This window comes from Nansenia antarctica (assembly GCF_963989245.1).
Source record: "Nansenia antarctica genome assembly, chromosome: 13".
NCBI lineage: Eukaryota > Metazoa > Chordata > Actinopteri > Argentiniformes > Microstomatidae > Nansenia > Nansenia antarctica.
The window spans coordinates 17403739-17525320 of NC_137683.1; the positions used below are offsets into that span (position 1 = coordinate 17403739).

At 42.7% G+C, this 121582-nt stretch overlaps 5 protein-coding genes across 11 annotated transcripts; 2 read left to right on the forward strand and 3 right to left on the reverse strand.

The window, feature by feature from the left end:
- Positions 1–2608: 2608 nt before the first annotated feature.
- On the reverse strand, positions 2609–33323 carry LOC308169611 (polyamine-transporting ATPase 13A3-like). 6 transcript variants are annotated; one of them, XM_080544311.1, is made up of 45 exons: positions 33251–33323; positions 32770–32857; positions 31755–31946; positions 31345–31509; positions 31201–31266; positions 30989–31112; positions 30705–30835; positions 30460–30586; positions 30165–30295; positions 27940–28069; positions 27700–27827; positions 27370–27490; positions 27059–27279; positions 22017–22093; positions 21279–21452; positions 20851–21024; positions 18586–18656; positions 18312–18395; positions 18017–18086; positions 17750–17884; positions 17496–17568; positions 16922–17053; positions 15908–16075; positions 15417–15574; positions 15058–15246; positions 14832–14893; positions 14413–14563; positions 13874–13999; positions 13719–13736; positions 13310–13460; positions 12394–12514; positions 11702–11826; positions 11092–11258; positions 10534–10668; positions 10063–10142; positions 9906–9948; positions 9655–9764; positions 9142–9238; positions 8942–9014; positions 8210–8387; positions 7805–7986; positions 6472–6560; positions 6259–6339; positions 4907–5002; positions 2609–4516 (listed from the first exon to the last, which is right to left on the reverse strand). In XM_080544311.1, exons 1-45 carry the CDS (start codon positions 33266–33268, stop codon positions 4325–4327), a joined length of 5424 nt encoding a protein of 1807 aa, XP_080400437.1. In that variant the 5' UTR covers positions 33269–33323; the 3' UTR covers positions 2609–4324. The 6 variants fall into 6 exon arrangements, with proteins under 6 accessions (XP_080400437.1, XP_080400435.1, XP_080400436.1 ...); XM_080544309.1 differs by having other exon boundaries at positions 9906–9972; XM_080544310.1 differs by having other exon boundaries at positions 13310–13463.
- An 8267-nt stretch (positions 33324–41590) lies between these two features.
- Positions 41591–47316, reverse strand: LOC308169344 (uncharacterized protein; the record flags this gene model as incomplete). The annotated part of the gene is made up of 14 exons (XM_080544029.1): positions 41591–41784; positions 41989–42068; positions 42299–42565; positions 43131–43279; positions 43400–43609; positions 44001–44058; positions 44170–44226; positions 45294–45420; positions 45667–45797; positions 45951–46074; positions 46164–46229; positions 46308–46472; positions 46603–46690; positions 47299–47316. 14 exons carry the CDS (start codon positions 47314–47316, stop codon positions 41591–41593), a joined length of 1734 nt encoding a protein of 577 aa, XP_080400155.1.
- A 910-nt stretch (positions 47317–48226) lies between these two features.
- dis3l2 (DIS3 like 3'-5' exoribonuclease 2) lies at positions 48227–62425 on the forward strand. Of its 2 annotated transcripts, XM_080544315.1 has the most exons (22): positions 48227–48336; positions 49169–49642; positions 49733–49930; positions 50035–50189; positions 50432–50485; positions 50600–50701; positions 51098–51284; positions 51497–51558; positions 52003–52232; positions 52484–52657; positions 54019–54098; positions 54518–54630; positions 55257–55364; positions 55698–55931; positions 57937–58016; positions 58429–58612; positions 59016–59102; positions 59321–59468; positions 60406–60536; positions 60641–60745; positions 61364–61468; positions 61640–62425. In XM_080544315.1, exons 2-22 carry the CDS (start codon positions 49189–49191, stop codon positions 61751–61753), a joined length of 3105 nt encoding a protein of 1034 aa, XP_080400441.1. In that variant the 5' UTR covers positions 48227–48336; positions 49169–49188; the 3' UTR covers positions 61754–62425. The 2 variants fall into 2 exon arrangements, with proteins under 2 accessions (XP_080400441.1, XP_080400440.1); XM_080544314.1 differs by having other exon boundaries at positions 49169–49930.
- An 11564-nt stretch (positions 62426–73989) lies between these two features.
- On the forward strand, positions 73990–98194 carry myo7bb (myosin VIIBb; the record flags this gene model as incomplete). Its single annotated transcript, XM_080544031.1, has 46 exons — positions 73990–74085; positions 74269–74421; positions 75230–75414; positions 75666–75787; positions 75904–76046; positions 76336–76449; positions 76686–76839; positions 77011–77087; positions 78080–78199; positions 79658–79800; positions 80065–80275; positions 80799–80934; positions 81074–81243; positions 82422–82562; positions 83474–83632; positions 83752–83844; positions 84036–84130; positions 84327–84411; positions 84622–84840; positions 86001–86222; positions 86455–86709; positions 87153–87314; positions 87452–87526; positions 87610–87737; positions 88040–88166; positions 88287–88406; positions 88651–88824; positions 89842–90069; positions 90494–90661; positions 90983–91100; positions 91559–91685; positions 91850–92022; positions 92524–92705; positions 92955–93067; positions 93223–93379; positions 93781–93932; positions 94167–94322; positions 94429–94534; positions 94633–94746; positions 94863–94956; positions 95916–96046; positions 96322–96507; positions 97173–97289; positions 97440–97523; positions 97712–97831; positions 98102–98194. The coding sequence occupies exons 2-46, from the start codon at positions 74311–74313 to the stop codon at positions 98192–98194; spliced, it is 6360 nt and encodes a 2119-aa protein (XP_080400157.1). The 5' UTR covers positions 73990–74085; positions 74269–74310.
- A 6032-nt stretch (positions 98195–104226) lies between these two features.
- On the reverse strand, positions 104227–111576 carry LOC308169615 (angiomotin-like 2a; the record flags this gene model as incomplete). The annotated part of the gene is made up of 10 exons (XM_080544318.1): positions 104227–104324; positions 104768–104914; positions 105193–105389; positions 105613–105714; positions 105889–106064; positions 106901–107196; positions 107968–108057; positions 108674–108818; positions 110321–110486; positions 110795–111576. 10 exons carry the CDS (start codon positions 111574–111576, stop codon positions 104239–104241), a joined length of 2187 nt encoding a protein of 728 aa, XP_080400444.1. The 3' UTR covers positions 104227–104238.
- Between the last annotated feature and the right edge of the window lie 10006 nt (positions 111577–121582).

The following is a 121582-nucleotide window of genomic DNA, read 5'->3' on the forward strand; positions in this document are numbered from 1 at the left end:
TAATGTCACTCAGTGCCCATCCTAAGTCTCCATGGCCAACTGAACTGCCTCCTGGCCCTCCTCCAAATCCATATCCTTGAGAGTGTTTGCACTGGGATTTATGATTGTGAAGATGGGCCATTCTTACTAGTCAAGATAACTCACAAGACCCTCCATTTTGGCCACTTACCCTGTGAAAGCAGCTTCAGGGGGCTGCCTTTTCAGCGTTCGAGGACCTCGAGCTGAGTCCCCTTCACATGGGAGATCAGCCTCACTTTGGGAAAAAAGTCTCCTGCTCTTTTTTGGGGGGAAGCCTGTCCCTAAAGGATGCTGTTGTTGTCCTTGTCCCAGGGCCTCCCTCCCTCCTTCACCTGCCGGCTTAGCGCTCATCTCTTATGCACATAATCCCTAGTTAGTGCATGTGATCCACTAGGGTTTGGGCTCTGGCCTGGCCTCCCAAGGCCTCCCGTTCTCACATGCTTGCTGGGTGGCTCCTGAGTGGCCATGGCAACCCTCGTCTTCTCATGACAGTCAGGCCTCAGTCATGACTCTCTAAGTCCCTCTCGGTCCCCGAACGTCTTTCTCTGACTGTCAGCTTTCTTTCCCCTAAAACCCTCCTTCTGTTTGTGTTTCTATCTCTGCCTCTCCCTCTTCCTTTTCTTCCAAGCGGCCTCAGCTGCTCTATTCCCATGTTTAGGTGGAAGCCAGGGTTAACTGCTCGCTTTTAAGCAAAACCGGGGTATCATTAGGCATACAGTACACATCTAAACACTATGTAAATGGTTTGTTTGGTGAACGGCCTATACCCATTCTTAACACTTGCTACATCCAACCATCAAAGGTATGTCCCTTTAGGAACAGTAATGAGAACATATAGACTTACTACATTGCTGGATGATCAAAGATTACAATACAGTGTAACATCCCCCACTGGCTTAGTGTAATTACACTACCATTCTTTATTGTGGCTACTTCAGGCCCCCTAAGTGCAGATCGGCTTACGACCACAACCCGGGCCTAGCTTTAACCATTAGTAGTAGGGGAAAAAAGCAGAATCTCACATCAGAGTCCTTAGGGGGCAAGCCGACATCACTGTGTGGCCCCACACGAACAAGTGTCAGTGATACAAGCCTGTCCTCCCCCCAATGTGAACGCCATGTGAGAGGCGGCCCCATCCCTGCCCCTGCCGCGTCCACACAAGGCCTTCCATTGACTTCTAACCTGTCGGGGGACCAACAGAGACAAAGGACCCCGGGGCGGGGCTTGGCCCTCCGACAAGACTGCGAACAAATGCTAACACGGCTGCAACTGTCCACCCCCTGAATCACTGAATTTATTGACCAACCACAGAGCCCATTCAGCCATATCCCCCCCCTGATAACAGAAGAGATGACAGGGAAGCCATAAAGGATGAAGGATGGAGCCATGCTAAATTATGAGGGAGGGAAGGAGCCATGCTAAAGGATGAGGGATGGAGCCATGCTAAAGGATGAGGGAGGGAAGGAGACATGCTAAAGGATGAGGGAGGGAAGGAGACATGCTAAAGGATGAGGGAGGGAAGGAGACATGCTAAAGGAGGAGGGAGGGAAGGAGACATGCTAAAGGATGAGGGAGGGAGCCATGCTAAAGGAGGATTGAAGGGAGTAGGAAGGCTTTGTGTCCGTGTCTGCTGGGGTACAGGTCGTTGCAAGCTCTTTACCAGACGATGGGTATCTTTGTGTCATCAGTACAATAGGGCTAACCGCAAGTGAGCAGCGGGATAGCCTTATGGCTTGACTATTAATCACTGTGATGGCATAATGAGTGGCTCATAATTCTTACTGAGGTGCTGTTGGGTCACTTGTGCCATGCAATCTCTAGCAATAGGCTGTGGAATTTAATTAAAGAAAATACTCTTGTATGTATCATCCAAGGACATTCCACAGGTTTTTGAAAGGGTTAGCTTAAGAGAACGGCATACACACATCCTGAAATAAAGGAGTCTTAGTAATGAAACATACTCTATAGAGGTAGAGAGCGAGAAAGAGAGCGGATTAACTTGATAAAGATATTTTCTAGGGAGCAGCAAACTTTGTGAGATTGGGAGCCAGTGTGTGAGTTCATTCACACTTTCTATCTCCATCTGTTTCTTTACGGACACCATCGAATACAGAAAAGACTCTAGCAAACCTCTAACCAGAAACTAACCAGAAACTAACCATCAACACTAACCAGAAACTACACTGTAATCAACGAGGGATATATATGTCTTACATTGCTGTTTGCCTACAAGATGATCTAAGTAAGACACGCATCAATTCATGACTCCCCCTAGTCTGCATCATGAATATTCCCAAACGGTGCCTGACGTCTGGGAGACTCCATTCACTGACACAGTGCAGGACACCCCCCCCCTCTCCCTCTGATTAAGAATCCCCCCAAATCCACCCATTCACAGCCATTGGCCCTGATCTCCACATGAAATGATACCCCTTCTTTCTCCTCCACTCTGGCTGCTTAAAGCGCCCATATGCCAGGCAACCAGGAGGCTGGGAAAGCTCATAATTGATCAGTAAGACGAGGCTGAAACAAGTGTGACTAGGGTCAGCCCCCCACGACGTCCAAGGGAAAGAGTGGTTTAATATCCACATTTATTAGGAAATGTAATAGGAGTTACGGTCCTGTGAATCGGAGAATGCATTCCTCTCGTTCTCCAGAACGAACACAGGCTTTTGTTGACATTTTCAGCAAATATCTAACGTCTGAGTCTATTACAATGGATAGGAATTGAAAGCAAACAACCATTACCGTTTTTTTTTTTTTTTTTTTTTTTTAAATGAATGTACCCTTGGAAATAAGTTGTATTATGTTTTTGTGGTTCCAACTAACAGTATCGCCTTTAAACCTTTTGGTAAGACATTTCCATGGATACAAACATAATTTGCTGGACAAAATAGGGGATGGATCAGTTGTAAACAATGTACTGTACAGATTGAATAAAAATCAGATGTTAAAATCAGCTGTTATTCTCATAGAATACAAATAACAATTAAAAACATTTACAATTATTCCCTTTGATAAAAGCATCATTAAGGTAATGGCTTACATATATTAAGAATGTTACCAAAATCAAGTAATCATTACAAATCATTTAGTCCATTGATCAACTCAGTTTAGGCACAGATCAACAAGTAGGATAAAAAGATAACTTTTGTCACAACATGGACACACATCAGTGGAGACCATGCATGAATCAAAAGCAAATGTAATGTTTATTTAAACTACATAAAGCTATAGACAGAATTGTGTGGGGTGTGGAAGTATATAGGGTCAGTGGTGTATGCAGTGTGTGGGTGAGGGAAAAGTATACTGTGGTGGAGGCAGCATGGAGGAGGGAAGAGAGGCAGTGGCCAACCTAAAATAGCCTGCAGGGCCCAGGTGCACCACATCAGCTGACGGCCCTCCCACCTCGGCCCACTGGCCTCCTGTGAAGCAGCACAGAAACAGGACAGCCCAGCAGACAGTGGAGGCGTCAGACTTAACAACAATTTTATAATGCCTCCATTCATAAATGCATCCATTCGTTACTATTTCTCATGGGCTTCACAAGGGTCATGGGTACTCTAATACTTTGGTCTTCCACAGGAAGAATAAGTCATTCTAATTCATTAGAGAACAAAAAGAAAAAAACTGCAATAATACATTATTGATGCATTGGAATGTTATTGAATATTGTAAAATACATTAGTACCACTCATGGCATTCATAATTAGCATAGAAGAAATGCATTTGGGTGTGTTAATAAGAGATTAGTTTCTCTATTTCTCAATAAGGTCCTGTTACAGTAACACACCCTTTCTCTCTTGACATTGGCACACGTTACAGCAGCAATCAAGACAGGCGAGAAACTGTTAGTGGAAGATTTCATTGTTCTTAGTCTTTGTCAAGATGAATATAAAGGGATCAACCAGTCATGAGTGGAAGCCCTCTATATGGTCCACTAGGTAATGGCACTATCTTCTCTGACTCTGTTCACTATGGCTCAGACAGCAAAACGTAGAGTGAGTGGCCAGCCCACATAGGGACAGGTCTCAGTGGTGCTGGGGGGTTCTATGTGATTCCATTGTTACAGTGCAGTTTTGGTCCAGGAGACAGACTTGTCAAGTATCCATGCTGGTGTTGAATTGCAAGTCATGGTTAATGTTTTAGTCCTGTGCTGTGGTTGGTTTGGCACATTGGGCTTGGGGTGGTTGGGTCCAATAATCCGTACAGTAGTTCACAAGGTTCACAGCAGACTGGGTAGTGGATGTGACGAGGCCATCATGAGCATGTGCTTAGAGAGGCCCTGGGTTGTGGTCTTCTTTTGTCACATGACCGCGGCGTGGTGGTGGTGGGGAGTAAGGCTGGCGTAGGTGATGGTGGTGGGTCTGGGGGGCCAGTCGGGGTCCTCCTGCAGCTCCTGGGCCAGGTGTACATAACGCGCCCGCGGGGTGTTCCTCCTCCACCTCCGACAGAAGAGCCAAGAGAGGAACGCCGAGCCCCAGCGATCGTTGGCCGACTGGGAACAGCACACACACACACACACACGCATACATTGAAGAGAAAACATACACACCGTTAATGGTTGTTTTTTTCAATTGCTTCTGAATGTCATATTTGTTGCAATTGAAATGTGTTTATGATAATTGATGGATTCCTGGCAAAGATCTATTCCAATCATTTAGGCGTAGGTGATCAATGACTTTGAATGCTTTAGCACCGATGGATGAGCTGTAAACCACTGTAAGCATCACTTGCTTTACCCTTTACTTAATTTCAGAATCATCAAAAAACTAAAACAAATGTGAAATAAAAACCAACTGAACTGCAAGCATTGTGGGAGGGGAGGCAGACCAGGAAATGAAAGAAGCTAACCACAAAAGGACAGAAAGGGGTAAATATTCCCAACCTGAGGTGTGTGAGCAGCGGAGGCCATGTCATGGCTGCCCTGCTGCTTGTCTCGGCTGAACACCAACCTCCATAAGATGATGTCAAGGACCAAAGTCTACGGGAGGTTTCATTGTGCAGGAGGAAAACAAGTTGGCTGCTGATCATATAGTAATATGGGTTGATCAGGTTACGAGCAAAGACAATGAACTTCAAGTCGGTTGCACTCAAGAGTGCACAGTAACAACATATTCATCAATGGATGGGTTTTGATTCAATGTGATTGCTTCATTGATTAATTGTCATTGTCAGTTGTGTCAATTGATTTGGTTGGTGTAACCTAATCACATAGTTCTACATGCATCATTATCAGCAAGCTGAATCTAGGAGATCTGTCAGCAAATTGCTTGAAAGGGCAGATTCCAAGGTTACACACCTACAGTGCATTGCAAAAGTAATGGGACAGTGAAGTATTTTTTAATTTATACTCCAAATTTAAAATCAATACTAGATTACTAAAGATTAAAGTAAAGATTATCAGCTTTTATTTGATGGTATTTGTGTACTGTACATATTGGTTTCACCATTTAGAAATGACACTATTTGTGTATATATAGTCCCCCTATTCAGGGCACCAAAAGGAATGGGACTATTGGCTTGACAGGGGTTTCTGGTTAGTCAGGGGTGTTCCATCACATCATTGGTGAAGGAGAAGAGGTATCAATGATGTTAGGCTTTGTATTTGCCTTTGGAGTCTGCTATTAATGTCTGCCAACATAAGGATCAAAGAGTTCTCAATCAAATTCAAAGAAACCGTTAAAAAGAAAGCTTTCAGAAACATAGTCAAAACCAAACATGATTGGGAACTTCAATAAAAACAAAGCACTGCTCAGCAATCTCTTGCTCACAATAATTAAGAACCCCCGCAAAAAACCCAAGAAGGACCAAATACTAAACCACATCAGATCCACCCAGAGCATCGAGGCTTAGCAAATTAGCAAAAACACACCTTTTCTCCCTGGCCTTTGAACTGAGGTGAGCCTGCCTCCCGACACTGCACTTTTTGTACTTTTATTTCTGCACTTGTATTTTGTATTGCACCTTGTTTTTATTAATATGCTATATAAATAAACATTACTTACTTACTTACTAAACATGAGTGCTTAATTTGGACATTACATGAATCTGTCCCATTATTTTTGGTGCCCTGACTATAAAGTGGGACTATAAAAAGTGTTCTAATTTCAGAATAGTGAAAGCAACATGTATGATATTTTAAAATCATAGTAATCGTTTCTAATTCAAAGCCAAAAGAAAATGAGAGAAAATAAAAATTGCTTCACTATTACTTCCTCACAGGGCCGTGTCACATACCTCCAGTAGGACAGACACAGCTGCATTCACCATGACGATGATGACCACTGTGATGCGCCATTCATGGGGAACACACACAATCTGAGGGGAGAAAGTGCAGTGGGATGGAGTTACAGTAGCTAGCTAGATAGACGGCTTCAGAAGAAACTCATCACAGGTAGGGAATTCATCGAATCATGTGGAGCAATGGTGGTTGTTCTGTGTATCACTCACCTCAAGGAAGCGGTCAATCGCAGGCACGGGATACAGCACGATGAGGAAGAGAAAGAGGTATAGGCCCAGACAGGACAGCATAAACGGCCCTAGTGACACATGATAGAGAACAAAATGACATCCAGTCATTCTGCTTCCACGCTTGGTGATTTAACTGAAGTAACTGATGAATCAGTGGTGGTTTGCCCAAATGATACATTTGTGGCATGCTGACAGGGTCCCTCTACTTCATTACTTCTAATGCAACAATATTATGCTAACTTGTGTATAATTACACTTCTGTATTAGGCTACATATCTATCTACGGTACATATCATCGACCACTGTGACTCATAGTTACTACTGTACTCCTACAACACAATGGGCTCTCAAATGTACATGTAGTTGCTGTGTGGGGATTCATACAGTGCCTATAGAAAGTCATCAGACCCCTTCATTTTTTCCACATTTTGTTGTGTTATAGACTCAATTTAAAATTGATTAAATAAAAGAAAAATTGTCATCAATACACACACAATACCCAATAATGACAAAGTGAAAACAAGCTTTTAGAAAAATTTGATTAAAATTGAAACACAGAAATACCTCATGTACGTAAGTATTCATACCCTTTGCAATAACACTCTTAAAATTATCTAAAATGCAAAAATGTCATCAACAAATCACACAATAAGTTGAACTGAGTTCATCTTCATGCAAGGATAATAGTTTATGTAATTTTGGAATCAATATCTTTGTTTTTATAGGGTCTCTCTCTTATAATTTCCTCTTGATCCTGACAAACTCCTCAGTCCATGCCAGTGACAAATATACCCATAACTACCCTGCAGCTACCACTATTCTTCACACGAGAGAAGGTGCAGATGTGCTCTATTTGCACTAAACTTAATTCTTTGTAGTAAAAACAAATAAACACATTTCCAGCCACTTTATTTGCTGTATCACTTGAATTCATTGTTGCAAACACAATTATGGATATGAGATAGATTATTTTTCCATTAAGAGATTATTTTTGGCCACTTGGTTATAGATCAATTTTGTAGAGTGACTGAGATGATGTTGTCCCATCGACTGTGCTTTTTCCTCTCTACCATTCAACTTTGCAGATTTGTGTAAGTCTCCCCAGGCCTCAGGGTCGCATTCCTGAGCAGTGTTGTTCCTCTCCATTTGCTCAATTTGTTATGTTGTGTGTGGATTGATGACATTTTGATGACATTTCTTTTTATATAATACATTTTAAAATGAGTCTACAACACAACAAAATTTGGAAAAAGTGAAGGGGTATGATGACTTTCTATAGGCACTGTATACAATTCACAGTTTTACAACTCACAGTTTTTGTATGTTGGCTGTCTGAAAGGCTTGCCCTTGGAGAAGATAATGGCTACCGACAGGTATTGGAAGGACGACACATAGAAAAGAGTGGTGTTCTCATAGTTCTTTATATTTTTGTGGTCGTTGTGGGATGTCAGATTGAGACCGTGGGAGATACTGCCAGTGGAAATATTACAAGCACTGTTGAAGAGAGGTTTAAGCACTGTTAAAGAGAGGCACGTTTTTGGTTTTCTTACAGGAAAAGTTGAGAGTGAAAAAAGAGGCATGGTAAGGTGCCAATTATTTTGGGTTCCTTTCTCCATTCCCCCATTCCAATTTTTTGCTGACAAAATCAATAAAATTCCTCCCATCCCAAACAACTTCCTCTGTGCATTTGGCCTCTTGCAGTGGCCGCAGTACTCACTCAGAGTGGGCCGTCCACTTCTCGTACCAGCTCTGTTCTCTGACCCAGAGAAAGGCCAGCACCTGGAAGGCCAGGCAGGTGAGGATCTGGGTCAGCACTGAGAACAGCAGAGGTCCTGAGATCAGACTGGACGGGGGCCGCTGAGCCACCAGCTCCTTCCACGCGGGGTTCAGACTCACTGGGGGGGGGGACATGCACAGGCAATAATCAGGGGTGGGATTGGAGAAAATACATGGGAATTGTATAATAGATTTTTGGTATTTTGATTATAACAGTGCAATGTTGTCAGAGTCGATTTTTTATCGAGGCACATTGTGAGAGGCACTTTTTATGACCAATCATGAATGTTTTCTTGACACGCGTACAGTAGCCTACCCGAATCAGGAAAAACACTGTATGATGTGATGTGTAGACTGTGGTAGGATATAAGCATGGTATTTGAGAGATCTATTGATTGCACATACGGTATATGTTCAGTTGATGGTGGTATTATGTGCTAATAAAGAATCTAATAAAGAAGAAGAAGAAAAGAAGAAGAAGAAGAAGAAGAAGAAGCAGAAGAAGAAGAAGAAGAAGAAGCAGAAGAAGAAGAAAAAGAAAAATAAGAAAAAGAAGAAGAAAAAGAAGAAAAAGAAGAAAAAGAAGAAGAAAAATAAGAAAAATAAGAAAAAGAACAACAACAACAACAACAACAACAACAACAACAACAACAACAACAAGACGACGACTCACTTGTAAAGGCGATGATCAGAATGATGGCAACGTCAATGAAGAGGAACTGGAAGTCTCCAAGGTTGCTGAGGATCTAGGACAGAAGGAGACAGGATAACCACAACCCAAGATGTTTTAAAGGTAATCTGATTTCAAATCAGCGGTGATGAGGTCTGCAAGTTTACTACAGAAGTATTGACTGATCTGGGTGCAGTACTTACAGAGTAGAGGAGGGTGACACTGAGGTACTGGATGATACTGTACAAGGCCATGAACTTGAACACAGAGAAGGAGGTGATGAGAGCAGCACGGCCCTCCCTGAGGAGAGACACATATACATCCAGACCGTCAACGTTTCCGTCGCTAGTCAAGCCAAAATATTGCTAACCTAGTTAGTGAAAAGTAGTGGGGATTGACTAGCGAGTGTGTCATTGATTTTCAACAATGTTGAAATGTATTTAAACTTTTCTGAATGAAAGTTTTTAAAATAATAATAATTAAAACATTTTGATTGGTTGGCAACTTGTTCCCGGTTGTCCAAACCTTTTTGTTATACACTTTATTTGCCAAGTCTTGTCTTGTTCTCTATATTAAATGGCATAGCCACACTGTACACACCTCCTTAGCCACATGTCCTGCCAATGAGAGCACTCAAGCTCTCTCTTTAAATAAATTCATTATGTTCATTCTAGATGGCGAGGCCTATGGTGTTAAGTGATATTATGCTACAGTACCTGATGAGGTTGGGTACACAGGAGATGTTGGCGGTGGAGGAGGTGAAGGGGGAGGCTACAGAGGCCTCCAGTTCTGACAAGGAGATCCCACTGTGAGCCCTCTTCAGGGCCTGGAGATGACAGAGAGAGAGAGAGGGGGGGGGGGGGTGCATGTCACTGTTTGTGTTCCCAGTAAACTCTTGGCGAAACAAATCTTCAACAAATCTAACCCTAACCCTGACATACAGTAGATCAGACAACATCATACTTACACCACAGTCATTAGCTCCATCTCCACACATCCCCACAGTGTAGCTGCAGAAACGAAACAAGAAATGCCTACCAACAGAATGTGTTCACTGGCCAATGGAAATGTGCCAGTATATATAATATTGATACTGCAGTTCAGTGCTGGAAGAGAATACTCACTCGACACTCTGCAGGACCTCCACCAGCTGGGTTTTCTGATCAGGAGCCATGCGGGCAAACACGGTGGCACACAGCACCAGCTACAGCGGCACCAAAAGCACACACCCACCACAATGTCATGTGATTGTTCCCGATTGTACCTTTTGTATTATTTATGTGATTCTGTCTTGTATGTTGCAGAAGAGGAACCTGCTGCAAACCAGTTTTAACTGAGTCAGGCCAGTCTAAAGGTAACACATTTGAACATCTGTAATGTTACTTTTAATCTTTTCCTGGATAATAATAAATTAAATTAAATGACATTTCTAAACAGTTACATGTAATGCACCACTTCCACAGTATTACTTCAGTACTGTTTGCTCTTCTATCATTTTCTATAGGGAACAAAACTCAATGAAAACAAAAAATGTGTGTTTCCTATTATCCGAATTTCCTGTTAGTCAAAAGAAGCAAGTATAATTAAGTTCTGACCTTTTGGACCAGGTCGGGGAAGTGCTCTGTGATTACGGCGAAGGACCTGCCACTCATGGCAAAGTGATAGCGCTGGTCCTGCTGCTTGGGATGCTCCTCATCATAGGCCACATCCTCAAGGCTGATCTGCACTGACTTGGGAACAACATAGAAAAGGGAGGACGTGAGCGTCCATTACAGGTCATTCACCTTAATACCAAAAGGAAAGTGAGACTGTGTAACATCACTACACACTCAGTCTGTTTTTCTATCACCATTTACCTAACCAAGAAGTCATTTGAGATTAAATCCCTTTGCGAGGGAGACCTGCTTAACAAGAAATGTGTGTTTATACTCTGTGTCTAGTAAATCTAGTCCATATCCTCCAGACCTGGGTCAATTCAAATACATACAAATCCTTAGTATGTTACTGTAGATACTTTCAAATACTTGAGCAACCTTTGATTTAGTTTGATGTACAATGCAACCAATAGAAAAGTTCCAAAAGTGAAACTCCAAGCTAAATCAAGCACAACTCAAATATGATCCAGATGTCCTAGACTGCTCTTCTCCCCACACCGTGTGGTTGTCCTTGTTCAGCTGAGTGGCATTCTCTGTGTAATGCCAGTTGATCTGGGCAGGCTGGGTTTCTTTAGGAGGCAAGGCATCTGCAATGATGACCCTCTCATGAGGGGTTATCATCCCACAGTTTCTGGCTACTGATATGGCTGTCAGCATATTGTCACCTACAGAGAGAAAGAGAGAGAGAGAGAGAGAGAGAGAGAGAGAGAGAGAGAGAGAGGGAGGGTGAGGGAGAGAGAGAGACACACACACACAGACAGGGAGAGAGAGAGAGGGGGAGAGAGAGGGAGAGGGAGGGAGAGGGAGGGAGAGAGACACACACACAGACAGGGAGAGAGAGAGAGAGAAAGAGAGAGAGAGAGACAGAGAGAGAGACAGAGAGAGAGGAAGAGAGGAGAGACACACAGAGGGAGAGAGAGAGAGAGAGAGAGAGAGATGGAGGAAACAAGATGCTACACTTACATTGATATCAGTATAGATGTAGTAGGGGTGAGTTAGCCGTTGGTAGCTAGATCATTTACAAATCTCCAAGATTAACAACAGCTGCACGTTATCTGTAACCTGTTATCTGATAACATTTGTATTGTTATGAATGAGGTTGCCTTACCTGTAACCATCACAGTGCAAATGTTAGCACGTCGTAAGTCTGCTAAAACCCCAGCAGTCTCTTCTTTGAGCTTGTTTTGCATGATTATGAGTCCTAGGAACTCCATATTGGTCTCAATTACAGCCCTGGAGGTCATAAGAAAGAGAATTGATTTATGTCAGGACCAAAAAACATGCATATTCTCACAAGACAAATCTGAGCCATGGATTTCAGTCTCTCCTGGCTCATAGATATTCTAAATACTGTTTTAATTTGAGTGTATACTATTATATTATAATAAATATTATAATTGCAAAATCAAGAATGCCTCGAAAGGATAAGATTCCTCTTGGACACCTGTTCCCTTATTGACTCAGTAGCGAGCGAGTCGCAGGAGCCAGCATCAGGCGGGCGTGAGAGCGCCTCTCACTCGGGCTATGTGCCGGCTCTATACCGTTAACACGGGCGCCTAAATGAAACTCACACGTGCTGCTGAGGTAAGGCGAGGTTGACGCAGCCAGTGAGTTTTCTCCCTAAGTTGGTAGAGCATGGCGCTAACAACGCTTAGGATGTGGGTTTGATTCCCGCTCAACATTTAGGTTGTGGGTTCGATTCACGCTGGGACCATAATATACTGACAAATGTATGCACTCACTGCAATGTAAGTCGCTTTGGATAAAAGTGTCAGCTAAATAGTAATATATGTACTGTACCTGTTGAGGTTCTGAACTTTGTGCCAGGAGAGCTTGGCCTCTAGCTGGCGATGTGCCAGGGCGATCACTCTGAACCCTTGCCTGGTGTACGCCCCCAGTGTCTCTGGGAAACTCTCTGGTACTACAGGGGAGAGAGAGATGGAGCAGAATAAATCAACACTGTAAGGGCACTTGGGTAGATCTGAGAGGATGGAATAGGTTTAAGCAAAAACATGACCAAAAATTCCATCAGTCTGCATAATGGACCCAACAACTATATTCCTTACACCTGCCCAATCTTATATCCAGACAAGTTATAATATAAATAGTATAATTATAATGAATAATCGTACACAAATACCCTCAAATAAAGTTGAGTCTCAACTTTAACTTCATAATAAATAGAACAAAGATTAAAATTAGGTTGTTGTTGTTTTTTTATGAAAAATGAAATGCTTTACTGTCCCATTGTTTACACAGGGCACTGTAATACTGCCTGCAGAAATATCATTTAGTTTGGTATTTGAGCACCTTTTTACATTCTCTCGCTATTTCTATCAGTCCGAGTAAATTATGTTTCCAGGTTGCGATAAAATTGTATAAACATTTCCAATTCCCTAATCTGCCTCTCCCCTGTCATGCTCTCTGGCATGCCAGCACCTGCAAAGAGTATAAGATCAATTGAAAGTGTGAAGCCTTTTTTAATATAGAGAACTATTGGCATCAATGAAAAACCTTCTATATTTCCAGAAAACGTCAGGTGCAGTAAATACAGTTCTTGATAGTAACTAAGCTGAGTATTCAAGCAGTCTCTCTCTCTCCACTCTTCCTAGTGAGCCGTTTTCTCCTCTGTTGGGCTAGGGTGTCACATCCACAGACTGGGCTTGAAATCTTAGGCCCGTTTCAACCTCTATTCAGGGGTTAGTAGATGCCTGACCTGTCTCCTCTCTGCAGAGGCTGGCCACAACCTCTGGCGCCCCCTTGAGGTAGGAGTCCATGTGTTTCTCCCCGAGCCTCCTGACCACCACACTCATCCTCTGGAGCACCGAGGAGAACGGGAACTGGCGAACTATCCCAATCTCATAGGACTGCTGGAGGAAAGACAGGAAGACAAGATGAGAACCACTAAGTCAACCAACAGGTCCATCTGTCAGTAAGTCTCAATTCTTTCAAATGCATTCTTCCTTCATTTCTTGTGGTAATCACAAATCTAACCAGGTTCTAACCAGGCATGTTGTCTTCAAGATGAATTATAACCATAAGGAAACATGTGTAAAAGGCTGACTCTCCTTCTGTCTCTATACATCTAAAAAAGATACAGGAGGAAAAAGCCCCAGACTACTTACCGACAACTCAAATAGCTCCTGGAAAGGAAATAGAAGGTTTGCATTTAAAACCTCCTTGGTATATGAATATTGTATACTCAGTTCAGACTATGTAATGAGTTAGGCACACATATATTTGGAGGTTTAAGAGGTATAAGAGTATGTCCATAGTATACCATGTTCTGGGCTAGGTGATTGACACTCTGGTGGATCTCAGGGAGAATTTGCTTGGGTGGCCGCACAACAGTGGGCATTATGGGACTGTGGAGAGCTGTTTCCTCCTCTGTGGGCTCCTCCAGGATCTATACATCACAATTATTGGTGTTGAGTAACATGTCAATAACATGTCAGGTCTCAACTCTCCATCGAGAACCAGCAGCCCCTTTTTGACCTGATGGAGTTAGCCTGGGTACCTGTCTGCTTATGTTTTAGGCAACTAGGTGCTGGCTTGGTGCTGTCACAAAGCAACAACAATGTAGAATTCCTGTGCACAAAAAATGTATGGTATACAGACAAATGGAGGGGAATGACATTTATGTGTCAATACCCACACTAGCACTTTACCTTAGTATGCATGGCCAATACATCAGTTCATACTTGGTAGTGTGAAAGTTTGGATGTTGGATGTCATTCTTGTATTAAGGTTTATAGGCATGTGACTAACAGGAAGTATAAGATCCATAAAGAAACAGAAATGGCATTGAGACAGACTAACCCAGCCGGTGGCATTGAACATCTTGAGGTCCAGTGGGTCTCCGGAAAGTTCTCCCTCAATCTTAGTCAGTTCGTGGCAAGTTGCCATGCAAGCTACAAACCTAGACTTGACCAGGCTCTCTTTCTCAGGGTCATTCTCTGAAGGGAAGAAACTGAAGGAAGGGGGAAAAGAAAGGTTGAGTGATACTGAGTGTGACTTAAGGATAGGTCACCTAAATTATAAAATCACATGAATACAGAATCACACTTGAGTCATTTTTCCCTTTTTAACCCAGTGATGCTAATGCTAGTGTAGGCTCTGCTAAAGTAAATAAAACCAAATTGTGGTTTGCTTTTTGCTGTAGTCTCCCAGGCCCAGAAAAAACTCCCCTTGCAGACAAACATTTACAAATGCAAAAACATACTACATGTCCTTCTCACCTGCCATTTTCAACTCTCTGGATACCCCAAAGATCCAAGCCATCTTCAGTGAGAGTACCAGTCTATGTAGGAAAGCAACACCAGTAACTAGACTACTCCTCAATTTCAAATGATACGATGGAACCCAGTATGTGCTAGCAATTGAAACAGCCTGACACTTGGCATAATGTTTTCTGATGTGCTTTGGGCACGGGGGGGGGGGGGGCGGGGGCACTATGGGAGTCACCTTATCAAAACAGACTAGGTTGAGCTGCCCACACACGTTGATCCTCTGGGGGCTGATGCAGAAGATGCCCATCCGTTTCAGCCTGCGCTGGGCATAGACGATGCCCGCTGTCATGGCTGCAGGTAGAGCCGGGGGCACCGTGATGGTGATGATGTCCAGAGACTCAATGATGATGGTTTTCGCTGGAACCTGAGAATGAACGGAAGAAAAGTGCTCAACAAACCCAAGAGTTTAAAGGGGAAGGAACTAGACATTTACTCTAAATGGCAAGCTGCATGACTAAGCACCCAATGAAAAGGCACTACACAAATGCAATCAACCCTTTAAATGGATGTACAGACAAGCACAGAACGGTGTACCTGGTTTATGATACTGAAGACTACAGTATAGATGAAGCCGATCCCTGCCACAGCCACCAGGCACAGCAGGAAGAGGTAAGCATCTCTGTACAGCTTGAAGTCAGTGGGCTTTGGGTAGAGGATGGAGCGCACTAGCTGGCCCTTCTCTGTAGAGAAGCCTGAGGGACAACACATATGGGAAGATAAGAGCTTGAATAGCACTTGAAAATTGTGGTTCTTTTTGTGATGATATGCAGTTAGAGGCCTCCCACATGAACCATTAGAGAGGTATATATATCACAACACGTCCTAGAGGACCATGAGAGAACGTACCACTGGCGAGACTCAAGCTACCGCACAGGAATAACAAAACACACAACTTAAATAGAAATGTCCTATTGAAATAATAAGCACCTGCGTGCCTGAATGTTAATCTCCGCTGCCCCCTAGTGTCCAGATGGACACAAACTGTACAAAGTGAAGAAAAATGTAAACGAACACAACAGTCTTACCAGTCCTAACCACCACAGCCTTGACAAGTTCCCCTGTGTAGAAGCGAGTCTGGATGACGTGGGTACCACAGAATAGTGTGTGTCTCTTGTGTTCTTCCACGCAGTATGTTGTGGCCCCCTCCTCTCCAGAGCTAGGCAGGCTGGTCTTTGTGACAGGGACACACTCTCCTGAGGATGGGGGATCAGCGGGACACTTATTCACATCATGAGGCACACAAGGTTTGTTAAAGCACAATAGCTAGATTAGAATGTTATCATAATATGAATGCCAAAGTGATGAATATTATTTAATTGCTAAAAATCAGGAAAAGAATGGAGATTACCCTAAGATGTTTCGACTGTGTCAACATACCTGTGCCTGCAAATTGGTTATGTTTTGTACAGACCGAGACAACATGTTTGCTATCTGGCAGAAATGCTGTATTTTTAGTACATTAGTTTTTCCCCTACATAGCATAGCATGGTGAGTGAGAGCTTGATTTAAGGTGGTTTGCACTTCTGTCATTCAACAATTGACTGGCTGCATCTAAAAGGCCAAAACAGGAATTGAATAAAATCCAACATTGTTGGGCGCTTCGGTGGCATAGTGGATTAAGCGCTGACCATGTACCGCAGGGTTCCCGGTTTGATTCCATCCGCAGACATATCCTGCATGTCATCCCTTCTCTCTCTCTCACCCATCCTTCCTGTCATAATCTCTACTATATCTGTCATTAAAAAGAAAAATATGAGTGGGACTGCCCCACTCAGAACAAATTAAATAAAAAATCCAACATTGTTGGGAGTCTAACCAGTGTTGTTGTGGTGTTGGCGGTTAGCGTATAATATCACAAAGTCCCTTCTAAACCAACTTCCACCGGAGTGTGAGTGCGGCATGCAACGCAGCTGCTGTGTTGTAATCATGTACATCATATCCGATTGAAAACAATGGACGTCCACTGGACTTCAACTACATCCAGCAGTCTGTCTGTTCAAGTTGTTCTTAGCATATAGAGAAAATAACGTTTGTATCACCTGTCAGCATGCTCTCATTGACGATGCATGTTCCGTGGACCAGCGCTGCATCACAGGGCATGATCATCCCATTGGCTGGGATGACTACGACATCACCAGGGACCAGATCTGTGGACATGGCCTCCTCAACCTCTGGATTCAACCAAGGAAGGGAAAAAAATACTCATATACAGTATATTATTTCCAGTACATGTTTATCCAGTATTCCTTTGTTTCCTATGTTCAACACAACACCAAGACTCCAAGGTTTTGGATCATGGAAAATCAAACTATAGCCCACAAGAAAAGCAAAACGGGGTGACAATGGCTAAATCTAAAGACAGACATTTCCAAAATAAATAGAAATAAACAGTCTACACTAAGAAATAAAGAGGCACTACTAACATAAGAATGAGAGATGATATTAGTACAGATAAACTACATTGTACTTGCATAGTACTTCAGGAGGCAAACATAACAACAGAGAAAGGATAATGTTACCAATTGAATGCAAACGTATTCATTACCAAGCGAGCACACATAGTGCTCTAACATTATCATGTCTGCCCCCCTCCCTTATGATATAATGACATACCTTTATTTCCTCTACACACTGAAACACGTACAATACTGTGGGCCGCCACCATGTCATGGAGCATAACATATTGCTGAGATAAAAAAGAGAGTATTTCCAATCATGATACACAAAATCATACAACATCTCTAGCAGGCAAACACAGGTAATCAATACATGGTTTATGAAAGTAAGTGATCTGAAATGTAGGGATCTGACATTAGGTACCTAAAGACAAGCATGACTGGTTTTACTTATTCAGGGAGGAAATGCACCTTTTTGACTGTGTACAGCGAAGTAGCTATTGATATGATAGACATGAAGACGATGGCAGCTGCATAGTAGTAATACTGTTCAGTGCTCCAGAGGATGACACTGAAGAGCTGGAAGATGTAGAAGGGATTCAGGACCTGAGGAGAATGACAGTGACTGATTATCAAGCAGTATTATATGGCTGTCTATGCAATTTCTAACATTGAAGTAAATGGACAATTAACAGTATGTTTTATGCATCTTGAGAAGTAGGATACACAATAGCCTACCTCTTTTATGAGTAGTTTGAACACAGAAGGAACCCTCACAGCGATTTCATTCACCTCAAAGAACAATCTCCTATTTGAAGCATTGTGAGGTAATTAGCATTTCTTTGCTTCTAAACATGTTCAATGCCAACTACTGTATGTACTGTTTTGAATGACCAGTTAAGGCAAATGTTAGAAACAAATTGTGTACCTGAAGTGACAGATTCTGAGCTTGGGTGTGGTATCTGTATGGTGTCTGTATGGTATCTGTATTATATGGTATCTGAATGGTATCTGAATGGTAGAGTAGTAGTACCTGTAGTCCTGGAGCAGTTTGCTGAGACCTGTACTGTGGTCAGACTGGATGCTGGAACAGCTCAAGCTGATATCTTCCAAACCTCTAGAAGAGCAGCACACACAGTCATCTTCTCCATTGTAATACACACAGACACACCGAAACTCTCTCTCTTCTATTGGACAGATGAATAACCTCTATGGAATTCTGGTATTCATGTGGCTACTAAAGTCTCCCGAAAATTGTTAAATTAGAACATTAAATCAGCACTTTAGGTTTGCAGTGGTACTCTTACTTAAACACTTCAAAATTCTGTAGCAGATCATTCCAGTAGTATTTTGTGCTGTGGTGGGTGAAGTAGTGTATCTAAGAAAGAGAGAGGGGAAGATTTGAGCTCAGGGGATAGCAATGCATCAGTATACAGTGCCCTGCGTAAGTAATGTGACAGTGAACATGTTTTCTTCTTTTGGCTCTATACTCTAAAACCGGGGTCCCCAATAGGCGGTCTGTGGGCCACTTCTGGCCTGTGACGGGTTGATTTAAGGCCCACAAGAATTTTGGGATAAATGCCAGAAGGAAAAAAGAATAATTTCATAGGGAAATTATAATTTTAGTCTTCTTCCGTTTGGTATTTCTTTTTTGGAGGGATGACGACAACAACACTATTCCAAAGACAATTAATAATTTCAGCAATCAATCAAAGAAGAATTGTTCTCTGTTAATTCCACCCCGCATTTCCCCTATAGTCCAGCCCCCTTCCTTGGCACGCCGCAGAACATTAGCGTTAATACGTCAGTTGCAGTGAATCGAAAAGCGAGACAGATAAAACAAAACAGTAAGTTCATTGCTACAAAGAAATGTATAGTTGACACCGAAAACACACTGCTCAAAGAAATTAAGGGAACACTTCAATCACACATTGCGGATCTCAATGAACAAAATATTCAAGTTGAAAATCTTTATTGATCGTGTAAATCGTCGAGAACAAAATCGCGTAAGAACGGTCAATGGAAACCAAAATCATTAACCCATTGAGGGCTGGATTCAAAATCACACCGAAAATCAAAGTAAAGAAATTTGACCACAGGCTGATCCAACTTGCGTGAATTTCATCACGACAACTCATAATGTGGCTCAGTAGAGTGTATGGCCCCCACATGCCTGTATGCACTCCCGACAACGTCTGGCCATGCTCCTGATGAGATGGCGGATGGTGTCCTGGGGGATCTCCTCCCAGACCTGGACCAGGGCAACAGTGAGCTCCTGGACAGTCTGTCTCCTCCCAGACCTGGACCAGGGCATCAGTGAGCTCCTGGACAGTCTGTGGCGCTACTTGGCGGCGGCGGATGCACGATACATAACATCCCAGAGGTGCTCAATTGGATTCAGGTCTGGGGAAAGTGAGGGCCAGTCAATGGCATCAATGCCTTCGTCATCCAGGAACTGTCTACACACTCTGGCCATATGAAGCCGGGAATTGTCCTGCAAGGTCTGAGGATTTCATCCCGGTACCTAACAGCAGTCAGGGTACCATTGGCTAGCACGTGGAGGTTTGTGCCAGCCTCCAAGGATATGCCTCCCCAGACCATCGCTGACCCACCGCCAAACCGGTCATGACAGATGATGTTGCAGGCAGCATAACGTTCGCCACGGCGTCTCCAGACTCCATCTGTCACATGTGCTCAGGGTGAACCTGCTTAAATCTGAGAAGAGAACGGGGTGCCAATGGCGAACCTGCCAATTCTGGTGTTCTCTGGCAAATACCAATTGAGCTGCACAGTGCTGGGCTGTGAGCACAAGTCCCACTAGAGTTCCTGGTTCTGCAAAATTCACTGGACAGATGAATCATCCCCCGAAAAGATTCCACAGGCTACAGAAATCACTGAAGAGCAGCCAACCAAAGCTAGCATTAGCGGCTAACCTGCGGCCTTCCATGACTACACAACGCCCAGATAACGCCCAGATAACAGCCAGAGGGAAAAATAGATGAGATGAGGCAATATGCGCGTCTGGAGGGAGAACACGCAGTCTACCGCCCCCTACTGGCGGCAACTGGTACCAGTGGATGACAGTGTGCAAACTTGGAGGACAAAAGAGCAAACATCAATTTAATATTCCCATAACTCATTGCTCATATTTCTTGTTTACTGGTATTTACGTAACTTCCGTAACAAATTTACGTTTGGTTGTGTGATGGGGCTGGAGGTTGAGTGGCCCGCTATAAAAAGTAATTGGGGACCCCTGCTCTAAAAGTTTGGATGCACTTTATGTGCTAAGGGATTAATGAAATAGACATGATCTGCAGCCATCATCATAGACTCGCTGTGTCAATTGCTGATTGTGTCTCAATAGTAGATAGCTTCCTTCCCAAATCTCTCCTCCCTCTCAGGACCACTGTTCTAACCTAAATAACTACTGGACAATATGGTGGAAACCAAACCAGTGCTTTCTCTTAACAGTGGTTATGAGGGAAAGGGAATAAGGTGAGCCATTTCAGAGATATCAGGAAACAGCATCTGATGTATACAGTCGTAGTAGGTAAGTAATCAAAGGGAACTACCTGTATGGGTTCGAGATGGATATATTTTCCCTTCTGTTCCTCTTGGTTAAAGATGTGTGCTCCATCCCCATTGGACGTATGGAATGTAGTCTGGAATTCCACACTGTCAAATGGCCTCTTCCCTGGGGCCAGCATCACATGCACCCTGGCCCGGAACCACCTCTTGAATTCATCCTGAACAGTATGGAGCTGTGTCAGGTCACTTTTACACATTATGGGATGTAAATACACAGTATGATAGCATTGTACACCAACTTGTCAATACGGTAGATGGTCATTACAGTCAATATAATACTGTCTTGATACAATGGCCACATTACTGTGTGTCATACATGGACATGCTCTACATAGATGATACATTTGCTTCACATTAAATGGAGAAAAACAGTTGGAGGAGGTCAGAGGGGAGAGATCTCCAGTGAGTGTACCGTGGACCGAAGCAGCAGGGTCTGGGCCTCTCTGACGGAGGTCCGTGTGCAGGTCCCTCTCACTCCCCACTCTGGCAGCCAGTATAGCAGCAGGAGCAGGAGACCACCGCTGCACACCGCCCCGACGCCCACCAGCACCATCTTCCACAGGCAAGGCTGATACCCCCACACCTCCTACAGACCAGAGCATATACATACAGAATATGGGCACACATTTGGGTCAGAGAACAACCCCCACTAGAGGGAAGGTGGCACTTTTGAAGGATTGTGGAAGTGATAGGGTCGAGGGGTCATACTGCAAGACAAAATTCTCCACGTCATGCTGTCTTGACGCAATGTACACTGTCCCGATGGTAGTTATCACACTGGGCTCTCTCTCTCTCTCTCTCTCTCTCTCTCTCTCTCTCTCTCTCTCTCTCTCTCTCTCTCTCTCTCACTCTCTCTCACTCTCTCTCACTCTCTCTCACTCACTCACTCTCTCTCTCACTCTCTCTCTCACTCTCTCTCTCACTCTCTCTCACTCCTGTTCAACTTTTAGTTTGTTGCCAGGACAAATTCTGGATGTCTTTGGACAGATTCTGTATGTATATCAATTGTTTTGTGATGACTACACCATGCTTTATGGGAGGCAGAGTGATTTTCTTTGCCATATTGAACCGATCTAGTCATTGGGGTACGACCGGAAATTTGGAGCATTTGATTGGTTATGGTTAGGGATATATAGTGCAATTTGTTCACCATCTCTTCCTCCAGGCCCTGGTTGACCATCTTCGATTCTTTCTTCTCCATCCTGTCAGAAGTGTTCAAAGGACCGACTGAAACAAAGAGGTCACATGTTAGAACAGCACCTTTCTCCATCCCTGATGATCCTGTGCTTGGGTATCATTTAGTCCCATCACTATTTGTGTAATTATGTCAAAGTTAGGTTTCAATACTGTCACAACCCTGTGTAACACATGTGAGCATCTCCTCCATGTGAATGAAATCTCTTAACCCTCTTGGGGCAGTAGCGAGCATGGGCAGTAGCTAGCACGGGCAGTTCGATCCACGCTTAAGGCAAGATCCTCTACCCTGCCGGTCTCTACACTGGTATTAGAAGTGGTGATGGTCACCATGTGTGCCATTGGAGAGGCATGTCCACATAAGGGACTTAAGATATAGTGAGGGCACGCTCTCCTGAATGGATGGGACAGTGTAATGACCCTGTATAAGGCCAAGCTGAAGGCTGTGAGTTTGTAGCTTGCCCATTTGTATCTGAACATTCAAGGTTAATTTTTTATTGCCGCTGTTACCTTGATAAACTTGGGTTTGCTCTAAACAAAACATGACTGATTGATTGGGCTAATTTGTGTTGGGCTGTGTTTTAAATAATAATAATAATAATAATAATAAAAATAATAAAATAGTGTTTTCATAGTGCAATCAACTTGTCAATCAATTGTTGGAATGTGGTATTTTTTTGCTCTAGGCACAGGGTCAGCCATAGTCAGTGCCCCTGTAGCAATTAGAGTTAGGGTTAGGGTTAGGTGCCTTGCAACAGCAGTGGTAGGCCCCTTAGATATAATGTCAGCAACCCTCCAGTCACCAGCAGCTCCCTCCTGAGGCTGGGATCGAACCAGCTAGCAATTGCTAGCCTGCCTCTCTAACCTCTAGGCTACCACTGCCCCCACTTTTTACTTGTTGAGTTCCCCTTTGGAGCACAAGGTATCACATACATTTCTCAACCCTGTCTGGTCTATAAACATGTGGCAACTAGTATGGTATAGCATTTGCACTCTGTCAAGAACTAGGCTAACTAAATCTATAGTCTATATCAATAATATAATTCTCCATTAGTTCCGCATGTATTTCATTTCAAAGCTGTAAATGTGTTTCTAGCAGTAATACATTCTATACTAACTAATACTCAATTCTTTTTTTATCCATGTTTTATCATGTTCATTCATAACTTTCATCAGGCTACTGTAGCCAACTCTTGTCCTCCATGCTTGTTGTTTGTGTCACAAAGTGATGATGTCCTAACTGTCCTATAGGGAGTGATGAAAAATCACTTCAGGGCAAATAAGTTGGATCTTTTTTTTAATGTGGTTTAAAATAGCCTATTCCACGTGGTTTCTGTATGATCAGAAACATATTTTCGAATCAGATATGTTTTTTTTTTTTTTTATCACTTCAAACTGTAGTGTGAACAATGATTTAGTCTGTAGGTACAATGTTGGTGTGTTTGTGGGCAGATGTTATACTTTAGGTAGGTGGAGTTATAGATTGGTTATCAGCTGTTACTTGATGATCAAATTGAGTCCTCCCTCCTCCCGAACATGATAATAACTTACTTAACTTCAAGTATGTGTGCGGGTGTTTTGTACTTAAGCAAGGTAAAGTATGTGCAGTTGGGTGGAATACCTTTGGCCAGAGGGTTTGAGAGCCTAATACATGTCAACATGCAACAACATGGTTATTTATACACTACATGAAGGGGTTTGATAACTCTGCTTAGATAAGAAACGGACTTACAACTTTGCGTCTCCCTTTAACTTTTCTTTTTTTATTAAGGAGTCATAAGCAGTCTGTTGCTGTGGCTTAACAGATGCAGTTAAAGGAATCACAAATGATATATACACCGAGTCAAATAAGAATGCACAACCACTCAAATAACAACAACAAACAACAAATAAAATCACTATAATCCAAATTGTCCAATCTTAACATCTGAGACAATCGTTCTATAAGTAACATTTATGCACAGTAGAAAGTAGTACAAACCTAGTCCTCAAACAATAACTTTATGCATTCATTTATCGAATACACGATTTAATGTGTACGGTTATTGGTTTACTTATTTATGCATGTTACTTTTGAACTTTGTTACAACATGATCACAAGTCGTGGTGGGAAACTGGAACTCTCTGAAACGGGTGCATTCACCTGAATGTTGACAGCTGAGAAATGTTAAATATGTGCATGGAAATGACATAAATAATCACTTACCAGAACCCTCTAGTCTCTTCTAATTAGGAATGATACATATTGCGGGACAAGTCTTATTTAAAATCTCAAATCTCTGTCAAAAAGTCTTCTGCGTCCGCTTAACATGAGCGCACTGGAATGTGTCCACAGACGACGCGCGTGTGCAATATTGACAATGCGCTCGCTGTGGCTGCATGCGGGGTTCCGACCGTGTGAAACTGGCCCATTCACCACCATTGAACAGGAGGAAGTGAAAAACAGGATGTGACGTCATTATAGGACACATATTTTATGAAAATGCTATGAAGTCAAAAATTAACAAAACTGAAATGTAGCCTACAGTACATCGTGGGCCCGTCTCACCAACGGCGTTTCTTTACCAGGCATACAGAACGCTGCACAAAAGGCCAACTGTGAAATAGGAAAATATTCCGTCTCATTTAGCAGCCTTACTACCCTTATCCTAACCAAGAGATGGCAGTATTCTCCTCCATTTGATAATTACGTTTATACGTTTAAAACTACAACTAATTATCTGAGTAAATGCATGGTCAGTATAGTGTGACTGAACTAGATGTCAACATCCCAATGCAAACATTCTAATGTGTCCACAGAAACAGCCTCCTGATCAGTTGACGTTAAGAGACCACCATCCTCTTTCTTATCCTCATCCTGTTTCTTATACAGTGATGCTTGAAAGTATGTTTATACTTATGCGATTATAGATTTTAAAAAATAGTTTTTTACCATGAAATCTTTATTTAATCTGAACCATTATCTGACATAAGAGGTTTATATTGACCAATTCCATATGTTGGTTTAGAGGGAATCAAGTGTGTAGTAGGACAACTACATTCTAAAGAAATTAGTGCAGTGTAGCATGATTCCATCTAAACCAACATATGGAATTGGTAAATATAAACCTGTTATGTCAGATAAAAAAGACTTAATGATTTCATGGTAAAAACGAAAAAATCTATAATTGCACAAGGGGTTTACATACTTTCAAGCATCACTCACTGTATACCTTATCTCTCTGAAACATGATAAAAGATGTAGACAGGAGAAGCAACAATCAATAATTAGAATGAAACTCAAAGTAACCAAAATAATTCATGTATTTTTAATAGCCCAGTCTCCAATAGTCTTTGCATAATCATGAACTTATCATTTAATGTGTAACTAAAAGTTAACAGTAAAAAAGATAACAAATGAAATGTCGCCAAATGTGTCAGACATTTCACCATGAGATTTTCACACACAAAAAGCAGACATTTAAACAACAAAAACTAAGATGCTTCACTGTAAGAACAAATTTGGGCTGGGATGTCCATCACTTTGTATGTGTAAAGTTGTAGCAGTCCAATAAAGAATCAAGATGTAACTTTTTTCTTTCCACCTTGAGACTTCTTTCCAAAACCACCACCTTTACCTGATAAATGGCAATAACAGCAAGTTAGACCATCTGTACCAAAGTGCAGCAGACTTGATTCTACATAAATAAAGAGATCACAAAGCATGTTAACATTCTACTAGGTTTGGACGGTTTTATGGTTAAATCGAAAACTGGGGTTTCATCACAACGTCATAAATTGTTATATTTAATAAACGCCATAAAAGTGTGTGGTTGAAGATGCTATGAAAGTGATTTTTCAATGTAATTTGTCAATAAATTAACTGTCTAAAAATATGTGTCACATGACAGCTTCTCCTCAGAACGGAGAATAAGGGAACAGTGTTGCCAGATTGGACATATTCCCACCCAATTGGGCTACTTATGATCACACTGGGCGGTTTTTAGACTGTGGTTAGGCTGGGAAAAATTGCCATCTGGCAACACTGTTAGGGAAGCGAGATGCTCCCTTATAGCCTTACATACTAAATAGACTAGTCTTGATGCAACTTTCATGCCCACTGTGATGGGGTACATTGCAGAAAGCTACAGTCTGTAGGATACAATACAAATTGTTTTTGGTAGCGCATAGGCTATGGGGTGGCTGTGGCGCAGGAGGTAGAGCCGCCGTCTAATGATCGGAAGGTTGGCAGATCGGCGGTTCGAGCCCCGGCTGGCCACATGTCGAAGTGTCCTTGGGCAAGACACTTAACCCCAAATTGCTCCCAGTGAGCGGGCCGACGCCTTGCATGGTAGCTTGCCGCCATTGGTGTGTGAATGTGTGTGTGAATGGGTGAATGAGAGGCCGTTGTAAAGCGCTTTGGAATAAGGCGCTATATAAGTCAGTCCATTTACCATTTATAGGCCTGAAGAAGGTCTATGAAAGACCGAAAGCTAGCGCAATAATATCGGATGAAGGATCATATGGAAGGAGATTAACTATCGGAGATAAATCACAGAACCTGTCAACATATTACTACTTCGGGACCCGCAGCCAAAGACAATCACAGAAGCCAGGTAGACTTGCCTGTGTGTGCGCATTAAGCTGTATATTAATGGATGGTATACAGTGTGCATATTCACTGCTGTTTGGCAGATTGATTACTGGACTATGGATGCGTCTTAAATGCACAAATAACGTATTGTAAAGAATTTGCATTCCAGCGACCACTTATATAATTGTGAAACTGAAGTACCCGGTAGTCTAATTATGTTGCGACTGTGTTGACAGTGTTTTCGACATTAATGTATTGTAGTAGTATAATAGGGCTCCATTATTTGAAATTGGCGGCTCAACAATGACATCATTGTTATTTTCATTAACAGTTTCTCGGTTTCAAAAATCTGAAACCATCCATCCCTACATTCTACTATTGTTTGCATTGGTCTTGCAATGTCAGCTCAACCTAGACCATCTTACCTCCTCGATGGCCTTGTTGTCCACCCCTGAGACCTGTGCCTCTACCTCCTCGTCCGCCACTTCCAGGTGTACTTCTGAGGCCCCCTCCACCACGGAGACCTTGTTCATCCTTGATTATGGCAAAGGCCAGGGACACCTTGCTCCCATCGATCACACAATCCTCCATGGCCTCCTTGGCATTCTTGCATTCCTCTGGGCTCTCAAACTCTATAAAGCCAAACCTGAGAAGTAACCAAAGTGTTAGTATGGAGAAGTCTTAATGTCACAACTATGTGGTTTAAATTCAAAAGGGGTAATTTTCAGCCACATACCCCCTAGACACACAAGTGTCCTTGTCGGTGCTGACACGAGCAGCAATGGCTCCTTCAAAGGCACTTTTCAAAGTCTCATCACTTGTTTTCTTAGCAAGACCTCTGACGAACAACGTCTTCGCTATAGATATTACACAAAAAGACACATCAACATCCAATTATTTGCTAAAAGATATCCATTATAATAATAATAATAATAATAATAATAATACATTTTATTTATAAAAGCACTTTACATAGGAAATCTCAAAGTGCTACAATTAAAAACAAGAAGATAAAACAATAAACAATAATAAATTATTATTATGCTAGTATAACAGTAATACTCACTTAATTTGTCATGCCTCTGTGACCTGCTGTATTCTATTCTGATTGCTCTTCCTTTAATCTTCTTGTTTTTAGACAATTCCATGGCATGTTTAGCATCATCCACACTTCCAAACTCAATGAAGGCATAGCTTAAAAGAGGAAAGAAAAACGTGATCATTGTTGTTGTTTTTTTAAACAAAAGTCAAACTTTTAACAAAAACATATTTTAGTGCAGGTGAGCCAACATCAGACTTCACTCACCCTCTTGCTCGGCCATTGAGCTTTGGTATTGTGGTACTGACTGCTTTGACAAAGAGTTTCTTCAGGGCATCCTCGTTTGCAACGTAAGCCAAGTTACACACTATTAACATGTTACTAGGTGTGTTATCATCTGTGGAGCAGAACATTTGAGAAAATGTTGACAAGGGTTTTCAAAACTAGTCAGACATACCAGTTTAAGTGTCCAACCAACCAGTGACTGACATAACTGAGCTCGCCATCCCCAGATGCTAAACATAGTTTTAAAGGAAACCTATTATGCTGTTTTTCCACAAGTTAATATAGGTCTCTGAAAACATGTAATTTAAGTTTTTTGTTGAAAATACCACAACCATAGTGGTTGAAATCATTCCCTATGAAACGAGACAAACCTTCAAGACCCTGATACGTCATCAGTAGTGTCATAGAAAAGCATTGACGCTCGCGATTCATTCACAACTTAAGTTTTACGCTATCAATCGATCAAACAAGTCATCAAATAAAAAAGAACAATGCTTCATTATCAGACCATGACAGAATAACAGTGCTCTGTAGGCTATCAAGCTGTGCTCCTACCCTGCCAGTCTGCACTGATATAGGACAACAGCGCAAAAACTTCACAGCTGAACTTTAGTTAAATCTCCGGCATCATATGCCATCAAAAGGGGGAAATACGACATGGAAAAATGCATGAGCGCAGATTTATTTTTATGGCGTTCCGAAATCCGATGTGACTGGAAAGCTGGAGAAACAGCCGCTTAGTCAGGTACATGCTCACATCCAATCTGCCGCTCACTGCTCTCCATCAAAAATGGCACATCCATCAATAATATTACATAATAACTACTGCTCGGATTAGATTGCGGGTTATTTTGGTTTAATAAGTGCCGCTATGCAGCTATAGCGTCATATACCATCAACGGGGGGAAATGCGACATGGAACTAGGTCAAAATGCATGCCCATAATGCACAAATCAGTCTAACCTTAGATAGATAACTTTACATTTACATAGTATGGGAAGGCTGTGCCTGACGCTTCCATTGGACTAGGACGCCGGGGCGCTCATACAATCTTCGCGTTTGTTGCAGAGGAACAGGGTCACCCTGTGACAAACGCGCAGAAATTAGTGCTCTGGTGTCTTGCTTTGGGTAGTCAAATGGAAGTGCCCAGGTAATAGTTTTGCTATTATTGTCCTCTACTGCTGAGCACTAAAACTCTCAGATCTTAAACTTGGCTGAAGCGTGCTGGACTTTGGAACCGCGTATTTCTATGTTTCAATACATTGAAATGACATTAAACTAAGATAATAATACGGTTATCCTAATTTTTCTAATCTTTATTAACAAGTAATTACAGAAAAAGTAATGACATTTGTGGTTGCCTTCCGTATTGCCTAGAGCGAAATCAGACTTCTGTAGATGATTCGAAATGCATTCTGGGAGGTAGGGCTATGGCTCAGAATCGAACGTGGTCCCGAAAAATCTCCAAACGGAGCCGTGGAAATTCCTCCCCCTTCCCCCTAGCCCTCGATGAAAACATGAATTGGGACAACGCTACCCTAAACGTGAATGCGCAAAACCGAGCCGTAGGGGTGAATTGGGATCAGGCCTTAGAGTTATCTCCAAGGACTCGAGTCTGACAAAATATGTCTTGCTTTCAGACAGTTCTTTTCTTCAAACTGATCATTGTTATTTTCATTCTTGAATTGCCATCACACAATACAGTATACTTTTATACTTCTTTAGCTCCTACGTAAACTAAGAAGAACACGGGTTAAAGTATACCATTCGTTCTTGAGATCACTTTAGCCTTGTTAGCCTTTGCTACTCGGTTCACAACGTTCACCAAACAGAGTCGGTTCAAAGATCCAGCTCGTTAATGAACGACCCAACACTCGTCGTTGGTCAGTGCTTCACTGAACAAATACTAACGTGTAGGTCCACCATATTTCATATTTAGTAACATATAAGCAGCGGGTCCACCATACTTTATATTTAGTAACATATAAGCAGTGGGTCCACCATACTTTATATTACTGAGAAAGAAAAAAAAGTTGGCAGAAGGAGGATTCGAACCCATGCCATGCAATAGAGGAGATTGCAACCTGAGAAACAATTCTCCGGTAGTATTTATCTGCTGAAGGGAAAGCCATAGGCGTACATGAAAACAACTTATTCTACATGATTCACATCCATCCATAGCTTGTATGTGAAGGGAAACATTTTACCTGGTACAATTTGAGTACTCTTTTTTCCCATAAAGTCGATAATGATGACTCTGTCTTTGACAGCAGTCCCTTGCTTTTCTTCCAGTTGTTTTTCAGCAATGGCCTCAGTCTTAAACTCGATGTAGGCAAATCTGTTGAAGTGAAACAGAGGTTCTATGAATTACAACTCTGCTACAGATTTTACTTCAGAATCTTAACCTTAGTTGACCCGTACACAACTCACATTTTCAACACACAATCATATGTCAACTAAGGCACGTTTTGGCTCCTATGCAATAGCTTCACAAACTCTCACCCTTTGCTAGAGCAGTCAAAACCAATGGGAAACCTGAAGTCGACAGCCTTGTCAAAGACATTCTTTAGGTCTTCCTTAGTTGTAGAAAATGGCAAGTTCTTTACAAACAAGGTCCTGGCATCTTTAGCTGTGGAAAAAAAGACAATTATTACATCAAGTGTCTCTAGAAGGGACCGCACAGAACACAGAAATCAAATGGAAAAATCTATGCATTCCTATGGAAGGAATAAAGATGTGACAAGTACCATCTTTGTCATTAGCTTCTTTGAGCTTGGCCTTCTCTAGCTTCAATTGGTTGTCAAGGACCGTCTCCCCATTCAGCTCCAAAGCCTTTTTCAAGTCCTCTTCAGTGGAAAAGTCTATGTAGCCAAATCTCCTAAAGGATACAATCACTGTTTTAACCTAAATATTTGATATTCTAAGACAACAGAAATGTGTGTGCAAATACTGAAACTCCTATGGTGAATGACTGGGTAATATCACTTATGGTGAGGAACCCTACAAACATCTATGAGCACGATGTACTCACCTGGAACGGTCCAATCTAATGTCCTTAATGAACAGACTGTGTGTTTTGAAGAGGTTGGTCAAGGAGTCTTTGATTTCATCCACGTTCTTTAACTTGTTCAAGTTCCCAACAAAAAGACAAAAGCCTAAAAAGTAACATGCTAATTAGTTAGAGACAAATCAATAAAGCAGTCATAAAGAGGAAGTGATATCCATTCTTGTCCCAAATCATACCATCATTAATGGACTTCATCTTCTTAGATGGAGAAGTCTCCACTGTAGACTCTGCTTTCCTTTTTACTGCAAAGACATAAAACATAGATAAATACAGACACAACCATTGGTTTTTGTGAAAATTCAAATGAATGACATTCTCACCATTTCCATGTTGTTCATTGACATGGTCAACCTCACTGTTTTCAGTCATGGTCTCCACAACCTCTTCATCCTTGTCCATTGCATTCTCTGATTCACAGGTCACCTTTATTTGTTCCACCTCAATGGCAGGGTCAGGGGTTGTGTCCCTCTGATGTTCCTGGACAACTAAATTGGATTAGATTAGATTAAACTTTATTGTGATTGACAGAGTACAAGTACTAAGACAATGAAACACAGTTTGGCATCTAACCAGATGCAAAATAGTGCAAAATACATGATTATGTAGACAGTAAATAAGCTATTGCTAAATACCAGCACAGCAAGTACCAATTCAATTTGCCTGACTTAGGAAATTAATCATATTTTCAGAATTGCTTGGACAAGTATCCTTGAAGAAGCAGTCTCCTTACTGTGGTCATCTCTAACCACGTCCTTGTCCTCCTCTCCTACAGAACCATTGGCAGCTTCTTTGAGTTCGCCACCATCTTCATTTCCATCTTCCTTGGCACCACTGTTCATCAGCTCCTCCTCAGGCTCAACGTTCTCTGGGGGACCCCCCACCTCGTCTGCCTCTTCTGGCGCTGAAGGGTCAGTCTCAACTTCTGAAAAATATCAAAGATGTTTCAAGGAGTTAGGTGATGGCTATTCTACAGAGATGGGGGACTCAAGTCGCAAATGTAAGGACTTGAGACTTGCTTGACTAACATTGATAAAAGACTTGACTTGACTTTGACTTGGCATTCATGGTTTGAGACTTGACTTAGACTTGAGGCAGATGACTCGAAAGGACTTTACTTTTTAAAAATGTAATATTTGAGTTTGTTGGAGTGGCTCGTAGACATCCGGAGACAGTCCGTAAGGCGGTGTTGAGGGCGGCGTCCAGCTTCTTGACATGGGGGCTACGGCCCCAGACTGAGCATGTCCCATAATGTAATGTCAGTAATGTTTACATTTCTGGCTATATACATTTATTATTATTTTTTATTATTTGTTGGGATATACTTTTTTGTTGTTCATTTAGGAGGCTTGTTATTGATTGTCACAACATGTATTATTTTTTTTTTTAATGAAATGTGGAAACTGCTGTAGATCATCAGAATTTCATATGACTTGACTTGTGACTTGACCTGACCTCTCACCACAGTAACTGGGACTTGCTTGAGACTTGAAGGTTAAGACTTGAGACTTGCTTGTGACTTGCACAAGTGTGACTACTCCCACCTCTGCTATTCTATTATCGCATCGCACGCCGTGTGCATTGCGATGCGATATTGTCACACGACAACATTCGATTCTCCATTCACATTCATTCATTCATTGGTGTGAATTGAGAATCGAATGTTGTCGTGCGACAAAATCGCACGCCGTGTGCATTGGGCTTTACACTTGGCAATCACAACTACATAGCTGAGAGACAGCAATTACCAGAGGTTTTGTCATCTTCTTTATCTTCACCAGCTTCCAATACAGTCATCTTTCCAGCTCTCTTCTTTGATGCTGTCTTCGGGGTTGCCTAGAGATTAAACATGCACATTTGGGATAAGCATGCTCCAATGTTGTGTGATTGGAACAGTAATGCACAGATGTGTTACATCTTTGAAAGCAGCATAGCATAGGTTATATCGTGAGTTTAGAATGATAAGAAAGAATTATCTCAGTTTAGGGCAGTTCAGAGATATTGAGCGTCAAAGTTTTTACATTCCATTATGTTTTGTGAGATGGAACCTTTGTATTTTAAGAATTACTAACTCAAAAATGTAAACATTTTAAAAACAGCGTAGCATTTTAGCATCATAAATCGCCTTCACTACAGTAAATGAGCCTAACAGCTATCGAGACTCTTTTCTGGAATACGTTCTAATGCGATAACAAAAAGAAGAAGAAATCATGCATGTACAGTACTTACTGCGCCTGATTTAACCATGTTTCTGTATTATTCTCTCAGCAGCTGAGCATGCCTGTTCACACGTGGACCTGCACTGTTCACGAACGTCATACGTCATAACGTCATTAGTTACTGTTGAAATGCTGCGTAGCTCGCTCAGAGGATACTCGAGATACACTAGCAGTGATGTCGGTATAGTTTCACCTATATAATGACATAAAACCCAAGCACTACGAGATATTCACGCAATTCACACCGACATTAACAGTTAGTCTGAATCTGAACTAAACAGAGCCCAGATGACAGAAGCCGCACATAAATACAAATGACACCATCTCCCAACATGCACTACAAGGAGATAAACCACCCGGAAATGATCAAGTCATCTTTTGGCTTGTGTTCGAAATGGCATACTAGATATTACATACTCAATATGTACTGCATACGACATACTAAATTCATAATACTATTATAAAACATTGAGAAATGTCCTGACCATGAGCCTAAAGCAGCTATACAGCAGCATCCAAAATGCTATTTTCTTTAGGGCAGGGGTCGGCAATTAGGTTTGGCCTCGGGCCAACATTTTTTTGAGCCACTAGATGGCGGGCCAGAACATAATCAAAGGCTAATTTAAGTAATTGATTGTTAAAAAAATGTGACACGTTCTAATACTTGTACACATTGCTAGTCAACTAACACAGCTTGTTTTGTGAGCCTGCTAACAATGTAAAGTAGTGTTATAGTTAACTAGGTAGTAGTCCAATCCATTACGTTGCAGTATTAGGCTTGACTAGCGAGTTTGTGTTGTGATTCTCAACAACGTTGAAACGTAGTTTCACCCTCTTCCATAGTTTTGAATAATAAATGTGTGGACTGACGATGTATCGCAGCCTAACTTATTCTAATAATTATTTAACATAGTTTTATTCCGATAATTATTCCCCCCTCCTCCCAGACAAGGTCACATTATTATTGGATTGGTTGTTTGCGTGTCGGGTGAAGTTAGCTAAACATTTAACCTGCTAGCAAGAGAAACATAATGTCACTCTCCAAAGGTCTAAAGAGGAAAGTTGACGGTGAAAACAGGGCATTTAAAGAGGAATGGACAGCGAACTATACGTTCATCCTACCTGGTTTCATCAATGCAAAGCCGTTGTGAGACTCACATTTTCCGTGCTCACAATGTTCCCTTTCTATACATGCGAGTCGTCCTTTTCGTCAATGAATGTGATAAAGACGCACGAGAGGAATCGATTGATGCATAAAAAATAAAAATAAACTGCCTGCGGATGGCGGTATACCCTTCAAATAACAAACAATCTCTGCATGTCTCGCGGACATCTCAACATGGATCCACGTCGTTATCATAATGGTCTTATTAATTAGTAATCACTGAGTATGAAAGCATAGTGGGACTGTCAAATTAGTCCAGAAATCTCCTCAGTAAAGTTTTGTGTCAATCCAGGAGGAACTCCAGACAGCTCTGAACCCCTTACAGGAGATCGTTGCATCGTAGAAAGAAGGTTGCGGCGGTGCATAAACTATAGAGTTGCGATAGTTGAGACTCTCTCTAATTAATTTGAAATACAGTGTCCGTTATTACAAACCTGCCTAAATGTCCCTTTGAAAACACTCAAGTTATCACTATTATCAATAATCAAATCAAGAATATTATTAGTTTTCAAAACAACCGCGGATTAAAGTGACGTCAATATCACCAGATATCAAGCAAATACTGACCGATGGGAGATGCCACTTTTCACATTACGTGAGTACCAAGCCTGTCGTTATTGTATTTAATAACCTAATTGTATTTTGTATATTTTGAATGAATGGCTTATGGCTCATTGTACTTATTATCCCTAATAGCGCGTTTGCTCTGTCGTTTCAGGAGCATAGGCCTACCACCACTTTTGCGCCGATTTTGTTGTCAATGTTTTTCAGAAAATTAAACAGAATTTGCTTTGTTACTGTTCATAATTATGTGTGTTGCAGTCACATATGTAAACATTACGTTTGAATGATTTAATGAGCTGATGTTATTTTTTTCAAACCACACACGCTATTTCAGCACCACGCCTTGTCCACCTACTTATGATTCACTATGAGGGGTTCAGCGTCAGTGCGCTTCGCTGCCTGATTGTCTGTCCCTGTGTCATTCACTCTCAACATGAATAAAAGTACAATACGCCTTATTCAGGTGGAGGTCGATTCTCTATTCGGACATTATAGGCGTGGTGTGGGACTGTCGGTCCGATATTGTAAAAAAAAGAAAAAAAAAAAAAGAAGTGGATTCTCAAAATAATCTGCTGGGCCAAATATTATTGGTGACGGGCCAGCAATGGCCCAGGGCCGCCTATTGCCGACCCCTGCTTTAGGGGGTGATCAACTTCATGAGCTGATAACTGTGATAAAGTTACCACTTAGGAATGGTTATCATACCACAATCTAATCTACAGACATGTATCTTTTCAAAATATATTATATATAGTTAAGTTTTGCCACCCTGAGTGAGTGACAAAAAGTGACATTTTGGGCTCTGGCCCGGACTAAAAGGGAGGATTTGACACGCCGGACGCGTCCTAACGATTCCCACCGGAGTTGGGGTAGACCTCGCCCCTCCGCCACGCCCCCAGCGGGCTCGACTCGCCGCCCCGCCCCGCAGGCTGCATCCCTATGGAAACGGCATACATTTTCGCGGACTGCGTGGCTATTTTAAACATTACCGTTTCAATCAAACACGTAATATGTCACTGTAGCGTACTCCTAATGTCCACCATGTACTTGAAACACAAATCAGATATTTATTCTCTCGTTAGCCTATGCTAACGCGTTAGCGTGCTAGCTAAGCATAACTGACCATGTTAAACTCCATTGACTACGTGAGCCTTAGCTAGTCTAGCTAACGTTAGTTCAAGCCAGTGGTGTAGTCTACGTGATACGCAGGACTACGCCGTATACCCACTAGGAAAGGCCAAGGATTTGCGTATACCCACTAGGAACGGCCAAGGATTTGCGTGTCACCCACTAAAAAATGCGCGAGAATACGTAACGGCGTTTTGTGACAGAACTTTCACTTTCATTCATAAAATTCACCCCGTCTGTGTTACGAAGCACTTACTTCGAACTTTCTGACATGTTTGTTATCGCATAACCAGTCGTTCAGAATGTCTCAGTATTTCCCCTACAGAGCCTTGGGGTGGGCGGGCCGCGAATTTGCGAAACCTAGGATGGTAGGGGGAGTCTCGCCAGCCAATGAGGGGGCAATGAGGGAGTGCTTCGCCAACCAATCAGGTAGCGGTATTGCCCTGCCTCCCCTTACCATCCTAGGTTTCGCAAATTCGCGGGCGGGCCAGACCTCCACACACAGCTTCGTGCCGCGGGAGAATGGTTTGTTTTTGTTTTGTGTGCGCGTGCGACGCGAGAGAGTTTTTGCAGGGTGAAAGCTCTGCAGAAGAAAGTAAGCAAGTTGAAACGTTAGCAAATATAATTACTGTGTTCTGACAGAGAAAGTTGGTTCAAATGAGTCGTTATTATTGTGATTAGAAAGTGTCTGATTATAGTTTCATGGTGTGAATTCATTGATTGATTGATTGATTGAAAACTTTATTAGAAGATTTGCAGAAGTAGGTACATGAAAGTACATATTACATACAAGGTCAACTAACAGGATAAAAACCCAAGAAAGCCACTGGCTTATTTCAATTGGGGTCCTTGATTCTCAATTCATCGTTACATGTAAGACAGACAAAAAAGCTAGTACTATCTACAAGATAATACAGACAGATAACTATTACTATCTACAAGATAAACACACATCCATCATGGGAAGAACAATACAATACAATACAATACAATACAATACAATACAATCATAGCTTTCAGTCACGTGGTTTCTTCCCTAGCAACCACCAAACTGACGGGCAACAAGTATCATAGCAACATCGCTCAACATGGCTGCCTACTATTTAGACCACCTCACTCATGAAGAACTATCAAGATACACGACGGTGATAGGAGTGGAGGATTGACACCATTCAAATAGTGTTGGATTCCCTGTCTTCTACTCTATCCGGACACGTTAGAATTATTTTCCTAACCCCCGGAGAATCAAAGTTATTGACCTGCAAAGGGTGCCTCCTTGACCGGCTTTTCCCGTGAATAACACCGGTTATGGAGGTGGTACAAACATAAGACTATTATTGCTAAATTCACCATCAGTATACGGTCATTTTGAGCCCTTAACCACCGCGCTGACACCCCGAGAAGATATACTTTTAATATGAAACTCGATCAACCGGGCGTTCACCGGCTGCTGGACGAAACTCCCAACTCCCGCTGTCAGCGAGGCGAGGGAATATTTCTACCCGGGAATTCGCTCCTTGCTGTGTCCACGGTGATAGGAGTGGAGGATCGACTCCATTCAAATAGTGTTGGATTCCCCGTCTTCTACTCTATCCGGACACGTTGGAATTATTTTCCTAACCCCCGGAGAATCAAAGTTATTGACCTGCAAAGGGTGCCTCCTTGACCGGCTTTTCCCGTGAATAACACCGGTTATGGAGGTGGTACAAACATAAGACTATTATTGCTAAATTCACCATCAGTATACGGTCATTTTGAGTACTTAACCACCGCGCTGACACCCCGAGAAGATATACTTTTAATATGAAACTCGATCAACCGGGCGTTCACCGGCTGCTGGACGAAACTCCCAACTCCCGCTGTCAGCGAGGCGAGGGAATATTTATATCCGGGAATTCGCTCCTTGCTGTGTCCACGGTGATAGGAGTGGAGGATCGACTCCATTCAAATAGTGTTGGATTCCCTGTCTTCTACTCTATCCGGACACGTTGGAATTATTTTCCTAACCCACGGGAAATCAAAGTTATTAACCCGCAAAAAGTGGGTTTTGCCCGTGGGTTTTGCCCGCAAAAAGTGCCTTTTGCCCGTCAGGTGGGCGTTTCCACTATGCTGTGACGTCACATGAAAGCTATGAATAATAGTGTCAAAGAACTAGCAAGCTAGCTAGCGTGCTCAGAGGTGATGAGATGAGCTAGTCTGCTGCACACTTGCCAGCTAAAGAGCTAACTGGAGGCACTTTATTATTTTACTTAAAGTAGATATACAATCTTTCTTATTCTGCTAGAATTGGGCTTTATGGTAATACCATAATGGTATATTTACAGTACATGGACAGTGGATTGAAGCATTGGAACAAACCCTCACTCATTGGAAATGTCTGTTTTTTGTAGTTGGACATACGATTTTCTTACAGGTGAGAGAGTAAGTAAAGACAGTATCTGACTGCATTGCCCACAGCAACCCAATATTCAATTAGAATGATGTTATGATTTGATATGAATTCAATGTATACCTCTTATTAAATTATAAATACTTTGGTTGTTATATTTGCGTTTTGGTTGACAGCAAAAGAGGGAGAGAGGAGGATAGAGAGGGAGAGAAGGAGAGAGAGCAGGATGGTGTCGGCACACCAGAGAGAGAGAGAGAGAGCAAGAACCAGGTGAGAAAGTGGACAGGTAGTCAAGACCACATAATGGAATGGAATGGAATGGACTTTATTTGTCATTGCTACAGTACAGGTACCAAACAACGAAATTTAGGAGGGGTGGCTCCCCTGGTGTTAGGAAAGGGATTTATTTTTTATTTTTTAGAAAAAGCACAAAATCACAAGGTAAGGTAAGGAGCTGGTTTACATAAATAAAGGCTATGTACACAATCCACTGTACTATACTGCACAGATAGTCAACTAGGGTTGTCATATTGCACAAAAGTATTTTTTCACGTTATTTTAATAAGTATTAAAATAAAAATGTACATACAAATATTCTTAAAAACACTAAAAAACACCAGCGTGGAAGCCACTCCGAGCCTCGCGTCTAAGCGCGCCGCCATCTTGGATCTAGATAGGATAAGTAAGTAGCCTTGAGAACCGATGGTTCTCGAGCCTAAAGGCCCTTAGGGGGCAGGAGCCTATCTCCTGTTTCTGTAGCGTGAGGCAGCTTGATGTACAAGTACAGTCCATGCCACCCCCCCCCCCCCCCCCAAGGCAGCAAACACCGGTGTAGATGCATACTGTATGCATAAGTGAGTGTGGCTGTGGTGGTGCTTATGGGGTGTCGCTACGGGACAGGTGTCGCTCTGACTGGGAGGGCAAAATCACAGTATACCCACTAGAAAAAACTAGACTACACCACTGGTTCAAGCGTCTTCTTTAACCTAAAATCGTTCAAAGCCCTCCAACGAGTGCATAGCTAGCTAGCTAACCAACACTTAGAATACATTGCTAAAATAATAGCATCCACAACACAAAGTTTTTGTTGGTTTCGCCAGCAAGGCTCCTCTGTCTGGGGACTGGGGCTGATTAACACTTAAGGGGGGAGTCTTGAAGCTACAGCAATGAATAAGACGCAGGCTACTAGACTAGGCCTACTGACATTTTTAACCTTGCATGAACATTATCAATAATACCAAAAGCAAAATATTATCTTAAGCATTGTAAGCATGTGCCATCTCTAAAGGACCATAGGCAGGAAGCTGCAGTTTCTTTACTAAAAGAGATCAATCAATCAATCTAAGCTTTATTTGTATAGCACATTTCATACCCAGAGGCAACACAATGCGCTTTACAGAGAACAAGGGATGCGGGCTGGGTATCGCCACTGATTTCCCAAAACGATTCGATTCCGATTCACAGCTCCCGATTCGATTCGATTCCGATTCCGATTCGATTTAGTTACAATATCAATTTTCCTTAAATATGAAGAGATTCTCAGAACTAATGCTATAAATGGTTCAAGGAACCCTATAACATGTAGCATTGTTAAACATATCAATGTTTACATTAAGAATTGACTCCAAAGCAGTTACATGAATGTACTTCTTATTGGAACATAAATGAACATCATTGACCAACATTTTGCTAAATCAGACACTACAAAACGTGCTTTTTAACATGCTTTACTGCAGCCAGTGTAAATAAATGGGCTACAAACATAGCCTATCGGTAAACAAGACATCACATATCCCTCAGTCAGGACTGTCTCAAATAGCTTATTTGCATAATATATATATATATACAAAATAAAAATGTGCAAAACTCAAACGAAAATAGTGCAATAGATGAGGGTATTTTGGGGAACAAAAAAACACATTGTAAACCATAATGTCCATGAAACTAAAGCCCTTCATTACTGCTTTCTCACTTTTTGGAGATTGGAAGATTTTATTCAGGAATAAACATAATTGGAAAATCAATGATTATTAAAATACTGTAGTATACAGTAACAATAAGTTAGTGGAAACACCACAAATCTACGGAACCACTTATTGAGGCATCACCCTGACGTGAAACATGGAAAAGAGGATCCGAAACAAGCCTCGCTGATAAAGTGGCAAGTGATTGTCAGGTACGAGTCCATTGCTCTGGATGTCCAGCTGTCACACGTTATGGCAACTCTCTCTGCTGGCTGGAGTGAAGTTGCGATGTCACGTTTCACCTGCGCGGACATGTCTATGAACAGATTGAAGTGAACAGATTGACAATAGCAGGCCTATTAAATACAATGACAGTCAAAACTGTCCTTTTGAGCCGTCTTTGGGTCTTCAATATATACAAAGGGGTAGAGGAGCACCAAAATATTATGTCCTGCCTCGAAGGAACGATGAGAGAGGGGCACTGTAATCCACTGTGTCGCGCCTCTGTAGTGGATGAGGGGCACTGTGTACGGTAGTGTCCTGCCTCTGTAGTGGATATGGGGCACTGTACGGTAGCGTCCTGCCTCTGTAGTGGATGAGGGGCACTGTACGGTAGCGTCCTGCCTCTGTAGTGGATGAGGGGCACTGTACGGTAGCGTCCTGCCTCTGTAGTGGATGAGGGGCACTGTACGGTAGCGTCCTGCCTCTGTAGTGGATGAGGGGCACTGTACGGTAGCGTCCTGCCTCTGTAGTGGATGAGGGGCACTGTACGGTAGCGTCCTGCCTCTGTAGTGGATGAGGGGCACTGTACGGTAGCGTCCTGCCTCTGTAGTGGATGAGGGGCACTGTACGGTAGTGTCCTGCCTCTGTAGTGGATGAGGGGCACTGTACGGTAGCGTCCTGCCTCTGTAGTGGATGAGGGGCACTGTACGGTAGCGTCCTGCCTCTGTAGTGGATGAGGGGCAGTTCCTCAGTGCTTTTTGGCCAGGCTGGTGTTTGAGGCCACTGCAGAAGTCAAGTTGTGCCGCTTGACTGGTCGCCCAGCAGACAAGCGCCTTTTTGAGCCGCAGCTCTGCTTCCTCCGTGCCACAGCTGTGGGCTGGCAGCCAATCATTGGGCCTGGCCGTTTGGCGGCCCGCCTCAAAGTGACTTGCTGGTCAGAGTACTGCTCCTTCCAAAGGTGTGGACAGCTGACAGTAGTGCAGCTGGGTTGTTCTTCAGCAGCTGATGCTGTTTGGCCATCTTCACCAACCCAGCGAAGAAGAGGGGATCCTCTTGGCCTCTTCTTTTCAGATCCTCCATCATGTTTTCCACGATGGAGGCACCACCAGAATCTGTGATATCCAAGAAGAAAATAGGTTTGAATTAATTTACATACAGTGAAGGAACAGTTCTAAAAATGTCCATTATCCGCAATGCTATCCCAATCTCAGCAGAATCGTTGAATACTACAGTGCTGTCTGTATGGCAGTCACACTGAACCACATTCACCACTATTAACAAACACTGTTAACAATGATGATGATACAGGATGATACGGACCAGGCAGAGGAACATGTACTTCAGGGTCATAGGGCATAGAAGGGCCTTGCTGTGCACCATACTCTCCCCTGCACAGCTTTTGGAAGAGTCTGAACAAAAAAATGTTAGCCAATAAAGTTATAATATGCATGCTGTATACCGTTTCAAACTATACATCCCACTCCACTGCTCATATGTGTTCAAATGTGTGACACATACACAACCATCATCAACATAGTATTATACAGTCTCAACCCCAATCATGTGAGGGGTCTTTTGACAATACATACATAATAACTACAATATGATCTTAAAAAAAAGGTGCACCTTATGACAAACTGGAGGTCTGGGCAGATCTCTCTGTTCGCTGAGGCATGGACATATCTCTCCCCATACTGCATTTGCAGGTCGTGCTTCAACACACAAAGTGCTGATGTGGGAGAGTGGCCGATTTCAAAAAGCCTCGTCAGGCTCTCAATTGATTCCTTCCCCACATCTCTGTGCCCAAGGGCCTCGGCCACAAACAGGTTGTGGTTGTGGGTGTTCTTTACCATGACTTCCAATGGGAAGTCAGGCATGTGTCTGTCCTTGCAGCTGTTGACAGAATCATATCAACATTATGTTAAGTTTCAGCCAGTGAATGAGGGAATCAGTGGATTGGTGAGGTAACAAGGAGGATGTGGATGAGTTGAAATACTTGGCGTCAACTATCCAAAGTAATGGAGAGCGTAAAATAGAGGTGAAGAAGATAGTGCAAGCTGGGTGGAGTGGGTGGAGAAGTGTCTTAAGAATGATTTGTGACAGAATGCTACCAGAATTCTACCACCAATAGTGAAAAGGAAAGTTTACACGTGGTGGCATTGTCTGACAAAGAACTAAACAAGAGGCAGAGCTCGGTTTTGGACATGGCAGATAGGAGACGAGCTGGTAGGGGTAAGGATGCTGGAGATAGAGCTGAAGGAAAAGGCGGAGGCCTAAAAGAAGGTATATGGTGTGGTGAGGGTGGACATGCAGATGGTTGGAGTGAGAGAAGCTGATACAGGACAGTTTAAAATGGAAAAAAATACTCTGCTAACGAGGATGTTAAGTTTAAGCCAAGGATGAATATAACAACATGATTATCAGCGTACAGTAGACCTGCATACATCTCTCAACTCACCGGCTAATCTGCCGCCTCCGCTTTAGAGGCTGCTGGCACTGTTTCAGGGTGAGAGACATTGTGGCTGGACAGCATGTGTTTTTAGATGAAGGTCTCGAATTGGCCGTCATAGACCTCACATCAACATGGTGCTGACACTTGTAGTCCACCTAAACAAAACATTATATTCACTATATAAACGTAAAGTGGAAGGAGTTGAGAAGCTATGTGAATGCCATCCGCCTGATACGTGACTGTTTGGAGCAGGCACAAGACATTTTAACTGTTACCTTTAAAAGAACGCGCTTTGCCAGACATGGAACGGTTCTTTGGACCCTCCATGTTACCCCGGAGTGTTTTGCTGCCTTCACCCACTCCCTTGCCTCGTCCTCTGTCCTGACCTGGACTCTAATTTGTGCCTCAAATGAAGCATGATCCCCTGGTGATGGCAGGTCCATGTATTTGCACACATGGTATGTGTGATCAGGGGGTAGCCAACTCTGCAGATGGAAGCCACAGAGGAAGAAAATACAATTAGTATGGACGGATATACATTGGGACTTTTACCTCATAACCTTATCCTACAATGATGACTTATTGCGATTCTCATCAGTTCCCTTCTTCCAGTTGCTAGGTTCATAAATAAACACTTTAGGGCTCAATCTGTCAATAACAAGCTAGTACTCAACAATAAGCAATCCGGTCTTCTCTGGTCATAACTGTCATCATATTTCATATTTACATGCTAACAGCAATGTAATTTGAAGGGCTTGACTTTGTAGCCTACATTATGTGTGAACACATTACTTTTTCCTTGTGATGAGTTCACTTGTCTGAAGGACAAGTAGGCTACAGTACATGAAAAAGCCCTGCTAAACTTTAACGTTATACCTTCAATTGAGGATATTCCTCCACGTTTTCCTTGACATCTGAGCACACACTGACCTGGCTGAAATAAGTACAAATAAGTAATAAGTACAAAGTTGAAAGGCGACAGTTATGAATAATCATTAATGACACATCAATCTCACAATCTTGTGAGATTAAGTCACATTTTTACCTTGGTGTACTGACTCCAGGGCCAGTGCTACTGACAGTGACAGGGTTCACTGATGGTCTGTAAATTACCAAGGAGAAGTGTTAGGTTCAAAATGTAGGAGCCTATAACCTAAGTTACACTTTGAACGACTGATCTATTTTGTAATTTGTGGAAAACGGACCTTAGGTAAACTAACGTTAAACTTCACCAACAGCGAGGCGGCTAGCTAACTCGTTCAGTCATCTATTTTGTAATTTGTGGAAAACGGACCTTAGGTAAACGAACGTTAAACTTCACCAACAGCGAGCTGGCTAGCTAACTCGTTCAGTCATCAAGGCATCTAATCAAATAACCAAAATCATGAATGAAAGACCCAAATATGTACTTTGGACTCCAACTAGGATAAGTTCATTCACAATGCACATGGAGTTCATATTTTAACTTTAGAAACGTTGATAAATGAAACCTACGCGGGCGCAGCATAAGTATGGCAGTCTTGCATTGACATCTTGCAGCGAGGAAAGAGATGGAGCACGGTTTCCATAGGGACGCAGCCTGGGGGCGGCGAGTCGAGCCCGCTGGGCGCGTGGCGGGCGTGGCGGAGGGCGTGGTCTACCCCAACTCGGGTGGGAATCGTTAGGACGTGGACAGCGTCGTACATGCTATGAGCGTTTGTGCTATTAATTTATTTGCCCTGTGGCACGCGTGTGACAGACAGAGGCGCTTGTATGTAACGTTACGTAGCAGGGGTTTTCCATGTTGAAGCCAGGAGAACGCGAGATGAAATGAAGTGAGGGGTGGTCGCTATTAAAATACCAGGTAGTCATGGTGGATGATCATGAATGATGCTTGATAAGTGAATGCTATTTCAATTATGTTGAGTCCAGAATCAAATATTTCATGAGACATTATTTGAATTTGCAATGGGAACGTATGTTAAGCCAGAGAGACTGGACAACAGGGTGACATTCACAGGTGTGCAGACTTGAGAAGGTGAGGTACAACATGCACTGGAGCCCGCGGCCACTCGCGCGACCACACGACTAACCGAAAAAATAATCGACAGATTAGTCGACTACCAAAATAATCGTTAGTTGCAGCCCTAATGTCAACTAAGGCTATTCAATAGCTTCACAAACTCTCACCCTTTGCTAGAGCAGTCAAAACCAATGGGAAACCTGAAGTCGACAGCCTTGTCAAAGACATTCTTTAGGTCTTCCTTAGTTGTAGAAAATGGCAATTTCTTTACAAACAAGGTCCTGGCATCTTTAGCTGTGGAAAAAAAGACAATTATTACATTATGGGCCGGTTTCACAGACAAGGCTTAAGCCTAATCCTAGACTAAAAAACATCTTCAATGGAGATTTTACATTGAAAGTGTGATTTAGTCCAGGACTAGGCTTAAGCCTTGTCTCTGAAACCGGCCCCAAGTGTCTCTAGAAGGCACCGCACAGAACACAGAAATCAAATGGAAAAATCTATGCATTCCTAAGGAAGGAATAAAGATGTGACAAGTACCATCTTTGTCATGAGCTTCTTTGAGCTTGGCCTTCTCTAGCTTCAATTGGTTGTCAAGGACCGTCTCCCCATTCAGCTCCAAAGCCTTTTTCAAGTCCTCTTCAGTGGAAAAGTCTATGTAGCCAAATCTCCTAAAGGATACAATCACTGTTTTAACCAAAATATTTGATATTCTAAGACAACAGAAATGTGTGTGCAAATACTGAAACTCCTATGGTGAATGACTGGGTAATATCACTTATGGTGAGGAAACCTACCAACATCTATGAGCACGATGTACTCACCTGGAACGGTCCAATCTAATATCCTTAATGAACAGACTGTGTGTTTTGAAGAGGTTGGTCAAGGAGTCTTTGATTTCATCCACGTTCTTTAACTTGTTCAAGTTCCCAACAAAAAGACAAAAGCCTAAAAAGTAACATGCTAATTAGTTAGAGACAATCAAAATAAAGCAGTCATAAAGAGGAAGTGATATCCATTCTTGTCCCAAATCATACCATCATTAATGGACTTCATCTTCTTAGATGGAGAAGTCTCCACTTTAGACTCTGCTTTCCTTTTTACTGCAAAGACATAAAACATAGATAAATACAGACACAACCATTGGTTTTTGTGAAAATTCAAATGAACGACATTCTCACCATTTCCATGTTGTTCATTGACATGGTCAACCTCACTGTTTTCAGTCATGGTCTCCACAACCTCTTCATCCTTGTCCATTGCATTCTCTGATTCACAGGTCACCTTTATTTGTTCCACCTCAATGGCAGGGTCAGGGGTTGTGTCCCTCTGATGTTCCTGGACAACTAAATTGGATTAGATTAGATTAAACTTTATTGTGATTAACAGAGTACAAGTACTAAGACAATGAAACACAGTTTGCATTGGGCTTTACACTTGGCAATCACAACTACATAGCTGAGAGACAGCAATTACCAGAGGTTTTGTCATCTTCTTTATCTTCACCAGCTTCCGATACAGTCGTCTTTCCAGCTCTCTTCTTTGATGCTGTCTTCGGGGTTGCCTAGAGATTAAACATGCACATTTGGGATAAGCATGCTCCAATGTTGTGCCATTGGAACAGTAATGCACAGCTGTGTTACATCTTTGAAAGCAGCATAGGTTATATCGTGAGTTTAGAATTTAATTATAAGGTTCTATCTCCGTTTAGGGCAGTTCAGAGATATTGAGCGTCAAAGTTTTTACATTCCATTATGTTTTGTGAGATGGAACCTTTGTATTTTATGAATTACTAACTCAAAAATGTCAACATTTTAAAAATAACACCACACAGGCATTAATAAACACCTAATGGATCAGATTATGTAAAAAAAAAAAACTCGATTTTGACAAAAATGGAGATAGAACCTTATAATTCTAACGTCACGATATGTAAACAGAGAACATGTTAGTCAACTATTTTTGTACACTAGTGGTAACAGTCGGCCCCTTGCCGTTGTCGCACGATGCGATGGCAACACGTATTGCAAGTAAACAGCGTAGCATTTTAGCATCATAAATCGCCTTCACTACAGTTAGTAAATGAGCCTAACAGCTATCGAGACTCTTTTCTGGAATACGTTCTAATGCGATAACAAAAAGAAGAAGAAATCATGCATGTACAGTACTTACTGCGCCAGATTTAACCATGTTTCTGTATTATTCTCTCAGCAGCTGAACATGCCTGTTCACACGTGGACCTGCACTGTTCACGAACGTCATACGATGAGTTCCTGTTGAAATGCTGCGTAGCTCGCTCAGAGGACACTCGAGATACACTAGCAGTGATGTCGGTATAGTTTCACCTATATAATGACATAAAACCCAAGCACTACGAAGATATTCACGCAATTCACACCGACATTAACAGTCAGTCTGAATCTGAACTAAACAGAGCCCGGATATGACAGACGCCGCACATAAGTACAAATGACACCATCTCCCAACATGCACTACAATGAGATAAACCACCCGGAAATGAATGTCATCTTTTGGCTTGTGTTCGAAATGGCATACTAGCATACTGCACATTATTACATACTCAATAAGTACTGCATACGACATACTAAATTCATAATACTATTGAGAAATGTCCTGACCATGAGCCTAAAGCAGCTATACAGCAGCATCCAAAATGCGATTAATTTCTTTAGGGGGTGATCAACTTCATGAGCTGATAACTGTGATAAATAAAGTGACCACTTAGGAATGGTTATCATACCACAATCTAATCTACAGACATGTATCTTTTCAACAAAAAAAAATATATATAGTTAAGTTTTGCCACCCTGAGTGAGTGACATAAAAAAAAGTGACATTTTGGGCTCTGGCCCGGACTAAAAGGGAGGATTTGACAAACCAGACACTGTAGGAGTTAGATACCTCCAGCTGATGGCAGTAATGCAACTTCAAGAACGCAAAGCTGTCGTTAAAACCCCAAAAAGACGAAGAAGAAGAAGCAACTTCCGCTAACGATTGACGTTACTCGATGCTCTATGGAAAAAACGCTAACAGTGCCCTCTCTCTTTCCTACTTACTCTCTTTGTCATAGCCAAAGACAGAAACATAACATAACACCTTCTTTAATCTAACTAAATAACCCAGTCAGTGACCCGGGGTATCGTGTCGACTTTACGAAACGAACAACAGACCGCAAGTCATCGAATTGGGGTAATAATACTAAATAGTGCTGGAAGCCACAGAGTTCAACTCAAGTGTGATAAGCAAAGCTAGCTGCTATTGTCAACTCGAGCTATTGACGTTGACAACCGTTGTGTCTATATGGCCACAACAACAACCTGGGAAGAGAATCCGCAATGAAGCGAATATAATGATCATTGAAGCAATCGACCAACGACACCATTGGCCTGGCAGAGATGACCCATCTGGCCCTGGCTAATGGCATGTCGTGACGTTAGAATTATAAGGTTCTATCTCCATTTTTGTCAAAATTGAGTTTTTTTTACATAATCTGATCCATTAGGTGTTTATTAATGCCTGTGTGGTGTTGTTTTTTTAAATGTTGACATTTTTTTGTTAGTAATTGATCAAATACAAAGGTTTCCATCTCACAGAACATAATGGAATGTAAAAACGTTGACGCTCAATATCTCTGAACTGCCCTAAACGGAGATAGAACCTTATCATTCTAAGCTCACGTAATGCCATGCTACAGTCAGCGACATCCACGGTCTTCTAAATGTGACAGGCTAACAAACTTCAACTTAACGTTGCTTCCGCGTGTTAGCTCGCTAAGTGGGTGTTGCTCACGTATAGCTTGGCTACCCAGCCCCCATCCGTGACTCGTGTTATTCACAGTCAACAACATCCAAATAAACAACAAACATAAGACTAGTCACAGACCGGTGCTACTTGATTAGCCTGATAATTCAGTGTTGCAATAATACTGTACTAAGGAGATCTATGATTGTATAACTGACATCGGGAGTTAATTCTAATTTGGTGTTGACTAATACTATTGATGTCTGCTCTATCCCTTCAGGCTGATCCAAAAGACAGGACATGGACCCTTCTCGTCAAGGCCCCAACAACAGGTCTCGAGAGGCCAAACGTGGACAGGGCCACTCCGGCACACCTCCTCAGAAAGATGCCTACGCCAGACTTCTCAGCCAGCATCACAGCAGCAAGTTCAGATCCTACCTGGACCAGTATTCTCAGCAGCACTGTCAGGATGAAGAGAACGGACCGGGCGCACCGAGTAAAGCCCACAGTGACAGACAAGACATACCGTTGAGAAAAAGGGACCAGGCTTTTATTGAATGTTCAGACTCGAGTGACTACTCGCCTTCACCCATGAAAGGTAAAGGAGAAGACAGCTCTTTGTCTCTCTACATGGAAAAGCTGAACAGTCTCGGGCCAACACTGAACCCCGAGAGGAGGCAGGGGGTCCCTGACAGGCTGCGGCACGGGGAGAGGAGGGACACCACCACCAGTCAAGATGGAGATGTGGAGTCTGGTGAGGAGTTTGGCTTGCTTCAGAACCACCAGAGGGATTCACAACAGCAATATAGGAGAAATAAAGACCATGCTCCAAATGTGCCCACAGGTAACCAAGGGAACAAGGAAATAAAAGATGGCGTGCCCCCGTTCAAAGCTAGTTCAGGTGGGCAGGAGCAAGAGAAGAAGAAGTCCAAGAAGAAGTTTGTGCCAAAGAACAGTGTAGATAATCCGAGAGATGGGCCGTTTCCATCGGAAGTTGACACAGAGATGTTCCCCAATAATGCCAAAAACATGCAGCCCCAAGGTAAATGTAGTGCTAGTCTCAGCTAAGTCAATATTGGAATGACATAAGCCACACAGTTCTGTAGAAAATAGAATGATGTATTGATAAAGGAAATCTGTTTTCAGCCTCGAGTGCCAGTGCCCCTACAGCCTCCAGTACCCCTACTGACAAGGGTAAGAAGAAGAGAGGGTCCAGAGGAGGATCAAAGAGACAAGTGTTTGAAGCCTATATGACCACAGAGGACGTCTCCCACGGCCTGAAGAGAGGAGAGCTCATCCAGGTGAAATGACAAGCATGCACAGTTTTTAATAATAATAATAATAATAATAACTTTAATTTAAATAGCGCCTTTCAAAACCCAAGAACCCATTTTTGACCTCCGGGTTCAGTAGAGAACTGGGTACATTGTTTATTTAGCTGTTTATGTAAATACAGCACATTCTGACCAAATGTTGAGATCGCAGTTCAAGTCACACAACACATTTATACAATATTGGTAAAGGATATCTCTTTTCTTTCCAGGGACCACTGAGGATAAACCCTAAAAAGTACCAGGAGGCGTTCATCCCCTCTCCGGTGAGTTTGCCCATTGAAATGTATTTTTTTGTCTGCAATAGGATAGTTGTCAACAATACAGTACTCCCATGTTTTAAAAAACAAAAAACCAACAACTCCATATTGTATCTGCAGGACGGTACAAGGGACATATATCTGGATGGTATGCCAGCCCGGAACAGGGCTCTGAATGGGGACGTGGTGGTGATACAGATCCTCCCTCGAGAGCAGTGGAAGGTGAGCTTTCTGAAGACCTATAAGGCATTGGTCAGCAGATATCATGGTAAGACATGGGCCTGTTTATGGACTGTGATCAAATATTAGTAGGAATTGCTCCTTCTTGGCAGTGGTCATACATCTTAGTTTGATTACCTGGAAAGTCAAAATACTAATAATAATTCAAATGATTCTGCTAGGTCAGGAGTCATGTCTAAACATTTTTTTTTAACAAATGCACACAGAAGTGATTTGTGTCGCTATTATGTAATAACCAACACAGTAATTGGGGCGGGAATGGGTGAATGAGAGGCTTGTTGTAAAGCGCTTTGGATAAAGGCGCTATATAAGTGCAGTCCATTTACCATTAAGTAATTGTTCCCTAAAGTGGCTATCATCTGTGTCATGGCTGAACAGGTTGTGAAGTCACTGTCAGACACTGAATGCGAGGCTGCGAGTGAGACAGAGGCTCAGCCTGGGAAGACCCCAACACCAGGAAAGGGGAGCAAACCCCCACCCAGCCCTGACGTTATCGTGGAGGCCCAATTCAGTGACCAAGAGGAACTAGCTAAGAGGGTAGAGAACATCAGCCTCAATGCCAATGGTAATGTACTTATCTGACATCTTTAGGCCCACTGTTACTAAAGGGACAGTTTGGTATTAGATCACGCTTGAAACCTCAGACAAAACCTCAGACAAGTTGGGACTCAGTGAACTCACCCTTAAAGCTACGCAATGACACAACCTTCAAAGGTAATTGTGTTTTTAATAAGTTCTTGAGCTACCATCGTAATGGCATTTTCAATTATATTTCAGGTTCAAGAACTCAAAAGGAAGTCTCAAACACTACTGGGGAGATACTCCAAAGGACTGCCAAGGTAAGATGTTTATTTGACAACCTGATCCACACAGTGTGTAATTGATTCCTATGCAAATCCTAAAGACCCTATAAAATGAAGATATTAATTCCAAAGTCACACAAACTATTATCCTTGCATTAAGATGGACTAAATTCAACTTATTGAATGATTGGTTGATGACATTTTAGTTTTTTTTTAGCTAAATTTCAATAAAAACTGGAAAAATGTAGGTGTTCTAAAACGTACACCGATAGTATACATGCTGTTAAAAGTACCACTTAAGTAGTGAGCTCTAACAGGGAAGGTATTGATTCCCAACAGCTAATCTGTCCACAGGAATAACTAACACAGGGACCCATACAAGCTGCTCTGATTCCTCTTCTTCGTGGCCATCTCAATGTTTGCCACCGTACCCTTACCTTTACCCTTACCCTACCCATATCTAAATCCTTTGTCTCCCAGGTGGTCTACATAGTGGAGCAGAAGCACTCGCGGGCTGCCACAGGCTTCCTCAAGTTCCTCCCAGACAAGCCCTTTGCCCTGTTCTCCCCTGTGGACCACCGTGTGCCACGGGTAAACGTTCCCCTGCCGGACTGCCCCCATGACTTTGTTTCCCGCCCAGGAGACTACGCCAACACCCTCTTTATCTGTCGCATCACCAGCTGGACCGCCGACAGCAACTTTGCAGAGGGGTACATCATAAAGCACTTTGTTACTGTAGGGAAGTAGTACCTCTGTGCAGTGGCAATGTACATTGTCGTCCTGTGGTGTTATTGATTACATGAAGGATTCAAATTGTTAGTTTTAAGGAATCTATTGAATGTTTGTGTGTTCATCCTTGATGCAGAGGGAATTCTGGCGTGTTCCAAGAAATGAACACAAAAAGATTGAGGAAAATAATATGCCAAAGATGCTGACCCCTTTCCAACTGTGTCACTCTCAGTCGCCTTGCTAAGACTCTAGGCCAGGCGGGGGAGATCGAGCCGGAGACAGAGGGGATCCTAATGGAATACGATGTGGACTTCACTGAGTTCTCCGACGAGGTCATTGGCTGCCTCCCTCAACAGCTACCCTGGAGCATCCCCCCTGAGGAGCTCCGCAAGAGGAAAGACCTACGGTGAGAGGCTCAGATTAGATTAGACCTACGGTGAGAGACACAGATCAGATCAGATTAGATTAGATTAGATTAGATTAGATTAGATTAAACCTTTTTGGCATTACACAGAGTGCAACGAAATGTTGAGTTTGTTTTGCTCTAGCCATAGTCAGCTCCCCTGGAGCAATTAGGGGTTACGTTTCTTGCTCAAGGACACAACAGCAGTGGTAGGCACCTTAGTTAGATGATGCCAGCAATCCTCCTGTCACCAGCTCACATGCAGCTCCCTCCTGAGGCGGGGATCAGACCAACGACTGTCCGATTGCTAGCCAGCCTCTAGGCCTAACCTCTAGGCTACCTGCCTCTCTAACCTCTAGGCTACCTGCCTCTCTAACCTCTAGTCTACCTGCCTCTCTAACCTCTAGTCTACCTGCCTCTCTAACCTCTAGGCTACCTGCCGCCCCAACCTCTAGGCTACCTGCCTCTCTAACCTCTAGTCTACCTGCCTCTCTAACCTCTAGGCTACCTGCCTCTCTAACCTCTAGGCTACCTGCCGCCCCAACCTCTAGGCTACCTGCCTCTCTAACCTCTAGGCTACCTGCCGCCCCAACCTCTAGGCTACCTGTCTCTCTAACCTCTAGGCTACCTGCCTCTCTAACCTCTAGGCTACCTACCTCTCTAACCTCTAGGCTACCTGCCTCTCTAACCTCTAGTCTACCTGCCTCTCTAACCTCTAGGCTACCTGCCTCTCTAACCTCTAGGCTACCTGCCGCCCCAACCTCTAGGCTACCTGTTTCTCTAACCTCTAGGCTACCTGTTTCTCTAACCTCTAGGCTACCTGTTTCTCTAACCTCTAGGCTACCTGTTTCTCTAACCTCTAGGCTACCTGTTTCTCTAACCTCTAGGCTACCTGTCTCTCTAACCTCTAGGCTACCTGTTTCTCTAACCTCTAGGCTACCTGTTTCTCTAACCTCTAGGCTACCTGTTTCTCTAACCTCTAGGCTACCTGCCTCTCTAACCTCTAGGTTACCTGCCGCCCCATAGATCCTGTCCAGGGACAGCCATGGCCTCAAGGCTCCTTCTCCCCTAAACAGTCACTTCTGTTGAACTGGAAGGATTGGAGGAGGGGTGTCAGCAATTCCATCTAACCTATTAGAGGGCAGTCTTCTACTGTACATATTTAATCCTCTCTTTCATCTAAACAAGTGTGCAGTGAGTCGTCACTATATGTTGTTTCTAAACGCGGGTCATAATACTCCTATATGAAACTGTAGAGCATATGCACAACCAATGAATTTGAGCAGGTGCTGGATACAAGTTCACTGGTTAAATTGCACCTGCCCTCCCTCATATGCTGACTTTTTTTTCTTCTTTCTATATAGAAACGATTGTATATTCACCATTGATCCAGCTACTGCCAGAGATCTGGATGATGCCTTGTCTTGCAAACCTCTCCCAGACGGTAGGCCATCACAAATCTTTTTTTTTTATATATACCTTTTACTAATAGAAATTGCACAATACTGGCAATGTTAGAAACTCTGGTAGGATTGTGTTCAGTGTTTCCCATTAATTACCTAAACTGTGGCAGCCCGCCATAGTCTTAATTTGTCCCTCCATAATGTTATAACGAAGCGGAAATATTTGTACACGGAAGCGGCACGATTTTTTACACGGGGGAGTGACGCAATGTGTGTGATTCGCACTGCATCTACCGTACTAGGCCGATTTAGCTCTACCGATCACCCCCCCAATCCCATTGACGAGAGACTTTACACTGTTCGAGGTCCAAACTCACAATATCATGTGGGGAAACACTGGTGTTATGCCAAATAAAGAAAGTTGATTAGGTGATTTATATTGTCATGTTCTCTCACTCAGGCAATTTTGAGCTGGGGGTCCACATCGCTGACGTGAGTTACTTTGTGGAGGAGGGCAACGCACTGGACTTCATCGCCAGCCGCAGAGCCACCAGTGTCTACATGGTCCAGAAGGTGTCACGTCCCCATATACTTTGACTTTTTCTCTCTTGAAATATAGTAGGCACTTTAATCAAGCACTTTTTTATATAGACAAATGTAGACAAATATAGACAACGGTGTGTGTGTGTGTGTGTGTGTGTGTGTGTGTGTGTGTGTCACCCCCCGGCGAAGACCGCGTGTCTCTACGTCACCTAGAGGCCGAGTTGTCGTTTTCGTGTGTGTGTGTGTGTGTGCGGGTCCTCCCCCTGCACCACCCGGCGAAGACAGCACCTGTTTTTAGTCCTACCAACACACCTTTTGACACTGGCAGTTGGGTTGTCATAGAAACTGTATTTCTGTTTCGCTAGCTCTGAAACAAACGTCTCTTAACGAAAAAACTATACATTTTGAGAGTATATGTACAAGAACAATAAGTGTTGCTTGCTACTGCAAGCACACTTAATAAATACAATACAAACCATATGATCATGACACCCCAGGAGTAAAAGGAGGAAAACGCCAAGGGGGGAGAAAAATATAGGGCACAGTGGCAAGGGAAAAACTCCCTCAGAGGAAGAAACTTTAAGAGGAACCACACTTCAGGGGGACTCATCCTCCTCTGGCTGATAAGGAACTGAACATGTCAACTTCTTCTGCAGGTCATCCCTATGCTCCCCAGGCTGCTGTGTGAGGAGCTCTGCAGTCTGAACCCTCTGACCGACAGACTCACCTTCTCTGTCATCTGGACGATCACTCCAGAGGGGAAGGTACCCACATTAGCCCAAATGGGTTGTCTGTCTTCATAGGCCACTTGACCCAAATGCATTAATTGCTAACCTAGCATGCTAATAGCATACCTGAGGGTTGGACCATGTAATGGGAATATTATACACACATTATTAGAATGACCCTAGCTGCTTAACATGTCTCTTCTATAAACAGAGGCCTAGCAGGCCTAGCCGTACATGATACTGAGGCTTGTAGTAAGATTATGTCCCCAAATCTTCTTTCTGTTTCTACTCTTTTGCCTACATTCAGTATATGAATACAGTACATCCGCATAGAATCATCCGTTTCTGACACTGCATCCCTCCCTTCAGATACTGAGTGAGTGGTTCGGCCGCTCGGTGATCCGCTCCTGCGTGAAGCTGAGCTACGACCATGCCCAGAGCATGATCGAGGCTCCCGAGAAGCTCTTCTCTGCGGACGAGATGCCGCCCTGCGCCCCGGACCACCCCATCGACCAAATACACCAGGCAGTGCTCAACCTGCACTCCATCGCCAAGAATCTCCGCAGCCAGCGCTTCGTGGGAGGGGCCCTCCGACTGGACCAGGTCAGTGAGTAGAGAGCAGTGAGGTTCTGGACCAGGTCAGTGAGTATAGAGCAGTGTAGTTCTGGACCAGGTCAGTGAGTATAGAGCAGTGAGGTTCTGGACCAGGTCAGTGAGTATAGAGCAGTGAGGTTCTGGACCAGGTCAGTGAGTATAGAGCAGTGTAGTTCTGGACCAGGTCAGTGAGTATAGAGCAGTGAGGTTCTGGACCAGGTCAGTGAGTATAGAGCAGTGTAGTTCTGGACCAGGTCAGTGAGTATAGAGCAGTGAGGTTCTGGACCAGGTCAGTGAGTATAGAGCAGTGAGGTTCTGGACCAGGTCAGTGAGTATAGAGCAGTGTGGTTCTGGACCAGGTCAGTGAGTATAGAGAGTGAGGTTCTGGACCAGGTCAGTGAGTATAGAGAGTGAGGTTCTGGACCAGGTCAGTGAGTATAGAGCAGTGAGGTTCTGGACCAGGTCAGTGAGTATAGAGCAGTGAGGTTCTGGACCAGGTCAGTGAGTATAGAGCAGTGTAGTTCTGGACCAGGTCAGTGAGTATAGAGCAGTGTAGTTCTGGACCAGGTCAGTGAGTATAGAGTAGGGATGCACCGAACATTCGGCCACCGAATGTATTCGGCCGAATATCGCAAAATAAAGCACATTCGGTATTCGGCCGAATGTGTGAAAACACCGAATGTTTACCACCGAATAGTGGGCGTGTTTTGATGATACTTGCCAGGTCCTTCTTAGGGAAGAACTGACGATGAGTGAAGGGAAGTCCAGGGTAGATGTAGACAGAGGGTTGATTGGGAGTGGAGACAGAGGGTTGATTGGGAGTGGAGACAGGTGTGCCGGTTTGGCTGAAGATCTAATTAGCGGGGACAAGCCTCAGCTGCGGCGGAGGGGGAGGGGGAGGGTGTGTGAAGGCCCAGCCGTAACACTATGTCATTGAACCATACGGACATCAATACTTAAGCCACAACATACAGAATTATCAAAATCCTGTAGCATCTCTTTAAAGAGAGTTCACCTAATTAGTTAACTTGCAATCTTCCAAAGTATTTTGTAATAATATTATCATGGCACATCATTCTTGTTAACACAAGTCTTGAATAAAGCTTCGGCCTACATTGATGAAAGATTTTCTTTCAGCAGCTATTCAGGGAAAACAAAAACATTTAATTTGACTGATTTATTTTATTTATTGTGCTTTGTTGGTATAGACTGATGTCTGCTGGAATGTTCAATAAAAGTTTTTTTTTTTCAATCTCAATTTCTTTCTTTGAGAAGCATGAATAAAAAGCCAAATGTATTTAGTTTATGCAATGATAAAATTAAAAACTGCCGATACACATTCGGTATTCGGTATTCGGCCAAGTGTTTCCTTAAATTCGGCTTCGGCCTCGGCCAAGAATTTTCATTTCGGTGCATCCCTAGTATAGAGAGTGAGGTTCTGGACCAGGTCAGTGAGTATAGAGCAGTGAGGTTCTGGACCAGGTCAGTGAGTATAGAGCAGTGAGGTTCTGGACCAGGTCAGTGAGTAGAGAGCAGTGTGGTTCTGGACCAGGTCAGTGAGTATAGAGCAGTGAGGTTCTGGACCAGGTCAGTGAGTATAGAGCAGTGTGGTTCTGGACCAGGTCAGTGAGTATAGAGCAGTGAGGTTCTGGACCAGGTCAGTGAGTATAGAGAGTGAGGTTCTGGACCAGGTCAGTGAGTATAGAGCAGTGAGGTTCTGGACCAGGTCAGTGAGTATAGAGCAGTGTAGTTCTGGACCAGGTCAGTGAGTATAGAGCAGTGAGGTTCTGGACCAGGTCAGTGAGTATAGAGCAGTGAGGTTCTGGACCAGGTCAGTGAGTATAGAGAGTGTAGTTCTGGACCAGGTCAGTGAGTATAGAGCAGTGAGGTTCTGGACCAGGTCAGTGAGTATAGAGCAGTGAGGTTCTGGACCAGGTCAGTGAGTATAGAGAGTGTAGTTCAAGGCTCTGAGTTTGGCATTAAATGTGTTGTTCTTTTCTTTCCTTGTTTGCAGTTGAAGCTGGCCTTCACTCTTGACAGAGAGAGCAGTATGCCTCAAGGCTGCTATGTCTACCAGTACAGAGATAGCAACAAGTAAGAGCTTTTTCTACATCATCTTTAGCCAAATGGTTTACAGAAATGGTAACGGTCAAAACACACATCCAACGGCAACCTTGCGTGAACCACAACGTTGTTGAAAATCAATGACACTCGCTAGTCAAGCCAAAACATTGCAATACCTTGTTAACTATAACACTACTTTACATTGTTAGCAGGCTCACAAAACAAGCTGTGTTAGTTGACTAGCGAGTGTGTCTTCAACAACGCTGAAATGTATTTACATTTTTCAGAATAAAAATCGGTACAGTAAATCGGCTGCCGGTTTCACCAGCTGCTGTCACAAATGACTTTCAGATAGATCTGACAATACTACCATTTGCCTTTTAAACCAAATAACAAATGTCTTTCTCGCCCTCTTTCCTTATTCCTTCCTTTTTTCCCCCAGGCTGGTGGAGGAGTTCATGCTGCTGGCCAACATGGCCACAGCCCACCAGATCTACCGCTCCTTCCCCCAGCAAGCCTTGCTGCGACGCCACCCTCCGCCCCAGACTAAGATGGTGGACGACCTGCAGGAGTTCTGTGACCAGATCGGCCTCGACATCGATTTCTCCTCAGCCGGCGCGCTCCATGTGGGTCTCGCCTCATCATTTATCACAGTGGAATAGGGGTGGGCATCGACGATCGATAATTGATCGATAAGGATCTTGGTCGATCACAATTTTTTTTTTTTTTTTTGTGATCGACCAAATGTTTTATTTTGTGATCGACCAAGATCCTTATCGATCAATTATCGATCGTCGATGCCCACCCCTAAAGTGGAACACGACAGGGCTCTGTCTGAAGGATGTTTATAGCACTCTTGTTGCAGCACATATCAAGTCACACAGACATATTCTTTAGTGGTTCATTTTAGTTTCGGCTTTGTAGCCATAGCAATTTTGTATTGTATTTAAGGCCAACTACTCTGGTCTATGAGTTAGTCTCTAACATGGTCTCCTCTATCTGTCCCCCCCCCTCCCCTCCCCTCAATAGAGGAGTCTTCATCAGCATATAGGTGAAGACGAGTACACCAGTGCCAGGAAGGAGGTCCTCACACACATGTGCTCCAAACCAATGCAGGTTAGCCAACCACTCCCGAGTCTCTCCATATGTCTGATGTGTGGGTAAAAAAAAAAAAGTGGGTTATTTGTTTTGATTCAGCCTACCAAGCATGATGGAACCACTGGAATAACCCTGCACACAGTGGGCATGCTGGTCCAGCCAAAGAAAGAACATTACATTTTTAATAATTGTAAGAAAACCAGTACTATGTGTGGACCGATGCTTTTCCTCTCCAGATGGCTTTGTACTTCTGCACTGGCGTGCTGATGGAGGAGCCCTTGTTCCGCCACTATGCCCTCAACGTACCCTTCTACACCCACTTCACCTCCCCCATCCGCCGCTACGCCGACGTGGTCGTACACAGGCTGCTGGCTGCGTCCCTGGGTGGGTAGACGATAACAAGGGCCGAGTGTGTTCATGGTGGGACAATGGCTTTTGTTTTTGCTATAGAGGACGACGACAAGGACAGTGCCTCTTCCGTTGCATGGTAGCTTGTTGAGGCAGAGAAAAGACTGTGGGCTTTCATTTAATAGAAATAATAGAAAAGAACAAAAGCCCCCTTAGATGGACAGACCCACATGTCTATGCCAGAGGCTTTGTTTGTCCCACTGGAAGATTGAGTGCCTCTGTTTGTTGTTTGACAGAAATAATGTCCCCTTTGCCCTGTCCTCAGTCTAAAAGTGTGTGCGTGCTAGGGACGTAACGATGCATCGCAAGACAGTTAATTATCAATACAAATATGTGACGATTCAAATCTGTGAGATGAAAAATGAAGCGCGATACTCTTTTTAAACAGCAGAGGGCTGTTAATCGTAAAAGGAAATATGCATTAATTACATAGTTTGTGTTTTGCAGTTATACCCTACCTCAGAAATAAAAAAGGGATTCTTTAAGAAAATTATAGTAATTTGCAGTATTTTATAGTATTTGTCTAAGAAATAAATTATGAAAATACCACCGCTCATCCGTTATCAGACTTAGCTGAGGTGCTGGAGCTGAACAGTATCAAATAGAGTGACCTCCCAGAGACCTCCTAGTTGAAAATCATGACCGAAAGCTTGCAATAAATGAATGATTTTTGCACAGATTTGAGTGTGCAGATGTAGCTTTTTTCACTCTAGTCAGAAATAAATTAAATACACATTTTCTGTCATAATTTGTCTGCAATCTCATTGAAATCATGAGAAAATTGTATCGCAAATCGTATCGAATCGTGAGTTGAGTATCGTTACATGCGTAGTGCGTGCATGCGCATAATAAGGGGCAAATGTGTGTCTATTTTATGTATGTACCTTTACTACCCTTTCATTACTGTGTGTAGGTTGCGGCCCACACCTGGAGATGACTGGAGAAGAGGTCCAGAAGCAGGCAACCCACTGCAACGACAGGAAGACCGCCTCGAAGAGAGTCCAGGAGCTCAGCTCGGAGTTGTTCTTTGGAGTCTTTGTCAAGGTATCTCAACGACCGTCAACACTGTAACAAACAGTGAGTTCTACCTGGGAGTGTCAGCGCTGGCGTAGTGATGCAGGCGGTTGACTGTTGTTCCCCCCTTACAGGAGTGTGGACCCCTGGATTCTGAGGCCATGGTGATGGGGGTTCTGGACCAGGCCGTGGATGTGTTGGTGCTGCGCTACGGGGTACAGAAGCGCATCTACTGCAAAGTGAGTGCTACCCCCAAAGCATCGTATTCCGTTTTCCAGATGATAACATATTATTATTGTTGTTGAGATGATGATAATGGACAATCGGGGGTTATGCTCTGCTCTATAAAGAGAAGGAAATAAGGCCATATATGGCTGGTGCATTATTATTTCCCATTTGATATCATGTTAAGCTTTACAACGCTGCGGTCTTTATTGCATACTGTAGTATCATAATGTTTCAACATAACTATACAGTATAAGTGTAGAAGAGGGAGTGTCTGGGATTCATTAGATTAGATTTTACTTTCTCATTGCAGAGTACAAGTATTGGAATTCATGGGGTCAGGTGTGATGTGCAAAGTCAAAAGATGAGATTAGTTCACAATCCTGATCTGACAACTGCAATACTAGTGCATTATGTAACTTATTAATCAACCTTTTAAAGGGAATGTTATGGAAACATCATAATAGTAATCATTGCTTAACTTTCAGCTTCAATACTTTAGCTGTGTTTTGACGACTTGAAAAATTGTCATCCGACAAGCGAAATGACAAAGATCTCGTCTTTCAGCGGTAAATAAACTGCGAGACAATGTACATAGATGTTTAAATCTTGTATCGCCATCGTTCCTGCAGGCTTTGCCGGGCGTGGAGACGTTCCACCACCACAAGGTGGGGAAACGTGGAGAGATTACACTGGTGTGGGCAGCAGAGGGCCCAGAGAAGCCCACCATACAACAGGTAAGTGTTAGGCACCTCTGCAACCTACAGAAGTCTTGATGACAGAAACATACCACACACTCAATTTGAAGTGAACTACAAGATGACAGTGGAACATGATATTCTGCAATAATATTTTTTGGAGCGTGCAACTGTAATCTCTAACGTAGGTTTGTCCAACCTGTCGTGCAGGTGATCTCCGTCTTTACTTTGGTGGATGTGCAGCTAAGGGCGAACGGAGTGCCTATGAAATACAGTGCTGTGCTCAAGAGGCCTAATGGGACTACATCATCAACACTCCAATGAGAATCATGACCACACACATATTTTTAAAGCTTCAGTGGAATTGCATGTTTTTCTTTTTTTATTATTGATTAGCTAAACTAAGATGGCTTATGATTGGGCTCACATATCGGAGATAAGACTAGACTTAGGCCCAGAAGCAGCATTATTGCAGGAGTGTACAAGTGCCAAGATGTAAACTTTTTTTTTGCTGTTACGACCTTATAATTTTTAGATGATACCATAAATATGTACACAGTCAATGTGTGAAGCTTAAACAATTTTTTGTTTACACTCATGGACAGTTTCTCAGACAGATTAAACCTACTCCTAGACTAAAGTAAAGGTTTTAAAATTTGGTTTAGGGCAGGATTTGGCTTAATCTGTGTCTGAGAAATTGTCCCTTAGAGTTTACATGTATTGATGAATGTTACTACTACAGTTTTAGTCCCAGTACATTTAAATTAGCTCAGTTGTAGTACATCATAGTACAAAACTCTTTGTTGACAGATAACTGTTGCATAGCGACGGTGATCCACCATTTATGGCTTTTTATTGGTTTTCTTTAGAGCTGTGCAATATTTATAGTGCTGATTCAAGGCATGTCCATTGTATTCCACAAAGTTGCCAAAAGTGTGACTTAAATGTAATCTAGTTAATTTCATAGTAGTGGCTGTTGTTGCTTTAACCGTTTGCGAAGGCTTGCAAATGTCTTAAAATGCTGCTAAGTGTACTACATTGAATGTGTACTACCGTGAATGTGATTCCATGATATCTTGATTATTTAAAAAATGCATTGACATGGACTTAAGTATCTTTTGATAGTTTACTCTTCTGTTAACTGACTGTTTTGTCTCCCACAATAGCCTTCTAATGCCATGGTTATGTGTCAAAGCAATACAGAGCCTTTTTCTCTTTGATGCATACAGCTCTGGAAAAATTTAAGAGACCACTCCAAATGTTTCTTGAATCAGCATCTCTACATGTATGGCAGCCATTCCATTCCATTCCAGTGAATTCCAACACAGGCACACCTCATTCTACTTAGTGAGGTATTGATTAGGTGTTCACCTGAACTGAATCTTATTTGACAAGGAAAAATATAAAAACCACTGCTGTGGTCATCACTGTCCTCTTGCAATAGGACCAGCTGGATGGCAAAAACAGTGCTAGCAGTACCTCAGAAGTAATGACCATCCCAATAGAAAAGAAAAGTTTTGAGGGAGGAAAATAAGGGTTAAGTTCTGGTTTTGCTGGCAGAGGGACACAGTGAGCGTCAGGTTGCTTCCATCCTTACAATGTCAAAGATGGCGGTTCATAAGAACACGGTCAAATAGCAGACAATGGGGACAACAAAGCTACAGACCAGCAGAGGGAGAAAACGACTCTCCACTGACCGGGATGACTGGCAACTCATTCGAATGTCACTCAACAACCGTAGGATGACATCAAGTGACCTACGAAAAGAATGGCAAACGGCAGCTGGGGTGAAGTGCAAGGTGAGGACGGTTGGAAACAGCCTCCTTGGGGCAGGGCTAAAGTTGTGCAAACTAGAAACAAAATCTTCAACGTCAATGAGAAGCAAATACGAGCCAGGCTGAGGTTTGCAAAAGACCATAAGGATCAGACTAGAGGACTGGAGTATGGTCATCTTCTCTGATGAGTCTAATTTCAGCTTTTCCCAACACATCTAGTCATCTAATGGTTACAAGCCAGTGTCTTGCACCCACTGTGACATTTGGTGGAAGATTGGGGATGATCAGCTAGGCTTGAATCGGGCAGATTGGTCTTTGTGAAGGACACATGAATCAAGCGACGTACAAGGTAGTCCTGGAATTGGATTGTTTTTTCCAGCAGGACAATGGTCCATGCCACACAGCCAGGTCAGTCAATGTGTGGATGGAGGACCACTAGATCAAGACCTTGTCATGGCCAGTCCAGTCTCCAGACCTGAAGCCCATTGAAAACTTCTGGAATGTGACCAAGAGGAAGATGGATGGTCACAAGCCATCAAACAAAACCGAGCTGCTTACGCCAGGAGTGGCATGAAGTCACCAAACAGCAATGTGAAAGGCTGGTGGAGAACATGCCAAGACGAAACTACTAAGATGAAAGCTGTGATTGAAAATCAGGGTTATTCCACCAAATTGATTTCTGAACTTTTAAACTTTGATTTAAAACATTAGTGTTGTGTTGTTTAAACATTTCTAGTATCATGTTTTATTTGCATTATTCGAAGTCTGAAAGCACTGCATCTTTTTTGTTATTTTGACCAGTTTCTGAAAATAAATGCTCTAAATGAATTGGAATTTGGGAGAAATGTTGTCAGTATTTTATAGAATAAAACAGAAATGTTAATTTTACTCAAACACATACCTAGAAATAGTAAAGCCAGTGAAACTGATAATATTGCAGTGGTCTCTTAATTTTTTCCAGAGCTGTATCATCTCAAGCTCTCTGTTGTGGTCTTAATATTAATTACAGCCTACATTATAAATCCCATATCGTAAATGTTTGGCAAATCTTCCTTTTAAGATGAATGTTTGCAAGCTAAAAGAAGTGGAGACGAATGTGGGGGTAGATCTAAGGTGTGCCGCTTCACAGATTAGATTTTGCATGGGTATTGTTGTCAATACTGTACTTGCAGTATTAGCTCAAGGAAAAGACTGGGGTGAGTTTCCCGAAGGCTTTGTAGCGTTAAGTACTTCTAGAAGTCACTCTGAGGCCAGGTCACATCTAAGTGCCGCAACCAAGTGCCGGCGGGAGGGAGAGAGGGTTAACTGGTGAAGGCAAGCTTGAAGAGGTGGGTTGTGGGGGCCTGTTTAAATGTTGGCAGGGTGTTGGCCTGTCTGATGTGGTTGGGGAGGGCGTTCCAGAGTTCCTGCGGCTGAAAAGGCCCTATCACCCCAGGTCCGGAGCTTGGTCCTGGTGATCTTGAGGGTGGTTTGGTCGGCAAACCTGAGGCGACGGGAGGGGGTGTGGAGGGGGATGAGGTTGGCAAGGTAGGAGGGGGCCAGATTGTTGATGGCTTTGAAAGTGATGAGTAGGATTTTGAATTGGATTCTGTATTTGACCAGGAGCCAGTGGAGGTTTTGGAGGACAGGGGTGATGTGGTCACGGCGGCGAGTGGAGGTGAGCAGACGGGCAGCAGAGTTCTGGACGTATTGGAGTTTGTTTAGGATGTTATTAGGTAAACCTGTAGGATGCTGTTGCAGTAGTCGAGTTGGGAAGTTATGAGGGCATGGATGAGTGTTTCAGCAGTGGAAAAGGACGGGGAGGGTCGATGGCAATGTTCCTGAGGTGGAAAAATGCAGATTTAGTGACCTGGTTGGCATGGGGAACAAGGGGAAGGATGTACAGGAATAAATGTTTAAATAAATGTTTCTCACCTGTTGGCAAGAAGCAGAGCGTTATCATAAGTCTCTCTCCAGCAGAAATGCAGTCCCTAAATTTGGCGCTCACAAACTCCTCCATGATGATGGGATTGACCAGGAAACAGGCGAATGAAATTGGCGAAAGCCGGTAGATCTCCCGTTTCCAATTCTTTACATAAATTGGCATAGGCCTGTGTAAGGCGATCAACTTCTCCAGAATTGAGTTAATTGAGTCGTCACTTACAAGCGAGTTCGTTTAATCTCAACGAGACGTCCTTGATATAACTTCTTAAGATAAAATGAGCCAATCAAATATTAGGCACCACTACTGAACTGTTCTTTAAGAGAATATTTATTCAAGCACATCAGCAAGCAATAATAGTTCATTTCCATGGAAAAGGGGTCCCATCTAGTTTCACCTCCGCAGGCCAGCTAGCCGTCAATTCATAGCTTTCATGTGACGTCACAGCATAGTGGAAACGCCCACCTGACGGGCAAAAGGCACTTTTTGCGGGCAAAACCCACGGGCAAAACCCACTTTTTGCGGGTTAATAACTTTGATTTCCCGTGGGTTAGGAAAATAATTCCAACGTGTTCGGAAAGAGGAGGAGCCAGGGAATCCAAAAGTTTTTGAATGGAGTCGATCCTCCACTCCTATCACAGTGGACACAGCAAGGAGCGAATTAGCGGTAGAACTCCCGAACGCCCGGTTGATCGAGTTTCGTATTAAAAGTATATGTTCTCGGGGTGTCAGCGCGGTGTGTAAGGGCTCAAAATGACCGTATACTGATGGTGAATTTAGAGAAATTAAAACTGTGTTTGTAGCACCTCCATAGCCGGTGTTATTCACGGTCAAAGCCGGTCAAGGAGGCACCCTTTGCGGCTTAATAACTTTGATTCTCCGGGGGTTACGGTAAAAATTCCAACGTGTTCGGAAAGAGGAGAAACCAGGGAATCGAAAAGTTTTTGAATGGAGTCGATCCTCCACTCCTATCACCGTGGACACAGCAATGAGCGAATTCCCGGGTAGAAATATCCCCTCGACCCGCTGTCAGCGGGAGTTCCGTCCAGCAGCGGTAGAACTCCCGAACGCCCGGTTGATCGAGTTTCGTATTAAACGTATATGTATACAACAACCTGTAGCGAATACCCTGGCAATCTAACAATTATATTAGAGTGTATAATGCATAAACTGGGCATAGTCATGGTCTTTGCTTGGCTGGCTGGTTGGCTGCATTAACCTGTTGTTGTTACTTGTATGTTCATTACGTTACTTCAAATGAATGCCCCCTAAGTCAAATCCATCAACTGAAGATAACTCGTGAGTTTAGAATGAGAAGGTTCTATGTCCGTTTAGAATGATAAGGTTCTATCTCCGTTTAGAATGATAAGGTTCTATCTCTGTTTAGAATTATAAGGTTCTATCTCCGTTTAGAATGAGAAGGTTCTATCTCCGTTTAGAATGATAAGGTTCTATCTCCGTTTAGAATGATAAGGTTCTATCTCCGTTTAGAATGATAAGGTTCTATCTCCGTTTAGGGTAGTTCAGAGATATTGAGCGTCAAAGTTTTGACATTCCATTATGTTTTGTGAGATGGAACCTTTGTATTTTATTAACCGTTTGCGTCCACTCGCCATGTTGCTATGATACTTTTTGCCCGTCAGGTTGGTGGTTGCTAGGGAAGAAACCACGTGACTGAAAGCTATGAATTGGTTAACTGCAGAAGCATCACCAGACAAGAACCCAGTTTCGCCTTGATACATAGTCTTTATACATTTTGATTTAACATTTGGGGCTGGGCTGTCCCTCCTCCCCCTATCTGGTAGTTTTTAATTGTCAGCATTAAATCTGTTGCAGCTGTGACCATTTGATTAGTAAGCAAGTGTTTTAATTAGTTATGTGGCCTTCAACTCCTTTCGGTGTGTGTGCGAGTGACTGTGTGCTGTGTGTTATCTTCTTCTTCTGGCCCCCGGCCGTTAGTCATGGTGATCCACCTGTGAGAGCAGCCTAGTCTTGCGCAACGTTAGACACACACACATTCTGTTATGTTTTTAAGAAATCAGTAAGCATTAAGAAATCAGTAAGCATATGCACACAGTTATATTTTTAGGATGAACAGACATTTTTATACAGTTAATTCTACGTGCGTTCTAAAGTACTAATTGGCCAGTTATTTGATCTTCAAACCCATTCCCTCATGACTAGGTCAGTGTGTCCTTTATCAGAATAGCTTGTGAAAGCATAACTGTTGCCAGGCCCACAGAGTCCCATGACTTGGGATTCGATTAACAAGTTAAAATACAGTATAGAAGATCATGACTTATCATTAATCATTAGTTATGAAAGTATAACATCAGTACAGGAAAATAGAATATCATAACAGCAGGTGTAAAATGGTTGTTAGCACATAGGTAAAAATAAGTAATTTACAGGCGGTTTGAATCATAATACTTTCTTTTAGTCAGGATCGAGCTTTTCTTCATGTCGCTCAAAAACAGAAACTCTCTTTTGGCTTTGCATGACCTTCTCATTTTTCTCAACTGACCTCAGTCACATATTATTTAAATGAGCACATAGTACATGATTTGTCACTTCTAGTTATTTTAATACAAATTCCCAACACCTGCCGCTTCAATAGCCAAAACCGGCTCCAAATTCGTTGTCTCCTATCTCTTCGTCGTTTTTGATCGTTTCGACCACAAATGCTGCTAGCATAACATTGGTCCTGTCAGACATTTTTTTTTGCAAAAAACTGTTTTTTCTTTGGAATGTTCTGAGACAGACTTCTAGAACTGCCTTTCAAAGCTGCGCTTAGATGTCACCTGGCCAGATGTTGTGTCAGTTTGTATTATCTTGTCAACGAATGTTCCCCCCTAGGCGGTGCTGTAGTTTGTCCAAGATTTGAAATCCGCCCGCTACAAGCTCTGTCTCGATGTCATTGTCAGTGCTCGTACAATGTGTTAAGTGAAATGTTTATACATATATAAATGCTGTACCCGAGTTAACAAAAGGATGCAGTATTATTATTGTACCACTGTGGGGCACTGAAGTAAGGTAATTAAGGAAGCAGCCTTGCGTCATATGTTAATGTTGGTGTGTTCACCTGATGCACATGTCCAGATGTTGTGTGTGTTCTAAGTTATGATATGTACTAGTGTCTATATGTCTAGAAAATATGTACAAGTGGTGCTGAGGGAAATAAACCCAAAGAGTTCAATATCACCGTCCCAACTATTTTGTCTCCGAGGGCAACCTTTGAGGAAGCTGCACTGGCCTACTGATAGCCATGGTCTTTAAAGGACTGCCTGAGGGGTTTAGGCCATTTGCAATACACGTGGCACATAATGATGACAATATAACGACAATATAAGTTTGTGAACAAGGTAACTGTGAAGAAACAGACACAGACATTTGGGCCAGGCCCAATTGATGACAATAACAGTGTGAGGCAGCGTAGAATAAAGAGAATGCTCAAGAGACTAGTGCACAAAGTGATAGTCCAGTAACTATGTCTGACGACAGTAGCCAAACACAACCAAGTGTGACAGATAATGAATCTGAGAGTGGGAGGTACCCGACTAGAGACAGGAGGAAACCAAGTCACTTAAAGGACTTTGTAACCGAAGACAGTGATAGTGATGGGATTCCGTAGACTACTGCTACGGAGAAGTATGTGGCGTTCCACAGACATTTAAGGAGGCTATGACGTCAGCTGACTCAAAAGAGTGGGTCAAAGCCAAGGATGACAAAATCCAATCGTTAAACGACAACAACACGTTTACCCTGACAAGTCTGCCAAAAGGCAAAAAGACAGCGGGGTATAAATGGGTTTACTCTATCAAAGGTGATATTGAGGGAACGGACAAGTACAAAGCAGGGTTTGTGGCCGAGGGCTATAGCCAGAGGATGGGGATTGACTATGGGGAGACCTTTTCCCCCACGGCCAACTTGACGAGTGTAAGAGTGTTGTTACAGAAAGCAGCACATGAGGACTTCAGATGGATGTAAAAAATACTGTCGTACTTGCACACTCCTATAGATTATGAAATCTATATTTATCAACCAGAGGGTTATGAAGAAAGAGGTGACGGTCTAGTGTGTAAACTAGACAAATCTCTTGATGGTCTAAAACAATCCGGTAGAAATTGGAATAGGATTTTTGCACGATTGTTTAAAAAGATTTCAAAAGGTGCTGGGTGAAAATTGCCCGGGGACACTGTTACAGTCTATAATCTGGGATATTATAATTTATTATTTAACTTTTTAAAGTAATGATATATAACCTCTTGACTCTTACAAATGCCTCAAAGGCTTAGTTCTGTCATACCCCATCAGTCCATGGTCAGTCCTTGCATCCTTAGCTCCATCTATGAATTTGAGAGTGGTGGCATTTGTCCAGCCCATCCCTCAGCTGTTTATCTAAAGAGTGTCAGGGAGAAACTCCCTGGATTAATGTCTGGGTGCAGCTTCTTCCTTCTTCACAGATAACAGGTCCCTCCCTCCCTCCCGCCCTGTTTACTTAGGCTGTTGGAGAGCCCTCTCTGCTGATCAGATGAGAAGGGATAAGATGATTGTAGCAGTTGTAAATCCTTTCCAAAAGGAAAGGACAATGACCACTGCAATAATAATGTATTGACTTGTTCAGAGAGTAAATACGGAATGCCATAATGCTTGCCTTAAAGGTGTAGCATGTCGTTTGCACCTCTTTGGCGTCACAGAAAATCGTAAAATGTACAATATGCTACATTTTTCTGGTAGCAGTGAATATGTAAGGCCAGCCCTCGGCCACAACACCTGATTTTAGAAAGTGCCATGTCAAAACAGCGCTGTCCAATTAACTCCTTGATTGCTACCTATTTATCATGGCCATTTACCATGATTTTAATGCTCTAATCTACATACTGAACCTTTAATGTTTGTAAAACTGCTGTACATTGATTTTAAATGTAAAGTAGACCTCACAGTAAAGCAAGCGAGTAATTTGCAATAATGTTTGTTTCATTTCACCCTTTCACTATCATTGTTTCTGATAAGCAATCCAGGGATTTCAGCTCCCTTTATGAGGCCCTTATCTTAACTGGATGAATAAACATCACTTGTCTATTGGGAATGGCACGCTAGGTACCTTATCAGCAGTTTACTGTTTATGTGTTACAGTTAGGTCCCGAAATAATTAGACAATGACACAAATTCCCTATTTGTGGCTCTATATGCCACCACAATGGATTTGAAATGAAACAATCAAGATGAAATTGAAGTGCAGACTTTCAGCTTTAATTCAAGGGGTTGAACAAAAATATTGTATGAAACGTTTAGGAATTGCAACCATTTGTATACACATTCCCCTATTTTCAGGAGCTCAAATGTAATTGGACAAATGAACATAATCATAGATAAAATGCACATTTTTAATACTTTGTCGAGAATCCTTTGCAGGCAATGACTGCCTGAAGTCTGGAACCCATGGACATCACCAAATGCTGGGCTTCCTCCTTGGTGATGCTTTGCCAGGCCTTTACTGCAGCTGTCTTCAGTTGTTTGTTTGTGGGTCTTTCTGCCTTTAGTTTTGTCTTTAGCAAGTGAAATGCATGCTCAATCGGGTTGAGATCAGGTGATCGACTCGGCCATTGCAGAATATTCCACTTCTTTGCCTTAAAAAAGTAATGAGTTGCTTTTGCAGTATGTTTTGGGTCATTGTCCATACTGTATAGTGTGAGAGAAAATTATTATATGTAAAAAGACATTTTTTTACATTTAAGATTCAAACTTTGGATATCTAGGGCAAAGCTATAGAAACTGATTTCCTGTTGTAACCACACAATGGAACCAGTGTCTCTACTTGAAGCTTGACATTGGCTAGACAACAGACACATTTAAATGATTACAAAGACCTGATTGCTCTCTTTTCTACCGAGATGGACTAAGCCATCTAGAGCAGTTTTGGACTTTTGTGTTTCCCCAGACCCAGTACTCTAAAACCAGACTAAACCAGTTGTAGCCTTTGTGTTCCTTTTCCACCTTTGTGTCTCTAGGAGAAAGTGGGGGCCGATTCCCCCTTAACCTTCATCCCCCATCATCTTTCTTCATCCATGTACAAACCCACACCCCTTGCTCATGATTGGTCTAGACCCCACCCGAGGGCGGACCTCTTACCTGAGGGTACCTGAGTGCATAAATACTGAGATGTAATGAATGATCTAGACTTTACGAGGAACTTTGAATCTTCAGATGCGTCTGACGAACCTGTAAACTTCCTCCTTCTGCAGAAGAATATTAAATATCTTTTCTTATACATCTTGAAACGAAACAGGCTGCTTTTATTGATAATTTGCTCTAACAATAGCCCCATCCAATCAATGCTGTTCCAGAACTGGGCTGGCTTTTTTAGATGTTTTTTACCTAATCTGGCGTTTCTGTTCTTGAGATTTATGAATGGTTTGCACCTTGCGGTGAACCCTCTGTGAACCCTCTGTGAACCCTCTGTTTGCTCTCGTGAAGTCTTCTCTTTATGGTAGACTTGGATAATGATATGCCTACTTCCTGGAGACGGTTCTTCACTTCACTGGATGTTGTGAAGGGGTTTTTCTTTACCATGTACAGGATCCTGCAATCATCCACCACGGTAATCTAACGTGGACGTCCAGACCTTTTTGTGGTGCCGACCTCACCAATGTTCTTTTTTTTCTCATAATATGAAACTGTTGATTTGGCCACTCCTAATGTTCCTGCTATCTCTCTGATGTTTTTTTTGTTTGTGTTTGCAGTCAGGGATGGCCTGTTTCACTTGCACTGAGAGATCCTTTTACTGCCTGTTATGCGTTCACAGCAACAGTTTCCAAATGCAAATGCCACACTTTTGCCACTCAAATGCCACTTAGACCTTTTACCTGCTTAACTGATGAAAAAATAACAAAGGAATAGCCCAGATCTTGTCCATGAAACAGCTGTTGATTCAATTGTCCAATTACTTTTGGACCCTTGAAAAAGAGGGAACCACATATTAAAGAGCTGTAATTCCTAAACCCTATTTTATATCTAAATCCAATTTGCATGTGAATACCCTCAAATTAAAGCTGAGAGTCTGCACTTTAAGCCCATATTCATTATATAACTGTAAGTTGAACATGTTTTGGTAAACAGCTAAAATAACAAAAATTCTGTCAGTCCAAATATATATGGACCTAACTGTATGTTTCTAATTCCAAAAGGATAATTGGGCCCCAGTAATTGTTTTCCCCCCATCCAAACTATGTGTTCTGTTCAATCAAATAAATATTATAGATTACATCCAGGGCAATCATGATGTAGATTAATTAGTTGTCCAGTTTCCAGCTATATTGGGCTGTAGGCAGTGACTTTAGGGCTAGAGGGAACAGAAGTCACTCTTTGAACATGTTCTTACTCTTAGGAAACCATTTTGTTTTACTGTCTCACAAGCAATTGGCACTGTATCTCAAGACGTGCAGTGAGTAATGAGTGCATCATTACTTACTGTACATCTTGAGATACAGTGGCAATCTAAACTGCAGTATTGCATATAGGGTGGGTCCAGCCTCAAACCAAATTATGAGTAACTATCCCTGTATTTACGACCTTATTGCTATAGTATCAATAGAGAGACCAGTGCCTCTGCTGATTTTCCCTCTATGGGTCCAAAGGCCAATTCCTCTGTTTCATAAGTGGTCACAGATCTAACATGGTGGTCAGTGAATCAATAAAAAAAGGAACTCTACGGAATGTACAGTGATGTCTTTTTTAATCAGTTGTGTCTAAATAACCACTTAGCTGAACCAAGTGATACGCTTATAATAAATCCATATAAATTATTCCATTCGCAGTTTCGTTGAAATTGTTCTCATTCAAATCAGTAGAAGTGGGTGAAGGTTCAAAGTTAGCATGGGGGGCTAGTCAAGAGCTAAAGAGCCCAGAGTGGGCCAAATGCACACACAGAAAGGCTAAGGAGCTGACTTTGCTCCTGGCTCCAGTAACTCTGCGTCAGTCTGCATGACCGATCAAAGTCAAAGTGCCATAAAAGAGATGTGTCAAGGCAGGGAGTCACCCTCTTCCTTGTTCCTGGTATCCAGGTGGGTTCTGTAAGGGCTATTACAAACACATAAAATCCAGAGCTAATTGTAGGACTGAGGATTCAATGAAGACCATCCTCACAGGCGTTATAAGGTACAGAAAAGCTCTAGGGTGTTTTGCTGTGTCTCTTTTTGGTTAGGACATGTGAGGATTTTAATTGTTGGTCCAACCTTTTACATTACTCGTTTAAGTAATTCATTTAAGAGCACTGCTCTTTGATTTACCTAAGCTTTGTGTTGTTTGTCATGTAAAGAGCTTAATTGCTGATGGCATTGAGCTTTGTATTGTAAATAGTATGCTACTACTGTATTATGTACATTCTAATATATTTTCTACAGATACTTCTGGCAAATAGATAACTTGTGTTCATGTTTTTCCGTACTTTCAAGGAATAGGAGGATTACACTCTGGTAATGTTGAGAAAGGTAAGATCATCAATGTTTTTTTTACCTTGTTGATCGTATGAGATCAATATAAATGTACCTTTCCTGCAAACCAATATGACTACCAGTACAACCTACCCATAGCCTTGACTGTAGCCTTGACTACCCATAGCCTTGACCATAGCCTTGACTGTCATTCTGTTACTGGTTTAGAGTGAAGTCCAGCCTGCCAATATTGTATAGATGTTATCCAACCTCAGTGTTGAGGTGCAATTCTGTTTCCGTTCCATTAAAAAATTGGTTTGGAAATATAAATGTTTGGGCCAACATCAATGCAGGATTCAATTCTTAATCTGTTGCTTTAGTTGACATTACTTTTACCCTTCCTTGACTAATGCTCTTTGTTTTCAGGGTGAATGGGTCTGGGTGGAGTCCAGTATTGGGGTGCCCATTGGAGCACGGGTCAAGATAACAAACACTGGCAAACAGCTGCTGGTCGATGACGAAGGAAAGGTAACAATATGTCTTATTTATAACATATACAACATGGTATCCTGCATATGGTCCATTGAGGTCAAAATCCAAAATAATCATCTTTGATCTCAAATATACAGTTGGGGTTGTCTGCTGTACTGTACACATACTGTGTCTGAATCAGCCCATGACTTCCTGTGTTGTCCTGTTTTGTTGTTCAAGGAACACAGGGTGTCCCAGAAGGAGGAGAGCTCAATCAGGGTCATGCACCCCACCTCTGTGGAAGGGGTGGACGACATGATCCGTCTGGGGGACCTGAACGAGGCCGGGCTCCTCAGGAACCTTCTCGTCCGTCACAGGCAGGGCAACATCTATGTGGGTCCCTTAGCTAATCACACTTATGGTCTTTGCACACTGATGCCCTTTTTTTCGTATGAGTATTTTTAAATCCGTCATCCGAAAAAAAACTTTATGCACAGAGACCTTGCACACTGACGTCCGATGTGTTTTTTTTATTTTATTATATTGACGTTGCGAAATCTCGCAATATGCAAAATGTAGTCATCAAGCAGTGAGGATGATTTTGTGCTCCTGTCACTTCTTGAGAATAGAAAAAGAAACAGCTATATAACCATGCTGAATGATGTACCTATGCATTGGCAGTCTGTGACAGTGTGTGCACCTGCCCGGACCTTGCCCTTCTGCCTGAATTTGAGTATGATGCTACCCAAATGAATGTTATTGTTTAGTGTCGTACGCTTTCGTGGTATTATATTGTGTGAATTATCACCTGTATGTTGCTTTTCTTTAACTCGACTAACCGCCGAGATAATACTTGAGACATGTACTTCCGTAAGCATTAATCCAACTGTCCTGCAGTTCTAACTTGACGATGTGTCCCTTACACCATGGCAGAGTGGTCAAAAGCAACTCTCAAAAGGCTTTTGACGGACGCGGAAAACGCAGAAAATCAAACCTGTTCCCGATAAAAATGATGATGCATGAATATTTTGGATTAGGTGTGCAAGCGTGATTGACACATGAGTTCTAATTCTTTTTAAAAACGGACGTAAAAAACGGACTTTACTGTATTATATGTGTGACCCTTTGGATTAGAATGTGGGGTTGTTGGTGTGCTTCGGTCAATATCAAACCCTATGCCGTTGTGTTGCGTCCACTTTAGACCTACACAGGCTCTGTGCTGGTGGCGGTGAACCCATACCAAGAGCTGCCCCTCTACACAAGTGAACAGGTGAAGCTGTATCATCGGCGCAGGCTGGGCGAACTGCCCCCACATGTCTTTGCCATTGCTGACACCTGCTACTTCAACATGCACCACCACCAGCGGAACCAGTGCTGTATCATCAGGTGAGTTTAGAGGCTTTAAAAAAAAAAAAATCCATAAGGACTTATGTAATGCTAAATCGAGAGAGATTTCATCAGGCATTGAGGAAGACAACGATTTACCTGCAATGAGGAGCTGTTTTTACCTTTTTCAAAAGGTTGCCATTGAGCTTGCACTCTCTCTCTTTTTCTGCTTCTACTTCTCTCTCTCTCTCTCTCTCTCTCTCTCTCTCTCTCTCTCTCTCTCTCTCTCTTTCTTTCTCTCTTCCTCTCAGTGGGGAGTCAGGTGCAGGGAAGACAGAGAGCACCAAACTGGTCCTGCAGTTCCTGGCAGCAGTGAGTGGACAGCATTCCTGGATAGAGCAGCAGATACTAGAAGCCGACCCCATTCTGGAAGGTAGGCTACTTTCTTCTTTTCTAGCTCAGCTTAGGCTGTTGTTGCACTCACTTATGTGTGGTCCTTACTGTGTCCCCTAGCACTCACTTATGTGTGGTCCTTACTGTGTCCCCTAGCATTTGGCAATGCCAAAACAATTCGCAATGACAACTCCAGCCGCTTTGGGAAATACGTGGAGATCTTCTTCAACAAAGAGGGTGCCATCGAAGGAGCTCGCATTGAGCAGTACCTACTGGAAAGGTCTCGTGTCTGCCATCAGGTACTCAGTCAATCCAAACAAATCAGCTTGCCCTGACGTATTGCAGATGTTCTTACCTTTCTTTCAACAAAGTTTTGAAAATTAGGAAATCAGATGGCTAATTGCCTTATAAACGGATTTGCTCTCAAGACTATGTAAACCTGTTGTTAATTTTGTAAATTTGTTGTTAACAGCCAGTTAATCTTTTTGATAAGATCCATCAAATTCATGACTAGATTGTTCAGTATCCAGGTCAAATGATCTCTCATCTTCATGTGAATGTAATGCAAAATTTATCCCTAATTTTAAGGCTACAGAGGAGCGAAACTACCACATATTTTACTGCATGTTAGCAGGGATGACAGCGGAGCAGAAGAAGAAACTAGCTTTGGGAAATGCCACAGAATTCAACTACCTTAAGAAGGTAAATAACTACTTTATGACCAAGGTTTTATTACTTAGGCGGGTACTCATATCTTCCCTAAATATTACTACAGAGTAACTGAGGTACCCTAAACAATATTGATCAGCATACTGTACATACCTACCTCATACTGTACATACCTTTAGAATCACCATTGATAGAGACAAAGGGTTATAGCTGTCACTTCGTCAAGAGATGGAGCAGTGGGATGTTACCTCTGACCTTGTGTTCTATAGGGTGACAATATTGACTGTGAGGGTCGTGACGACTCCAAAGACTACATCCGTGTCCGCTCCGCCATGAAGATCCTCACCCTCACAGAGACCCACTGCTGGGAGATCCTCAAGTTGCTGGCTGCCCTCCTCCACCTGGGCAACATCAGCTTTGAAGGTGGGGTTCTGTGGGTGAATGGCCTTGGTGGTATTACCTGGATTTATAACCTATGACCTTATTGATGACATGTCCAATATTGACCCCCCCAAAAACACACACAAAACCTCAGAAGCCAAATATTGTGAAATGCCAACATTTGTGTTAATGTTGTTGTTCTTTACTTTCAAGCCGGCGATATCAATAACATGGAGAGTTCTGATATCAGGACATCAGATCACTTCACCATTGCAGCGAAATTGATAGAGGTGAGCATTTTTGTAACCATTTCACACTCACGCATCTGTATGTTATCACATACTTTTTAAATAATTGTGGTGTACAATATTAAACGCACAACGCATTATCTGTGCCATACTTTGACATAACGAATCCTGCCTGGTCCGGGTTCATAATTTTGGGAAACACCTTTTCAAGTCTACGGGCCAGTACTTTTGCGGGCCAGTACTTTTACTTTATCTTATAATCCACATTGAGTAAGCTGATAGGTCTATATGAGGAACAATCCAAGTGAAGTGAAGTGAACAATCCAAGTGAAGTAGACTAATGGAAGCATATCTCCAAGAGGGTGGAATATCACCTTTTTTAAAAATGTATTGATCGCTAACATAAGGATTGGGCGGATCTCAGGCCAAAATTCGACTCAAAACCCGTCTGGGCCCAGACATTTCCCATTCGGCATGGCTTGAATCGCAGCCCAAACTTCTTCCGGTGTGAATGCCGCATTAAAACTCGAACAATCCTCCTCCGTAATAGTAGGTGAATATATAGAGATATTATTTAAACAGGAAGCAATGTTGGCTTTGGTCTTCTCTGAACTGTAAATCTCTGAACGTACTGTTGATAGTCAGTGGATCACTTGAAACATTGCCGCACAGTGTTCTTATCATATTAATTGAGCGATCAATGTTTCAAAGTACTTTTGTTTAGTGAAAAAGTAATAACTTCTGAATGTGACGAGTGTGATCCATGTTGAGTTTAGTTCTAGTTTTCACTAACACTGTTCACAAAAATTTGCAGCTGATGATCTTCATATTCGAAAAAGTTTAAAAGTCTTTGTTATGCTGTTTTTTAGGAGGCATCTCTAACATACTGTAGAGTTATTGTTTGTAGCGGAGCGGAGCAAAAATCTCAAGTGACCATCTTGCCCCGGGTCACGTGACTGGTGAAATTGGTGAAACTCGTAGTTCAATACTTTTGATAGATGTTCATTTGTAAATGATGTGTCTGTTTCCTCCAGGTGCAGTCTACAGCTCTGGCCGTGAGTCTGACCCATCGCTCCTTCCTGACCAGTAGAGAGAGAGTCACTAAGCCCCTGAGCACTGAACAAGCCTCTGACTGCAGAGACGCCTTTGTCAAGGTAACTAAGCTCTGCCAATCAGGGTGTCATGGTAACCAAGCTCTGCCAATCAGAGTGTCATGGTAACCAAGCTCTGCCAATCAGAAGCCTATTTCACACATCGTTCCCTGTAATTTCCATGGAATCCCAAGCTGTGTTGACTGGGCATTTCCGCCGTTCACACATGAGCCAAATGCCGGTAGATTCCTGTGTTGCTCCCTTTCACACATGTCGGTAATTCCCTGGTTGCGCGATCTACTTGAATCATTGCATTCAATACATGCATTCAACTGGATGCAGAACTGGAGGGGGACGGGCGCGTGGGACTGCCATGTACCATATATATATCTGCCTTATCATACCTCCATTTTATATAGAAAAATATGATGATAAATACATGTGGGACGGAGGTATGATACGTGGCAGATATGTGGTGTGTGGTGGTCTTGCACGCCAGTCTCGTTCCAGCGAGTCAACTCGTATTTAAAAAAATAAAGCCTTTCCACCAAAGAACCGTGTGTATATATATCTGCCATATATCATACCTCCACTATGATTGGAAATTAAGTAGTGTCCAGTTGTGGAATTATATTTAGCAGTAGCGATATTCAGAGTCTGGGGCAGTTCTTATGCACTCTGCCCTGCCGGTTGCGTGATGCAGGACAGCTGTGAAAGGAGACTGACCAGGCAATCTTAAGGCTTCTATTCACACTTACCGCGACCCGGTACTTTCCATGGAATTATACATGGTCTCGACCAGGGTAAATGCCCGGGCGGATTTCCCTGGTCAATCGCATTCAGACATACGCCGACCCTGGAAATTGCATGGAATCTACTGGGAAGGCTTGTATGTGTGAACGGGGCTAGAGTGTCAAGGTAACCAAGCTCTGCCAATCAGAGTGTCAAGGTATCCAAGCTCTGCCAATCAGAGTGTCTATGGACTGCCTGAAACTGCCTCATGGATTTATACTGGAAGGAGTACCTTTATTTCGATACTCCGGAGAGTTGATAAGTCCGGAGATGTTGGTTTCCCCATAGATCTTTATTGCCAGCAATAAGGCCGAGCTACTCTGGCAAGAAACAACTCCAAAACACCACTCAGCACACACCTTTATACCATTTCATGGTGACCCATCATAAAATCATCATTTACATAGGCGCCCACATTCCTGGCTGCCTTCCTGGAGCCTATTCCTGTAAACCCATTTGATCATTGATAAGGCGCTTTTGTCTCAGTTCCCAGACACTGATGTTGATTGTAGGCTGGTGGGGGCTTGACCGCTTCCCCTGGCCCATCTCCCCGAACACATGACAAATTCCTCTGGCTCCTTGAGTTCATGAGGTCATTTCAACATGTACAGTTCAACACAATTTAAGCTTTTCAACATACACATTTGAACCCACAATTAAAGAGAAATCCACCATAGTATCTATGAAAAGTGTATGTTATTTCTTCCTTACTATTCCTTCTTTATCTAGGCGATTTATGGCAAACTGTTTTTATGGATTGTTGGAAGAATAAACTCCGCCATCAACAAGACCCCAACTAACGGTCCTAAATATGTCCGTCACTCCATCGGCCTGCTAGACATCTTTGGGTTTGAGAATTTCCAAACGAACAGGTGAGCTGTCTGCTGAACCCCTTCAGTAAGCGAGGACAAGCCTCTGACCTACTAGATTTAAAGAGAAGCGAATGTGAAATGCACTGAATGTGACATTTTATACTATATTAAGTCTATCATTAAATCATCAAAATGCTGTACATATGAAGTAATCTAAAATGTATTGAATTATTCATTCTGTTGAAACGTCCTCCAACCATTTTCCTTTGAATTTGTGCTGATGATCTGACAACCCAAATCTGACAACCCAAATACATTTCACAGCTTCGAGCAGCTGTGCATCAACTTTGCCAACGAGCAGCTGCAGCAGTTCTTTGTGTGTCACATATTCAAGCTGGAGCAGGAGGAATACACCAAAGAGGAGATTGTGTGGAAGAACATCAGCTTCAGTGACAACCAGCACACCCTGGACCTGCTGGCTGAGAAACCCCTCAATGTCTTAGCCCTGATCAACGAGGAGAGCCACTTTCCCAAGGTACCATAGCAACATTGTCTTCCTCTTGTCAGCAGAGAGAGGTCAATATGAATGTGATGGGTAGTTTTGACTGAATGCAAAACAAATTCTGTGTGAAATTTGATTAGATTATAAATTACTTCAGTTTACTTCATTTGTGGTGTCAGACACCTACACCCACATAAAAACACATAACAGTACATAATGATATATATAAAACATATATACGTATATATATATTACAAAATACAGTCACTATACATTTACTGTCCATCAACGACTACAATATACTGTATAGGCCTAACTGGTAACAGTCAGGTTGTAATACACGTAGGTCTAGCCCTCATTTAATCACTTAAAGCTTAAATGCTGGCAGAAAGCTAACGAGCCCAAAGCTAGTGAGTGCCTATGGTCAGTTGAATTTCTGAATTATGAGAACTGAAGGGAAATTACCCCATCTCTAATGTGATCTTGAATTCACTGGTGAGAGGTGAGGCATTATGAATTGGTGAGGTATACTGACAACCTTGAGGGTTCATTGCAGGGCACTGATGTCACCATGTTGAACAAGATTAACGAGGTTCATAAGAGGAGCAACATCTACATTCCGTCCAAGAGCACCCACGACACGGAGTTTGGGATCCACCATTTTGCAGGGGTGGTGTACTATGACTCAAAAGGTATCCAGAAAAAGAGTGGGAACATAAAACAGCCTTTTGATCAACAGTTGACATTTTTCATCAAATGTGCATGAGTATAAGCTACACATATAAAGAGATGAATGCATGTTACTTGAGTGAGCTGTCTGTTTTCATATAGGATTCTTGGAGAAGAACAGGGATGCTGTCAGCTCTGACATCATTAAGTTGATTGACATGTCTAGCAACAAGCTGCTCAGGCAAATCTTTGAGACAGAGCTCACTGCAAATGCAGTCAAGGCCCCAAGCAACAACAACAAGATCGTCATGACACCTAAGGGCACTTTACGGGTGAGTAATAAGCCTAAACACCACAACGAAACGACGCCGAAGCCCAATTTCGGGGTCAATCAGATCTCTGCCTAGTGACTCTATGTCATCGTTTTCAACACACACTCCCGTATCTCCGACCACACGACTCCAAATACGATATCGAAACACCCTCACAGAGAAACACCCTCACAGAGAAACACCTTCACAGAGAAACACCCTCACAGAGTTATCGTATCTTCGTATCGTCACCCTCACAGAGTTATCGTATCTTCGTATCGTCACCCTCACAGAGTTATCGTATCTTCGTATCGTCACCCTCACAGAGTTATCGTATCTTCGTATCGTCACCCTCACAGAGTTATCGTATCGTGTTTCACCAGTGAATTTGGCGGAGTCAAATCAAATTGTTTTGACTTTTATTCTGAAAAATGTAAATGTAAATGAGTGTGTCATTGATTTTCAACAACGTTGAAATTTATTTACATTTTTCAGAATAAAAGCCGTTCTGGATTGAACTAGGCGGAGTGATGGTAGAATATGGAGGGTTCTTGGATGTTACATTGCAAGAACCCTCCCATTACATGTAGAATGGTAGAACCCTCCCCCTACATGTAGAATGGTAGAACCCTCCCCCTACATGTAGAATGGTAGATATGGTTTGATATAGCCTCTAATTTATACATCTGTATACACCATACTGTACATAGCTACCTTAACTGTACATAACTGCTATCGATCGCTTGTATATACCTCTAACTAGCGTACTTGCCATACTGTAGTTATCACTATCATGTTTTATATCACTATTTGCATTTGCACTTGTGGTTAGATGCTAAACTGCAATTCGTTGTCTGGTACTTGTACTCTGCAATGACAATAGAGTTGAATCTAATCTAAATTCTTCTGCAGAAATATGTGCATGTCTGCTTTCTCTGGGAGGAATAGCAACTGTCTGTCTGTCATCATCTAAAATGGATGAAATGGGAGAATACTACTTCTCGATTCCCATCCCTAATGTATAAGCATTTTTTCTTAAGGCAAAAAGTTCAGGCTTTTAAAACTAAAAACTAAAGTACTGCACTGATAATTCCAGTCTCTCCACATGACAACTGGCTTTCCCATAATGCATAATTATTGACAATGGTCTACAATTCAGAATCAAAACACATTTTTATTATCATTCCTTTCCCATACAGAACCAGAATGACGGCAGGAGGCAGGTGTCTACGCTGAGTGGTCAATTCCGCCAGTCTCTAGACTCCCTGATGAGGACCCTCGCTGCCTGCCAGCCATTCTTCATCCGCTGCTTCAAACCCAATGACGACAAGAAATCTAAGGTAAGACTGTGGTGCCAGCGCAAGGAAACCATGTGTAACCATGGTCAATCAGTTGAAGGAAGGACAGGCAACAACTTATTTTAATCACGTTATTCTCTCCTCAGTAGTGTGATTCTGGGTGGCATAGAAGACATAGAAAACATAACTTGTCTTCCTTGTGTCTGCAATTTTTTTAGACCTCTTCAGATAGTAGTCTATTCTAGCACTACTACTTTCTTTCTATTTTTGATAATAGGATCATTTGTTTACAGAATTTCCTTCAAACATTACAAATACATACAAACACAATATGAATCTAAACGTGAAAGCTATTTACATTATGTGGAGCAACATACCTGGGTGGAAGACATACAAAACATAACTTGTCTTCCTGGTGTCTGCAATTCTTTTAGACCTGCGTATGTAAAATAAAATACAATATACATTTTGACATCGTCTGAGCTAGCAAATAAAACGCAGGAACTGGAATGTGAAACGTTGCTAGCCAGTATACAGAAATCTGGGGTAGTGCTGCAAAATGTTCATAAACTTAAATCAGTGGATACAACTATACAGAAATCGTTACAATACATGTAAAAACAAAGGGCTGCTCAAACACAGCGAAATTCATCCATATATATATATATATACTCATACATACTCATATATTTCTAACTCTGTTACATACAGGACGTATGTAACAGAGTTAGAAATATATGAGCTGATTCAGTTTATATGGCGCAATGTCAGGGTCAAAGTCACACCACACAATGTCCCATTGCACTGTAGCTATGTGTATTGCATGGGTTTTCAACATTCACTGACTTTAAGTAACACCAAACTATGAATAGTATATGGACAATGTACTGCAACTTGTTGCAATAAACATACAACATCCCCTCCAGGGCCAAGCTCATCTCTGTCTTTCTCAGGTCTTTGACAGGGAGCTGTGCATGCGTCAGCTGCGGTATTCTGGTATGATGGACACCATCAGAATCCGGAAACTGGGATATCCGATCCGCCACACGTTCAAGGAGTTCCTGCATCGTTACAGGGTGCTCCTGCGGACTACTGTCTGTGACCCCAAAACTGTGAGCCTTCATTATTCAGGAGGAGGAAGAAGAGGAGGGTTGTTAGTGCTGATATCTACCATTGTTGCCTGTATTATTGTGTTCATGGTTTGGTACCAATCTTCTCCTTTCTCACCCAGGAGTCTGCAGCAGACTGCTGTGATGCCATCTGCAAGGCTGTGATCACAAGACAGGATGGGTGGAAAATTGGCACGACAAAAATCTTTCTAAAGGTAGAGTAGAGTAATGGAGTCCCGACAGTCCCAAAATGTAAAAGAAAAAGAGAAACTAAGACCCTAACTAAGACCCTAACTAACTCCAGCCTCTCTAATCTCAAGGCTGCCTGCCGTCCTTACTGAGTTACAGTTGAAACATTCTTGTTGAAACGTTTATGTTCTGAGCCCTCCATCCCTTTTCCTGTCAGGATGCCCATGACTCCCTGCTGGAGCGGGAGAGAGAACAAGAGCTCAACAGGAAAGCCGTCATCATCCAGAGGGTCATGCTTGGCCACAAAGACAGGTAAGGAGGAGAGGGAACTGGTGCTGCCACAGCTTTGTGTGAGTGAGAACCCTGGCAGTGGAGTTTTGGCATGGTAGTATCATAACACCACTTGATGCTCTTCTGAAATAATCTTAAAAACTCTATAACCTCTAATTGAGTGATATAGCTATCACCCCAGGCACGCAAATCACAAGTCCTATTCCCCCTCTTGCAGGAAGTGCTTTGTGAAGAAACGGAAAGCTGCTAAGGTTGTGCAGAAATACTGGAGAGGTTACAGAGAGAAGCAATTCTACCATAAGGTACCGTAAGCCACATTTAAATATACCAATGTCACCCGCGTCAACATGAAAAAAACATGAGGAATGTACAAGACTTAAGAATTACTCACAAACAATCTTGTTTATTGAAGACCACTGTATGAGGAAAGCACATGGGTGCTCTGACTGGGATTATGTGTTTCAAGAACATTCAACCTGATCATCATCTTGTCTCTCCTGTCGTTGGAGCAGCTCCAGCATGGCTTTGAGCGTCTGCAGGCTAAGATCCGCGGTCGACGGGCCCGCCTGCGGTACCTGCGGGAGCGGGCGGCAGCCATCACCATGCAGACACAGGTGCGCGGCTACCTGGCCAGGAAGAGTTGGAAGCGCAGGAAAGAGGCGGTCACGCTCCTCCAGGCCCACACTAGAGGGATGCTGGCCAGGAAGACGGCCAACAAGAGACGGACAGATGTGAGTGTCTGATATCTTCTGAGAGACAATGTGTTGTTGATGTGGTAGAATATCAGCTGTGTGTGTGTGTGTGTGTGTGTGTGTGTGTGTGTGTGTGTGTGTCTGTGCGTGTGTGCGTGTGCGTGTGTGCGTGTGCGTGTGCGTGTGCGTGCGCGTGTGTGTGTGGAGGAATGTTAGGGACCCTTGTGAAATAAGATGTCTTGCAGTTCCAAAAGCATTTTAGTCAAGTAAGTAGTAATTAGTCAAGTGTGTTATCCAAGTAAAATGGTATTGTATGGTACACAGAGTATACTGGGTAAATGAAAGGCAGTTAAAATACAACTACATGTTTGAGAGACACACATGTGGTTAACAACAGCCTTCCTGTCCACCATTCAAGTGGCAGATAACAATTTCAGAGGTGTCGCTGAGGCCCTTTATGCATTGTTCCGATATGGTGACTAGACAGACCTGCTTGATAGTATTATCATTAGAGTAGAGTAGATTAGTTTCAACTTTATTGTCATTGACAGAAGTACAAAGACAACGAAACACAGTTTGGCATCTAACCAGATGCAATAGTGCAAAAGCCATGAATGTATGGACAGTGCATGGTGGGACAGTATAGGGTATTACAGTGAGCATAAATAAATGAATATAAAGTCAGTATACGTGCAATGAATATGAATATAATAAGTCAATATATGAGCATGAATATCAATATGATATGTACAGGAAAGATATATACAGTGTGTTATGTACAGACATGAGCAAAGATATGTACAGTTAAGATATGTGCAGTATGATATGTACACAACAAGGGCAATGGATATCAATACAATATGTACAGTTAGGGCATATGTACAGTGTGCAAAACAGCAGTGGTGCAAAAGCTAAACTGAAGTCTTGAGTGGTATAGGGGGGTTTGAAATGTTCCTCCTGTTGGGGGGTGGAGTGGGGCTGGGTGGGGGGGTAGAGGTATAGGGGGGGGCTAGGGGTCAAGGGAGGAGGAGGAGGAGGAGGAGGGCCAACAGTCCGTGAGAGGGCTCTTCAATGATGCCTCACACCCTCCGCAGACACCGCTTTTCAAATGTCCTTATGTGTGTGTGTTGTATGTAAATAACTCTTTACCCTCTCTGTGTGTGTGTGTGTGTGTGTGTGTGTGTGTGTGTGTGTGTTAGGCCTTCCTCTCAGCCCAGGAGCGGAGGGCTCAGGAGCAGGCAGCTCGGGAGCAGCAGATGGAGCTGCAACGGAGGCTAGAAGAAATCCTCAGACAAAAACAGCTCGCCGCCACAGAGTCAGTCGTTCAGACAGAGCTGGAGATAGTAGAGACAATATTTGGTTTTCTGCCTGCAGCTGCTGCCATTGGAGGACGGGAGGGATTGGCTCCTGAGGGATTTGAGGTTAGGCTAAAACCAGTGGAGGATTAGTTCAATACTGTACAATTGACCCCATATTCTTTGTCTTTTGTCTTCCCCCATCACCAAGTAACGCTGCTAATACATTTCCATTCTTCTATTAATTACTTGGTAGTGCCTTTTAGAATTGAACGTTTTCCAAAACGTCCTGATACTTAGAATTTGACATGTTGACAAACTGACCGCTGACCTGATGGGACGGTCTGTTTGTCACCAGGACCTGGAGAAGCAGAAGCCACAGCAGATAGAGCGGGAGGTTGAGCGGGAGGAGCCCGTGGTGGTGGTGGCCCCAGTGACAGTGTCTGTACCAGTGCCAGAAGAGGCACCTGTGGAGGAGTACAATGATGATGATGAGGAGTTCTCCTTTTCAAAGTTCAGCGCCCTGCATTTCCAGCGCTCTGCCACCCACTCCCACATCACCCAGAGGCTCCGGCATCCCCTGCTCTACCACGACGATGAGGGAGACGCGCTGGTAAGATTGAACGTTATTGAATGAAACGTTTTTGTTGGATAACCGCAGAGGAAAAATGTGTCCTTTTATGATTTCCTTCAATGCAGGGTTCCCGCGCGTTCTCGCGTCTTAAAAAGCCTTAAAGTCTACAATCCAGCAATCCAATTTATACGCCCTAAAAAGGTCTCAAATTACAGTTATTCGGCCTAAAAATGAGATCCTGCAAGGAAATCAGTCCGACCACATCTATTTACATGGAAATTAATCAAGCTGGAACCCAAAAAATACAAATTTTTGTCTGTATGGCAGTGAAATCCCTAATTTCATCACCTCGAGGATGACAAGAAGCTATGGTGACGAGAACAGGTCTAAAATTCTTAGGAACCCTGTCAATGATAACCTCCCCTTTTACTTTCCCTCTTGCCTTGTTTCTCCCCTCTCCCCCCTCTCCTCCTCCTCCTCAGGCCTGTCTGACAGTGTGGTGGATCATACTGCGTTTCATGGGGGACGTCCCTGAGCCTAAACAGTCAAACCAAGAGCGCCCCACCCCGACAACCAGCGACATCATTAGGAACTTGGGCCACGGGCAGGGTAGGAGGCTCAGCCATCTGGTGGGACTGGATCAGGTACAGCACATTTCACTAACCAAGCACACGCTGTCAGTCTCATCCAACACAACAGAATGATACACACAGTATTTTTCATCAGAAAATAAAGTTATATTTATAACCAAAGATGCCCTGTACTTTTTTTCCCCCATCAGAAAATACTTCGAAAAAATAAAAAGAAACTAGGTGGAGGGACGGGGAACAGAAGAGCTTCAACTATCTTAGAAGAGGTCAGACATTCTCATGATTTGTACTCAAATAGTGAGTATTCGTTGCCAAATAATATGCTAATGGAGTCCTTGTGGTTCTCCAGCCAGAGATCATGGATGAGGGAGATGGGGGCATTTTGATTGGAGAGGGGCCCACTTTGTATCGACCAATGTCATCACTTGAACAACTGCACATTATTGTCGGATACGCCATATCCAGGCCAGACATAAGGTAAGGAAGTGAATAACAAAATGGTATCCAATTCAATGTTTAGAAAAGTGTTTCGTTGAAATTAAATAACATCATATATGAGTATGTATTGATGTCACACTGTAAAAACACAGCTAGAAGCCCTCTCTATAAAGCTTTCTATTCTATTCTATTCTACTGTACTCTACTCTACTCTACTCTACTCTACTCTACTTTACTCTACTCTACTCTACTCTACTTTACTCTACTCTACTCTACTCTATTCTACTCTATTCTATTCTACTCTATTCTATTCTACTCTATACTATTCTATTCTATTCTAGGGATGAGATATACTGTCAGATTTGCAAACAGCTGGTGAACAATAAGAACAAGAAGAGTGCCCTGCGAGGCTGGATCCTCCTGTCCATCTGTCTGGGGATCTTCCACCCTACAGACCTGCTGATGAACGTCAGTCAAAAGTGGACATATTTTCACCCCCATCATATATGATAGTATACTCGGTATCTCCTCTCTTGTCAATCTATGACATATACAGTGCAACAACCCCTGTTCTATTCTATTCTACAGTATTTGGAGAGCTTCCTCCACAGAGGGCCAAGTGGCTATGGACCTTACTGTGCCAAGCGTCTGCGTCGCATCGTGGTCAACAAAGAGAGAAGTGAACCCCCCTGCTGGATAGAGCTGCAGGTAAGAGAACTGTGTGAGTCGGATGGAGCTAGAGAAGGTTGTAATTGCCTATGACACATAGTTACACTTTTAAGTAAGAGGTAGGAAGAACAAAAAGTTGGCAAATACATAAGCAGGTGAGAGATGGCAGCGTCTAAGCTAGAAGTGAAAACGACAATGACAGTGAAGGTCGATACTGATATGTAAACACAATCAACTCAGAGAGACTAAGTATCCTCCCTGTCCCCCGTTTCCCCATGGAAAGGCCACCAAGACGAAGAAGCCCATATTGGTGTCTGTGGCTCTGATGGACGGCCGCAGTATCAGCCTGCCCGTGGACTCAGCCAGCACCTGCACCGAGGTGTGCCAAGCTCTCTCCAAGAACATCAGCCTCAAGGACAACTATGGCTTCTCCCTCTACATCGGCCTTTACGATAAGGTGAGAGAAGTCCTCAAACGTTTACTGTAGGAGTAACTGATACTGGTCAAAGTGCAGATGAATAGAAATTATTAACATTGTAGGTGCTGAAAATCCAGTTTATGTATATGTTACGTACATGTGGGAATACGGTACATGTGGGAAAACTAGGGTTAGGGTTAGGTGCTACGTCGACTTGGTACATGCTGGCATGTCTAACCCTAACCCTAATCCTATCCCTAACCCTACCCCTACCCCTAACCCTAACCCTAACCGTAGCACCTAACCCTAACCCTAGTTTTCCCACATGTACCGTCTTCCCACATGTACCGTAACATATATATGACATTTAGCTGACGCTTTTATCCAAAGCGACTTACATTGCAGTGAGTCAGTGGATACGTTTTTCAGTAGTTTATGGTTCCTGTGGGAGCCGAAACCACAACCGAAGCCATGCTCTACCGACTGACCCATAGAGGGCCATGCATATTTAATATCAGTCATGATCAACAACCTGCTAAATTTCATCATTTACCTTCCTTCAACATTGAGAAGGGACTAGACTTAGGCCCAATAGGGCTATTCACTAACCCTGACGTCCCGCCTCGGGCAGTCCAATGGAACAGCCTTCCCATAGAAATACACCATGCCATCGGTGCGCGATTCACAGAACTCTGAGCACAGGTTGCTAGCCAATAGAACATTTATTCTGTCATGAACTGGCCTGATAATGAAGCATTGTTCTTTTTTATTTGATGACGTGTTTGATCAATTGATAGGATGAAACTTAGGTCGTGAATGGATCGCGAGCGTCAATGCTTTTCCACGACACTTCTGATGACGTATCAGGGTCTTGAAGGGTTGTCCTTGTGGCTCTGTTCGGAGGCCTTGGCTCCAAAGTGAGTGGCACTCCAAAATGAGCCATAGGGGTTGGAAAGGGAAACGGGATTGGGCCTTAGACTAACATTTATTTAGGTTTCCTAGAACCATATACAATATATTGACTAGCGCTTCCCTTGTCATCGTGCCACGTCCCAGGTGTGGTCTCTGGGTAGCGGTGGGAAGCATGTGATGGACGCCATCTCCCAGTGCGAGCAGGAGGTGAGGAGGAAGGGCGAGGAGGAGCAGCACGCTCCCTGGAGACTGTACCTGCGTAAGGAGCTCTTTCTGCCCTGGCACGACAGCGCGGTCGACTCCGTCAGCACTGATCTCATCTACAAACAGGTCATCCGAGGCCTCAAGGCTGGGGATTACCATTCTGACAAGGTGAACCATTTTTTCTACATTACACCACACCCCTCAGCCTCTCCACCCAGTGCAATCTGGCCAGGTGAACCGTTTTCATCACCATCCTAAACCCAAGTTTAGTTACGTTCTACAGTACACCACCCCACAGTCCCACCCAGCTATGGTGAGCCATTTTCCCCCACATTTCCCCACACAGTCAGTGTGGATAGCACTACAACAATGCTGCCATGGTAACAGGAGGGCTGCACGTCTCTCTCTGAGCATGGTGGGGTGCAAACATTCTCAATGTCCAATGAAAATATCTCCACTTCATGAAACTCATATAAATAGTTATTCGCTAAACATTGCTGTGTTGCTGTAGAAGTCATTGGACATCATTGTGTGTGATATTGATTGGACAAATCATTGGACATCATTGTGTGTGATATTGTCTTTCGTCTAGGAAGATGATTTAGTCCAACTGGCAGCAAAGCACTACTATGTGCAGTTTGGGTCAGCCAGCAGTGGGGAGAATGCAAAGAAAGTGGTGATGGAATGCATCACCACCACACTGATCGAGACGAAGTCACAAGCCAAGTGGGTTCAGCTTATCACCACAGCACACCAACAGGTACGCTGTCACCCAGGTGCATCTGTTCTTTCCCAAATCAATTGGCACTATATACTGTAAATTGGGGTTGGGATCAATTAGAATTGAAATTCACTCAATGCAAGAACAAAAGTCAAATGGAATTGAGTTGATTACTTGAAACGTCCTCATGGTAAACAATGGACCATTTTCAGTTCACAAACAGATTGTCATCTTTATTTATCCAGGTTAGTGTCATTGAGATTAAATATATTTTTCAAGAGAGACCTGAAGAGAACTGAGCATTATTTAGACTGTATGCATAATCCCCTGATGAATGCTCAATAAAATGAGGTTTTGCAGGCTGCTCACATAAATGGTAGAAGGAGCACCGACAGCGTGAAGGGTGAGGTGGTTGACTATGCTCGTCAGGAGTGGCCAATCTTCTTCTCCAAATTCTATGAGGTTACGATGATGTCAGGTGAGTCGAACAGGGGTGTCGCTGTATGAACAAGATAAGATGAACAAGATAAGAGGTTCTATCTTACTTTAAAGTGGCAGTAGGCCAGATTGCAGAAAACTGTACCAAGGTGCAGTCATGTGTGTATTTAAAGCATATTTCCTGCATTTATACGGAATTTAACAAGACTCATAGCCCCTCTAGTAGGTCATTTAGACTTAGAGTACAGTCTTCAGTTTCCGACAATTCCATTTTGATGGAATAAAGGTGGTCTGAGATCTTCTGCCACCCTGCCAATGTCACTACTGAATTGCTACAGCTACCAGGGTCATTTGGCAATGTTTGAATGATTACAATTTGCCTACTGTCACTTTAATCAAACACTTTGACACGTTTTACTGTCTTCATGACATTAACTACTGGTTTCACAACTTGGACTGATGATGGTGGTTGTCTGTGATGTGTTTGTACATCAATAGGACCTCCTCAACCCAAAAGCAGCTTTATTGTGGCCATATACTGGGATGGGATCTTTTTTATGGACGGCAAAGAGAAAAAGTTCCTGGAACTGTCTTACCCTGAGGTGACTGGGGTCAACATGATGAGGTAAGGACAGCTAGTCCAGTCCAGGATGTCCTCTCAAATATATCATATTTATAAAATATAATATAACACATGAATAGATACATAATAGAACATACTTTGTTATATGAAATATAGAAAATGTTATTCATGTATGCTGCTTGTCGTCTGATCTGCGTGCCTCTCAGTGACAGCAGGACCAGCGGTCAGGAGCGGTCTGTGTGCCTGACGACACTGAGGGGGGAGTTCGTGCTGAAGGCTGTGGACGCAGGTGACATGGCTGAGCTGATCCAGATGTACCTGGACGGACTGAGGGAGCGCTCAGTGTACGCCGTGGCTCTGCAGGATGTCAACAGACAGGGTATGAGACGAGTACAACTCGCTTGTTCATCGCTGAGGCTCTGTTGTTTCGTAAATGATAGGCTAGGGCCCAGCAAAAGGAAACATAGAAGCACATCATAGTGCAGTAACTTTGACTGCAGAACATATCTTGGGGCGTTATTATGTGATGTGATAGTGTATTGTATATTGATATTGATTAAGACTTTTTACACTTCAGGTGCATTTTCAACATTAAATTCGTTAAATGATAACGAACAAGCTTTACCGAGACAATACTTATTTTCAAAACTATACTCAGTACATGTCCATTTGTACATTATGATGTCACGTAGCTATAGTCTCTTTCATTAACAAATGGCGCCCTCTAGTGTTCAGGGGAGAACCAGATGAATCCACATAGGATGGCTGTGAATTTTGATGAATATTTTGAAGAATTAAATTATTAAACAACAAAAACTTAACTTAAGTTAGCATTTATAAAGAGTGACCTAACTTTATTAATCTCTTTCTCTCTCTGCAGACGACCCTACGTTTCTAAGCTACAAGAGAGGAGACATGCTGGTCATGGTAAAAGACGGAGAATACTCCCCCGACCGAGGTTGGGTCAAAGCGACTAATGAGCGGACTGTGAACACTGGTGCTGTTGCCATGGATACTGTCCTGGTTTTGCCAACCCTCAACAAGCCCAGTGACACCACACTGGTATGAAGGCAGTCTCTCCCCCTTTCTTGTATCTGATAGGACTGAGTAGATAGAAAGCAATTGAGTACACCTATTCTCAAATCATTGGTGAAGTTGCCCCTACTGTAGGCATGGCTTAGTATAGGATCAGCTTACACTCCACATTCCTAACCATCACCATTAAAACACAAAACTGAAACAGGACCAGAGTCTAGGGACAACTTCACCCTACTCCTTGTGGCTTGGCTAATTGTGTTGTTGAACCACCAGAGCCTGCTGAATCTGAACCCAGACCAGAAAAAGGCAGTGGTCCAGAACGTGGTCCAGAGGGGAGAGACTGTGGCCCCTATTTCACTGAAAGAGTTCTCCTTCGAGTACTTCAGGTATCCAATCACAATATTCCCTCTAATATCTATTTGGATTCCAAAACTGTATGGGACTTTAAAGTAAAAAAAAGTATTTCAGAGATGTCTACTTACCCTGCTATCCTCCCTGCTATCCTCCCTGCCCCCTTCCCCCATGTGGTTGTGGTCCACAGGCAGCCTGGTAAGGAGGGGGGCCGCCAAGGTCTGGCCAGAGGGGCTGGCAGAGAGAAATTGTGGGCCAACTCCAGAGAGCCCCTCAAACAGCCTCTACTCAGGAGCCTGGTCGGCAACGCGGACCTCAGCCACCTGGCCTGCATCTGCTTCACTGATATCCTTCACTGACAGACTCCCTGCCCTCGGAACTGTTGGTTATATACGTATCGTTATTCGGGATAACGCTGGGTAATAGTGAGGAAGAGTTTGGATTGTGGTACGGTAGAAGAGACGACGGTGTTGGTATTGTTGGAATGGAATGTTGGTATTCATTGGTACTGGATACCTTTTTAGAAAAGGAGATCTTAAGAATCTTTTTCTTGAGATGATTTTTTAGAATGGTGAAAACGTCGGTACTGTTGCTGCTGCAATGTCATTACAGAGCATAGGCGTAGTGGATACCTACTGAAGTTGTTTCTTTACAACTAAGAAGAATGGAAAAAAAGACTTGTATCTTTAAATTAACTGATAGACATGACTAGCTGTTTTTTCTGTAGTCCTTAACCTTTCCCTCACCGATCTTAAAGTACATGGGAGATTACCCCATCAAACAGGTGCGCAGTCCCATAGAGCTCACTGACCAGATCTTTGGCCCAGCAATGGAGCATGTGGCTTTACAAGACGAGGTCTACTGCCAGATCATGAGGCAGATGACCAGTAACGTTAGCAGGTACTGTATGTGTGGTACTGGCCAATAATGCACTGTAACATGTTTAGAATGTCTTCCTACGTACTGTATATGGCAATAATCAATAATGCATCCTCCTTGTCTATCCCTCTTTCTATCAACCGTCTTCCCTTCCTTCCCTTCCTTCCCTCGATCATTATCCCTACTTTATCTCATTCATTCTCTTTCTTGTTCGCTCTCTTTCTCACTCTCTCTCTCTTGCTCTCTCTCTCTCAGGATGAGTGTAGACCATGGCTGGCAGCTCATGTGGCTGTGCACCGGCCTCTTCCCTCCCAGTCAGACCTTGCTGAAACACACCCAGCGCTTCCTCGAGTCGCGCCCCAGAGAACCCCTCCATGCAGACTGCCTGCAAAGGCTACAGGGAATGCTCAGGTAGGGGCTGCAAACGCATATGTCATGATCATGTTTGGTTGTATAGAGGTTTTACATGCAAAAGTGAGTGGGAGGAGCGCAATAACGCAATGGTGGTCTGTTCCAGTATGCCGCCCAGGAAGCTTCCACCTCACCAGGTGGAGGTTGAAGCCATTCAGAAGAACAGCAGCCAGATCTTCCATAAAGTGCACTTCCCCAACGACACAGCTGAGGTACAGTAGGGTACGACCTTCTATAGTACTTGCCTGTGTAATATTAGTGTTACCCATTTATCTGAAAGAACAAGAATGTGTGTGTTACTCATGTTTAGCTCTTCGAGGTGACATCAACAACTAGGAATCGAGACCTCTGTCGTAGTATCGCCTCTCAGCTCTATCTGGCCTCAGCTGACGGTTTCAGTCTCTTCATGAAAACAACAAACAAGGTTGAGTTGAAGTTTCTGTTAGAGCACACTCAAATTAAGATCAGTGTTAAAGATGCAGTGTATTTATTTGACTGTGAATGATTTTTACTGTCAAATTCATGCCTTTTTGCCTTCAGGTGGTGAGCCTGGATGATCAACAATACTTTTTCGACAGTTTGAAGCAGACCAAAGATCAAGAAAGACCAAAGAAAACAAAGAAAGTCAAAGAGGGTAATTTATATAATTCAATCAATAGGCTACAATGAACTTATGATTCCCACTGGGACCATACGTACTGACAAATGTATGCACTCACCGCAATGTCAGTCCCTTTGGAGTGTGAGCTGGCATATATTATGTTACACTCAGCAATTGAAATGTTAGCCAGATAGTCTTACGCTAATGATAACCAATGTACTAACAGTAGCAATTATGCTAATGGTATGCATTAGCCAATATTTAAAGGGAATGTTGAGTATAGCTAAGGGAACTGTGTATTGGCTCCTGGGTGTCAGAAAGCAGATGACTCAGACAACAATGTAAGACTGGGCACAGTACAGGTCCTAGCAGATGACTCAGACAACAATGTGTAAGACTGGGCACAGTACAGGTCCTAGCAGATGACTCAGACAACAATGTAAGACTGGGCACAGTACAGGTCCTAGCAGACCACATGGGCACGGCACTTTGTTGTTATTTGGTCAGATTCTAAATAGCAAGAGGTAGACCTCCAGTGTTGTCTACAAAGGGAGGGCATAAAGAGTACTATTGTAAATAACAGGCACAATGATAATAATGCACTTGTGACAATTCACCAACAGTATCTCTCCATATACAATAATATACACTCTTAATAACACCTCTCATAAATACACAGTAATATATATATTTATTTTAATTGTATTATTTTATTTAGTCAGATTTTCTCCACAGCCTTTTGTACAGTCATCGTTCACATTAAAATAGATTAACCACATACCTTCACTCTAGTTGATACACCAAGATGCTTTTTACATCCATATTCCTTTATAATAAGTGGGAGGAGTCCAATTTGTGGCCGCAATGAAGTGAGGGTGTACTGTATGTTCACAGAAATTCTATGTTAGAGTGAAGTATATGGTAGAGTAGACAGTATGGAAGCCAGTATGGAAGCCAGTATGGAAGCCAGTATGGAAGCCAGTATGCAAAAGGCCTCAACTGGGTTTGCATTTCAGGAGCGCCGTCCATGATGCCCTACCTGGTCATCTTCATAAGGAAATTGTGGTTCAACGTGACTCCTGGAAGAGACCTGACGGCTGACCTAAACTTCCATTTCCCACAGGTGAACACAGTTTAAATGATCATGCAGATACGGTTGTAAACATAGCTTTTACTCTCAGTTCAGAGACATACAGAACTTACATCTTATGTTTGTGCGAGCATAATCCTACTTCACTCTAGAGTCTAGAAGATCACTGGTAAGTAACACTAACTGGAGGTTGTGGCAACTCTCGTAAACAAACACAAGGCCAACACATTGCTTTATTCTAAGCGGTAATGTATTCCAATGTAGACATTGGAACATAGCTAACACACAGTAAATCTTCCTCTCATCAGGAGCTACCAAAGTACCTCAGGGGATACCACAAGTGCACCAAAGAGGAGATGATTAATCTGGCAGGACTCCTATTCAGGGTCAAAGTGGACACAGACAAGTCCCAGTTTGTGATGATCCCCAGGATGCTGAAGGAGCTGGTGCCAGCTGACCAGATGAAGACCATGTCCTCAGATGAGTGGAAGAAGGTAGGAAGAAGGAGAGAATATGAACTGCGTTTTAACTGAGACATAGGCTGTAATAGACACTCTGCTTCTCACTTTATTTTGCATACTATTACACACACACACACACACACACACACACACACACACACACACTCACTTTAAAGCAGATGCCTACATATGTTTTTATACAATCTGAAATAAAAACAAATCCATTATGGTTGTTGTAACAAAGTAATTAGTTCATCGTATTACATCGTATAAGGAGTTTTGTGACTGAAGCCCAATGCACATGGCGTGCGATTTTGTCGCACCGCGAATTCGATTCCATTGTTTTGAATGAGACAATGCACACGGCGTGCGATGCGATTTTGTCGCACGACAACATTTGATTCTCCATTCACACCCACACACTTCGATGGTGTGAATTGAGAATCGAATGTTGTCGTGCGACAAAATCGCACGCCGTGTGCATTGGCCTTTACGCAAGTGAAATAAGTAACCGTCCACAAAACACTCCTTATTGCACTTAACTAATAACATGCTCAACTCCATGCAATGCAATTACAAAGCAAATACCAGTGTAATAATACAATGTTGTTACGAAAGTAATTACAGTTACCACACAACTTAATCTGAAGTGTGACCGGTTGTTTTTGTGAACCCCCCCCCCCCTACCCCATATATAGCATATCATTTCATCATACAACAAGCAGGCTGGGATCACAATGGATGAGGCAAAGGTAACCTTCCTGCAAACCATCGCTAGCTGGCCAACATTCGGCTGTGCTTTCTTTGAAGTGAAGGTGAGTTGATCGCAAGCAAAGCCAACTTAACACAGAAACTATTCTTGCTGGTAGCATGTTATGAATAATTTACAACTTTCCTGAAGGTGGCACAAATGTGCTCAGAGGATGCACACAAGACAAATTGTTATTGACCTTCTTTCCTCACAGCAAACATCTGAACCAAGCTACCCAAGTATTGTATTGATTGCCATCAGCAAGCAAGGAGTCAACTTCATAAACCCCAAAACAAAGGTAAAGGCACCGTTGCATTATATGACTATATGATTTTATCAACATTGTCAGTGACTTACAGTATATCCACTTTCATCTAGAGGACACAGACGGATGTTGCTTGAACAAGGCTGACTTTAACTTGCCTCCTGTTACACCTAAACTCAACAATACCGTATACTCAAATGTTCACTTTCTCTCAACTTCAGGAGTTGCTGGTCATGCACCCTTTCAGTCGCATAACTAACTGGTCCAGTGGGACCACCTACTTCCACATGACCATCGGCAATCTGGTGAAAGGAAACACTTTTCTCTGTGAGACTTCATTGGTGAGGGCTTTTCCAATTGTTTTCTCTCTCATCAAATGGGCAACATACTGAAAGATGTTTAGATTTATTAAACCAGTAAAGAAATCAATTACATTTTATTGAAGTAAATATTTATAGTAATTGATGTAGAAATAATATGTATATACAGAGCCATCAGATCAGAGTGACTTAATGCACTTGACTGGTGTAATAATATGCAGTGCACTTTAGCCAGTATTCAATGTGACTTTACACTATATACATAGTCTTATATATGTCTTTGCTTTTAAGGGTTACAAAATGGATGACCTCTTGACATCTTACATCAACATGTACGAGAATGAGAGACAAGCTGTCCGACCCAGAAATCAGCTGTTCTCATGATGCCTTCTGTGAACAGTGAGGTAGCAGATTAGCAATTTGATTTATAGTTCATCATCAGCTGACTGCAAAAGAAGAAGAAAAACAATCTATATCATTTGTCATTTTTGCAGGTTTGCAATGCTACTACTGTCGCTATGCAATGTTGCAATGCTACTAACTTGATCATGTTGTTGAGTAAATTACATGAACACATCCACACCACAAAAATATATAATTAAATTGAATCTCATCGGATTGCAATTGGCCCTTGGTGATAATTCCTAAACCAGTATAAAAAACATGCCATTATATTGTGGATGGTAAACAGATGATTTGACCTGTTGAAAGCCACCAGCAGATGGCAGTGGTTAGCTTTAGTTGAATCGTCAATGGCACTCACACAAAACAGTGAACAATAATTAGTTTAATGTTTCTAACAAATCTTCACCCACATGAGTGAAATTAGAACCAAAAACAAAATGTGCTGTTCTACAAGGTGTTGCATCATAATGCTCTTTGGGTTTTGGTCACAGCAACCAGTTCTGCTCCCTGAATTGGTTAAATGGTACCAACCCCATCTGGTGACTATTGACTGTCGCCCCTAGACATGACACATACTTTCTCATATGTTGACTTTTACTCATTTTAGAATAAGGGAGGTGGGTTGAACAAAGTTTTGTTCTGTGGACAAGGGAAATGATGTCAGTGGGAGGTGGGTCCCTGAAAAAGGAGTGGGCATGATGGGTAGTAAACATACATTTGGTCCCAATTTTTAACAACACTGCTTTACTTGTGTTGGGATTCAGAGTGAATAGTGGAAAAAGTGGAAAAGGGAAATTTATCGGAAACATGCATGTGGGTTTTACTCAGAAATAGAATGAGTGCAATGGACATGCCCATTCAAATCAACATTCCATGGTAGGTGTACCGTCTATTTGGTTAACAATCAACTAAACTCAACAGACTCATTCTATTTAGATGGTTTTACTCCTTTCATAGGAATGTTAACATTCATGAAAACATTTAATAGGCAATTAATCTCCCATTACTTGTTTTCAATAGCTATTTTCCCTGCTGATCTTCAAAAGTTGTTTTAGTTCCCTAAATACAAATGTTCTACATTAGTTCACTTTTAAGGTTAGAGTCAGATTATTGTGTTCTCTTTACATATTCCTTAACACTAGAGTTTAGGGACATGTGTGTCCTTTTCATCACTAGCAGTAGTACCTACATAGTATACTGGAACAAATTGCAAGCTAAAAGAAAGCCTATGAGCAAGTGAGGCAAAGAGCCAATGTCACAGCTATAGATGTGGTTAGTTAATAGGTGGGGCAAAATACTCCATGTGTATCTAAAGCCATGACACATTACACATGCATTACCAAGGTCCAACATATGTTTTAGTTTGACAACGAGAAAAATAAATAAATGATGCAACGTCAATTTATTTTCCCTTTGGGTGTTTTCAAGAAACCCTATTGGCTGGAGTAGACCCAGGCATTCAAAGTTATTCCATGTGTATATAAATCAATGCTCGAAATGTCTGCCCTTGGGAGCATGGATCAATTACACCACTATGAGCACCACACAACAGCATTCTAGTCTCACAAGTGCTGTGAATAGGGATCTCATTGGACTGAAGCAGAGTTTGGGAGATCTCCAAATGGTACAAATTCCATTCTTTGTGCATTTAGATCAAATACAGATTGAGAGAAAACTATGGCCTCGCCTCCCTCCTTATCATATAGAAGGGGTGTTATTAAATGCTTTGCCTGGTCCATAACATAATGTGTTGAATAGGCTCAATGTAAGTATATTGGTCCATCCATACCAACTACTTTTTGGAGAAAAAAAATATCCAAGCCCAGAGAAATCATGTAATTATGTAACTGTAAATGTAATTTATGAGAGACAACACATCTGACTTGGGAGACTAATATTGGTCTGTATCCACAGACTTCCTATAATCTTCAAAAACTGATTGCCATCAGTATTGGAAGTAAGCTTCAGTACTGAAAGAGCTGTTTTCTTTGTCTATTAGGCATGACTGTTAAGCCATAATGCTATAAAAAACAGATCCAACAGAAAACATGTTTGTGTTTAGCAAATCAACAAATCCCATGGCAAATCTTTCATGGCAATTGAGGTCAAAGCAGAACCTTCATGGGGTTGGGCAACAAAAACATGCTGCAAAATGTATTTGCCTGATGTTTCCTGATATGCTGGCCTGTTGCGGAATTTGACCTATGACACTGTATAACGTTCCACACTTCTTCATGTAATTTCTGGGAAAGAACCTTGCTTGCGACATGCCAACTGCCTTTCAGAATCCAAAGGAATGTTGGCCGCTCCTCAAACTACTGTCAGTTGTAGGAGAAGAAAAGCACACTGAGTTCATAAATAAGATTGATAGCCATGCATACCACTAGTTCCTGTGTGATCCCATAGAGGCTCCTATCAGATCAGCCAGATCTTACCATCTAATTTCCTCCCCTTATATAAGTGAGTTCTTTGCCAAGTCCATGCTTGTTGAGGTGTTTTGACATCCAACCTCCTCTAATTGTCAATTCACAGTACCTGCTGGAGTGTGAGTGTGTGTGTGTGTGTGTGTGTGTGTGTGTGTGTGTGTGTGTGTGTGTGTGTGTGTGTGTGTTAGTGTGTGTGTTTGTGTGTGTGTGTGTGTGTGTGTGTGTGTGTGTGTGTGTGTGTGTGTGTGTGTAAATGACCATGGTGGACAAATGTTTCAGTCAGTTGTTTAAACTGCTAAGATATGTGTATGTGATCCCCATAAACCATACCAGATAAAACCTTGAACAGCCCAAAGATAAAATATCAAGCTGATGTAAAGTAGACACTGTCCGGATACATGGCTTTCAGTTAGAAGTCGTTGCTCAACATTAACAATTTACCGTTCAAACATTGTTGTTGACCAGGATTGCAACTATAGCATCGTCTGGCTCAATATTTTACACACCATTATCTAGGAGCTTTTAATGGCACGCACACGCACACGCATACGCACACACACACACACTCACACACACACACACACACACACACACACACACACACACACAGTAGGTTGAGCATTGAGGCACGTGAATGAACCTCTGCCACCCCCAGCCCTGATGACACTAGCACATTCTCTGTCATTGTCTCGTACGGAGAGTCTCATTGTGGGACCAGATCAGCTATGAGAGCTGGTAAGGCCAGTACAATATGGAGCCCTCTTCCCTTTGAGAGGAGAGAAACCAATACAACAACCAAAAGCACATCCTTCTCAAAGACATCTTCATCTATGTGAGGGAAATCAAAATAGCCAGTAAATACCACAATAAAAAAAACAGGCGTGGCATAGCTGGTTGTTGTGTTGATGTTTTTGTGTAACATGTACTGTATTTCATCAGAATTTAAACTGGCATCAGTTGTTCATCTGGGAGAAACCTGCCTTTGTTAGGGTCATGTATATTGTTACATGTCCCTTTAAGAATGCTATCTATGTCAAGCATGCTCTTAAATGTGAGCAGAGAGAACAAGAGAGCTTGCTACCGGGGAAAGCTGAGCCCAAAGAATGCATCTCTGGCATTCATTAACAAGGGCTCATTCTCTCTGGAAGAAATGAACATGTTAAGAGAAGACGAAAGATTGAATGACTTCAAAAAGAAAGGAGGACCAAACCTAACTTGCCAACAGTTCTAAGGATTTGCATCAACACCAAAATCTATAACATAAAGAGAATCTTTTTTCCATGAGGCAGGTAAATGTCCTTCAACAAAGGAGCAGGGGAGTCAATAGTATATATTAGAATATTTTATTGCTTTATGAAATGTTGCATGAATTCAAATTCACAACCTTCATATTGTTAGGAGTTCATAGAAATGTCTTTGCTTGAGGTCAACATAACCATGATTGTCTGCACATAACTTACAACACACACGCACACACACACACACACACACACACACACACACACAAATCTTTGGCATCCTGGTCATAGCACTACATAACTAAAATAATACAAACATCTGTATAAAATATATTATTAACCTGTTAGTTAGTCCAAAGCTCACAGTACACAAAAACCAAACGGTGTAGCTTCATTCCCATGGCAATCTGACCAGCAGAAACACCACATTAGGACATTCACACACAAAAGAAAGATGTTTGGAAAATAAAAAAGAAACAAAAGCAGTTGGTGAATAACAAAACAGCACAGGAAGCTCTTTACCCTTCCCATTTGAAAAAGGCCATCCTCTCCAAGTCTGAATAGAAAACAACAAGGCAAATCTATATTATATATCACTGTTCACTGAAACCTGTGTAGAGCCAGCTACTGCAGGTTTAGGAAGTATGGCCAGAAAAATTACAAAGATTTAGGCTGGGTTGCACCAACATGGATTAAATTAATCCTGGTTTAGGCTAATCTAGGTTTAAACTAGGTTTAAAATGTATCAGAGACGGGTTGCACATCTTAATTTTAATCCTGGATTAGTTCAACCAGTTTAAACAAAGATTGAACTAGGATTAGTTTATTTTCAGTGTCCACCATCTTGGATTCTGACGAAATGTAGACAAATTCACGATATAGGCTAAATAAATATTATTATAATAAATTATAGTTAGTGTCTCGCACTTGAATAGCATTAAGGTTGATGTGGGCTCACTAAGTCAGCTATAACTTGTATCTTGGCATGGCCATTTTATATTAAAACAGCTAACTGGATACTACTTTGTTAGCTAGCTATCTTAATTACTTATCAAAAGACCACTGCAGCTCATCCAGAATGCTACCGGCCGTCTGGTGTTCAACCTCCCCAAATTCTCTCATGTCACCCGTCTCCTCTGCGCCCATCACCAGCTCCCCATAGCAGCTCGCATTAGGTTTAAGACCCTTGTGCTTGCCTACCCGGCAGCAAAGGGAACTGCCCCTTCAGCTTCCATACACCTGCCCGTTCACGCCACTCCTCTACCTCTGCGGGATTGCAGCAGTTGCACTGCCCGGTCACCGTCAACTTTTCTCCACGTCCTGCCACCCTGCTAGTGGATTGAGCTCCCCACCACTGTCAGGACTGCAGTCACTCCCTGTCTTCCGTCGTAGACTGACGACCCGTCTCTTTGCACCTTAGCTGTCCCTCCTCAAGCCTCCCCATCCTCCTGTCACTTGTTTATATTATTAAACATTGAACATAAATCTCCTCCAGTGGTGGTTTAAATATTGGCTGGTTTAATTGCTAATCCAGGGTTAAACTAGGTTTAAAATGACTGGTGCAACAGACATGAATTTAATCTAGATTTAAGTGTAAATTAAACCTGGATTACCAGAGTTTTAGATTTCAACCAGGATAAATTTTAAACTACATCTAAGCTAGGTTTAAAGTTTGGTGCAACAGGATTAGTAGATAAACCTTGATTTAATCCAGTTTCAAAGTTAAACCATGTTGGTGCAACCCAGCCTTAGAGTGTTTGCCATTTTATCAAATTATAGATGGGGGGGGACTTTCCAAACTACAAATTCTGTCAAACAGGAATGTGGTTAGATTAACTGCATTTTTGGGATGGGAGGGAATGCCGGTCAAAAGTCCACAAAGATAACCTTATCTTAAAAAGCACAAGGGCTTTCAGTTAATATTTGGGAATGTGAAATATCTAATCTGAAAAATATGAAGTTCCTGAACTCTATGGACTGTGGGCATGGGGCTAAAAAGAATTAATTTAATGAACGTGTGAAAGCAGCAAATATAAATACTTTGGCATACACTGACACAGTATGTTGCCCATTACAAACTGAAACACTGTCCAAGGACCTCTAAAGTTTCCAAAAAAACATGTCAAAACCAGGCTGCCAACCTGCAGCAGCCTGGCTCACAAAGATAGACAAAGAGCACAGCTCTCGTCCAAATGTGAGGTTTTCTTTTCACAAGTTTTCTTCTCATTCTGCAACATTCCTGTTTTCTATAACTTTCTTGTCCATCTCTGACCAATGATGTTGTCAGTTGCTCGGGACAGCTTCCAAAGGCCTATTCACCGTGTATGTCTTGTCCAGTAACATAGGTCTTCGAAACTTCTTAAATGAAGATTTCCACTGCTTCAGCCTCCAAATCTTCCAAACCTCTGAATGGGTTAAGGGGTGACTTTTGTGGCACAGTGTTGTCTGGAAAAAGAGAGAAGCCACTGATTAAATGGATGTTTGAGGAGTCAACAGTGGAACATTTACACTGTTGTTAAATGACATTATCTGTAACCACAGGAACATGCTGATGTTTCCACATTAGGATGATCCATTCTAGTAAATGAGTGCAGTCAATACTGGTGGCTAAGTGCGACACAGCACATTCCAACAGCCTATTGATGACCTATGACCTGCAGAGCTATTCACTGATTGGCTGGTTTTGCAGGGGTATGGTAAATCAATGAGTGCCAGAGTGCTCCTGCATTGAATGTCATGCATTTATAGAGAATGGTTGAAAAGGGTGTGTGTGTGTGAGAGAGAGAGAGAGAGAGAGAGAGAGAGAGAGAGAGAGAGAGAGAGAGAGAGAGAGAGAGAGAGAGTGTGTGTGTGTGTGTGTGTGTGTGAGTGTGTGTCAGAATACTAACCGTTGCTGAGTGTAGAAGGCTGAGCAGGCTCCTTGGGCTTAGCTCCATCCTGTAAGGTCCAACCTTTCTGGCTGTGGCCAGGGTATGACGGGGCAGAACCCCGGAGGGGAGACAGAGTCTGGTCGTCTGATAGACTCTTGCCTAGACCTAGAGGACAACATTGGAAAGACATCACCATCAGTCTGGAGTGCACTTCTTTAATAAGTTGATGCTCACCGTCTAACTCTCGCTCCATCATACAATGCCTGTGGTGAGTTTCTCCAAAAGCTTTATAGTTAAGCGGTGAACCAAATATACTCTTAATGTGTCAAAGCTTTTGGGAAACTCACCCGGGTTGTTATAAGCCAATCTATGTATTAATATATTTATATATTAATTAACATTAATATATTAATGGCCTATCTATCCTGCTCTTAGGTCCTCACCTTTGCCCTTGCTGGTGCTCATAGCAGTACTGATGGAGGGTGTGGATGTGGCAGTGCGTAGACTTGACGCATCCTTTTTTATTTGGTCAGCACGGAGGCACTGTGCATCCTTCTTGCCCTGATCCTGGTGTAAACGTTGATGCAGGATCTTGATGACAGCATCCTTCTCCAAGATTTGAGCATAGAGGGCACGGATCCTATACCCAAGAGGAACACGACACAATCTGATCAGACAAACAGCAGTGCATCAATAATAATCTTTTCAACAACGTTAACATTTATTTACATTTTTTCAGAATAAAAGTCTGAACATTTTGATTGGTTGCCGACTTGTTCCCGCTTTCACCAGCTGCTGTCACATATTGCAGCAGTAATTGGGTAACTATGAGTTACTGATAATAAATACTTTAATTTCCATACCTGTTTTCCATCTCCTGGTTTCTGTAGTCAGTAACAGGCAGGTCTTCATTGAAGCTATTGTTGGAGGAGTGGCAGGGAGAATGGTTGATAATGGTGGTGTCTCTGGAAGGAAGCAATTAGATTCTTTTAGACACTGGCAAGTACAGTGTTTGACATGATAAAGCTTCAAGACCACGGTTGTTACACACTTCTATTTTAAGTCCCCAGCACACCTATTGTAGCAACTTCAGAGTTCACAGATCTAAAATGACTGAATAGGTGTAAGCGAACCCTCACCTCTGAGCGGCGGCAGTGGCGGCCACATCCATGGCAAACTGCCTCATGGTGCTCTCCTCCAGGTACTTCTGCTCCCAGCGCACCATGTCTGCCTCGAGGGCCAGGATCCGCTCCTCGCGCTCTCTCAGGCGCTCATGCAGGGAGCCTACAGTCATGCCTGGGGGGTGGGACTGACGCTGTGGAGAGAAGGGGAAGCAAAGTTACATCACCATATAGATTAGATCCAACTTTGTCATTGCAAAGTACCAGACAACAAAATGCAGTTTAGCATCTAACCAGAAGTGCAAATAGTGACATAACACATGATGTAAAAATATGACAGTGATAGTATATACAGTTATGAGCTATGTACAGTTACGGTAGCTATGTACAGTATGGTATGTACAGATGTATAAATAGTGGCTATATCGCCCCGCGGTGGTGTAGCGGTCTACGCACTGGCCGCTAGTGCATGCTGCCCACCGGGGCCGGGGTTCGTATCCCGGCTCGCCAGATCCAGAATATGGCCGAGGCACACGGGAAGCGGCATATTGGCCGGCCGCTTCCGAGGGAGGGTATAGGAGTATTTCTGGACTAGGATCCGTCGCGCAACACCGCCCCCTGGGGTGCCGGAATAACGGTACTGGGCTCGAGGAGCCAGTCAGCTTAGTCTGCCTGGCGCCTTCCTCTGGGACTGCCGGCCACGGGGTCGGGCGGCGGATCCAATGCAATAGGCAGGGGATAATTGGATGCTAAGTTGGGTTAAATTGGCTACCAAATTGGGTGAAAAAGGGCTAAAATCTGAAAAACAAACATTTAAAAAAAAATAGTGGCTATATCAAAATGTGGTATGTGCAAGGCATATATGGGAGGATAAGAACATTGGTCAGGACTTTATCTAGAACCTATCAATTCAATTGAAGTTGTAACGAGTCAGGGAGTTTATGACTTACACCTATCTAATCCTCTCAGGTCAAGACAACTGTCTAGGGGCTAGGGGGGGTTGATATTGGAATTAGATGTTGAGTCTTACCTGCTGTGCTCTCAGGCTCTTCAGCTCCTGCTCCAGGCGGGTGCGCAACCTCATCTCGAGGCCCTCCCTCTTCTCGCAGGTGGCCTGGAGCTGGGCCAGGGCGCTCTGCAGACGCTCCACCTTCTCCACGTAGGCCCGCTTCCTGCGCAGCTCCTCTTCCAACTGCCGGCCTCTTCCCCGTGTCGACTCCAGGGCCTCCTCAAGCTGCTCCGCCCTCAGGCCCTGCTCCTCGGCCGAGGCCCGAAGGCGCTGCAACTCCCGCTCCACTCGTTCCCGCTCCAACTGCTGCTCCTCATCTTAAAAGGGAGGAGAGAGACGGTTAGGTTCACTTCAGCAACAAACTGAAACACTTTTTTTAACACTAAGTACTGGCTTTCTTACTGGATGTTTAGGACCAGTTCAAACAAAGAAATAGAATGTAATGTAATTGACTGATTCATTGAAGAAACTGTTAAGCTTGCCTCCATTTTGAGGCATGATGCAATACTTGAGTCAGACTGGTCTCAGGGCCACATGAAATACATTTCTGAGGTGAAACTAAAAGCCGGTCCATTTCCGCTGCTATCAAACCATCATCTCGCCCTCTCCCAAACCCTAACCCTGCTAATAAGTCGCAGGATTCTGACATCATGGCCGATGTTCATAATTTACCCAAGCACTTGTGGAATGCCGGGGGGAAGGGGGAGGCAGCCCTATCCCTTTGACCCACTTAACACAGAACATTCTTCCACCAAGGATGGACACCTCTACTGTAGTCTGGGAAATGACCGGTAATGGCTATATACATGTAAATCAAACCAACAACAACCAGGAACCTTGCTGTAGCTCTGTGGTATTTGCAAGTTTCTATTTCCCTTTTACTCTGTCAAGCTGGGTTGCACTCCCTATTATTATTCACCCTTCTTACCATATAAGCAGATGTTATGCAACCAAAATTCCTGCATACAGGATATGCTTCGCTACTGATCTCTCCCCATGCTACTCCCAAGAAGAATGCTACTGAACATGGCTAAAGTGAAATGAAGACTTGAAGTGGAATCAAATCAGACAGGGGGTATCACACTTACTTTGCTCAAGAAGTTTAGCCACAATGTTCTGGTTGTGGTCAGCAGCTTTCACTTCTTTGGCAGCGTGTGTTCTGGCATTTTCCAGGCTTTCTGTAACACAAGAGAAAAGTTCAGCCAAATGTATAGAATATTTCAATGACTGACCACTCTCCACAAACTGTATTGAGCCACAGCTGTTTCCAAGACCAATAAACTACAGAGAAGCCTGGTTTGAAAGGTCTAACGGAGAAGAGGTGGTGTAATGGAAACAGCCAGAGACAGAGAAGTGTGGCCACACATGCAGGCGCCAAGAAAAAAGGGGTAATCCCCTAAGCTGTATACATTTGCTTGGCACATAATATGATGTATATGGACCAATCAGACATATCATATTAAAGATCAACCAATTAGGGAGTGTGTGTGATCAGTGTGTGATCAGTTCATGGTACAAACAAGGTCTTAGGTTGACATTTGTTACAGTTTGCATTTAACATTCTTGTCAGGGCCCCGACATAGCATCCAGGTGCCATTTCCTGTGTCTGAGGAACTGAAACCAGCAATGAACCTGGCTAAGGGTTATGTTGGGGTCTCCTCCTATGGTGTCTCACAAACATGCAAGCACACGTTTGTCCTAGTACATAATGTTCCCTTACAAATGTATCACATCCAATATATACTATACATTACATTCATTTCACAGTTTGGAGTGGTATTTGGAGTCCTTTACCTCTCAGGTCTCTGTTGAAGTCCTGCAGTCTCCTGATCTCAGCCACCAGCCTGCTCCTCAGGGTCTGCTCAAGGCCCTCCCTCTTACTGCTGCCCTGCATCAGAGTCTCATAGGCCTCCGAGATCCTCTGGATCTCCTGCTCCAGCTGAACGGATAAAGAGAGGAGATTATTGGTTATTATTATTATTAAACATCTTCATGAGTCAGAGACAGCATATTGATCCATTGATACGTGTTGATGAAGTACATAAGGATACATATGGGCATATACATTATGTGAGAGTGCAAACATAAATACATGGGGGCACATACTATGTATATATAGTGTACACTGCACACACACACATATATATATATATATATATATATATATATATATATATATATATATATATATATCCGTATAATCCTGTAGATTCCAGCTAACACCACTCCCTGTGTGACTGATTTATATCTGCATTCCTGTGAGTTACCAGCCCCAGGTGTGGGTGTGCGCGTGCGCTCGCACACAAACACGCACACACGAGGTCTGGGCGGGTTGCCAGTGTGGGGAAGGTGTGCATGCCTGTGCCTGGGCTTTGGAAACAGCTTAGAGACGCCCACCATTACAGCAGCCACTCAGGCATGTTTACTCAAGGCTGTGGCCCGACGGGGAAACTTTCCAACCACAGTAATTATCATTCTTTAAGGGTGGGAGAACATACATGCGGTATGACGTAAAAAAAGAAAAGAAAAAGAGAGCAGTCTTGCTAGAGTAGGCCTATAACATAAGATAAATGGGGAAAGTAAATTAATCTGTGTGGTTTCCATCATCTTGATTGAGTATGCATATTTGTATGGTGTTTAATGATATAGGTAATACATCTAATAGTGTTACTTAGCTATGAGCTATGCAATGCAAGATGTAATTTCTTTTTTTTTTTACAGAAAATTCTGCTTGCCTCAATAAAAAAAAGTTAGGAATAAATGTGCTTCTTGAATGTTTAAAAAGATAATGACCTGAAGAGATAAAGAAGTAAAAAACGGAGGCAGATCAGAGTGAAAATGCAATGGGAAGAAAGTACAATAGGGGCCTTTCAGTTTAAACACAGTAGCCTGCCACCTGCCATGGCTAGCAGCATAACTCTATCTGAGCATTCTGAGCATGTCAGCTTTGGCAGGATCAGAACCCTATCGAATGCGCTTGGTCTGACGTGACCTGGATTAAACAGAAAATCTATGACCTCTCTGAAACTAAAGCTCTCTCTCTCTCTCTCACACTCACTCTCTCACTCTCACTCTCACTCTCACACACACACACACACACACACACACACACACACACACACACACACACACACCGAGGGGGTCGTGTGTGTGTAACACAAAGCATGGAGAGTGGACACAGTAGCTGCCTCAGGCCTCTATGGGGTCTCTCTATGTGCAGCTAAGGTAGCAGCTGTTGAGCTCATCTTCCCAATACAGATAGGGGTGGTGTGCTGGATGGCAACTGTTTTGTGGCTTGTGTTTCAGACACAAGACAAGTCACACGTTGCGGACTACAGTAGTTTTTTTCCCCATTCGTTTTTGATTGAAACATTAATTGATAGATCTCATCCGGACAGCTAAAGAGGCCGAAAAAAAACAGACTTTGAACTTTGAACCTACCTTGTGGATCCTCCCGGCCTTCACTCTGTGGCCCTCAAGCTCCTGCCTCAGTCTCTCGTTCTCCATCAACAGCAGCTCCGTCTGACTAGGCTCCTCCAGGCCAGAAGGGGGCAGACTGGTAAACATGCTGTAGCAGGCCTCTGTTTGCTGGGTAGGAGCTGCATACCTGGAAGGGATAGAAATATGTGTTTGGTATAAGCATCCGAAATATTACAACTCGTCTATAACAGTATCAACCTCTCCACCCAAGGGCTTGGCTTGTAAGTGTGGCAGAAAGAACTGAATTGAATTTCAATTTGTATGATTCACAGTGCATGCCAGGAGTTCGGAATGTAAAGACACAATGCTTAGTCAGTCCATTTTGTTAGGGAGACACCCTTATCGACATGCAATTATGTGCTCTTTTCTCCTCTTATTCCACAGCCAGCTCTATGCTATAATGATCCGTTTAGGGCTTCTTTAAACTCCCCATACCTGTGTTGTTGGAGTGGCTGGGGGGGCAGATCCCTGTAGACACACTGGGGCTCTTGGGCAAGGATGGGGATAAATCCTTGGGACTGGATGGACGCAGAGTACTCCGGGAGTTGGCTGTGTTTTTCCTGGCTTGGCCCTGGACTATGGAGGCCTTGAGGAGCATAGTAACCCAGCTCTGTAGCAGTGTAGCTGTGTGAGGAGCTTTTGACTGCCTCGGACTTGGCCAAGGCGGCTCCATTCCTCTCCAAGGACAGCTGCATGAGGCGCTCACTGAGTGACCGCACATGCCCACGCTTCAGCTCGATTAGCTCCTCCTCGCCAGGGTAGTCCCCCTCATGGAGGAGGGTCCCCTCGCAGAGCTGCTTCTGAGGACCTGCTTCTGAAGTCCAGTGCAAGGCCAGGTACTGGGACTGGGCCTTGGCTTGCTCGTAGGTGGGCAGCTCCTCACCGTGGAGCTGGTAGAGCTGGTAGCTGCTCTCTGGGAGCGGGTAGAGCTGGCAGCCGCTCTCTGAGTGCTGGTAATCGCCCTGGTGCTCCTGGCCCTGGGGTTCCTGTCTGGCGGAGAGCTGGGGGAACTGGGAGTCCTCCTGAGTGAGGCTCTCCAGGGAGGAGCGGGGGCTGCCAAGGCCCTCTCCACCTCCGCTCCCAGGCCCTCCACTTCCACGCAGGGCCTGCTGCTGGATGGCCAGGAGGGTGCTGGCATCTGTGGGGTTTCCGTAACGCAGTTGCTCTTGGATGAGCCGGTGCAGGACCGTGCCAGACGGTTCCTCGGTGGACGCCATGTTGTCTTGTAATTGTTTATTTAATCAAAACCCAGTGATCAGTTATAGATGTGGTGTTATGGATGGCAGTGAACCTAGAAGGTGAAAATAAATGTAAGAAGAAGAATCACTACTGGTGAAATGCAAGAAGAACCAGAAATAGATCTAGATCTGGTCTATCAACAAAAATGGTGAACTAGTTTGCATACAGAATAGGGTAGAGCAAATGTTTAGACATAAAAACAAAATATTAGGTATTGAAAGTCCCCCATACAATACTGAGGATGTGTAGTCTATGTGTGAGTCAGTCAACCAACAATCCATCCAACGATGCACTTAAACTAAGCACTGAGTGAAAACATTCCCTTCATTCCATCAACTGTCAACAACATCAATAATTACATTTCTGTTGGTCCTGAAAAGTTTTAAAAAGTATCACAATTCTTTCAAGGCATACTAGAGACTAGCTACACTGAAGAGACGCGTGGTCGCTCAGTGGCGCAACTACAAATGAGACGACATTCCTCTCTCACGGGGGAGCAATCGCACGGGTTCTAGAAACATACTATTTATGGGTAGACCAAACCCATTACAAACTATTTCGCATCAACAAATAATAAACAAAGTGATACATCTGATGTATACGTTTAACACACACACACATTTTAGGATTAAGTGTTATAAATAATTCAAAACCTCCCCACCCCCCAAAAGAAGTATCACTCGTGAAGAAATAATAAAAAACTACATTTTCTCACCAGTTCACGCTCTCATCCCACCCCAAACGTTGTTGATTTTGGAAAATAATAAAATAATCCACAATGTTTCGTTTAAATCGTTTTCATTCTTTCCACAACAGCGAGTTCCACTTGGAGTTTACGGTCGGAGCTTTGCTCGCTCAACACTGAAACGGTTGTCGGAGCGCGCAGCAATAATAAGTCACCGAGGAGGGACCGGGGTCGGAATGTCTGGAATGTGAGAGCGGAGAGGTCCCGCGGGGATCAGACGCGTAAACCACACGGTTCCTATGGGGGAGGAGGGCGCACTAAACAGCTGTAATACCCTGCATGGCCACAAGGATAACAGGCAGGATGTCCCTGAAAAGAAACGTTTTTATTTTAGAGTTAAACTACTCAAAGTATCTAACTGTTTGCAACAACTTGACGTCTGCCTTCACGAGTTGCTCTAAAGTTCTAGCTATTCTCGTGACCGGTTATGTTATGTAACGTGGAGTTCAAATCGTTTTTCTCTGAAAAGTTGTTGAAACTGAAATGCAATAATTTCTCAGAACATTTCTCAGTAGATCTCAAAATAGGGAGAGAAGTCCTTTGGGAGGAGACACGATTATTTGGGGGTAGCGGGGATTCGGGGAATGTCGTGAGTTCATATCCCACCTGGGAACACCACCACCACTTAGACCTAAATTACTCCAGGGAGACTGTCCCTGTAATCTGTAATTGTAAATCGGTTTGGATAATTGTGTCTGCTGGTTAAAATTGTTAATGGATGCATATACTGTACTACATCCAAAGTGCATTCCTTTATGTTGCATTCATTGATACTAGCTCGGAGCTCCAAAATGTATCATAACACAGTAATGGTAACCATTGCAAAGCTAACTATTATGTTGGATGATGTTTTCTAGATAAATCCCCAGGGGTGGACATGTGCATGTATATGGCATGCCATATAAATGTCTTTGAAGACCAAAGGCCAGCTTTAATTATGTGTTAGCCTACCTGGTGACCCATCCGCTATGGGGAGCTGAACAGAATCTGCATTTCAGATTGGCCACAAAAATAGAGTCTATGCAGTCTGTGTAAGTCTGTGTTGTAAATGCATTGTGCCCTCATTACTGAATCTCCTTAACCATCCTACCCCACAGACAGGAAGCTACAGGATTTAGATTTAGATTTTTTTATTCCTCAGGATGGGTAAAAGACGGACACACTCAAGTCTCCATTAGTCATTTAACTTACAACAGGAATCCAGATAATGAATCTCACGGCCCCCACTCTCCCTCACTTCTCTAAAATCGCAGCTGAGTTGACTGGGCGGCCATTTTGAATGGGCCCAGTCAGCAAAGTAAGGTATGTTTGAATTTCCTCTTTTACTGTAGGCCTATATGTGGATAGTGGACACCCTTTAAAAGCACAGCACCCCCCTGCTTGCTCCACCACCACACCCCTGCTGGCTCTTGCCCCCGGCTCCTCCGGTTAACTGCATCCATGCCTCTGACCATTTGGCCCCATTGTGATCAACTTCCTGTGAACTTCCAAAGAATGCCAGAGTGGTCCTTTGTCCCAAATTATGGACACTGCAGAAGGAAGCCAATCCTTTTTTTCCTTCTTCTTTTTTGTTGTTGTTGGGGAATATAATTGTGAACAGAGCATCCATAAACAAGTAAAAAAGTACATATACCCGCCACAGAAAAGACTTCATAAAGAAGTACAGTAGACATAATACTAAACACCACCACCAACTAAACAGCTTACAAAGACTCACAAAACTAGAATAACACAACCATAAACAAAACAAACAAAAACAATCCATCAGTCAGCGAGTAGTGAACCGATTTGGGAGGAATATAACTTTGATCAGATGAGTAAAGAAACCTATAACATTCCTTAAATGCATTATTAATTTCCAATGGGTCAGTAGTAGTAGTACCTGAATTTGTTTGAAGGAAGTAATTCCTTGAAATGGACATGATGGACACGAGCCATAAAGACACTGTGTACATTGCAGACTTAGGCATCAGTTTACCAAAGTTATTGCCCATGGGTTATTCTTTGTGTAGGGGAAGCATTCTACATATTTGAGAACAATGCTGCGAGACACAATGCTTCCTGACTCTAACATATTCCATTTAGGCTTTTGGCAAAAAAATAAACTCAGTATGGTCTCACAGACACATTCCAACTGTGTATGAAGCATGTGTATTGGTTTTGGTCTTAAGCACACTATGACAACATTTGTTTGATGTGTTTTTTAATGCATAAAGAAAAAATGTCACAAAATGCTATAGGATTTAAATCAGGGTTGCATTACCACACCTTGAGAGCAGGAAGAGTGGCAGTCTTGCTGATGACTGGGTCTGTGTCCTGAGGCTGGGAGTGGACAATGGGATAGTGTGGGATTGAATCCGGACGTGATTGAAGAGAGTAGAAAAGGGATAGAGTCGAATTCTAAAGGGTGAAATAAAATGGGATAGAGTGGTTTGGTGTTAAATAGTGTGGGAAAGAATGGGACAGAATAGAGTAGAGAGTAATTTGATCAGGTGGGATGGCGTGGAATGCAATTGGATAGTGTAGACTGAGTAGAATAGATTTAGGTTTAGGTTTCTGGACTCTTAACATCCTTGGACTGCTCTCACATTCAAACTGAAACAGTCGATAGTGATGAGATCAAATGTGTTCATGGTAGTGTTTTTTGTGTTGTGTTGTATTAATGATGTACGTACACATATGAAGTATTTGTGTTTCAATACAGAATGACTGAATTTGGTTACTTACAGTATGCACATTTGAATGATTTAAGGATCAATTTTCAAATCAACTCAAGTGGTGAAGTGGAAGCTAGCGTTGCTTATTGTAGCATGGTTCCTCTTTCTCAACTTGAGGTCACATTTGACTAAACAACTAGTAATTACTGCAATTACAACAAATTATTGAGCAATCGTCTCTCCTTGGCCCATCCATTCCAGACTAACTAAAAGGGAATTTCCAGCAAAGTCTCTAGCAGACATTTCAGACAATGAGTCATAAGAACAAAATCCCACCAGTATGTGACTAGAGGTGTGTGTGTGTCTGTGTGTCTGACACTCACTTTAACTCACTCTCTGGATGACCTATTAATAGTGAGGGCAATTTCGAACCCTTTGAAATAATTAAACGTATGACCCTTTACTCTGTACTGTAATGAACAGACATTGAGCACTCCCTCTTTTTCCCTCTCTCCTGGCTTTCTGCGTCAAACCGGAATATCAACATTCCCAATTTTTCGTTTGCCATGATATCTGAGACGCTCTTCTCATATGCAGTATGAGGATCAATGGGAACAAATATACAGAATCAACAATGTTATAGTCTTTTCAATGGAAGTTTTAGGTTTTAGTTTTAGTTTTACTCTACCACTCCTTTTCCTCACCATTTAACAGTGACACATAGGCTGACATGACATTACCATGGTGACATACCACTGCTCCTCTTTGTCTAAAAACACTATAAACAGTTGATATCTGCTCTCAAATGTATTACTCACATACTACTGAGGGCAAATATTTGAGTGTTACCATGTTCCTCCTTCCCCTTTCCCACATTCACTCGCTTCCTATTCCCAATCACATAACTGCATTTGAGCTTCTCTAAACACAGTGATGTAGTGGCACCTTGCAATAACTCAAGTTGCCAGGGTGTCTATGTCTTTGCCATTTGTAGACATTGCGGTCACTCTGTCCAAAGAGAACGTGCTACAGACGAATGACACAGCAGTTCTGGTAGACCAAACGCCGACTCCCTCTCTCCTAAAACGGTTATCTGGCCACCGGAGAGATCAGGAGTATGCCAGTCATTCAGCTGCGCTCGGCATGTGTGCCCCCCCAGCAAATAGCTGGCTATGCCATTGCTGACCCGGCACATAGCATCAGATCAGTCACTCTGGCCACCGCCGTGCTGGTGAGAGAGTAGCCTCTTTATGAGTGGAGCTTGTCCCTCCAAGGGGGTTTCCATCCACATGAGCCAGAGGGGACAGCTTAGACATGAAGAAGTGAATTCCTCAGTGAACATGCTTAGATAGGCTAAAAGGAGGACCAGCCAAAGGAAACTGACTGATAGTTTCCTCCATTTGATATGAAATGAAGTGATTGTAGTGTGGCAATCTATCAAGAAATTGCTGCAGATCAAGGCTTTTTAAGTCAACTCCCTCCCCCAGGGAGGCCATGTGAAAATAAAGCACACTTCTGAAAGTGGAATATGGAAAACCTATTATCGGAAATGATTAAATTCCAGTTTTGTTGTCACTATTACGATTCAGCCATAGAAATATGTTAATAACTTGGTAGGTCCTCTGGGCTCACATGACACACAAAGCTTTGTTCTGTTAAGCAAAAAAGAGGGGCATTGTCTCTTCTAGACGGGAGGCTATTTATAAGACTGTTCAAGAATGTTCTTGGGGAAAACATCTATTTTTGGATGAATAAAGCCCCAAAGTATATACAGTATGATGGAACACAAATGGAACACATTCATTTAGAGAAGCTCTGAAGTCGAGGCCATGAAAAGTCCTATTGTTTATTAACTTAGATAGATGAAGCAGGCAACAGTCAGTAGTTAAAGTTAGATTAGATTAGATTAGATTCAACTTTATTGTCATTGCAGAGTACAAGTACCAGACAACTAAATGGTAGGGGATCAAACAGACCGTGGCTGGGGTGTGACGTGTCCTTGATGATGCTTTACCGCCCTCCGGCACCATCGCTCTGCCTGGAGGGACTCGATGGAAGGGAGTTTGGTGCCGATGATGCGCTGGGTGGTTTTCACCATATATATACTGTATATGTTACGGTACATGTGGGAAAACTAGGGTTAGGGTTAGGTGCTAGGGTGCTAGGGTTAAGGTTAGGGTTAAAGTTAGGGGTAGGGTTAGGGTTAGGGTTAGGATTACGGTTAGGGTTAGACATGCCAGCATGTACCAAGTCATCCTAGCACCTAACCCTAACCCTAGTTTTCCCACATGTACCGTAACATATATACTAAGAGCCCAGATTTTTCCTGATAAGGTTACATTCTATAGAAAACTCAAGGTCCTACTTACAATAAAGACCATTCATTCATTCATTCATCATTCATTCAGATTACATGCATTGTCCCCGTCCAATTTCAAGGGGAGGGGGTACCATACAACACCTGTTTGCCTCTTCTTCCCCCTCATATCATTTTTATCTTAAGACGAGGAATTGATCACAGGCAAGGCCGTTAAACACAATCGCTCCAAAGAAAGAATGCAAACACGGAGCACTCCCAAGAATCCCAGGAGGATCATTCTGGAATGCTCAAATGAGACTCTTCACTGTTTACAGTTCCAGGCCAATGCTTCACCCTACAATTTACCCTCCAACTGTGTAATTATCTGGCCTCCTCAGGGGAGAGTTGGAGTACGTCTCTCATTCCTTATTGGAATTTTGGACATCTCTGTATCTGACCATCTAACCCTTGAGCGCTCTAAGCCACAGGCAATTTCAAGTGTCTCATACAAGCTCTGAGAAGCAGTAAACTATATTATGAGTCTAGACAGACAATGGACTTGGCCTCTATGCTGGGTAGGCCCAGTCTTGTTATGTTAAAGCAGCTTGCCTTCTACTAAAGAACCTTTGATTGTATACCCAACTGATATATATCAACTTTGATTTACTCTGCAGTTACTTTGTCTTATAATGACTTTTGGACATACTTCATGATAACTTTCATTTATAAGTCATTTATGTTACCTGACTTTATTTTACATGATGTCTTTCAGGAGAGAGGGAAAGTGTGTGTGTGTGTGTGTGTGTGTGTGTGTGTGTGTGTGTGTGTATGTATGTACACTATATGGACAAAAGTATGTGGACACAATTATCGTCAACCCCATCGAACACCGTCGGAATGAATTGTAACGCCGACTGCGAGCCACTCCCAACATCAGTGCCCGACCTCATTAATGCTCTTGTGGCTGAATGGGAGCAAATCCCCACAACCGTCTTCCCAGAAGAGTAGAAGCTATTCTATTGCTACTATGATGCTACAAATATGTATCCAAATACTACCAGTTACATAAAGGCCTTATGTGTCTTTTGACTTGTGCTTTCCACTGTCCCAGAGCCCCCCATTTGGAGCTTGCATATAATACATATACTAAAGGTAGTAGTTACCTTTTCTTTTTACTGTTTTCCCCTGCTTTTATATTCATTCTATGAATGTATATGTTTTTATATATGTTTTTTATTCACTTGATGTTCTTATTCCTGTTGTAAAGCACTTTGAGCTGCATTTCTTGTATGAAAGGTGCTATATAAATAAAGCTTTACTTACTTACTTACTAACTACACTTCCCTGCCTCCCCCCAGGCTGAGCACAGGGACTTGCACAGACAATAAGCAGAGCTTCCTCTACATAACACTGGGATTGGAGGAGGGAGGAAGTCATGGGGAAGTCGTGCCCCCTTCATCCCCTCAGATCAGTCGTGACACAACAGGAATACCCGTGTGAAAGCATCCAGAAATATGCCTGTCCGGAATGCGAAAAGCTGTGAAAAGAGGATGCCCATTGTGGGAATTTGGCTTATCATATTTTTCCAAAGAATTCCAGAGCTGTGACCAATAACATGGTAACAGGATGTGAAGGAAGCTCGCCCTTGAGAACATGAGTGAATAAGACTTTAACCTTCACACTTCTGCCAACACATACCTCTGATTTATCTCACGCACAACTCTCAACATGAAAAAAAAAAAAAACATTCTGAAAAACATTCCAGGTTCACTTAACAAAAATGAATTGAACTTCAAGTTGATCACAAAAAAACCATCCTCTACCATGGTTGAAATTGAGGACAGTGATAATTTACAGCAGTCAAGAGAGCAGTGATGATGACGATTAAGCTTGTAGCATAAATAAATGCTTAGGCTGTAACTTTTTGTTGAAAAGTTGATTTCAGTGTTTACAGAACAGAGCAGTGCTTAAAGAGATGTCCGTTTATTTCAGTGTGTTTAAAGAACAGACATTCAGTTAGTGCTTAAAGAGATGTCAGTTGATTTCATTGTGTTTAAAGGAGTCTGACAGACTTTCATGCTTAAAGAGCAGTCATTTGATTTTGCATTTGTTTATTTTGTTTTGCACACAATCATTTGTTCGTTCATCTTTATTTATGAATAAATGTCGTTTTGCTAATATAAGTTATCCATGTATCCCTTTTTCATCCATCCTGTGGGACGGGTCGTGACTCGCGAGCTCGGGGAGCACCAAGCAGCATCCCTAGGTGCTCCTCTGAGCACTGGCCCCAAAAAGTTATGTGCACCCCTGCATATAGGCCTATTTACTGTATATTTCAATCAAGAAAATCAGCCACCACAAATAGACATATAGAGAGATAAGGGTCCCATATAAACAAATGACCACTTTTAAGGCTTTATGAATCCCTCAGAAAACCTTTATAAGGTCTTGGTGCGTCATAAATAATTTCTATGCAATAGCATGCAAACGGTGGCCAAAGAGTTATGCCAAACCTTTTTTTGCATGACATATGCTTATAGATGATTTGTGAAACAACTGTGTAAGCCATATTTAGGAAGACATCATTAAGCTTTGACAATGGTTATTTGTTTAAAGTTGGGGTCGCTATACTAGTGTACAGTAGTACACTATCAAGACAAAGACAAGAGAATTTGCAGAGCAGAACAGAGGAGAGTCACAACCAGGCCTGGTATTGTGCAAATACCAGATACATTAAACCCATCTGGTTCAGGAAGTTCCCATCATGTGTTTGTTTTGGAAATGGAGCGGTAACGTGTCCCATTACACCCTGGCAAATTGTCTCTCTCCCTGGAAGTTATTCTGGATGCCTCATAAAAAGACATTCTTTAACAAACAGAGATACACAGACTTACATAGACAATACTGTGTGAAGAAACACTCAATCCCTATTTTCATATGGGAATGTTTATCTATGATTAGAGTTCTGAAGTGTTTATTGCAATGTGTCAGCCTCTGCAAGTTGCCTGGAGCTTTCATGCCCGTCACACAACTGCCACCTAGAGGTAACATTATGGTGTCTCTCTTAGGAACCTTTTTCAATTGTTAGAAACTTGATTCCTCGCATTCCTCTTCTCAGCCTTCCACTTGCATTCTACTCAAAACGTATTGGAGGAGAATATCTACTGTAGGTAGATGGTGTGGGGAATGTTTTCTTGGCACAATTTAGTCCTGTTAATACCAATCAATCATCGTTTGAATGCCACAGCCTCTGAATATTGTTGCTGTGTTACCGTGTGCATTCCTTCATGACCGCAATGTACCCATCTTCTAATGGCTACTTCCAGCATGATAATGCAAGCAAAGCATAATGTCACAAAGCAAAAGTTGTCTCAAACTGGTTTCGATATTGACATTAAGTTCAGTGTTCTTCAATGGCCTTCCCAGTCACCGGAATTGATTCCTATACAAATCAGAGACCCTATAAAAACAAATATATTAATTCCAAAATTATATGAACTATTATGCTTGCATTAAGAGGGACTCAATTCAACTTAGTGAGTGATTTGTTGGTGACATGTTTTGCATTTTAGCTAATATTAAGGGTGTCATAGCAAAGGGTCTGAATGTACATGAGATAGCTCTGTATTTCAATTTTAATAAATGTACTGACATTTTAAGAAATCAGTTTTCACTTTGTCATTTTGGGGTATTGTGTGTGGATGGATTGATGGCAAATTGTGGAAAAAGCGAAGGGGTCTGAATACTTTCAGAAGGTACTGTATATACAGTGCCCTCAGAAAGTATTCAGACCCCTTGACCTTTTCCACATGTTGTTGTGTTATAGACTCAATGGTGAGAGTATGCAGTGTATATATATACAGTGCATTGTGTAAATAATGGGACAGTGCAGCAAATCAAACACTTACTATGAGGTAATGAAGTAGAGATTTTCAGCCTTTATTTTATGGTATTTGTGTAAATATTGGTTTCACCATTCAGGAATTACAACACTTTTTAGACTGTCCAACTCAAGCACTCATGGTTGACAATTCTTTCCATGCAATAACTGCCTAAACAGGGAGCTGCATTTGAGCTGATGACTGGAGGGTTGCTGGCATCGTATCTAAGGTGCCTACCACTGCCGTTGTGCCCTTGAGCAAGGCACTTAACCCCTAATTGCACCAGGGGCGCTAACTATAGCTGACCCTGTGCCTAGAGCAAGAAAATACATTTCGTTGTACTCTGTGCAATGAGAAAAGGGTTGAATCTAACCTATATTCATCATTGCAATTCACACGGCA

Coding starts and splice junctions, on each gene's coding strand:
- LOC308169611 (XM_080544308.1), bottom strand. Junction 30,836..30,988: donor ATTAGATTGGACCGTTCCAG/GTGAGTACATCG, acceptor TGTATCCTTTAG/GAGATTTGGCTACATAGACT. Junction 16,076..16,921: donor CAATGAGAGCATGCTGACAG/GTGATACAAACG, acceptor CCCCATCCTCAG/GAGAGTGTGTCCCTGTCACA.
- dis3l2 (XM_080544314.1), top strand. CDS start 49,189: ATGGACCCTTCTCGTCAAGGCCCCAACAACAGGTCTCGAGAGGCCAAA. Junction 52,233..52,483: donor GACAGCAACTTTGCAGAGGG/GTACATCATAAA, acceptor TGTCACTCTCAG/TCGCCTTGCTAAGACTCTAG. Junction 55,932..57,936: donor GGGCCCTCCGACTGGACCAG/GTCAGTGAGTAG, acceptor CCTTGTTTGCAG/TTGAAGCTGGCCTTCACTCT.